At 45.2% G+C, this 142,560-nt stretch overlaps 5 protein-coding genes, 1 long non-coding RNA gene and 1 pseudogene across 11 annotated transcripts in view; 6 read left to right on the forward strand and 1 right to left on the reverse strand.

Moving 5' to 3' along the window:
• Positions 1 to 1,756: 1,756 nt before the first annotated feature.
• LOC146355423 (zinc finger protein RFP-like) lies at positions 1,757 to 28,140 on the forward strand (annotated as a pseudogene). The gene is made up of 9 exons (XR_014787174.1): positions 1,757 to 2,142; positions 3,597 to 5,049; positions 9,422 to 9,849; positions 11,733 to 11,828; positions 17,906 to 17,928; positions 23,924 to 24,039; positions 25,640 to 25,666; positions 26,203 to 26,296; positions 26,663 to 28,140. The product of XR_014787174.1 is annotated as a zinc finger protein RFP-like (transcript).
• Positions 27,178 to 28,140, forward strand: LOC146355424 (butyrophilin subfamily 1 member A1-like; the record flags this gene model as incomplete). Its single annotated transcript, XM_084829884.1, has 1 exon — positions 27,178 to 28,140. A coding segment is annotated over one exon (801 nt), but the record flags the coding sequence as incomplete, so codon positions are not given.
• A 21,045-nt stretch (positions 28,141 to 49,185) lies between these two features.
• LOC146355425 (zinc finger protein RFP-like) lies at positions 49,186 to 59,819 on the forward strand. Its single transcript, XM_084830620.1, has 7 exons — positions 49,186 to 50,107; positions 53,297 to 53,392; positions 53,815 to 54,045; positions 54,179 to 54,201; positions 55,655 to 55,773; positions 56,880 to 56,906; positions 58,129 to 59,819. The coding sequence occupies exons 1-7, from the start codon at positions 49,688 to 49,690 to the stop codon at positions 58,674 to 58,676; spliced, it is 1,464 nt and encodes a 487-aa protein (XP_084686746.1). The 5' UTR covers positions 49,186 to 49,687; the 3' UTR covers positions 58,677 to 59,819.
• Positions 59,820 to 67,049: 7,230 nt separating this feature from the next.
• The window catches only part of LOC146355426 (uncharacterized), a 79,250-nt gene continuing 3,739 nt past the window's right edge, over positions 67,050 to 142,560 (reverse strand). Inside the window, exons 1-4 of one of the 2 annotated variants that reach the window (XR_014787181.1) lie at positions 126,231 to 126,365; positions 121,460 to 121,587; positions 104,457 to 104,530; positions 67,050 to 68,484 (exon numbers count right to left, since the gene is read on the reverse strand). This is a non-coding gene — a long non-coding RNA (uncharacterized LOC146355426). Of the gene's footprint in view, positions 68,485 to 104,456; positions 104,531 to 121,459; positions 121,588 to 126,230; positions 126,366 to 142,560 lie in introns of those variants that run through there. The other variant, XR_014787180.1, reaches the window with a different exon arrangement.
• Positions 72,635 to 88,486, forward strand: LOC146355427 (uncharacterized). 3 transcript variants are annotated; one of them, XR_014787178.1, is made up of 5 exons: positions 72,635 to 72,930; positions 78,172 to 78,345; positions 80,915 to 81,007; positions 83,486 to 83,715; positions 86,749 to 88,486. XR_014787178.1 is itself a non-coding variant. In XM_084830630.1 (5 exons), the coding sequence occupies exons 1-4, from the start codon at positions 72,904 to 72,906 to the stop codon at positions 83,665 to 83,667; spliced, it is 480 nt and encodes a 159-aa protein (XP_084686756.1). In that variant the 5' UTR covers positions 72,635 to 72,903; the 3' UTR covers positions 83,668 to 83,715; positions 86,749 to 88,486. The 3 variants fall into 3 exon arrangements, 2 of the variants coding, with proteins under 2 accessions (XP_084686756.1, XP_084686757.1); XM_084830630.1 differs by having other exon boundaries at positions 83,482 to 83,715; XM_084830631.1 differs by having other exon boundaries at positions 83,482 to 83,715; positions 87,273 to 88,486.
• LOC146355428 (tripartite motif-containing protein 10-like) lies at positions 91,403 to 123,800 on the forward strand. Its single transcript, XM_084830619.1, has 8 exons — positions 91,403 to 96,754; positions 103,202 to 103,663; positions 105,209 to 105,304; positions 107,443 to 107,673; positions 107,849 to 107,871; positions 117,158 to 117,279; positions 117,893 to 117,919; positions 120,559 to 123,800. The coding sequence occupies exons 1-8, from the start codon at positions 96,344 to 96,346 to the stop codon at positions 120,654 to 120,656; spliced, it is 1,470 nt and encodes a 489-aa protein (XP_084686745.1). The 5' UTR covers positions 91,403 to 96,343; the 3' UTR covers positions 120,657 to 123,800.
• Positions 123,796 to 142,560, forward strand: part of LOC146355429 (tripartite motif-containing protein 10-like) — a 21,204-nt gene continuing 2,439 nt past the window's right edge. The window contains exons 1-7 of one of the 2 annotated variants that reach the window (XM_084830578.1): positions 123,796 to 124,648; positions 129,208 to 129,669; positions 131,119 to 131,214; positions 133,690 to 133,920; positions 133,998 to 134,116; positions 138,541 to 138,656; positions 142,376 to 142,402. In XM_084830578.1, coding sequence (XP_084686704.1) covers positions 124,247 to 124,648; positions 129,208 to 129,669; positions 131,119 to 131,214; positions 133,690 to 133,920; positions 133,998 to 134,116; positions 138,541 to 138,656; positions 142,376 to 142,402 — 1,453 coding nt within the window. In that variant the 5' untranslated portion in view covers positions 123,796 to 124,246. The remainder of the gene's footprint in view (positions 124,649 to 129,207; positions 129,670 to 131,118; positions 131,215 to 133,689; positions 133,921 to 133,997; positions 134,117 to 138,540; positions 138,657 to 142,375; positions 142,403 to 142,560) is intronic. The other variant, XM_084830579.1, reaches the window with a different exon arrangement.

A 142,560-nucleotide genomic window follows, 5' to 3' on the forward strand; every position in this document is an offset into this window, starting at 1 on the left:
GAACACTCGCTGAATGTTTAGCTGAAATCTGCTTTCTTGCCATTTAGCCCCATGAGTTCTAGTCCTGCCCTCTGGAACAACAGAAAGCAAGTCTGCTCCTTCTTTGTGACACCTTCTCACTTTGTAAAGGAAGGCAGGAGGCTGAGGCTCTGCCAGCCCCCATTTTCCCACTGCCACCACCTCTTCAGTTCGGCTCTACCCGGCCCTAGAGGAACCCTCTCACTCCCTCCAGAGGGAATAAGTAGCCACTGAATTTAGCACTGACCTGGGAAAGAAATAACAGTAGTTTAACGTAAATAAAGAAGTTGATTTACAAATTAAGGGGTGAGGGAAGGGGAAGATAAATAGAACAAGATACAAATAGAAATACCTAAGAACCAATTCCCTGCTTGGAAACTCAACATAGGCCAGGTAGAGTTTTATTTTAACCTAACTACTCACACACCAAAGTAGGATCCTTTATTGCCAGCATATGAACACCTTCTACCCAGATGGGATGAAAAACTCAAAGGACAAAGGATGGATAGTCACTTCTTTTTTTTCCTACCCAGCTTTTAGCTTCTTCACCCCCTCCCTCCGCCCAAGGAGGATGAGATGGCTTTTTCACACCTCCCCAGCTGTGCTGGCCCTTTGGCAGGCTTAGAAGGTTTATGGCCTTGAATCGAGATAAGAACTCTGGCTTGGTGCCTCCAGCCTTGAGGCATCTCAGCCTCCCCGCTTAGTTGGGTGGCTGGGGTTTCTCCAGCTCAGGAAGATAATTGGGTGTGGGAGTGGTGTGAGTTCCTGGCTGGATTCATACAATCACTATGGCTTAAACAAGCCACGGTGGCTTGTTTAAGGCACAGCCCTGCTGGGCACCATTTGCTTATTCACCTGCCTGGGTACACCTTGTTGCGTCGCCCAAACTTGGGTGGCACAGCTTGTTGGAGTGGGAAACAACCCTCAACCGAACAACAGCCCTTGGGTTATTTGAGGGTTGTTTAACCTGCCAACAAGCCGTGCTGCCCAGGCCAAGGATAGGCTGCACCCAGGCAGCTGATTAGGTAAATGGCGCCTGGCACGTGCTGCAGCTTAAACAAGCCACCGTGGCGTGTTGCGCAGCGAACCTGTGAACCTAGCCAGCCACTCACCCGACCCCCATTTCTCTTGCTGAAATGAAGAAAGCCTGGGGTAGCCCAGAGAGGATTTTGTGTGTGGCAGGACCGTGGTTCAGTTCTGGCACTGGAAACAAGCCCCTGGGCTTGGAATCCGCTGAGGGCGTGTCTTCTGCTCCAGGCTCGGGTTGGCGGACTTCGGGGTTGCAGTAAAAGAAAAAACACCAAAGCAAGATCCCGCACGCCTGAAGCCTGTTTCAAGGTCGCTCGCTGACTTTTGAAGGCGTTTGGGTCCTGGCTTCAACCCCTGCAAGCGCAGCAGGGGGCGCGGCGGGCTGCGCAGGCGCGCGTTACACAACTGGCGGAGAAAAGGCGACGTTCAAACCCTCCCGCTCTCCGCGAGCCCGCCCCGAAGGGGCGGCACGGGAGGCGGGAGTAGCCTGGAGCACCGGCGGCCGGGCCTGGGCTCCTCTTCCTCATTGGGCGGGAAAGCTCTCGGAAGGTTGCTGATGGTCAGCGTCACCAATCACAAGCGAGGCACCCCAGGATTGTGGGCGGGAGTCGAGCGCCCATTTCGTGTGTGCGGCTTGCTTTCGGTTTGCGGCGGCGAGCGGGCGTTGGGTGGCCCGGAAGGTTTGCTGTTGTATTATTATTATTATTATTATTATTATTATTATTATTATTATTATTTAATTAATTTCTATATCTCCCAATAGCCTCTGGGCGGTTCACAAAAATTAAAACCAAACAACACACAATAAAACAATCTAAAATATATAGACCATTAAAACCACAATATAACAATACAACCACAGTAAAACCTCGCAGCAGTGCAGGAGTTTAAAATACAGATTTAAATTATTATTATTATTATTAATTATTATTATTAGAATGGCCACACTCGGCGAGCTAGGGCGTGCACGACGGGCGGGGAGTCTTGTGAGCCAAGGGAGACAACACAAGCCCGTAGGCAAGAGGTTAAGGGAGCCGTCCTGTGCACGCCTACTCAGAAGCAAGCGCCGCTGAGCACAGTGGGGCTTACTCCCAGGTAAGTTGTGCATAGGGTTATACCCTGAGGGTGCGCTCCTGTTGAGACAGAGCGCTCCTCTACAGTAAAGGAAAAATCGGGAGCTCCGCGGAGCATTTTACTTCTGCACGGGGCGTTGACGATGGGCTCTTCCGGCGAAGGTAACCAAACGCCCTTCCTCAGCAGCATATTGAATGTAAAACAGCCTCATCTAGGCGCTGAAAAAATCGCGGTACGCCGCGTGGTTTATTCAAAGCCGATTAAAAGAGGTTTAAATTGCGACGCCTTGCAGTGGGGCTAGCGCGGGAGCGGCCCTGGATGCTGACAATGTCATGTAATAGACCTGCAAACTAAGTTGAGCGACACAATAAATGCCTTGTGTAGACATGGCCAGAAAAAAGCCCTACGACTCAGCTGTAGGAGTTTTTTTTCTGTCTCCGCATGCATAGGGTTGCACCCTTACTTGAATGAATTTAACACTCTTCCTTGGAAAGGAGATGCAAAGGAGAGGCGTGAGCCTGTGGCCCCGTGTTTCCTGAGCTTGGATCCTCAGATGATGCTGGGGCTACATCCCCCACCACCCCTGACCATTGGCCCCACTTGGTGGGGGTGATGGGAGTCGTAGCCCACTTTTGGGAACTACTGGGCTTTGCATGCTGCCCCACTCGCTTCCTGCAAGGAGAGGAGCAGTGCTTAATTTGAACAGCGATAAGCTGCTGGTTTTGACCATGACCCGCACACTGGTATGCAGAGTCCAAGATTTAAGCTGGGAATTTCTGCTCACAAAGTGAGGCCTCTCTATGGCCCCTCCTCATAGCAGACTCTAGAAGGGTCTGTTCCTTGGTCCTGTGTGTGTGTGTCTGGGGCCAGGCTTTGGTGACTCAGTGGAGAGGAAAAGGCACTCCGCACATGTTTACTTATTCACTTACAGCAGGGCTTGTATCTGGCAAGCTTGCAGTAAAACATATTGTAGGGCTGAGGCCTAGCACAAACTGAAAGGGTGTGTGTGTCGTGCAGCTCTCTTCCATGTGTGCAGCATTTAATGTCACAGCCTGTGAGGTTTGCATTAATGATACCTTATTGTATTTTCATCCTCCTGCAAGGTAGAGGGGAGGGTGGTGGCTTGGCTGTCATTCAGAAAGTATGATTGGTATGCACACCAGTCTATTGAATTAGGTGGGACTTGTTTTTAAGTAGACATGCATATGTGCCAAAAGTGTCTTTTTCTATTCGCTGAGGGCTCGTTGTTTAGATAACAGAAACTAATGAACTGATGACCAGTTAACAGTATTGTTCAGTTTTTTTGCTGTTCCTCTCTTAAAAGTGATTTTTAAAGTGAAAGAAAAATGTTTTCACTTCAATACTTGGAAGCAAGTCCCATGGAGGCCAACAGAATCTCCCCCTGGATGTGCCTGGGGCTGCATAGCCATTTGGAGGGAGGATTTCCAGTCATTCTGGTGGTTCTTTCTTAACAGCTTTCTGCTTGAGGTCTATCTTGCAATGAACTGTCACTGGAGGTGTGGGAAGATGGATTACTTTCCAGTCCATAATGCAAGTAAAGGAGCAGCCTCTCTGTGCTTCTGGGAAGGGGAGCTTGTCTATATGTTTTTTTATAATGTAAAGAGTGCTTTATTTAGGGTCTCCCCCTCCCCAGATCTGATATTCTTATGGCTTTCTCAAATTGTCTTTTGACGTACAAAAATTAAAATGTTCCTTTAAGTCCTGCAAAATACAGTTTTCATTTCACACATAGGGGCTGTTCGCATGAGCCAACAGCCCACCATGGGTTCTTTAGCCCACAGTGAGGCTGAGACGTGCGCAGGGTGCATGCGCCTGCCATTTTGAATATCATGTCACGAGAATCTGGCAAGTGTGGGTTATGTGAGGGTTAAACAACCCTCACATAACTCTAAATCAGACCAGGTTCACACAACGTGACTGCCGCCAAGTTGGGGTTGGATATGCAATATTGTGTCCGTGGGCGCCACAGTTCGTTGTGGGTTAAGTAACTCATGACGAGCCACAGCATGTTGTCTGAAGCGAGCCATAGGCATGCATTATCATGAGTGTATGAGAGAGACACAATTGTCCAATTCAACTACCCTGTTTATGAGTACAAATTAAAGTCAAAGAGTCATCAAATTTAAGTAAAAGGTAAAGTCGGTTCTGAAGACGGGGGTTATTTTTCATTATTCAGGACTGTCCGATATATTTGGGGGTGGGGAGGAATTTGAGCCCCCAGATCACTCTCCATTGACCCATGCTTTCTTTCCAGCCTCTCCCTGCTGTGTGTGGCTTGACTTGTTTGCTTAAGTCATCTGAAGGTACTTGCTCTAAGCACCATCCTAGTTTGCTTCTGATATAGTTGGTTTGTTTTGTCTGGGCTTATCTGTGGTTGTTGGTGCTGGGTCAGCCTTTGAGCTTTTGAGGAGAGTGGTTTTAATATAGATTACTTAAACTCTCTTCTGAAACGTAGTGATTTTTAAACAAATTAAAAATGGGTTGAAGAAGATAGTATTTCTGGAAATGCAAGGCAGTTTCCATGTGCCAATATTAATTCTATTCAACAGGATTTCAGTAGGGTTCTGGCAAAATTTTACCTCGCCTAGCATGACAGAATTCCTTGAGCTAGTCCAGTACCCAGTGAAAATATCAAAAATATTATCCTGTTTAGTCATTGATTACAACCACACTTTTCTGCTTGTTTATTAATTAAATTAAGGGTCTGTTTCTAATCATTTAGGGACCGCGGTGGCTTAGTGGTTAAGACGCCGAACTGCAGACTGGAAGGTCGGCAGGTCAGCAGTTCGAGACCCGAGTGCTGCGTGACGGAGTGAGCTCCCGTCTTCAGTCCCAGCTCCTGCCAACCTAGCAGTTCGAAAGCAAGAAATTGCAAGTAGATAAATAGGTACCACCTCGGCGGGAAAGGTAACAGCATTCCGTGCACCTCGGTGTTCAGTCATGCCGGCAACATGACCACGGAAGCGTCTTCGGACAGCGCTGGCTCTTCAGCTTAGAAACGGGGATGAGCACCGCACCCTAGAGTCGGACACGACTGGTTGGGGACACCTTTACCTTTTTTTTTTCTAATCATCTAGTTTGTCATTCTCTTGATTCCAGCTCATTAAAGCGTTTCCCCCATCCTTAGACTTTTCAGATAAAGGAATCCCTCAGTCACTGACGCAGTTCACACATAACAACTACCCATGGGTTTGTTTAACCATAGATAGTTGGGACTGTGTGGGAACGAGCAAGTGGCCTCCTGGCCACTTGCTGCTTCTACTTTATTTCCACTTTGGAAAACAACTGTGCTCCATGACATCTGAACCTGGGACTCTGGGTTGTTGAGAGAGGTAGTTTGTTGTTAGGTTACCAACAACAGAAACTGTTGGTTGGGTACCAAAGCAGAAACAAAACAGCAAGTGGTCAGAGGGCAGCATGCTCGCTCACTCCCACACAGTCCCAATATCCATGGCTTAAATAGTCCATGGATAGTCGTTATGTGCAAACCGGGTCAGATATGCATCTCCAAATAAGTGTCCACTTGAAAGAGGTGTCTGTATGCCACCCATTCAAAAGATGAAAGCATTAAAAGGTCCTCAATCCATTGCATTATAGGAGGTGAGCGTTTATCCTTCCCATGTTGTAATATCAGTGTTTTAGCTGTCAAGAGGATGCAGAGAGTCCGCTTATGCTCACCATTTGTTAATCTTCATAAAGCAGGTAAATAATTTAAAAGAGCATGTACATCAGCAAATACTAAGGAGTGTTCCAGCACAAAATTTATCTGTATTTACCTCCTCTTAAAAAGAAACAACTACAGGACATTGCCAAAACATATGTTTAAAAGTTTTAAACATATGTTTAAAAGGGGACGGCAGAGGATGAGATGGCTAGATAGCATCACTGATGCAATGAATATGGACTTGAGCGCACTCTGGGAGAGAGTGCAGGACAGGAAGGCCTGGTGTGCTGTGGTCCATGGGGTCACGCATTGCACTGCCAGCAATTAGCAGAATTAGACAATCCCGTATTAAAGAGCTGCTGTGGTGTCCAAAAGACATGGAACAAATGTTTTTGCTGAATAAGATGCAGCCTAAGAGCCATAGATGTGATAGGTATAGACACCAAAGCAGTTATCTGCTGATTAGTTTGATTGGGACAATCCAATTCCCTATTCCATTCCTGCTTAAAACCCTGTATATCATATTTATTCACCAATAACAAATATTTATAGACATGGATTGTGGGTCACTTTGCCTGACCTACCTCAGTAAGTGCTTCTTCCAATAATGATGGGGACTCTGATGCTGTAAGAGCAGCTGGGCCAAACTTAGATTCTAACAAATACTGCAGTTGCGAATATAGCCATTCAGCTGTAGCTGGCAAGTCATATTTAGCACACAATTGTATTTTGTGTTTTTAATTTTTGTAAACTGCCCAGAGAGCTTTGGCTATTGGGTGGTATATAAATGTAATAAATAAATAAGATAGAAAACGACAAAAACTCATCATTGGCACCCACCAGTTGATTCAAAGTAAAAATCGCCGTCTGTCCATGTCAGCCACAAAAACATTTTCTTACCAATTTTTAGATCTGGATTGCCTGATAAAGTCAATTTGACATGAGAAAATAGATCAAACTGTAATTGATGTGACATTGTATGGCACACATCTGTATCTGTAGAAACTGTGGGAAAACCCTATGCATTCTTGTATGTCTAGAACTGAATGCCATCTTTTTAGAGAGAGGAATCGGACAAGATTCCAAAATTGACCAAGGCGGAAGATCTGATGCAGATGGGAAAGACCAAAATTCAGTACAAGTCAGCAGATAAACCCAGTGATATAAGGCAAGATCTGGAAAACCAAATCTACCTTCTTTAATTGGAAGTTGCATCTTTTCAGAGATAATCTTGGTGGGCAGGAACTCCCCCCCCGCCATTTTACAAAACAAAGCATTGATTTTCTGAAAATGTTTTCCAGATAAGGGAATCTCACATAACTTAAACAATCCAAGGTATAGTATCCATCTTAAGTGTATTTACCTTATCCCACAAACTCAGCTTTAAATATGCCCATCTGTCTAAATCCTGATAAATCTCATTAATCAATTTATTCAAATCAGGCTTAATTATTTGAGATATATTTCTAGGAATAAGTATTCCAAGGTAAGTAATAACATCCAGGCATCATCCAAACTGCCAGTCTGCTAATACACTGAGAGATAAAGAATCTCCAATCAGCATCAGTTTGGATTTTGACCGGTTAATTGAATAACCAAACGAATTGCCAAATGTATTAATCAGCTGCGTCAGTGCTGGCACAGACAACTGGAGTTCAGAAATAAACAATAAAAGATAATCCGCATAAAGAATAAATAGAGTAATTTTATATTCTAAACAATCATGCACAAATCCAGGAATGCGACGATTCTGTCTAACAGCACAAGCCAGAGATTCCATACATAAATATCAAAGGAGAAAGTAGACATCCCTGTTTGGTTCCTCTCTCAAGTGGGAAAAAAGCTAGAAAAAGCCATTAGTCATAACTCTAGCTCCTGGAAATGAATATAAAGTTCTGACCCACTTTGAAAATTCTAAAGGAAAGCCAGATTTAGTCAAAGTAGCAAAAACAAATTGCCAATAAATTTTATCAAAGGCATTTTCAGTGTCCAAAGAGACAAAGGTGGCCTGGTCTGTTCTATCACTGTTTAAAGCTACCAGATCTACAACTAATTTAAAATTGTCAGCCACCTGTCTATTTTTGATCAATCCCACCTGAACTGTTGGAATCAATGTTGTAATAACTTCTTGAAGTCTATCAGCTAAAATAGCAGTTAACATTTTAATATCTACATTAATTAACATAGTAGGCTGAAAATTAGCACAATAGGTATGATTTTTGCCAGGCTTAGGGATCATGGTGAAATAAGCACCCCCTCTGAATGTTCCATTTATTTATTTATTACATTTTTATACCACCCAATAGTCAAAACTCTCTGGGCAGAACTCTCTGGCCAGTTCACAACATTAAAACTGTAAAATACAGCATGATAAAATACAATATTAAAGTTTAAAAGTTTAAAACAAAAAATAATATAAAATTAAAATAATACCAAATAGAACCTAGCAGCAGTGCAAAGATTTAAAGATGGGCTCAAAAGCCCATCTAGCTCAAAATAGCACAAAGGAGGCCCGGGAGGCAAAAATGTGTTCCTCCCACTCTGCCTGGCTCTTGCCAGCAGGGCTTAAGGTATGATGGGGGGCTCTGAAATTGGAGTGAGCATTGGTATTGTAGGAATGCACTCCTAAACTCTTTTCTGAAACATTTAAATTTTTTGTTGTTGTTAAAGACAATGTCCCTGGAAACCCTAGGTAATTTCAGTATGCCAGTGTTAATTCTATTCAACAGACAAGATTTCGGCAGGCTGCTGGGAAAATGTTACCTTGCCTTGTTGTTTATTCGTTCAGTCGCTTCCGACTCTTTGTGACTTCATGGACCAGCCCACGCCAGAGCTTCCTGTTGGCCGTCGCCACCCCCAGCTTCCCCAAGCTCGAGTCCGTCACCTCCAGAATATCATCCATAATACCTTGCCTAGTATAACAAAATTCTTGGAGCTGGCCCACTATCCTATCCAACTTGGTTCAAGGCACCCAGTGGCTCAAGGCATGTACAGGCAAGGACTTGGCAAGTTAAGTGATGTGATGAGGTCCAGTCACATCAAGGCAAGGCAAGTCTGGTTTGGGGTGCTGAGTGGCCAGGCAAGTTAGACCAGGCAGGGTCTTCCAGGACCTTGGCCAGCTCCAAGTTCGCTGAGACTCGGCAGCCTCAAAAGCTTTCTGAAGCCCTACAAAGGCCAGCAGCTCAAGACCTGCAGTTAGCTCCACTTCCTCAGTGAAGCAGGTTGTTTCTTAAAGAGCTACTGCCTGATTTGTAGCTGCTGGCTCCTACAGGGTGGGGGTGTTGAAGGCCATAATGGGGGCAGGGTGTCCTCTGCCTCTGGGGCCTCTTTGGAGCCACAGGACGGGTCTAGGCTGGGGAACATGACACCCACCTCCCAGTAGCCAGAGAGCATATCAGGAATGTTCTCTCACTTGGTCAGTAAGTTGCACACCTTTTTGCTTATTATTTAATTAACTAAATTAAGGATCTGTTCCTGCTCATCTAGTTTGTCCTACTCTTGATTCCAGCTCATTTAAAGGGTCCCCCCCCCCCCGTAGGCTGTTCAATTAAAGGGACCCCTCAGTCACTGTGTGAAATCGGAAACAAAGGTAAATCTCTCCCATTTCCTCTTCAGGGAAAGACAGGCAGCCATGGCAACTGGGGATCTCATCCAAGAGTTCTGCGATGAAGCGACTTGTCCCATCTGCCTGGAATATTTCCAAAATCCAGTGATCATAGACTGTGGGCACATTTTCTGCCAAGCCTGTATCACCCAGTGCTGTGGAGCATCAGACCAACCCACATCTTGCCCTCAGTGTAGAGAACCTTGCGTACACAAGAAATTCAGGCCAAACAGACAACTCGCTAATCTTTTAGGTATCATCCAGAAACATCGGGAGGAGAAGAAAACAGAAGGGAAGAGGGGAGTGTGTGAGGCACCAGGAGCCCCTGAAACTCTTCTGCAAGGAGGATCAAGTCCCTCTCTGTGTGGTGTGCAACAGATCGAAGAAGCACCGAAATCACTGTGTGCTCCCTATGGAAGAGGCTTCCCAAGAGTATAAGGTAGGAAAACAGGCAATGAGTATTGTTTATAGGTCCCAGCATCACTCTCCTAATATTCCATCACTCTTTAGAGCAGAGGTGCACAACCTGTGAGCTGCATGGGCTCTCCCATGGGAGCCACGACACCCCCGCCATTGAATTTCTCCCGCCTGCTGACTTCTCACTGAAATCAGCTCTCAGCTCCCTCCCCCAGAGATCCTCTTATAGGTTGCTCTTTCTCCACTGCTGCTAGCAGCATACATGTAATGGCATGTGCACATGCGGCCCCTGACCTAATATAACATGTGGTCTTCAGGAACAAAAAAGTTGTGCACCCCCACTTTAGGATGACCAACAGAGAGAACCCATTGTGGGGTATAATGAATAAAGGAGCAAGCTCAATATGGGCCATCAGCAGTGAGTGCTTCAGCACTTCATAGACTGTTGGAGGAATTAATTGGTTCTTTACAGAAATCTAAGCCTACAGTAGTGTCTAAAAGTATTTTGGAATGAAAGTAGATGTTCAAAATGTCCAAGAGGAATGGAATAAGGAGTTGGAATGCTGTGTACAGTCAAATCAGTGGAAAGCTGCCCTAGCTTCCATATGTACTATCACCGTATATTCAAAATTGAGTCTGATTCAACAAAAAATATTTCACGTATATAAGGCAGCACAGAGGCTTGTTAAAAGGGAACTGGCTAACTCTGCCAGATGCTGGCAATGTAGTGAGGACAGTGCCTCATTGATGTAGGCTTGTCATGTAAGTGGCTTGTTTTTGGCTGGAAGTTATTGCTTTTATACGTTTTGTTCATGAAAAATCTGTGATCTGTCCATACACTTTTAAATTACATCCATGTCATGTCGGGATTAACAGATGGACGGCAAAAGTGGATACCAAGAGCACTTAAGGGAGCAATCCTACGGTCCCCCCACAGTCATAGGATAGTTCGGACTCCCCCCACCTCAAGGTCGGAGACAGCGCTCCAGCCTTGGAGGGGGGAATCAGTGATCCGCCTCCCTGCCCCTTACAGCTGGCATGGAAAGAATCATGCCAGCTGCTCTCCGAGATCAGGAACTTGATCTTGGAGAGGGGGAACAGGGGACATTTCAGTGGGTGGGGAGGGGAGGGGAGGGGAGGAGACCAGAGAGGCAGGAAATGAGCACTCCTGAGACTTCTGCGGCCTCGTTTCCTCCCTCTCTGAAACACCTTCGCTAGGGCAAAAAAACCTGTGTAGTGAAGAAAGCAGGGCAGGAGGTCCAGGAGGTGAAGATCACCTGCACTGCTCCTCCTGACCTGTATTGGATGATCATAAGCCTCCGAGTTCAGGGGCGTACGATCATCGAGGGCACAACCCATAGGACTGCTCTCTAAGAGACTTCAAGTCTTGAAGGATAAACACCCACCACCTGTCATTCGGTGGACTGCAGATCTTACTGCTCTTGCTACATTTGAATAGATCTCCGACAGCCGTCAATTTCATATGGATGCTTATTTAGCTTATTTAGCTATATGGACTGTTTATATTAATGTATATATTTGAAATGGAAGTGTTAATTCCTTCTTTTTCCTTGTTTTTGTGTGTGGATATCTTACTTTATTGTGTTTTATTTTACACAATAAAATATTGTAAAATGATTATTGTGTATGGATATTTTATTTTCTTGCTTCTTTTTCCTCTCTCTTTTGTGATCTCCACCCCCTTTTTGCTGTAATTGCCAATCATCATCATAACAGCAACAACAACATTTTTTTAAAAAAAAAGGAAATTGCAGGAAGCTCTGAAAGTAAAAACTGCTTCTCAGCCCTTCACTACCAGATCAAACTTGGCTTTTCCAGGTTATTCTTAATGGGTATTGGATGATTTGCCCTCCCCCAGAGAAGAACTGTTTTCTGTTCCTGCAGGAAAAAATCCAGGCACAGCTTCCATCTTTGACAAAAGAGACTGAGAAGCTTATTGATCTGAAACAGTATGAAGAGCAGAGATGTGAAAAGCCTCCAGTATGTGTTCTTGTTACTGCTAAGATGGAGGGTCTGGGTGTCACCTAGAAGAGCCATTAAACACTTGGTCAGTGAAACTATGGCTATTTCAGTAATGATGTGGGTTCCCCTCAGTCAACTGGGACCTTATGTAGCATGGTTTGTTGTTGTTCAGTTGTGTCCGACTCTTCGTGACCCCATGGACCATAGCACACCAGGCCTTCCTGTCCTGCACTCTCTCCCGGAGCGTGCTCAAGTTCATATTCACTGCATCAGTGATGCTATCTAGCCATCTCATCCTCTGCCATCCCCTTCTCCTTTTGCCGTCAGTCTTTCCCAGCATCAGGGTCTTTTCCAGAGAGTTTTCTCTTCGCATTAGGTGGCCAAAATATTGGAGCTTCAGCTTCAGTATCTGTCCTTCCAATGAGCTCTCAGGGTTGATTTCCTTTAGTATGGACTGATTTGACCTCCTTGCAGTCCAGGGGACTCGTAAGAGTCTTCTCCAGCACCACAGTTCGAAAGCATCAATTCTTCGGCGCTCAGCCTTCCTTATAGTCCAGCTCTCACAGCCATACATTACTACTGGGAAAACCATAGCTTTGATTAGACGGACCTTTGTCGGCAAGGTGATGCCTCTGCTTCTTACTATGCTGTCTAGGTTTGCCATAGCTTTCCTCCCAAGGAGCAAGCGTCTTTTAATTTCATAGCAACAGTCACCGTATGCGGTGATCTTGGAGCCCAAGAAAGTAAAATCTGTCACTGCTTCCGTTTCTTCCCCTCCTATATGCCAGGAAGTGATAGGGCCAGATGCCATGATCTTAGTTTTTTTAATGTTGAGTTTCAAACCAGCTTTTGCACTCTCCTCTTTCACCCTCAACAAGAGGCTCTTTAGATCCTCTTCACTTTCTGCCATTAGGGTGGTATCGTCTGCATATCAGAGGTTGTTGAAAATTCTCCCAGCAATCTTAATTCCGACCTCTGATTCATCCAACCTGGCATTTCTCATGATGTACTCTGCATATAAGTTAAATAAGCAGGGTGACAATATGCAGCCTTGTCGTACTCCTTTCCCAATTTTGAACCAATCGGTTGTTCCATGTCTGGTTCTTACTGTTGCTTCTTGACCCTCGTACAGGTTTCTCAGGAGACAGGTAAGGTGGTCTGGTACTCCCATCACTTTAAGAATTTGCCACAGTTTGTTGTGATCCACACAATCAAAGGCTTTAGCGTAGTCAATGAAGCAGAAATAGACGTTTTTCTGGAATTCTCTTGCTTTCTCCATGATGCAGCGAATGTTGGCGATTTGATCTCTAGTTCCTCTGTCTCTTCGAAACCCAGCTTGTACTTCTGGTAGTTCTCGGTTCGCATACTGCTGAAGCCTAGCTTGTAGGATTTTGAGCATCACCTTGCTGGCATGTGAAATGAGCGCAATGGTGCGGTAGTTTGAACACTCTTTGGAATTGGAATGTAAACTGACTTTTTCCAGTCTTGCGGCCATTGTTGAGTGTTCCAAATGTGTTGGCATATTGAATGCAGCACTTTAATAGCATCATCTTTTAGGATTTTAAATAGCTCAGCTGGAATACTGTCATCTCCACTAGCTTTGTTGTTAGTAATGCTTCCTAAGGCCCACTTGACTTCACTCTCTAGGATGTCCGGCTCAAGTTCAGTGACCGCACTGTCATGGCTATCAGGGACATTAAGATCTTTCCTGTATAGTTCTTCTGTCTATTCTTGCCACCTCTTCTTAATCTCATCTGCATCTGTTAGGTCCCTGCCTTCTTGGTCCTTTATCATGCCCGTCTTTGCACAAAACGTTCCCTTGAGATCTCCGATTTTCTTGAAAAGATCTCTAGTCTTTCCCATTCTGTTGTTTTCCTCGATTTCTTTGCATTGTTCATTTAAGAAGGCCTTCTTGTCTCTCCTTGCTATTCTCTGGAACTCTGAATTCAGTTGGATATATCTTCCCCTTTCTCCCTTGCTTTTCACTTCCCTTCTTTCCTCAGCTACCTGTAAAGCCTCATCAGACAGCCACTTTGCTTTCTTGCATTTCTTTTTCTTTGGGATGGATTGAGTTGCTGCCTCCTGAACAGTGTTACGGACCTCCGTCCATAGTTCCTCAGGTACTCTGTCTATCAGGTCTAATCCCTGAAATCTATTCCTCACCTCCACTGTATATTCATAAGGGATATGATTGAGGTCATACCTGAATGGTTTAGTGGTTTTCCCTACGTTCTTCAATTTAAGCCGAAATTTTGCAACAAGAAGCTCATGATCTGAGCCACAGTCAGCTCCAGGTCTGGTTTTTACTGACTGTATAGAGCTTCTCCATCTTTGACTGCAAAGGACATAATCAATCTGATTTCGATATTGACCATCCGGTGATGTCCATGTGTAGAGTCGTCTCTTGTGCTGTTGGAAAAGAGTGTCTGCTATGATCAGCGTGTTCTCTTGGCAAAACTCTATTAGCTTTTGTCCTGCTTCATTTTGTACACCAAGGCCATGCCTGCCTGTTATCCCAGTGATTTCTTGACTTCCTGCTTTAGCATTCCAATCCCCTATGATGAAGAGGACATCTTTTTTTGGTGTTAGTTCTAGAAGGTGTTGTAGGTCTTCATAGATCCGATCAACCTCAGCTTCTTCGGCCTCAGTGGTTGGGGCATAGACTTGAATTACTGTGATGTTGAATGGTTTGCCTTGGATTCGTACTGAGATCATTCTATCGTTTTTAAGATTGTACCCCAGTACTGCTTTTCCCACCCTTTTGTTGACTATGAGTGCTACTCCATTTCTTCTAAGGGATTCTTGTCCACAATAGTAGACATGATGGTCACCTGAATTAAATTCGCCCATGCCTGTCCATTTTAGTTCACTGATTCCCAAGATGTCGATGTTCAATCTTGCCATCTCATGTTTGACCACCTCCAGCTTACCTTGATTCATTGATCTGACATTCCAGGTTCCTAAACAATATCGTTCTTTACAGCATCGGATTTTCTTTTCACCACCAGACACATCCACAGCTGAGTGTCCTTTCGGCTTTGGCCCAGCCGCTTCACTCTTTATTGCGCTTCTTGGAAATCCCCTCTGCTCTTCCCGAGTAGTATATTGGACACCTTCCGACCTGAGGGGCTCATCTTTCGGCGTCATCTCTTTTAGCCTTGTGATACGTTCCATGGGGTTTTCTTGGCAAGAATACTGGAGTGGGTTGCCATTTCCTTCTCCAGTGGACCACATTTTGTCAGAACTCTCTGCCATGACCTGTCCGTCTTGGGTGGCCCTGTACGGCATAGCTTATGGCTTCACTGAGTTACGCAAGCCCCTTCGCCACAACAAGGCAGTGATCCATGAAGGGGATGTAGCATGGTTACTTATTTAAAAAGAAAATCAACAACTGAAAACTACATCATGTTAATTTTATATTCAGTATAAATATCCCCCCCACCCCCCAGCCAAAAGTATATTAGGGGGGGAAATTTTTATTAGAGAGAAAAAAGATCAATAATGCCTACTTCGTTGTAATCCTGTGTTCCCTAGGAGGACATCCCAGATGCCGTAGGATAGAGCAGATCCACTTCTCCACTGGCAGAGGGCCACCCTCACAAGCCTCCCTATTATGGGGGCAGACACTTGAGTTGTCCTTGCTGCTCCGCTGTCTGCATTCTGACAGAGGTAACATCAAGAGGGGAAGATTGGGTGAGGCATTGGATCCCCCCAGCATACCCTCAGAAAGGGGGGAAAGGTAGAGCATCTGTAATGCTGGTGTGCTTATTTGCCCTTCCAATGGGAGGTAAACATAAAGAAAGTTTAAACAGTGGGCAAAAAAGGAAATGGAAAAAGAAAGTTTCTGCCACCACCCTTTCGCCTTGCTATTACAAGCCTGGTGGGACATAGGAAGTGCCATGGCTTCTCTCTCCCTGACCGGTTGGATTGCTCTGCCCAGGTAGTTTAAATGTTTATATTGAAAGACATTGGAAATTAATTTCCTGGAATACTTCCCTTACATTGTTTTGCCATCTTTTTTCTTAAAATGCACTGAAATCTGTTTACAAGCACACTCATGTTAGGATCCCGAAGGAGTGGTGCATGAGATGGTCCGTTAAGGGCCACAATGGTTCATTAATTTACTTCAACGTATTTTTAACATTTGCAGAGGACTAGAAATAGATAATTTGGTGTGAAAATATGGGAAGTTTTCCACCACTACACAATACATGACTGGATTCTGGTTTATTATTTATTATTATTACAATTTTATCCTGCCTTTTTCCTCCAAGGAACCCAAGGCAGCATTCATGATCCTCCTCTCCATTTTATCCTCACAACAGCCCTGTGAGGTGGGTTAGGCTGAGAGTCAGTGACTGGCCCAAAGTCACTCAGCTTCATAGCCGAGTGGGGTCTAGAACCCTTCTCTCCATTTTACCCTCACAACAGCCCTGTGAGGTAGCTTAGGCTGAGAGTTGGTGACTGAACCAAAGTCACCCAGTGAGCTTTATGGCAAAGTAGGGACTAGAAACCAGGTTTCTCCAGTCCTAATCCAACAATGTAACCACTACACCACACTGGCTCTCAACAGATGCCGTACATGTGTAAAGGGTCACCATTAAACATCACTGCATCTTTTTTATTTTAACAAAATTCATATTGTGGTTGCATCTTGTAATATTTGGGATGGCCAAACTCCCATCTGGATGATCCCCGCCCCTCCTCCACCTCCTTCCTCCTTCTCCACAAACAACCGTTCTAGTCCGTTTGGGACGGAAAAGGTGGGGAGGCAGTGGTGGAAGCTGCGGAGAGCTTATGCGCTGAGCACTGCGGAGGATCAGTGGAGTGAGGGAAAGGAGGTTGCATGGGCTCATGTTCACTCTCTGGGGAGCCTTTCTGAGTCTGGAACTGGGAAGGGGCTGAGATTGCACTGAGCTTTGGCTCCTGTCTTCAAAGTGTAGGGTGTCTTCTGATGATAAACTCACTCTGGGGCAGGGTCATGATGGCCACAAATCCTGGGTTGGCTACCAAGGCCAGCTAAAACTTGCGTATCCCTGCTTGAAAAGTTTTGTCCCTCTCCCAAGTTCGGTTTCTCCTGCAGACAGAGCTGCGACTGGAGAAGCAGAAGATCATAGCTGCTTTTGAAAAAATGCAGAAGTTCCTTGAGGAAAAAAAGTGCTTCTGCCTAGCCCAGCTGGAGGATCTGTTTATTTTATTTTATTTATTAAATTTATTAATCGCCCATCTGGCTGGTCACCCAGCCACTCTGGGCGATGTACAGCATATAATAAAACAGTTTAAAACAATAAAATTCTACAATAAAAACGTTTTCTAAAATACCCTAACCCACCCCAAATGCCTGCCTGAACAACCACGTTTTTAATGCACGACGGAAGCTCATTAAAGAGGGGGCATGACGGAGTTCCCCAGGGAGGGAGTTCCACAGAGTGGGGGCCACCACAGAAAAGGCCCTCTCCCTCATCCCCACCAGTCTAGCTGTCCTGGCTGATGGGACAGAGAGAAGGCCATCCGAGGCTGATCTTGTTAAGCGGCCAGTCTGGTGTTGCTGGAGGCGCTCCTTAAGATAGGCTGGGCCGGAACCATATAGGGTTTTAAAGGTCAAAACCAACACCTTGAATTTGGCCCGGAAAACAACTGGTAACCAGTGCAACTCCTTTAGCACTGTAGGGATGTGATCTCGCCGGCGGCTGCCTTTAATCAGGCGAGCCGCCGCGTTCTGTACCAGCTGCAGCTTCTGAGCCGTCTTCAAGGGTAACCCCACGTAGAGCGCATTACAGTGGTCGAAACGAGAGGAGACCTTGTTTCTGGAGAAAGAAATGGACAAGCAGCGAGAAGAAAATGTCACCAAACTCTCAGAGGAGATCGCGTGTCTCAATCAGCTGATCACAGAGTTGGGGGTGAAGTGCTAGCAGCCAGCAAGTGAATTCCTGCAGGTGAGACTTTAGACCAAGTCTCCTGGTCCCTTGGAATCAATAAGGCACGATCCCTGGGACTGAGGATTAGTTTCCCACAGACAAGGAAGGGGTAATGGAACAAGAAGCATCCCCCTGCTTGTTCTGTCTGCCTAACTGAGACCCATTTTTCTCTTTCAGGACATCAAAGACACTTTGAGCAGGTATGTGGCTCTTTCCCTTTCATCTGCTGTGGAAGACTTTCAGTTCCAGTTGTGTGTTTTGTTTTGTTTTGTTTTGTTTTGCAAAACCGCCATGTTTCTTCATAATAGTGTCACAAACTCTGTTGGATGCCATTAGTCTCTAAGAAGTCTTCTTCAAAAGCACACTATGAAGTTTCCTGAGATGCTGTTTCCCATCTGCTACATCTGTAGGATTTAAACTCTTCAGATTCTAGGGAGGGCATACAGTTATGGAACTTCTGGCCCTCGAAATGTTGGACTACAACTCCCATCATCCCTTACCATTGGGGAGGCTGGCTGGGCCTCATGGGAATTGGAGCCCAAAAGCAAAACATAGCCAGGAAATATTTCCTGACCAGTTAGAACCAGGGACACACATGAGGTCAAGAAACCCAGCAAATTTAACACAAGAAATCAAGTAAAATAATTTATGGAACATCAGTTAATAATAAACAACTGAAAATACAAACATAAGACTAGATAAACATAGGATGAGTAACTTCAAATTAATAATCATATACAATGCATATTACTCAGAACAATGATCAGTAAGGTCCCATGGCAAGCGACGCTAACGAGAAAAGGAGTCCAAGATGGGTGGGAGCTTTTAAAAAAGGAAATTCTCAAGGCACAATTACAAACAATTCCAACAAGAAGAAAAGGTGGAAGACAACAGAAGAAGTCAATGTGGCTTCACAAAAAGCTTAGGGATGACCTGAAAACAAAAAAGGACACATATAGGAAGTGGAAAGAGGGCCAAGCAACAAAGGAAGAGTACAGGCAGGTAGCACAGAATTGCAGGGATGGTGTCAGGAAGGCTAAAGCTGAGAACGAGCGGAGGTTAGCGAGGGATGCTAAAAGCAACAAAAAGGCTTCAGCTACGTGCATAGTAAAAGGCAGAGGAAAGAAATGGTTGTTCAGCTATTAAATAAGGATGGCAAAACGATAACAGATGACAAAGAAAAGGCGGAGGTGCTCAATTCCTACTTTGGCTCAGTCTTCTCCCAAAAGAGGGTCTATGACCCCCCTGGCAAAGGCGAAGTACAGGCTGAAGGGGCAGGATTGCAGCTTGAGATCGATAGGCATATGGTCAAGGAACACCTAACTACTTTGAATGAGTTCAAATCTCCAGGGCCAGATGAACTGCATCCTAGAGTCATAAAGGAACTGGCAGAAGAACTCTCAGAACCGCTGTCTATTCTCTTTGAGAAATCATGGAGGACGGGGGAAGTGCCAGATGACTGGAGGAGGGCTAACGTTGTCCCTATCTTCAAAAAGGGTACAAAGGAGGAACCTGGGAACTACAGACCAGTCAGTCTGACATCAATCCCTGGGAAAATTCTGGAGCAGATGATCAAGCAATCCATCTGGAAGCACCTTGACATCAATGCCGTGATTACTCGAAGCCAGCATGGATTTGTCAAAAACAAATCCTGCCAGACAAATCAGATCTTATTTTTTGATCAAGTAACCTACCTCCCTTGTAGACCGTGGGAATGCTGTAGACATCATATACCTCGACTTCAGCAAAGCTTTCGACAAAGTGCCCCATGATATCCTGATGAGCAAACTAGCTCAAAGTGGGCTAGATGAAACAACGATCCGGTGGATCCACAGTTGGCTACAGAATCGGACCCAAAGAGTGCTTATCAATGGGACCTTCTCAAACTGGGGAGACGTAACGAGTGGGGTACCACAGGGCTCAGTCCTGGGCCCAGTGCTCTTCAACATTTGCATTAATGACTTGGAGGAGGAGGTGCAGGGAATGCTGATCACATTTGCAGATGACACAGAATTGGGCGGGATAGCTAATACTTGGGAAGACAGAAACAAAATTCGAAGTGATCTGGATAGACTGGAGCGCTGGGCAGAAAACAACAGAATGACATTTAATAGGGATAAATGCCCAGTTCTGCACCTAGGAAAAAGAAACCAAATGCACAGTTACAAGATGGGGGATACGTGGCTCAACAACACTACAAGCGAGAAGGATCTTGGAATTGTTGTCCATCACAAGCTGAATATGAGCCAACAATGGGATGTGGCTGCAAAAAAGGCAAATGCTCTTTTGGGCTGCATTCATAGAAGCATAGCTTCCAAATTCCGGGAAGTACTAGTTCCCCTCTACTCAGCACTGCTTAGGCTTCATCTGGAGTACTGTGTCCAGTTCTGGGCACCACACTTTAAGAAGGATGCAGACAAACTGGAGAGGGTTCAGAGGAGGGCAACAAAGATGATCAGAGGACTGGAAACAAAGCCCTATGAAGAGAGACTGAAAGAACTGGGCATGTTTAGCCTTGAGAAGAGAAGACTGAGGGGAGATATGATAGTGCTCTTCAAGTACTTGAAAGGTTGTCCTAGAGAGGAAGGCCAGGATCTCTTCTTGATCATCCCAGAGTGCAGGACACGGAATAATGGGCTCAAGTTACAGGAAGCCAGATTCCGGCTAAACATCAGGAAAAACGTCCTGACTGTAAGAGCAATACGACAATGGAACCAATGACCTAGGGAGGTGGTGGGCTCTCCCACACTGGAGGCCTTCAAGACGAGGCTGGACAGCCATCTGTCAGGGATGCTCTGACTTAGATTCCTGCATTGAACAGGGGGTTGGACTCGATGGCCTTGTAGGCCCTTTCCAACCCTACTATTCTATGATTCTATGAATAATTACAGAAAATGCTGTAAAGCAAATAAAATATATTAGCGTTGGATACTAATCACTATTTAAAATCATTTGGCAGACACATTTTGACTATGAAGTCTTCTTCAGTTGCAAATCCTCAGACACAAAGCACCTGCCGCAGCAAGGATCTGGGAGGCCCAGTATCAGGGCTTATACTTATGGGGAATGGAATAAAAAGTGACATTAATTTAACGTCTTACTGGTCTTATCCCCCTTTTAAGAAAAATATTTATAAATACCCACCTACTTGGCTTAAAGTAGCGCTCACCAGATACTGTAACATAGATACTGTAACATGCTCCTTTATTCAGACTTGCTGGGTATAAATGAGGGTTATATAGCAGAGGTTGGTATCTCAAACATCTATGGAAAGTAAATTAGCCCAGATTAGTTTTGGGGGTTTTCCCCCTCACAATCTTAAAGTAACCCCATTTTGGGGGGTGGGGGACTCCACCTTCAAGGGAACAATTTCCACTAACAGTCCTGATGTTGAATTGCACACAGGTAGGCTCCATTCAAATAATTATGTGACTTCTGAAGGCAGTTGGTTGCATCAGAGCTTATCTCTGTCAAAGCAAAGGGGGCGACTATGCAATCCATACTTTTCAGTGTATTTGTAGATCATTTTGTAAACTATGTAGATTTTCCCCCCGCTTTGACATTATGGACTGTTTTGTGTAGATCAGTGACAAGAAATCCTAATTAAATCCATTTTAATTCCAGGCTGTAACACAAGCAAATGTGGAAAAGTCAAAGGGGGGGGGGGTGAATACTTATGCAAGGCTCTGTATATCAGCATCAGATTCTAATAACTATTTAAAATCAGTGTTATTGTTTTCTATTTGCCAGAACGTTTTACATGGAATACGAAAGGGGTAGTATATATTATTTAATATCCATGCCCTCTGCTATATGTAGGGATGACAACAAGGATGGTTAAGACTTGTATATAAAGACTGCAAAGCAGTTATGTGTGAGATTGATTGGGAAGAGCAGCCTAATGCTTGAGACGGAGGGACAGGGTGCCTGAGTCAGTTTAACTCCTTGGGGAAAAAACTAGTCTGCAGAAGGGTTTCCCTATCCATCCTGGAGGGAAGATGAGTGGAACAGCAACTGCTTCCCAGGAAAAACTCCAGCCTTCAAACAGCATTCCTGGGCACTTCTGTATGATAGGACCTACTCCTGAATAAGCCCCTAGCCTGCCACTTCTCTTTTGGAAGTGCAACCCAGTGATTGAGTTTATTCAGTGTATTTCTAAGCTGCTTTTTAGAGCATAACCTCACAACGTGGTATACATAAGAATGATATAAGATACGTTAGGTGCATCAGATAAGCATACATTAAGTATGAAAAACTGCTGTTGAATCGCACAACCTAATTACACTCTCAAGGAAAGCGACAGTGAAGAGATAAGATTTCAAGGTCCTCTTAATAGCCTGCACTGAAGGGGCCATCCATAAGTTTTATTTGTCTGTCTGTCTGTCTGTCTGTCTGTCTATCAATCAATCGCCCATTTGGCTGGTCACCCAGCCACTCTGGGCGATGTACAACAATAAAAACAGTTCAAAACAATAAAATTCAACATTAAAAACATCACATTTCTAAAATTACCCCAACCCACCCCAAATGACTGCCTGAACAACCATGTTTTTAATGCGTGGTGGAAGCTCATTACAGAGGGGGCATGGTGGAGTTCCCTAGGGAGGGAGTTCCACAGAGTGGGGGCCACCACAGAGAAGGCCCTCTCCTTCATCCTCACCAGCCTAGCTGTCCTGGCTGATGGGGCAGAGAGAAGGCCATCCGAGGCTGATCTTGTTGAGCAGCCTATCTGGTGTTGCTGGAGGCGCTCCTTGAGATAGGTTAACCAGAAGGGAGTTCCAAAACTGTGGGGACACTACCAAGATGGCCCCATCCCTCATGTTCACCAGCCTAACTGTCTTTGCTGTCGATCAGGATAAACAGTATGAATTAACAATAATTCTGAAGCAAAGAGCATTTTTTGTGTTTTAGATAATGCACACGTGTTGTGCCATCTTGTAGCAGGGGTGCACAGCCTTTTCAGCCTGAAAGGCCACATCCAGTGTTAGTGGGGGCGGGGGGTGGCTGCACATGTGACCTGGAAACAACAGTGCTGGAAAGTGGAGGAAGCAAAAGCCACCTCCTCTCCCAGTGACCCCAGTGAGCATCATTGCTCCCACACTGCTAATGGCGGCATGGATGCTGCAAAACCAGCTGCTGTAGGGAGAGGAGGGGTCTTTAGCGACCCTGATCAGCATCGCTTCCTCTGCACCGCGATTAGTGGCACAGAAGCAACCCTTCTGATATGCGATGGCGTGGAGGAATTCAGCAGCAGCATGGGTGAGAATGGTCCCGCACGAAACACATTCCGGGGCTGCGGGCTAGCTGCGGGATGTGAGTCCCTGTCTTAAAGGCATTTCCTCTTTAGGTGAGACAAAAGGGGGGATGCCTCTTTTAAGAGAGTGCTTGCCGTCTACAGTGTATAACAGGAATGCAAAAAATGCGGCCTCTGGGCAGCTCCCCAAGCCCTGTCTGGTGGCCCCCAGCATCTGCCACCACCGAAAAAATCGCAGGAGAAACCCTCTAGGAACAGACTCCATGGTTCCTGCCTACTTTCTGGGATGGGGAAAATAGGGGAGGGGCTGTAGCTCAGTTGTAGAGCACCTGCTTTGTGTGTAGAAGTTCCCAAGTTTGATCCCTGGCATCTCCAGATAGGGCAGGAAAAACTCCTGCCTGAAACTTTGGAGTACTGCTGCCAGTCAGTGTTGACAATACTGGGCTAGATGGACCCGTGGTCTGACTCAGTATAAGGCAGCTTCCTATGTTCTGTGTTCTGGGATGCTCTAGGAATGAGGTTCCTGCTCCATGGCAGGAACCATGGAGCTTGTTCCTAGAGCAATTTTTCTTTTTTTGGTGATTGCAATAGGATGGCTGTCACAGGGAGGGGGTTTCAGTACCTTCATGCTGTTGCTGCAAGAGCAGTATGTGTTGCTGCTGGGGTGAGTGTGAGAAGAGTGTGTGTATGAGCGGCCCGCCCCGCCCCACCCCAGCAGACACCAGATGCTGCCCTTGGGAATGAAAAGGTTGTGCCCCCCTCCTTTATAAGTACTTGAGTTAAAGTGTATGTATATAATTTTGAAACCTGCTGCTCAGGTAATCAGGGCACTTTGGAGTTGTTTAAAGATTTTTGTTTACTTGGTTGATCATTCTAACTGATTAAATATTGCAGCCTTATTTCTTTATCCACTTCTTAATCTTAACCATCTTCCCTTCTAGATGTGAGAAAGCACAAGCGAGGCAGCTGGTGCAACTGTCTCCAGGACTGGAGGAGAAACTGAGAAGTTACACTCAGAAAAATGCTACTCTAGAAGAGGCTACTGAAAAATGTGAAGGTACTGGGAAACGTTCCGTGGATCTCTTGAATAGTCCATGTCTCGCTTGGTGGCAGGAAAACTCAGTTCCATGTTAAAGAAAAGCTGACTTTACCTTCAAGAGAGTCTGATCTAGAGCTGAAACAAAAGGAAAGATCTGTGACAGAAACATATTAAGGCCCAGTGTGTTTCAAGTCCTAAGTCTCTCTTTAGGGTCAGACAACTTAATCTCTTCAGGTGATTGTGATCGGAATCTTGTATGCCAGCTGAACTACTACTTTGAGAAGGAATAAAAGATGGTTCTAGGTATTGCTTGAAGAATACCTTCACTCTCTGGAAAAACTAATCCACTTCTGGCAATATTTTTCAAGGGGGGAGGTGGACCCTGTACTAGTGCTAGCCCTAGTGCAGTATTACTTGTGCAATGACTTGGCCTTACGCAGTTGTGAGCTCTTCTGCGGTGGGGAGGAGGGGCTGTGTTGGGGAAACCTCATCCGTTTACCTGCCCTTCTTCCCTGAAGTGTAGTGACGGCTGGGAAAATCTTCAGCTATCCACTCCTGCTGCCAGCGTTGCAGTTGCTCTTCCAAGCAGTGATGTGGGGCTAAATTTTTTTCCAGTGCTTCATTTTTCCATGGAAATTTTTTCATAGGTTCATTAGTAACAATAAGTGGATGCCAGCTGGAAATACAATATTAGGCAAGCTTACAAGTTTCAAGGTTGTAATTGATGTTTTTCAGGTGATTATTCCCAGCAAGTATGAGAGAGAAGAGAGAGAGAGAGAACACACACACACACACATACACACACACACACGTACGTATATATTTGTGTGCGCGTGTGAATGAAATACATACATGGCTGGGTTTGCACATAACACTAACCTATGGTATGTGTTGCTGAATTCTGGGTTGTCTTGTTGTGTGAACCCAGCCGTGCTAACCACGAACAACCCAGAAAGAGAACCAGAGGGGCTCAGAGTTCACACATCATAGTGGCAAATGGTGAGTTAGTTACTTAATTAACCCATGATTTGCTGGGATGCATGCTGTGTGTGAGCCACTTCTGTTTTTCGTAAGCAACGTCCTGTCGGTGCGATCAGAAGTTGTCAGCATGATGTCCGAACCTGGACTGCTGTGAACCCTACAACAAACCATGGGCACAGCAATGGAGTGGCAGGTTTGTAGAACAAACAAAGAAAGGCAGGCAGGTAGCAGAGAGACGCAGGACTTTCTGGCCCAAACTTCAGCTCCAAACCAGCAGAAGCAATATGTCAGTTCACACCTGAGAAGATTGAGCTACACTTGCAAAGGCTGTGTTGGATCGTCAGGAATAAATATGTGTGTAACTGATATCAATACTGAGGGGAAAGGCTAGTGTAGGAGAATCTCAGATGTCTAGGAGAGCCTCCAATTTGCTTGCCTGTAGTCTTGTTTATAGCCTTTACTCCCAACAAAGTCCAGATGGCAACTCGCTAAATAAATAAAATATGCCACTTTATTTACATGTTTAGTCTTAATTTATATGTTTAGTTTAAATGAGAAACCTTGGATATGTGGAGAGGGGCAGTTACGTGAAATGTGTATGATGTATGAATTTATCACCATTTTCTCTTCATAACAGAGTATCTGGAACAAGCACTGCAGAAAGGTAAATAACTTCTTGGAGTTGGGGAAAATTTTGATGGGGGATGGAGGCAGAACAGCAATCCCATGTTCAGTTATTTAAACAGATTGCATTAGGCAGATGGTTCAACACATTCTATATTCTGGTAAAAGAGGCGTTTTTAAGTGACATAATGCATATAAAATGCTTTGAACGTTCTAAAGCTTTCTATAAATCGGTTCTGTTGTTGCTAGAATCCCTTCTGGCAAGAAGTTGGACTGTAGCTAGTTGGGATTTGTTTTTGTTTTACTTTCTAGTTGTGTTGATTCAAGAATGAACTCTATTTTTCTGCCTTATTGGGGATGTGGCAATATCAAAATATCTCAATTTTGTGTCTCAAGTGCTTTAATCAACCAGTGCTTTCTCAATCTGCCTCTGTTGGAGGGAGGAACTTTTACTGTTCTTTGTTGGACTGCCTGAAGCCTGGAGGTATTGTGAGTTATTCTCCAGCAGTTGATGCAGATCCTTCTCCTTGACACCACCCAGCCTCCTATTTCATTCTCTCTCTCTCTGTTCTGTAGTGAGAGTCACTCTGGATCCAGATACAGCACAACCTAAACTCCTGTCTGATGATCTGAAAGAAGTGAAAGTCAGAGGGAGACCAACATCTAGAAGGCAAGGCATAAGGAAAACCTATTATAGGCTGTCTTTCTTCTGATTACAATCAAAGTAGGACCTGCTTGTAGGAGTTAAAGACTGTAGTAATAGTAGTAGTGGTAAAGAAGACTTGGCTAAGAAGTAGCAGATAGGAAGAGAGGGGATTAGATAAGTAGAGGAAGAGAGGGGATTAGATAAGTAGGGATAAGAATCCATCTAGGAGGAATGGGGATAATTTTCTATCTGTTGGAGGGAGGGACTTCTGTTCTTTGTTGGACCACTGGAAATGTTGAGTCATTCTTCAGCAGTTGATGCAGATTCTTTTCCTTGACAACACCCAGCCTCTTCTTTTATTCATTCTCACTCTCTCTCTTTGTTCTGCAGTGAGTGTGACTCTGGATCCAGATAAAACTACAACTTAAACTCCTTCTATCTCTTGATCTGAAAGGACTGCAAATTGGAGCAAGACATCTGAAGTTTCTGAATTATGGAACTCCTTGCTACAAGGAAATAGCTGTGGAAAAGAATTCAGCCATTTTCAAAGAGGGATTAGATATCAATATAAAATGATATCAGCAATTGGCAGCTGGTCATAGAATAGAATAGTAGTAGTAGGGTTGGAAGGGGCCTACAAGGCCATCAAGTCCAACCCCCCAAATTTCATGCGAAACTCCACCATCTGTCACCATTTTGTGACTGGTGGGCCTCAGTCATTTTCAGCTCTCTCAAGCAGGCCCTGGGGGTTTAACAACCCCTGTTCTACAGCTTACTATAAATCTGTTCAGTTGTTACTATAATCCCTTCTTCTGGTGAGAAGTTGGACTAAAGGTAGATTTTATGTTTACTATCCAGTTCTGTTCTAGGACTGAGTCTATTTATCTGCTTTACTAAGGATGTGACAATATGAAAATCTCAGTTCTGTGTCTCAAGTACCTGAACCAACCAGTGCTTTCTCTCTATCCTCAACCTGCCTCTGTTGGAGGGAGGGACTTTTTCAATTCTTTGTTGGACCATCTCAAGCCTGGAGGTGTTGTGACTCTCAAGCAGTATCACAGACCCTTTTCCTTGACAACACCCAGCCTCTTCTTTTATTCATTCTCTCTCTGTCTCTCTCTCTCTGTTCTGCAGTGAGTGTGACTCTGGATCCAGATACAGCACAACGTAAACTCCTTCTGTCTTGTGATCTGAAAGAAGTGAAAGTTGGAGCAACACAGCAGTTTCTACGTGCCAAGTCTGAGAGATTTGACAGTATTCCCTGTGTGTTGGGCCGTGAGAAATTCAGTTCAGGAAGACATTGGTGGGTGGTAGAGCTGGAAGGGCAGCCAGCAGAGTGGGCTGTGGGGGTCGCACGAGAGTCTGTCAAGAGGAAGGGAGAGTTCAGCCTTAATCCAAATGAAGGGGTCTGGGCTATTCAGAAGAAAGTGAATCACATTCACAGAGCATCCACATCTTGGCAACTCTCAGCTTCAACATCCCCAAAGCCAACCATTTTGTACTCGGGAAGTGACCCAGCCACTCTGTACTTGGGAAGGGAGCTCAGGAAGATTAAAGTGTCCCTGGATTATGAAGAAGGCTGGGTGACATTCTCTGATGGGGATACAGGCAAACTGATTTTTCCTTTCTCTTCAGCCTTTTTCTGTGGGGAGATGATTCGACCCTTTTTCTTACTGTGTCCAGGGGCCAGTCTGAGGTGCTGTTGAATCTTAAGAGAATCACCACTGTCACTTTTGGTACTGGACAGAGGTAACACTCTGTAACTGCATGAGAGCCAGGCAAGGGTCTGCTAATGTGGTACTAAAAGGGTTAAATGATTTTGCTTAAAAAAAAAAAACAAAAGTCTGAAGTGGCTACTTCAAACTGAAGATGGCCAATTTTATCTGGAATGGTGGAATGGTCTGAATGAGGGTTTTGGGAAGACCTATAAGAAGACCCCCAAAAGACCCCAGACTCATTTAAGTAGACCCCATATTTATATTCCAGACCCCTGACCCATGGGCAAGAAGGCCCTGGAAGTATGATTCTGTGCTAATTAATGGCATTATAATACTGCTAACAAAGACTTTAAAGGACTGGCTTTGCAAGAAGAGGGGAAAATGCAACTATATTTGCAAGTGGCTTCATAGAGCAGAGCAAGGTCATGATGGGCTGTGCTGACAGAGAAGCTGATATGAGTGAAAGAACAGAAGAACTGAGCATGCTCAGACACCCACTAGGAGGAGGAAAATCACTGTTTGACATCTCCTGTTGTACACCTGCAGATAAGAAAATGTCCTTCCTTGACACTAATTGGGAAAGGGAAGCCATTGCATTGAGCACAAGCAACATTTGGGAGGAGGTGTTGGGGTGGATATGACCAAAGATGGTTGTGAGTTCAAAGAAGATGTACTGGGGAGAAACACATCAATCAAGGTAACATCCCCAGATGGTAACTTTTTAGCCACATTTTAGGAGGTTTCAAATTAACCTATTAGTGGTGATGCCACAGATGTTCCTAAAACACCTGGGCATGAAACATGAGATTGTTGGGGGATAGACACCTCACTTCTAATTGGTGAACGGGTGGTCTAAGCACTCATGCACCCCATTTTTTATTGGAAGATGGTTGTCTCGTCACTCATTTTGGGGCCCCACCTTTGACCAGAACAAGAGTATAAAGGCACAGGTAGCCAGAGCTCTTTACAGCTTCTTCTGTTGCTGCTTCACTTTGCTCTCTTGCTTTGCCTATCTGGACCACCAGACCCAAGGATTTGGGTAACTATGGACTTCTTTAGACTCTTAGACATTAGAACTTGCAAATAATTTTAACCCTTTCCTTTCTGAAGTTAGGTCTTGGAATATTTACTGAGCTTGACACTTAGATTTATTTCTGAAGGTGGAACATAGAATTATTTCCAGGTCTTTGGGTTTTCTTTTCATTCTAGCTTCTATTCTTTAACTAAATGTAATTCGTCACATGCCTAGAGGAACTTAGTACTGCTATAGCTTATTATATTCAAGTAATGTGCAGGAGGAAGTAAAAGGGAAAGTTAACTTTATTAGTATGTTTTAATTTAGCTTTACCATGCAAGTAGAATGCAAGAGGGTGGTGAGGAGGAGTCATAACAACATTAGAAGGTCAGTTTGTTATCTAGCTCGCTACCTTTGTAGTGCCAGTTCTTTCGCTGCCAATAATGTAAGTACATGGGGAAGTGTCTAATGCTCATATAAACAGCATGCTACTTTTCTTAATTTTGTAATTTCCTTAAATAAGCATTTAATGGATTTGGTGATGTTTGCCTGTTTGGATTTAGCTTGGTTACCCACGAGGTTGTCTAGAACCCATTTCGTGTACATTCTGAAGTTGAACAGTACCAAATTAACAGGGTCTGCATCAGATGAGGAACACGTGGCTCTCCAGATGTTAGGCTGCAGCTCCAATCAGCCCTAGCCAGCATATCCAATGGTGAGGGATAAGGGGAGTTGCAGTCCAGCAACATCTAGAAGGCCACACATTCCCCATCCCTGGTTTACGGTCTTCAAGCAGGACTTGCAGCTCCTGATGGGACACTTAGAATCTCCCAACTGCAGGTCAGAAGGGTAGAAATAAATCAAATCAATGGAAAGAAGATGCTATGATCTGTACTAGAGGCATGGATGTGGCAGTTATGTGCAATTGCATATATCTTAAATATAATCCCCCATGAATGAGGTAACATTCAAGGGCAGCCTTCCCTGGCATGGACTACAACTTCCATCATCCCTGACTACTTGACATGCTAGACATGGTTAAAAAGTAATAGGAATAGGAAGAGAGGGGATTAGAGAAGCAGGGAGATGAGTCCATCCAAGTGAAATAGGGAGAACTTTCCATATTTATCTTGCAGGTGATCTTTAATTAGGACAGATGCAGGTTACCTCGTCCTTCTAAACATGTTAGTTCCTTGTATCCATGCTTGCATATATGGAATTGTATCATCTTGCTGGTAATGATGCCAAAGTCAGTGGAATATAAAGTTTGGTCTGGAAACTGTTTCCTCCTGTTTTCTCCCCCCTACCCGTTTTTTCTCGGTGTGTCTCTTGTGAGGATATTGCTATTCAGAAGGGTTTACATTGATAGGCAGTCTTTCTGTTCATGATCTTTCCAAGTGATTTTTCCAAATGCTTAAATGGCTGCACTGGCTCAGTCTGTTTCCAGGCTTAATGCAAAGTTCTAGAGCTTATCTTTAAAGTCCTTTATGAAGTGGGATTCCTGCCTGTGGATAGAGGTGAGCCTGTATACATTGTTTAATCCTATTTTCAGAAGGCTTTTGATAAAGTCCCTCACCAAGGACTCCTGAGCAAACATAGGAAACATGGGATAAGAGGAGAAGACATCTTATGCATCAGTAACCATTCATTCATTCATTCATTCTGTTTCATTTCATTTCTGTACTGCCCAGTAGTGGAAGCTGTCTGTTAAGGGTGCAGTCCTTTACATGTTTAGACAGAAGAAAGTCCTACAATTTCCAGCATTCCTTAGCTAGCCATGCTGGCTGGGGCATGCTGGAAGTTGTAGAACTTCTTCTGTCTAAACATGCATAGAATTGCCCCCTTAGGAACAGAAAGTGGAAAGTAAGAATGAGTGGTGAGTTCTCACATTAGATGGAGTCCCCCAAAGATCTGTATTTGGACTAGTGCTTTTTAACTTGGTCATAAATTATCTGGAGTTTGGGGTGAGCAGTGAGGTGGCCAGGGTTGCTTGCTGACAGCACCAAATTATTTAGGGTGGTCAGAAGAAAAAGGGATAGTGAAATTCTCCCAAAAGGATCTCTCCCAACTCAGGTAAGGGGCATCAAAATGGCAGATGTGATTCAACATAAGCAACTGCAAAGTGATGCCTGTAGGGGCAAAAAATATCAACTTCACATATATGCTGACAGGGTTTCAGCTGGCAGTGACTGACCAGGAAAGGGATCTTGGAGTTGCATGGACAGCTCAATAAAAATGTTGACCGAATGTGCAGATACTATGGAAAGGGTAAATAGCATGATGAGGCTCATTAGGAAATGAATCAAAAATAAATCTGTCAATATCATAACACCTTAATCCAAATTGATGGTGCATCCACACTTGGAATGCTATGTATAGCTCTAGTCACAGCACCTCAAAAAGGGTATCGTAGAGCTGGAAAAGGGGTAGAAAATGGCAACCAAAATGATCAAGGGGTGGAGCATCTCCCCTGTGAGAAAAAGTTACGACATTGGGACTGTTTAGCTTTGAAAAACAGTGAGTGAAAGGGGACATGATAGAGGTGTGCATGGTCTGGAGAAAGCGGGTAGAGAAACATTTGTCCTTCTCCCATAATACTGGCACCCAGGGTGATCCAATAACGCAGAATAGTGCAAGATTCAGGACAGACAAAAGGAAGTACATCTTCACACAAAACATAGAGGAATTCAGTACCATAGGATGTAGTGATGGCCACCAATTTCTATGGCTTGAAACAGGGATTGGACAAATTCATGGAGGATAAGGCTATGAATAGCTATTAGTCATGATGGTTATGTATCAATGGCCTCTATATACCAGTTGCTGGGGAACACAAGCAGGAGGCCACTGTTGTGCTCATGTCCTGGTTGTGGGCTTCCCATGGGCATCTGGTTGGCCACTGGGAAACACTATACAGGATTAAAGAGGCCTCTGGTCTGATCCAGCAGGGCTCTTCGTATCCTCATATATACTAATAGCAACCTCAGTTCTCTGAGTGCTTAACCTTATGTAGCCAAATGGGCACCCTCCAGGCTTGGGGCAATCCCAAGGTTAGCAGAAGTACAGCAAATCTTTAGGAAAATATTCTAAGTGGTGGGGGTGGGGGGCAAAAACAGCCCAACGAGAACTGAGCTTGCTTAGTGGCCAGAAAATGTTGACTGACTGACGAGACGAAAAAATGAAGATTGCATGGGAGGGAGAATGGAATGGAGCATGCTGGAAGAAGGCATAGTTGGTCCTATTTGTTCCCTCTATTTCCCATCATCAGCCCAAAGTGTTCATGTTTATGTAGCCAAAATGGCACCATCCACACACAAGAAGGAAGTATCAGCAGGCCTGGGGGAAGTACAGAAGTCTTTAGAAAAATATACTGGGGGGAGATTCCAATAACAGCCCAGTGAGGTTGCCCAGTGAGGTTGCTCAGTGGCCGCAGAACAATGTCTGCTGAAAGGAAGTGGGTAGGATAGGGACTGGAATGGAGTATGCTGGAAAAAGGCTGGAGAACAAGAAACATAGTTCCCTCTACCCTCTATATCTCATTGTCTGGAGGGTCATTTCCTGGTTTGCACTGAAAAGCTGTTTTTAAACATCCACAGGGATGAAAGGTAGAGCTCCACACAGAAATCAACGGAGAACCCAAGATTTTAATGTAACTGGGACTGGGCACTAGCATGTCCATTCCCACCCCACCCCACCTGGTAGCAAGAATGGGAAGAGTTATTACTCTTCCTAACTCAGTTCTTATTTAGTGTGAAACATGGGGGGTGGAGAGGACACACCACACTGCTAATGCAAATTCCAAAGCAAATGCAGTTCATTCTCCATGTTCCAGGGTGGAAGGGGCTGTGGGTAGGAGAGACAGCAGTTTATGACAGCCCTGCAGTATAGTTCACACTGAATGCTACAAGCCAGGCTCTGAGTGGTTTAAAATGTGGATGGGCAGACTTCAGGCTTGTGCAATCTATTTTTTCACTAGAATCCTAAGATCTACCAACTGGAGCCAGGTCCAAAAAACATATACAAACAACTGAACTCAGTTCACAGTCCCACCATACAAAAATCCACTTCTGGTTACCCCGAACTCTGTTTATTTCAGGAGTAGAAGGGGGCAGAGGAAATCTCATTCTGAATGTATCTGCTAAACATTCCATTTAAGAGATTCTTTTTAATACAACCTGGACCGGATTTACATGGCAATGAATGTGAAGTGCTTTCATGTTTAATGCGGATTTTCATGAAATCAGCTTTGGTGCGTCAGGAGCACATGAAGCAAAAAATGTGGAGTAAACACAACCTTAAAACCCACTTTTCACAGGTCAAACTGCACTGAAATCTGCCTTACTCTGCGGTTGGATGGGCGGAGTACCACTAGTAGAAGTGAACGGCATCAACCCCATAGATGTTGCTCAGCCAGGGAGAGAGGCTCGCTCCCCACCCCTCTCCGTGCTCCACTGCTCAGGGAAGTTTAATGGGAGAGATGAGTAATGTCGGATAGTTTACCGTACACTTCTCCTGCTCACACCCACTGACTGAACGCAGCTATACTGCGTCAGGGGCAGACTGACGGGCAGGCAGGAGACGCCTAGGTCCTGCACAAAGGAAAGGGCTGGAATTGCCTCCCTCTGCTAGTGTGCCGCAGTCAGCAGTGGGGGCTGCTGCCCCGCCCCCGCCCCCTCCCGGACTGGAACGAAGCTTCCGCCTCCTCCCCACAAACACGCAGGAAAATCTCACACACGGGACTATTCTGAAGGGGAGAAATGAATGAATCAGAGGCTGCAATTTGTTAATGGAAAAGGCAAATTACTGCATTACTTTGAAGGGGTGACCCAGCATGATTCTGTGATGAGGAGGCTTGTTCCCAGCCCTGTCCATGCTCCCTTGCTGTACTGGCAGACCTTTCTCCTCCCCTGCTCTGTGTATTCCTTAGTTGTAGCTGTGTCATGCGACTGCAGAGTTGCAGGTATATCACCACTGTGAAATAACGTCTGGCCACCCTTTCTCCCCCCCTGCCTCTGTGTATTCCTTAGTTGTAGGTGTACTGTGTGTCTGTGAAGTTGCAGGTGTATCGCCACTGTGAAATAGTGGCTAGCTGCCCTTTCTCCTGCTCTGTATATTCTTTATTGTGCACTACATATAAACTGGCTACTCCACTATTGTGAATGAAACAGGGCCACTAATACAATGAATGGGAAAAGGAGGCTACTTATTGTGAAAGCAGCCTGACTGCAAAGGGGGAATGGGGGCAGGGAGTGGCCCCACCCCTTGGCTACCTCACTGCCAAGTCACAGCCATGTCACAGAGGCACTCCCAGGATTTAATGTGGAGGGACAGGGAATCCGCCTGGGAGCCACTTTTAAGTAAAAAAATATGGAGTAAAAGGACTTTCAGAAATTGTAGCCTTTTAAGAGAGATGCAGCTGGTTGGCTGCGGTTTGGCCATGATGTCTTGTGTCCCTAATGACTTTAAGCCACGGCAGCGTCTGAGAAAACCTCCCATGTAGGCAGGCCCCTGCTCTCTGCTTCTTGTGTGCCCGCAGCCAGTGGTGGCTTGTGGCCAATCTGACTGGAGGGGCTGAGGGTATGTCAGCTGAGGCAGAGCCAACTACACTGCGTTTGCTACACAGCCTCCTCTCTTGCAAGGTCTAAGTGTTTTGGACTGAAATTCTATACCCACTTTCCTAGGATTAAGCCCCATTGAACTCAATGGAGCTTACATTTGAGTAGACATATATAGGCTTGCAATTTTAGAAAACACATGCATGGGATTACTTTGGAATGGATGCAGGTTGAAAGTCTTTATTTCAACAAATAGGACTTGCATATACAAAAACGGATTAAAAACAAATCCTTATTCTTTTTAAACCTGCATAGCATAGCATGGCAAAGTATCCCACCCCCCACCAAGACTCAGATGGATTTCATTCTTTAAAAACAAAAAAACAGCATACACTTGCTTACATTGAAACACATTTACCATTTTAATACCCATTCCCACAGTTTGCAGAGACCCTTTCCAAACCTTTTTATTTTAACCACCCTACAAGTAATGTGATGTCATCAACAAACTTGGCCACCTTACTACTCACTCGTAACTCCAGATCATTTAATGAACAAGTTAAAATTCACCAGTTCCAATACAGATCGGGGGGGGGGGGGGATCCCACAGTTTACTTCCCTTCATTGCACCATTATTGTATCAGTAAACTAGTATAGTCTGAGGGTTACTATAAACTGTGGAGTAAACTCCCAGTTTGCTTTTTTGCTTTGTAGTGTCTACCTACTGCAATGGTTTATTGCTGAAGTAAACTGTTGAGAAAGCAGATGTGAACACAAAGCCTTAATAACCAGGAGCAGTCTAGGTTCATAGATCATAGAACCATTGGGTTGGAAGGGGCCTACAAGTCCATCAAGTCCAATCCCCTGCTCAGTGCAGGAAGCCTGATTCCCAGGCGGTCTCCCATCCAAGTACTAACCAGGGCTGACCCTGCTTAGCTTCCGAGATCAGATGAGATCAGGCATATCCAGCCCTTGCTGCAATCTAGGGCTCCCATCCTCAACACAAACTGGATTTCTACTCCCAAAATCTCTTCCTCCTCAAATCTCTCCCACTAAAGAGGAAGTTGGGTTCATGACTCAAATTTTTCACCAGATAATCCAGTCCATTCTATTTCATAGAATCATAGAATAGTAGGGTTGGAAGGGGCCTACAAGGCCATCAAGTCCAACCCCCTGCTCAATGCAGGAATCCAAGTCAGAGCATCCCTGACAAATGGCTGTCCAGCCTCGTCTTGAAGGCCTCCAGTGTGGGAGAGCCCACCACCTCCCCAGGTAATTGGATCCATTGCCGTATTGCTCTGACACTCAGGAAGTTTTTCCTGATGTTCAGTCGGAATCTGGCTTCCTGTAACTTGAGCCCATTATTCCGTGTCCTGCACTCTGGGATGTTCAAGAAGAGATCCTGGCCTTCTTCTCTGTGACAACCTTTCAAGTACTTGAAGAGTGCTATCATATCTCCCCTCAGTCTTCTCTTCTCAAGGCTAAACATGCCCAGTTCTTTCAGTCTCTCTTCATAGGGCTTTGTTTCCAGTCCCCTGATCATCTTTGTTGCCCTCCTTTGAACCCTCTCCAGCTTGTCTGCATCCTTCTTAAAGTGTGGTGCCCAGAACTGGACACAGTACTCCAGATGAGGCCTAACCAGTGCTGAGTAGAGGGGAACTAGTACTTCCCGGGATTTGGAAGCGATGCTTCTATGAATGCAGCCCAAAACAGCATTTGCCTTTTTTGCAGCCACATCACATTGTTGGCTCATATTCAGCTTGTGATCGACGACAATTCCAAGATCCTTCTCGCTCGTAGTGTGGTTGAGCCACGTATCCCCCATCTTGTAACTGTGCATTTGGTTTCTTTTTCCTAGGTGCAGAACTTGGCATTTGTCCCTATTAAATGCCATTCTGTTGTTTTCTGCCCAGCACTCCAGTCTATCCAGATCACTTTGAATTTTGTTTCTGTCTTCCAAAGTATTAGCTATCCCTCCCAATTTTGTGTCATCTGCAAATTTGATCAGCATTCCCTGCACCTCCTCCTCCAAGTCATTAATAAAAATATTGAAGAGCACTGGGCCCAGGACTGAGCCCTGCGGTACCCCACTCGTTACCTCTCCCCAGCTTGAGAAGGTCCCACTGATAAGCACTCTTTGAGTCCGATTCTGTAGCCAACTGTGGATCCACATGATCGTTGTTTCATCTAGCCCACTTCGAGCTAGTTTGCTCATCAGGATATCATGGGGCACTTTGTCGAAAGCTTTGCTGAAGTCGAGGTATATGATGTCTACAGCATTCCCATGGTCTACAAGGGAGGTGACTTGATCAAAAAATGAGATCAGATTTGTCTGGCAGGACTTGTTTTTGACAAATCCATGTTGGCTTCGAGTAATCACGGCATTGTTGTCAAGGTGCTTCCAGATGGATTGCTTTATGATCTGCTCCAGAATTTTCCCAGGGATTGATGTCAGACTGACTGGTCTGTAGTTCCCAGGTTCCTCCTTTTTACCCTTTTTGAAGATAGGGACAACGTTAGCCCTCCTCCAGTCATCTGGCACTTCCCCGGTCCTCCATGATTTCTCAAAGAGAATAGACAGCGGTTCTGAGAGTTCTTCTGCCAGTTCCTTTATGACTCTAGGATGCAGTTCATCTGGCTCTGGAGATTTGAACTCATTCAAAGTAATGAGGTGTTCCTTGACCATATGCCTGTCGATCTCAAGCTGCAATCCTGCCCCTTCAGCCTGTACTTCGCCTTTGCCAGGGGGGTCATAGACCCTCTTTTGGGAGAAGACTGAGCCAAAGTAGGAATTGAGCACCTCTGCCTTTTCTTTGTCATCTGTTATCGTTTTGCCATCCTTATTTAATAGCTGAACCACCATTTCTTTCCTCTGCCTTTTACTATGCACGTAGCTGAAGAAAGCCTTTTTGTTGTTTTTAGCATCCCTCGCTAACCTCACCTCGTTCTCCGCTTTAGCCTTCCTGACGCCATCCCTGCAATTCTGTGCTACCTGCCTGTACTCTTCCTTTGTTACTTGGCCTTCTTTCCACTTCCTATATGTGTCCTTTTTTGTTTTCAGGTCATCCCTAAGCTTTTTGTGAAGCCACATTGGCTTCTTCTGTTGTCTTCCACCTTTTCTTCTTGTTGGAATTGTTTGTGGTTGTGCCTTGAGAATTTCCTTTTTTAAAAGTTCCCACCCATCTTGGACTCCTTTTCTCGCTAGCATTGCTTGCCATGGGACCTTACTGATCATTGTTCTGAGTTTATTAAAATTAGCTTTCCTAAAATCCAGGGTACGCGTTTGAGTACACTCGGCTTTTGCTTCCCTTAGAACCAAGAACTCAAGTACAACATGGTCGCTTTCCCCCAGAGTTCCTGTAACTGCTACTTTATCCACTAAGTCATCTCTGTTGGTTAGGATCAAGTCAAGGATAGCCGATCCTCTAGTTCCTTCCTCTACTTTCTGTGGGAGGAAGTTATCCGCCACACAAGTCAGGAATTTCCTGGAGGGGCCATGTTTTGCAGAATTTGTCTCCCAACAAATATCGGGGAAATTGAAGTCCCCCATTACTACTACATCATGCTTCCTTAAAACATTGGCTATTTGCTTTTCAAAAGTTTCATCCTTGTCTTCTCCTTGATTGGGTGGCCGGTAGTAGACTCCGACCACCAGGTTCCTTTTATTCTTTGCTCCATTTATTTCAACCCAGATGCTCTCGATGGGGCTACCAAGCTCCTCCTCCTGTATTTCTGTGCAGAGATATGTGTTTTTCACATACAGTGCAACCCCGCCTCCCTTTGTTTAATCCATGCCTGTTCAAGGTTCAACTGTAGGTCAAAAGAAGGCAGAAACAGAACATCTGGTTATTTTTATTTAAAACGCCTCTTATCCCTTAGGATGATTTCATATGGCTCTTCAACATACTTTTTGTCTGATATGCCCTGTTACTTGCCACCTAACTAGTATTCTTCTAGTCCAGCAAGTGTGGTCTGGATCCACATCACCTCAGTAACAGACAAAAATATTTAATTATGCGATAGATGGCTTTCTCATTATGACACATTCATAGTCATTATTGCTTTTTTTTTGCCCCACTAGCCCTTGGTGCAACCTGAAATCTGTTTTGCACCTAGTAGAGGCTAATCTAATTAAGTCTCCAGAATTCTCCTGCACGCCGTCTTAAGACTGTTGTAAACTGCAGGCTTGATTGATTGATTGATTGCATTTGTACCCCGCCTTTCTTCCTCTTGCAAGGAACCCAAGGCGGCTTACATTATCCTCCTCCTCTCTGTTTTATCCTCACACCAACAACCCTGTGAGGTGGGTTGGGCTGAGAGTGTGTGACTGGCCCAAAGTCACCCAGTGAGCTTCCATGGCCGAGTGGGGACTAGAACCCGGATCTCCCAGCTCCCAGTCCAACACTCTTGGCTTCAGTTCTTATTTATTCACAGTGCAATCCTACACATGTTTGCTCAGAAGAAAGACCCACAACCCACTGCATTCTGTGGAGCTTAGAAGGACCTCAGCCTTATTTAAGCCTTTCATCGCAACTGGTGTTCGGGTGGCTATCAAATCCAAAGGGTCTCCCCCACCCCTTTTATTCTCACAACAAACCTGTGAGGTAGGTTAGCTGGATATAGTGACCAGCCAATGGCTGCCCAATGAGCTTCATGGTCAAGTGGGGATTTGAGCCAGAGTCTCTCTGGTCCTAGCTCAGTATTCAGACCAACAGATCACATCTAATTAAGGCTACACAATTCCTCTTGCGTCTTATCTTAAGACTTGCAAACTGCAGGCTTCAGGGCGCTAACATCATGCCCACCAGCTCCCCCCACCCCACATTTTGATTAAGATCCAGCCTGAAGAAGAGTTCTGGAGGACTCAAAAGCTTGCTCTCAAAGAAAGCACAGCAAAACAGCACACAAAGCATACATAGCAGCATCCATCAAACCCTCTCCCATCCACCACACACCCCACACAGCTAGAGATAGAATTACTTATTAAAAAAAAAACAAAAAAACACGTTCGGTGTCTGCTACGCACACACTGTACTTGTAAACTCTGGGCCCATAGAATCATAGAATAGTAGAGTTGGAAGGGGCCTATAAGGCCATCGAGTCCAACCCCCTGCTCAATGCAGGCATCCAGGTCAGAGCATCCCTGACAAGTGGCTGTCCAGCCTATCTTGAACGCCTCCAGTGTGGGAGAGCCCACCACCTCCCTAGGTCATTGGTTCCATTGTTGTATTGCTCTAACAGTCAGGACGTTTTTCCTGATGTTCAACCAGAATCTGGCTTCCTGTCACTTGAGCCCATTATTCCGTGTCCTGCACTCTGGGATGATCGAGAAGAGATCCTGGCCTTCCTCTCTAGGACAACCTTTCAAGTACTTGAAGAGCACTATCATATCTCCCCTCAGTCTTCTCTTCTCAAGGATAAACATGCCCAGTTCTTTCAGTCTCTCTTCATAGGGCTTTGTTTCCAGTCCCCTGGTCATCTTTGTTGCCCTCCTCTGAACCCTCTCCAGTTTGTCTGCATCCGTCTTAAAGTGTAGTGCCCGGAACTGGACACAGTACTCCAGATGAAGCCTAAGCAGTGCTGAGTAGAGGGGAACTAGTACTTCCCGGAATTTGGAAGCTATGCTTCTATTAATGCAGCCTAAAAGAGCATTTGCCTTTTTTGCAGCCACATCCCATTGTTGGCTCATATTCAGCTTGTGATCGACAACAATTCCAAGATCCTTCTCGCTTGTAGTGTGGTTGAGCCACGTATCCCCCATCTTGTAACTGTGCATTTGATTTCTTTTTCCTAAATGCAGAACTGGGCATTTATCCCTATTAAATGTCATTCTGTTGTTTTCTGCCCAGCGCTCCAGTCTATCCAGATCACTTTGAATTTTGTTTCTGTCTTCCAAAGTATTAGCTATCCCGCCTAATTCTGTGTCATCTGCAAATCTGATCAGCATTCCCTGCACATCCTTCTCCAAGTCATTAATAAAAATGTTGAAGAGCACTGGGCCCAGGACTGAGCCCTGTGGTACCCCACTCGTTACCTCTCCCCAGTTTGAGAAGGTCCCATTGATAAGCACTCTTTGACTGTGGATCCACCGGATCGTTGTTTCATCTAACCCACTTTGAGCTAGTTTGCTCATCAGGAGATCATGGGGCACTTTGTCGAAAGCTTTGCTGAAGTCGAGGTATATGATGTCTACAGCATTCCCACAATCTACAAGGGAGGTTACTTGATCAAAAAATGAGATCAGATCGCCTGGCAGGACTTGTTTTTGACAAGTCCATGTTGGCTTCGAGTAATCACTGCATTGTTTTCAAGGTGCTTCCAGATGGATTGCTTTATCATCTGCTCCAGAATTTTCCCTGGAATTGATGTCAGACTGACTGCTCTGTAGTTCCCAGGTTCCTCCTTTGTACCCTTTTTGAAGATAGGGACAACGTTAGCCCTCCTCCAGTCATCTGGCACTTCCCCCGTCCTCCATGATTTCTCAAAGAGAATAGACAGCGGTTTTGAGAGTTCTTCTGCCAGCTCCTTTATTACTCTAGGATGCAGTAATTCTCTTACTAATTAACTAAGAGGATTAGTTCAAATCTCTGGCCCTGGAGATTTGAACTAATTCAAAGTAATTAGGTGTTCCTTGACCATATGCCTATCGATCTCAAGCTGCAATCCTGCCCCTTCAGCCTGTACTTCGCCTTTGCCAGGGGGGTCATAGACCCTCTTTTGGGAGAAGACTGAGCCAAAGTAGGAATTGAACACCTCCACCTTTTCTTTGTCATCTGCTATTGTTTTGCCATCCTTATTTAATAGCTGAACCACCATTTCTTTCCTCTGCCTTTTACTATGCATGTATCTGAAGAAAGCCTTTTTGTTGCTTTTAGCATCCCTTGCTAACCTCCGCTCGTTCTCAGCTTTAGCCTTCCTGATGCCATCCCTGCAATTCTGTGCTACCTGCCTGTACTCTTCCTTTGTTGCTTGGCCCTCTTTCCACTGCCTATATGTGTCCTTTTTTGTTTTCAGGTCATCCCTAAGCTTTTTGTGAAGCCACATTGGCTTCTTCTGTTGTCTTCCACCTTTTCTTCTTGTTGGAATTGTTTGTGATTGTGCCTTGAGAATTTCCTTCTTTAAAAGCTCCCACCCATCTTGGACTCCTTTTCTCATTAGCGTCGCTTGCCATGGGACCTTACTGATCATTGTTCTGAGTTTATTAAAATCAGCTTTCCTAAAATCCAGGGTACGCGCTTGAGTACATTCGGCTTTTGCTTCCCTTAGAACCAAGAACTCAAGTACAACATGGTCACTTTCCCCCAGAGTTCCTGTAACTGCTACTTTATCCACTAAATCATCTCTGTTGGTTAGGATCAAGTCAAGGATAACCGATCCTCTAGTTCCTTCCTCTATTTTCTCTAGGAGGAAGTTATCCGCCACACAAGTCAGGAATTTCCTGGAGGGGCCATGTTTTGCAGAATTTGTCTCCCAACAAATATCGGGGGAATTGAAGTCCCCCATTACTACTACATCATGCTTCCTTAAGACATTGGCTATTTGCTTTTCAAAAGTTTCATCCTTGTCTTCTCCTTGATTGGGTGGCCGGTAGTAGACTCCGACCACCAGGTTCCTTTTATTCTTTGCTCCATTTATTTTGATCCAGATGCTCTCGATGGGGCTACCAAGCTCCTCCTTCTGTATTTCTGTGCAGAGATATGTGTTTTTCACATACAGTGCAACCCCACCTCCCTTTCTGTTCCTCCTGTTCTTTTTGAACAAGTTATATCCTTCAATTGCTTTATTCCAGTCATGAGAGTCATCCCACCAAGTCTCAGTTATACCTATCAAGTCATAATTTCCCTCCTGTATTAAGAGTTGAAGTTTGTTCTGTTTGTTTCCCATACTCTGGGCATTAGTATATAGACATCGAAGACCATGTGCTTCATAGTCTGGCTTTCTTCCTACATAGAATCATAGAACAGTAGGGTTGGAAGGGGCCTACAAGGCCATCGAGTCCAACCCCCTGCTCAGTGCAGGAATCCAAGTCAGAGCATCCCTGACAGATGGCTGTCCAGCCTCGTCTTGAACGCCTCCAGTGTAGGAGAGCCCACTACCTCCCTAGGTAATTGGTTCCATTGTCGTATTGCTCTAACAGTCAGTTTTTCCTGATGTTCAGCCGGAATCTGGCTTCATAGAATCATAGAATCATAGAATCATAGAATAGTAGGGTTGGAAGGGGCCTACAAGGCCATCGAGTCCAACCCCCTGCTCAATGCAGGAATCCAAGTCAGAGCATCCCTGACAAATGGCTGTCCAGCCTCGTCTTGAAGGCCTCCAGTGTGGGAGAGCCCACCACCTCCCCAGGTAATTGCTTCCTGTAACTTGAGTCCATTATTCCGTGTCCTGCAGTCTGGGATGATCAAGAAGAGATCCTGGCCTTCTTCTCTGTGACAACCTTTCAAGTACTTGAACAGTGCTATCATATCTCCCCTCAGTCTTCTCTTCTCAAGGCTAAACATGCCCAGTTCTTTCAGTCTCTCTTCATAGGGCTTTGTTTCCAGTCCTCTGATCATCACATGTGTCTGAAGACTATTATTGATCACATGTGTCTGAAAACTATTATTGGGCGCTATCAGAGCTTGCAGTGCATGCGCCTACGTCCATTGTTATCCCCAACATTACATCTCCCTTCCCGGTAGGATTCAGTTTAAAGCCCTCCTGATGAAGTTCCTCAGGCTGTGGCCAAACGCATTCTTCCCATCCTTTGTGCGGTGCAACCCGTCCCTTGCCAACAGCCCATCTTCCAGGAAGTATAGGCCGTGGTCCCAGAATCCAAATCTCTCTCGTCGGCACCACCTTCATAGCCAGTCATTCACCCGGAGTATTTTTCGTTCCCTTTCTATCCCTCTTCTAACTACTGGAAGGATGGATGAGAAAACTCTGGGCCCCAAAGATCTTGAGTTTCCTTCCCAAAGCTTCAAAGTCTGACGTGATCTCTTTGTAGCTCCGCTTCGCGGTATCATTTGTTCCCACATGGATGAGAAGAAAGGGATACCTGTCAGTGGGCTTTATGAGTGCAGGCAACCTTTTAGTCACGTCTCTAATTTGTCCTCCTGGGAGACAACATACCTGGCGAGTCCATGGGTCTTCACAACATACTTGGGTCTTGATCCCACGCAGCAAGGAGTCTCCCATTACTACCACTCTTCTTTTCTTGTTTTTATAGGCCTGGGTTTCATTGCCTCTGTTTGACTGACCTTCAGCCTCTTGCTCACTCTCATGTAGGTTCCCCTGTGATTCTTCCTCTGCAGGCTGTCCTCCAGTCTCATCCGCAAGTATCTGGAATCAGTTCCACAGCTCCACTGCTTCCACTGGTGCAGAGTGGCGTCTAGTTCTTCTCCTAACTGTCTAGTTCTTCTTCTCCTAACCCTTTTCCACGGAGTAGCCTCTACTCCATTTTTCTTCACCTCAGCATTTCCCACTTCTGCCTCATCTTGCTGTTGCTCTTCAAGCTTCTGGTCTTCCCTTTGCTGCTGTAGTTCCCCCATTCTGTCCAAGAATGCTTCGTGTTCTCTTATTCCCCGGAGGGTCGACAGTCGCCGCTCCAGTCCACTTACTTTTTCTTCCAGAAGCGTGATCATCTTGCACTTGTTGCAGGTGTAGGCCATGTTGTTCCCAGGCAAGAAAACAAACATGGCACACACCTTGCAGGTCACCACCACTGGAGAGTCCTGTCCTTCCATTGCCTCTTTTCCCTTTTTGTGTCTAGCTTTGTGATGGTTCTAGACTAGCCTGTGCCTGCTCCTCTACTCAGTAGAGGTTAAAAGCAGAGCCCCACTGGTGTGGAAGTGTGTGTTACAAGACAAATAAATGAAAAAAGTTAGTTAAAAAATGAAAAAAATGTTAGGGGCCTCCCCCTTGACCTCCCCTGCCAAACTCCCCTGGCGAACTCCTGTTTGCTCCCCCTGTCCGCTCGCTCTCTGGGAGCTTGCTTGCTTCTGTAGTCCCTGGACCAGCTGGAGCAGCTTGCTCTGCTCTGCTCTGCTCAGTTGGGAGGCGGGAAACTGACTGAAGCTTCCCGCCCACTCAGCTGCTGGGAGTACTCAGGCCACACACCCCCAATTCAGTTGGAGCTCTCACAAGCCCCTGGTGAGCTCACAGCCACTCAGAAGGATAAAGGGCAGCCCCCTGGGCTTCCTGCAGCCCACTTCTTAGCCTCTGTCTCCTTTGTCTCTTCCACCACTTCTAATTTGCGTTCAACCCAATTTATGCGGACTTCTTTTTTCAAATTTGCATTCAGCTTCTATTGGACACAGGCGGTCACATGGTGTCTACATGACATCTACTCCTCCATGTCCAGTGCCGCCCACTGGAAACCTCTTGTGGAGGTGGACCCCTCCTCTGCTTCTGAAATGGAGCAGTGGCTAGTTTCCTTGAAGAAGTGGTGGATCATTTCGCCCTCTGAGAAAGTGCCCATTCTTTCCTCTTATGTCAAGTGCACTTGCGCAGTTTATTGAAGTAACTAATTTGTTCTGCTGGCTGGGAAAGTGGCCATTTTTTCCTACATGATCTGCGCACGTGTTCTCAGCCCACATGTGCAGTTAATAAGTGAAGAAACTCCTGGCTGGGCAGTGCCAGGCAAATGTGAAAGATGGGGCATGGCAGTAATGGTGCTGTGCTAAAAGAAAGAAAAGTTGAGGCATGGGTTACTGTAATGGGGGATCTGCTGATGGGGTTTATGGGGGGGCTGCGGGGGTAGCAGGTGCTGCCCTGTGTGCACCTCAAGTAGCACCACCTCTGCACACATCTGTGTTACTCATAAGCTCCCTAGCACCTTGTCTAAAGTATATGTTCTGAGAGGCTATTTAGGGAAGAGGATTGGAAGAAGCCATGAGCAGAAATGTCCTGATGGTAATCTGCAAACTAATGCAGTCAAATGTAATCAAAGTTCATAATCTAGGTGTTCTCTGCTGTGGTTGAATTAAAAGGAGGTACCCACATGCAAGCATGCAAAGCATGGGGATTCTGGATACATGCAGATGACTTCCTGACCCCACAAATCACCATCTTAATTTAACCATCCTAAATTGGCCAGTCTAAAGCCTTGGCAGGAAATATGCTCCAATCCTGAAGCCTTGTCTGTAATAAGGGGAGAAGAGATTGCTCTTCCATCAAGGGTGTGCTATTCCATTTGTTCTGCCCCTTTCCTGGAGACCTTATATGGCCTGGAGTTGCAGTTTGGGAGGCTCTGTTCTAGGGGAGAGTAGGGACGCATGGGAATGTTTTCTGTTCACAAATCATGCAAACATGTCCAGTTTGCAATCCCAAGCATGAACATGAGCAAGAGCAGTTTTTTTCAAGAAATGTTTCCAAATTCCCAAATGTGTATTTTATTTTTTTTTAAAATGCCGGTTTTAAAAATATGTTTTTAAATACGCCCTTTGAAATATACATTACACACACACACACACACACACACCAGATTTTCACACTTTAGTCAAGGGTGGGGGAAGTGCACACTTCTGAAAAATATGCACAGAAATGCATGCTTTTCCCATTTCAAATGTGTGCTGTTGCAAAGCACCCTGAAATTCTAATGTCTGGGGGAAGAAAGACCTGATGATGATGATGATATTTCTATCTCCCTTTTTTCCTCTTGCAAGGAACCCAAGGCGACTTATATTTCAGATAGTTACATGGTATCTGAAATGGTACTGGCTTTGGTCTTGGAGGAGGGCAAAATCGCAATTTCCATTATGATATGCAGACCCTGCATGTCCCAGGTGTAGCTGAAGTCCTCTTACAAATAACTTTCTGGCCAGTCATTGTGTTCTAATGGCCTTAATTCCTCCTTATTAACACTTGCAAATTTCCGTTCTAGCCTCAGGGTGACAACCACTGAAGTCCCCACCATGAAATACTTTATGCTGACTTCCAACCTTCCCGTTTAAGCTAGAAAAAATAAGTATTCCACACCTGTTTAAAGTTATTAGACCCTGAAGCTCCAATGTTGTGTAAACAGGCATGCCTACACGACTCTTTTGTCACTTTTGTTTAAGACAGTCACCAAAATCCCACCGGCTATCTTGTCCACCTAGACCTGTGATAGCCAGAGATATTTATGCAAAAAAATTACCTATCCACTATGCCCCCTTTCCTTACATCATGAAGGAGAAAGAAAGCCATTGTCTTCTTTCTTCTCACAAGGTCTGATACCTGAAAAACCAGTTTCCAAAATCTGATAACCAATCTCAGAGTAAGAACTTGCTTTTATTTCTATTTTAATTACTAAATCCTAAAAGGAGGGGTAAAAAGAGCAACCCAAATCCATGGAGTCTTTCCATCAAGGAAGGATCCCAAAGAGCAAACAACTCTCTGTCTCCCCTTCTTTTACAAAGAAGCTCAACATAGCTTCCCATTACTTTATACATCAGCAGATACTGAGAGGTAAACCTTTGCATTAACGTCTGTTTTTCTTCTAATTGGTACATACTCCAGTTATTCTCTCATAATTTTTCCTTATACCACCATATACCCACCTACAAAGATACTTGGCTTTGGGGCTCCCTTGCTCTGTTAAGCCTCCTCATTATTTTCCCAACCCCGGCACAACATTCTCACAATTCCAAACACAATCTGCTTCTCCCCCCATTCATGTTATTCCTGGCTGAAACATCTTTCTCCCCTCTCCACTCTTTCCCCTTCTCCATAATCAGCTACACACACACATTTCTAGAAATTAAAACGTTAAGGTTCCATCACCCATTTTTAGGTGATGGAAAGGAGGGAGGCTTAACTCTTCCCTCCTTAGCTGTCCCCTCCTAAACTGGCCACCTGCAATGCAATTAGGCTTGAGAAAAGCCCCTAAAGGTGGCTTAGAAATAATTTTAGATAGATTTTAGCCTACTTCTGCAAATGGACAGCTTTTTTTTTTTTTTCAAATCTAATTATTGCATTCATGGGGGTGGTACAAGGAGGGGAGGCATGGCTTGGACCAGGATGCCCCATGAGTACAAATTCCTGGGATCATGGGGTGAGATTCAAACTGAGAATCAAAACTTAGATGCAATTTCTAGAGCATCTTTATTTTGATAACATGCAGCTAAATTCAGTCCATTCACACTTTCCACATCCACTCAAATAGCAATGCTGGAGCAACAGAACCTGGTGGCCAACCCAGGTTGTATACTCAGAAGCAGGAGTGCTGTGTGCCAGCTGCTTCTCTTTGGTGTTTAGCTTTCCCTCAGAGTTCTACAGATTTTGGTGGATCTTAAATACGCTTTTTCCCAAGGCTTTGCAAATGTGGAAAAACATTATTTTGGCTATATGTCCTGGCTGTACATTAATTGGGCTCATCTTCTCTCCTTTGGAAATTCCTTTCTGATGTTAAAGAACATCATCTTTCTCTCAGAAGCCTGGACTGTCATTTCTACCTGCTAGAAACATTCCTGAATTATATAACCCTTGCCTCATGTTTTGGGTTTATCTTGGAAGTTTCTCTGTCCAGTTTTTTCTCTAAACTCGGCTAATTAACCGCCTCTTGTTGATGTTCTACAGTCAGCTTCACATGTACACACACTTGTTTTTCTAACTTTTCAGCCTTTCCCTTCTGGTGACTTTGCATGTTCTTTTTGGTAACTTTCCTCTCTTCAAATTTCAGGAAACTTTTCACTCCAAAGGGGGCCAATGTATGATTTTATGTGACAGAGGTTCCGCATTCCTGATTTTAATAAATGAAAAATACAACTTTGCTTAAATTAGACACCATTTTGGATGATGGAATGTGGGAGTTGAAAGTGGGAGTGAATTTTTTTGGTTAAGGGAAAGAGGTTGTGGTCCCAGCTCTAATAAGGGAGCATGCTGGTAAATTCTAAGTATGTAGGAGCCCCAGAGAGTGCAGTTATTCAGTGGTGACATAAAGGCACTTTGTACATGTTCAGAGGCACTTCCCCAAATTCTAGGGCTTAGGCCTAGTATTGAAAACAGATCCCTCATCAGATCTTGGAACAAATTAGTTTGCCCTCTAAGAAGACGGGATTAGGGAGTGTTTTTGAAAAAGTGGTCAAGAATCTGTTTTGATCAACAGTTTCTGGAGAAAGGACAAGGAGGCAGGCTGCAGAATGTATGTGTACTCGGGTTATGGTTTGTTTGCAAAAGATGAGGTTAGTGCTTGATCTCTAAAGAGAGAAGTGCAGAGATCTGTGTGGGAGATATTCCCTTAATTTGGTAAGTGGGCGAGGAGGGGGAAGCTGTAATGGCTAAGTGGTGAGGGAAAATCACTCTGCATCTGGTCGAGAGCCCTCTAATTGTCTTGCGTAAGAATTATGTGCGTTCGATTCACTGACTGAATCTTATTGCTGTGCCCTGGTGTTCTTCAGTGACAAAATGGAACAAATATCCTTTAAATGGCATAACTGATGCCACTTAATTCATGTATGTGTAATATGTATGTATATGGCCTGTGTGGTGTGTAACTTGCCTCATGGTTCTTTGGATCCAGGCAAGACTTCAGCACTCAGTTATCATTCATATAATATGTTGTTAGCAGTGCGCCTTTACAGGTTAATAAAACTATTAAAAAACAACCTGACACGGCAATCCTAGATATATTTACTCAGAAGTAAGTCCCAGTGAATTTAGTGGGGATTACTCCCAGGTAAATACATTTAGGATCGCAGCCGAAAGCAATTGTGCCTGTGGATTTTAAGTATCACCTCGCCTACTTTCCCCTCAACTATGACAAGCGCCTTCGTCAATCCCCTGCTCAAAAATTTCTGGCGACGGGCCTGAGTAAATATTTAGGAGGCAACCGCTCCGTACACATTCCCGCTGTTTCCCGGACATTATGCTAATTAACAATAATAAATGCCTGCATTTTGCAGGAGTTGATCTAGAGCATATATTGGCTCCCTAAGTAATTTGGGACCGGAGTGGGTTAATTTGGTTTTATGTCCTATTTAAACCCGTTTTTAAAGAATTCGGAGTCTCGCGCCGCAGCTTATTTTTGCCCCGTTCTTGATTCGAGCTCGCTGAGGCCCCGCCCCCTCTCTCGAGTCAGTTCCAGGAACGGAAACGCCCTGGCACCGCTAGCCTTCGAATCAAAACCGAAACCAAGGCTCCTCTCATTCTTCGGGGAGAGACCGGCATGGCAGCGCAGAGTCTCGTCCAGGAGTTCTGCGAGGAAACGACGTGCCCCATCTGCCTGGAGTACTTCAGCGGTCCGGTGATTCTAGAGTGCGGGCACAATTTCTGCCGAGCCTGCCTCACCCGGTACTGGGAGGAATCTAAAGGGGACGCTTCTTGCCCGCAGTGCAGAGTGAGGATTCAGCCAAGGAACTTCAGGCCAAACCGGCAGCTGGCGAACGTCGTGGAAATAGCCAAGAAGTTCAGTCTTCAGGTGGTAAAAGGGACGGGAGGAGGGGGAGGGGTTTGTGAGAGGCACCAGGAGCCCCTGAAGCTCTTCTGCAGAGACGACGATACCCCCATCTGCGTGGTGTGCGACAGATCCAAGGAGCACCGGGAACACCAGGTGATTCCTATGCAGGAGGCTGCCCAAGAGTACAAGGTAGGGAATCACTACGGTGGATGTATCTCCTGCGAAATGTGCCGTGTGGGACGCTCCTGTGCAGTGTACCAGGCAACAGTGTCTTCTTTCAGGATACCTTGTTCCATCCCCCCCCCCCCCCGGCTGATCCTGCTTAGCCCTCGTTGGACTCGCGGGGCGGGTATTTCGGAAGATTTTTTTCCGCTGCTTTTGCAAACCACGGGCGTTCCCTGACCGCACGTTCATACCTCCTCGTTTCTCGGTAGTTCACCTCCCAAGAGTGTAAGGTGGCTAGGTGGATGCACCAATAAAATATCGATCCTCAAGGTTCTGTCACAGTCTCCCAGGATTACATCATGCTTGAGACTGACCCCTGAACAGGAGTTAGGAATGGGGCTCCGCAGATAGGAGCAGGCTAAATTCTTAATAGGATCATGAGTGCGTTACTTGTACAGAAGTGAAGGACTCTGCATGGTTTCTTATGGCGGAGGAAATGGTAAAGTGAGAGAGAGTGTGTGTGTGCGCACGTGCTTGGGGAGGGGGAGAGCTAGGGCAGGGTGATGCTGCAGGGAGGGAAAAGGAGCCATGGGGATATTTTCAGACAAGAGGATTAGGTGAACATGGCAAGGGGGCAAATCCCCCCCCCTTGTGTCAGTCTTCTATTTCATCCATGAAATCTCCTGGGTCTTTCTTTGGGGTTCCTCTACAAAAGCCTCTTCCCAACATTCCATCACCCTCTAGGCCTGACCATATAAGGATGAAAGATCAGGCTTGCTACACAGCCTGGGGACACCCTGAGTGCGATTTTTATCTATCTGTTTTATTTATTATTTTATTTATTTCTAAGCTGCCTTTAAGGGTGGAACCCTGTCAAGATGGCATACCAAAAAAAAGGAAAAGGAATCCACAAAGCAGAAACAATAAAAATCCATGAAAGATTGGAGGAACTGCAATGTGTGTTTCTATAGAGACACATTGCTCCCAGTGGGGCAGCTTGGGCTGGACCTTGGGGCCAAAGTCCAGGACCCCATAAGGCCCCCCCAACTGACCACCCAGAGAGTGGGAGAGGAGGGGAGCAGGGGCAAACAGGCCCAGCATTAGCACCTGGACTGGCATAGGCCTGCCAGGGTTGATGCTGCTCAGTACAGCATCCTTTCTTATTTTGGAGTCAGAGGGCAGCCAGCTGGGCATGGACTTGGATATAGATGTTCATTTTATTTTTATTTAAAAATATCCTTTTCTACAAGACGTAGTGATGGCCACCAATTTGGATGGCTTTAAAAGGGGGTTAGACAAATTCCTGGAAGAGAAGGCTATCAATGGCTACTTGCCCTGAGGGATGTAGGCTCCCTCCAGTATCAGAGGGAGGATGCCTATGTACACGAGCTGCTGGGGAGCATGGGTGGGAGGGTGCTGTTGCACCCATGGGCAGCTGGTTGGCCACTGTGTAAACAGAATGTGGGACTAGATGGACCCTTGGTCTGATCCAGCATGGCTCTTCTTATGTTCTTATAACAAAATGGTGCTTATTCCTAAATAAATGTACTTAGCATCAGGGCAGCAAAAGCAAACTCCCTTTTTATTCCTGTTGTCACGATGGAGCTAGGATTTAAATGAGTTAAAATGCAAAATGGCACGTGCTCAGAGTTTTTTCTTTTTAACATGTGTCATCTTTGGCAAACAGGTGCGGGGTGGTTCTTTGGTTCTAACATGTCAGGAATGTAGAAGCAATTGTAAAGCATGGAACAGCAGTGTGGGGGAAGAGAAAAAGTTGTGTTACAACTGAAGTAATATGCATGGCTGTGTGAAGGGAGGGTGGCATAAGACCATTAAGGGTGCAGTCCTATGCATGTTTGAACATGCCCCAGGCAGCATGGCTGGCTGAGAAGTGTAGGCCTTCTTTCTATCTAAATGGTACATAGGATTGTGCCTGCAGGGTCTAAAATTCCCTAGCTGCACCACTGATTTCTCCTCTTCCCCTGGTCTCCTTGTCACATTCAAGCCTTCCCATGATAATGAAGGGGGATTTTGCTAATGGAGAAACTTTGCTTTCTTTTTAGAGGGTTTTTGTTTAGATTCACTCCTCTTAACAGTGCAATCCTATGCATATCCACTCAGAAGCAAATCCATTGAATTCAATGGAGTTTACTCCTAGGTCAGTGGGATTGCAACCTAAGACTCCTCGAAGAGTTTCCGCTGTGTATAATGGGTGGACAGAAGGTAAATCTGGATCTACTGCAAGAGTGAGCAACTTGTGGCCCTCCAGATGTTGTTGGACTGCAGCTCCCATGATCCATCACCACTGGCTATGCTAGCTAGGGCTGATGGGAGTTGCAGTCCAACAGCATCTGGAGGGCCATAAGTTGCCTACCCCTGATTTGTAATTTGTAGTAGATCAGCAAGGGTAATTTGTAGTAGATCAGCAAGCCTTTCAGGCTCCCCATTGTTTAACAATAGCCCAATAGCAGCAGCAAATTGATCCCCCTTCCCAGATTATACTGCTGAAATGAAGAAAGCGTGAGATTTTTGTGTGGAATTTCTAACAAATTCCTGGGCTCAGAATTCTTCAATTCCAAGTGTATGTCCTTTATACCAAGCTCTGGTTAGTGGATCTCAGAGTTGTCATAAAATATCAAGATTCTGCAAGCCTGAAGTCTGCTTACCCCTGGTATATAAGGATGAGATCAAAATAATAATATTTTGAAAAGCAGACTAGAAATCTCTTAAATAAATAGTCAGCACTGGAAGCCACTGGCAACTGTGGTCCCTTAAAGCTGGAGTCGGCAATGCTGTATCCCTGGACACAATCCATGGTGCCTGCCAAAGCCTACTGCCCTGCCTGATTTTTTTTTTAATGTTTTTATTTGAATTTTTAAAAATAAATATCTTGGGCAGCTGGAAAGCAGTCCTACTCTCAAGCCACTGCCCCTCCTCCTTTCCCTATGCCCAGAATGCCTTTGGGCCCCACTTAGGCCCTGAGCATTCTTTAGAGGGAGGGTGAAGGGTGGGGTTCTGCTGCTTTCCAGCCAGCTAAAACTGGAAAGAAAGAAAAATGCTGCCTCTGGGTAAGCTTGGGGGACTGAGGGGGGCAGTGGTCAGTGACCTGAGTGGTCTTTGAGGGAGGGGTTGGCTAGGGATGGCAAGAGTGAAGCCAGCAAAGGAGGCAGGGAGGTAGAGGACCCAGAGCAAAAACCTTCTTTGTTTCTGCAGGAAAACGTTCAGGCCCAACTGAAAACTCTACAGGAAGAGAGAAAAAAGCTTATGCATTGGAAAATGGCTGAGGAACAGAGGATCCAGAAGTGGTTGGTAAGTGTTTGTTGTTACAATTCAAATTTTGGGGGCTGAGTCCTGACTGGGCAGCATACCAGACCTTTGATAATTGGGGCCACATATATCTGTGTTTGAAATAGAGCAGGAACAAATATCTCCCCCATGTGCACATACACACACACTTTAGTGAGGCCATTTATACCCCACTAAAATGGGGGGGGGTTGTGGTGAAATTTGGGGGGGACTTGGCAAATTCAAATACTTTTCATGGAGGGGTGGCTCACTGCTACTAATGAGGTGGCCAAGAGTTGTGTTTTTCTCCCTTGCGATAAACATACGTTGCTGCCGTTTCAAGAGGCAGAGGAGCCGCTCAGCAAGTCGCCTTTTTAATGTTGAAGAACATGTCCCAATGGTAACGACTTTCACTTCCCAATTTTCTGCCCCCCCCCCCACTTCAGACAGAGTTGGGAGTGGAGAAGGAGAAGACCACAGCCACTTTTGAACGAATGCACAAGCTTCTTGAAGAAAAAGAGCATTTCTGGCTGGCCCAGCTTGGAGACCTGGAGAAAGAGATTGAAGAGAGGCGGGGAGAGAAAGTCACTAGACTCTCTGAAGAGATTTCTCATCTCAGTAACCTGATCGCAGAGATGGAGGGGAAGTGCCATGTGCCAGCCAGTGACTTCTTGCAGGTGAGTCTTAAAAACAAGGATACCAATCAGTTCCCTTTGAATGAAGAAGGCATTGGTTTTCCACAGACAAGAAAAAAGCAAATGAAACCCAGTCTGTGCAACTGAGAGCCATTTCTCTCATTCTCTCTTTCAGGACACCAGAAGTTCCTTGAGCAGGTAATGTGGCTCTTTCTCACTCCCCTTTCTATTTTCCCCTTCCTTCCTGTTACACATGTCACAGTACTGAAAAAGATCAAACTGGAGGGAGCTTTCAAGTTGGGTGCCATGTGGCTGTGTCCTGAGCCCGGCACTCTTCAACACTATTATCAGTGAAATAAATGAAGGAATGGAGGGAATCCTTATCAAATTTGCAGATGACACAAAACTGGGAGGAATAGCTAACGCCTCGGAACACTGGGCTAAAATTAGAAATAACCTTGATAGAATGTAAAACTGGACTGAAACGAAAAATGAAATGTAGAGACCAACGCAAAGTTTGCATTTAGACAAAAACACAAATGTATATGTGTAGGATGGGGGATACATAGTAATAGTAGATGTTAAAAGAGTCTCAGGACTGCAGTTGATCACAAGCTGAACGTGAGTCAGCAGCGTGATGCAGCTGCAAAAAAAGGGAGGCTGTTTTAAGTTGCATTAATAGAACCATAGTTTCCAAGTCATGCGAAGTAATAGATCCATTTTATTCTGCACTACTCAGATCTCACTAGTTAGACCTCACTGGTAGTCCTACATCTAGTTCTAGGTGCTACATTTTAAGGAGGGAGGCAAATTGGAGAAAAGACAAGAGTGGGGGCATGATAGCACTGTTCAGAAACCTGAATGTCCATTACATAGAAAATGGCAATGGCTTGTTCTGCCCCAGAGCGCAGGACAAGATGTAATGGGCTTCAGTTACAAGAGGGTAGATTTTGATTGAATACTAGGAGAAATATCTTGTTGGAAAGAGCAGTTCAGGGCGCGATCCTATGGGGATAGGAGGCCGCCTCCGAACTCAGAGGCGACTGCCTATCCAGTGCAGGGCAGGAGAAGCATGGAGGGGATTGTTCCCTCTGCGCTTCTCCTGCCTTGAATTCGCGGCTAGACAGCTGATTTCAGAAGGCAGAGTGGGGGAGGAGGCAGCCAGATGACACATAGGATGTGTCATATTGGCATTTCTGGCTTTCCCGCCCCAGAACGCCCCCTGAAATGCCCCGATTCTGCCGCTCCACGCTCCTCACCCGAGTGTGGAGTATGGGGCTGTTCTGCACTGCCTGTGAGGCAGCGCAGAAGGGTGGGGAAGGTCAGTTCTCTGGGAACCGACCTCAGTTCCCAAAAAACCACATATCCTATGGCCGTCTAGCCGCTGACTAGCAGCCATAGGATTGCTCCCTCAACCATGAAACCATTTACCTAGGGGTGGTAATGGGCTCTCCCGTGTTGGAGGTCTTCAAGCAGAGGCTGGACTGCTAGGAATGCTGCTAGGAATCTGTTAGGAATGCTGTTGCTCTGGATTTCCTGAGTGTTGGACTAGATGGCTCCCACCAGCTCCATGCTTTCAGGCCACTAGCTTGCAAAGGGACTTGGTGGGTGCCCTTTAACCATTCTGTAAACTGAATTATCATCCTTTCAGGTATCAGAAGGAGCCAATGAAGCAGGAGCTGCTGGAAATTTCTCCAGACCTAGAAGAGAGAGTTGGAGATTTCTCTCAGAAATGTTCACTTCTAAAGAATATTATGGAGAAATTTGAAGGTATTGCGGGCCAATTGAGGGAGGGGAAAAGACAAAGTTTCTGGGAGTGTTCCATTTCCAGGTTGGTGCTGTGGTAAAAGTTAGTTTGATAAAGAGTAACTTTCTCTGGAATTATCTTGGAGATGTCTGAAGTCTCGGCTCCCCTCTGCAAAGGAAGGCCCAGTGGTGTCCCATCCAGGCACTGAACAGATCCAGGCCTGCTTAGATTCAGTGGGTAGTTGCATCATATGGCCTTTGAGCCATGCTCTGGGACTGTAGAAGCAGTGGAAGTGTGCCAGGGAAGATACTAGATGTTCTGGCTGTGTGCACATGTTCACAACTCCAGGACTGATTGAGTCCAGCTGACCAGCCATGCCTCCCTCATGGCTGCAACTATAGAAGAAGCTGAAGCCTGGATTACAACAGCTTTAGGGTGACACTTCAATAGAAGACTCCTTTAGTGTGTCCTGCTTAGAGGAAGGCCACAATCAAGCGAAGCCTTGTCTGGGTACAAAGAATCAAAGGCACAAATGTAGGACGGGGTAGCCATACATGTGGAAAGGATTTAGGCCAGGAGTGCAGTGCAGCTGCTAAAAAGGCTAATGCAATCTTAGGCTGCATAAACAGAAGCAGCATACTGTCCAGTTCTCTATGTATGTAGGCTTCTACAGTTGCTGGAACCCAGGTCAAGCATGACCCCAGCTCCTAGAGAAGCCTGAGTGCATAGATATCTACATGGATAGGTGTGGATGTCTGAAGGAGAGCCAAATGCATGGTCAGAGGGGACAGGAGAAGCCAAGAAACCTCAGGGGTAAGAGCCAATTCATGCTTATCATGCATGAAGGCGACTGAAATCTCTGGATGAAGTACAGAGCAAAGGTCATTTTGTGGCCCTGAATGAGTATGGGCATGTTGAAGGGCAAATGTTCATTTTGAAAGGGTCAAGGAGAGGCTTCTCTGCCAACTCTGGAAGGCCACATCCGTCATCCCTCAAATTATTAATTCATTCACTATAGACTATAATCCAAAATATAGCGTGAGTGTGGGTTTATTTTTCGTATGAAATGACATATTTGCTAAATTTATGATCTGATTGTAAATCTGTCATACTTTCCTCTGCTTAACAGGATCACTGATTCAAATACTGAACAAAGGTAACTGTTTATATTATAGATTCTATAAGGAACTAATGGAGAAGGGATTTTTTTAAATAAATGGCACCCGTCACTGAAGTATTTAAACAGGTTGCTTTGAGCTAGGAGTGCAGAATCTCAGGCCTATGAGCCAAATCCAGCTCATCTGGAGTCCCAGTCGGTCCTCTGGGGTTCTCCAGATGGCCAGGCCTCCTTTCCTCCAACCACCAATTGTTTGATGGTTTACTGTCTTCTGCATTTTTTCCCATTCAGAAAGGTTGAAAATGCTTTCCCTAAGGCTTAGTTACTGACAGTAAGAGCCTTATGCTACATATGCTGGTATTTTGGCCCCACCACTGGATTGCAGCCCCCAAGAACTTCTCTGAAATGGAATTCGGCCCTTGGGCTGAAAGAGGTTTGACACTCCTGCTTTAGGTGGATGTCTGAAGTGAAATGCTTATGAATAAACAGCTGCTCACAATCGGAACTCCCACTTATGTGAGGGCCCTGATCATATGCCTGCTTGCCTGCATGCAAGCAGATAGTGCTGTGTCTGGGGATTTGCTTCACTTGCATGATGTCCAGGGGCAAGGCCAGCAGTGTGCCTGATGTTAGTGACAGCAGCATGCCCCTGATCCCTGGTAATCATGTGATACATCCATCACAATGTGTACTCATGAAGGGGGCTTATATAAGGATTTTGCAATAATATATGTGAAATGTAATGAACCCTCAAAAGCATTGTATAAATGCATACTAATACATCCCCCACAAACCCAGCCTGCCCTTTGTGACATCTTGCCTGATGAAAAGATCTGGAGATCTCAAAAGCTTGCACATTTTTTGTGATCTTTTACTTGGCCTAATAATGGTATTAAGCGAATATGGATTTTGGAATTTTGCTTACAGCCACCATGGCTACCTTTTGCTATTTGATCAATATGGTGCTCCTGTACATTGAGAGTTGGAATATATATGGCTTTTAGGATTGTTTAGCATCTGCTCCATTAAGAATGTGAGACTTTAAAATAATAGCCCTATAACTGGGCCCCCAAGTGCTTCCGTGAGCCTTGATTTCTCCCAGACCTAAATCTGCATCTAATTTCCTGGTCTCTGCTGGGCCTCCTGATCAGATGCAGGTGACTCTCAACTTCTTCTCTCTCCAGCACCTAAGTCACATCCTTTCCCTGACCACATCCACCATCCAGCCTCCTCAGACATTCCTTCTGTCTCTGTCCTGCAGTGAATGTGACTCTGGATCTGGACACGGCTCATCCCTTCCTTGTTCTGTCTGAGGATCGGAAGTGTGTGCGAAGGGGAGGGAAAAAGCAGGCAGTGCCCAACAACTCCGAGCGATTTGACAGTATGCTCTATGTGCTGGGCTATGAAAGATTCACCTCAGGAAGACATTGGTGGGAAGTGGAGGTGGAAGAGGAGGAGGAAGAAAAGGAAGGGGCAACATGGGCTATAGGGGTTGCAAAAGAGTCTGTCAGAAGGAAGGGATATATCGGCATTAATCCTAATGAAGGGATCTGGGCTGTGGGGAAGACGAGGTATGGCGGAGTCTCCTCTGGTCCCTTCTGGGCTTTAACTTCCCCTGAGCGGACTCTTTTGACTTGGAGATGTGAGCCCAAGAAGATCCGGGTGTTCCTCAACTATGAAGAGGACCGTGTGGCATTTTTTGATGGTGATACAGATGACTTGATCTACTCTTTCTCCTCAGCCATGTTCTCTGGGGAGGAACTCCGACCCTTTTTCTTTCTTTGGTGGGGAGCTGGACTGAAGTGCTGAATCTTGAAGAGAATCTATGCTGCTGCTGCCGCCACCACAATTACTGCCACCCCCTCAAAGGAGGTGACAGTCTAGCACAGACTTCCCTAACCTGGCACCCTCCAGATGTTTTGGATTACAACTCCCATCATCCCCTGACCATGTGATCCAAGACATTTGGAGGGCACCACATTGGGGAAGGCTGGTCTAGCGCGGTGTGTATAAATTTCTGAGCACCAGGCAAGGAGCTACAGTTGTAATGATTTTCAAGCAAGACTTTTGGTTTGTGATTACAGATCTTAGACTACTCCCTGGGTGGGCCAAGAGTAGCAGAAATTAATGAATCTACGTAAAAAAGGAAAGCTGGCAGGTTAGACGCTTCCTTTCATTGTAGTATTTTCAAATAATCATACCTTCTAACCCCGCCCCCAAAACTAATAAAATAATCTACCTAGGTTCAACATTTGTTTTGCAGGACTTGCACCATTATAAGGCTGTCTGTCTGGCATAAAGACAGAAGGGGTAGACTTGCCCATCAACTGCTACTCCCTCTGTCAAATTTTGCCGCCCAAGAGACTTTTAAAGGCAGAGGAGCCCTGCTAGAGAAAAGGTTAAAATCAGTGGCAAGATAAAAATCATCTATCTCTTACCTTTTTGAGTAGAAGGCATGGTTATTTTTAAAACACTGCGCCAAACTGAAACTTCTCTAACCCTCCCTGATTCTTATTTATTTCTATCGCTCTTTCCCTGCTTATGAAGAATTATCCAATACATGCCGTTGAGAACCAGAAGTGTTCATTATGTTGAACTGTGTTATTGAAGCCCCTTGGGTTCAGGTGACACGCTAGGTCAAATGTTTTGCTGCTTTTGGAGGGCAGAGCAAAAGGGGAAGACTGGAACAACTGTGGGGGCATGGAGGAGAGAAGGGACAGAGTGAGATGGGGGTTACACAAGCAAGGAGTCCAGGCTATCCAGGTGGACTGAGCTGGGGAGAAATTCCCATCTCTGAAATGTTTTTGATTATCCTTAATAAGGATATATGCATATTAGGGACCATACTGGTTGCAAACAAGTTGTTATATTGACATCTGAATATCTTGAAAATTACTGGGCTATTGTCAAAAATGCCAAATTTTTAATAAAAGCATACGTCTGATATGGAAACTCATTATTTTCAGGTTATTTTTTCTTCACCTCCTGGGTGTGGGGACAGTGCACTGTTAGCCAGGAGGGTTTAAAAATACAGGAGTGGGAAGTCTTGTGGCCCTCCAGATATTGTTGGAATACAATTCCCATCATTCCTGACCATTGGCTATGAATCTGACAGCATCTGGAGGGCCACAAGTTCCCAGCCCCTGGATTAATAGTATGAGCAGTTTTCAAATACCATCTTCTGGGACATAAGAGGCAGGAAAAAATATTGTAACATGATATTCTGGAGCCTGAGATGGAAAATCCAACTGGGAACAGCTCCTTGCTCATTAACAGATATTGGTCATAATCCAATGAAAACTTCTGTTGTGCAAGCCTCATTGAAAGGCAGCTCTGCCATGCTCTTGTGCCGCTTCCCATTCATTACAATGGAGTTTGCATAGGAGAACTTTCCAGTGGATTGTGCTGTGCTGTTTGCCTCTCTCTGAAGGTGGTGTTTACAGCTGCTCTTCCCTGACACTATATTTTATTTTTTTATTTTTATTTGTTATTAAATTTATTAATCGCCCATCTGGCTGGTCACCCAGCCACTCTGGGCGATGTACAACATACCATAAAACAATTTAAAACAATAAAATTCTACCATTTTTTTTTTTTAAATACCCTAACCCACCCCAAATGCCTGCCTGAACAACCACGTTTTTAATGCACGACGGAAGCTCATTAAAGAGGGGGCATGACGGAGTTCCCTAGGGAGGGAGTTCCACAGAATGGGGGCCACCACAGAAAAAGCCCTCTCCCTTGTCCACACCAGTCTAGCTGTCCTGGCTGATGGGACAGAGAGAAGGCCATCCGAGGCTGATCTTGTTAAGCGGCCTGTCTGGTGTTGCTGGAGACGCTCCTTAAGATAGGCTGGGCGGGAACCATATAGGGTTTTAAAGGTCAAAACCAACACCTTGAATTTGGCCCGGAAAACAACTGGTAACCAGTGCAACTCCTTCAGCACTGGAGTGATGTGATCTCGCTGGCGGCTGCCTTTAATCAGGCGAGCTGCCGCGTTCTGTACCAGCTGCAGCTTCCTGCAGCTGCAGATATTTGGGCTGGATGTGTCTGATCTCGTAAGCTAAGCAGGGTTGGTCCTGGTTAGTACTTGGATGGGTGACTGCCTGGGAATCAGGCTTCCTGCCTTGAGCAGGGGGTTGGACTTGATGGTCTTGTAGGACCCTTCCAACCCTATGATTCTAAGAGCTCTAAGACACACCTTCAACGCTACCTGAGGTGGGAACAACCCTTTACCAGGGTATCCCATGCCACTACCAAATGTATCAGAACAGCCCTTCACTAGGGTATCCCACCACTGTGGTCACCAAATGTGGTGAAACCATGTAGGTTTTCCACCACAGTTCCCTTTTTGAATACTTCTACAGAACTCCTTGCCAAAGGACATCTCAGTTATAAAAACACTTAGTCGTAAAACATCTGTCACCACAGTAAACCCCTTGTGTCTTATATGCCTCAGTAACCAAGTAACTTAGTAACGTATGGCTGTGAGAGCTGGACTATAAGGAAGGGTGAGCGCCGAAGTATTGATGCTTTCGAACTGTGGTGCTGGAGGAGACTCTTACGAGTCCCCTGGACTGCAAGGAGGTCAAATCAGTCCATCCTAAAGGAAATCAACCCTGAGTGCTCATTGGAAGGACAGGTACTGAAGCAGAAGCTCAAATATTTTGGCCACCTAATGCGAAGAGAAAACTCTCTGGAAAAGACCCTGATGCTGGGAAAGACTGAAGGCAAAAGGAGAAGGGGACGGCAGAGGATGAGATGGCTAGATAGCATCACTGATGCAATGAATATGGACTTGAGCACGCTCCAGGAGAGAGTGCAGGAAGGCCTGGCGTGCTATGGTCCATGGGGTCACGAGTCGGACACGACTGAACGACTGAACAACAACAAGCCAAGTAACTAAGGCATAGGCATGGGATTGTCACCACCACTAGTGACAAGATGAACAAAACTAAGGGATTTGTATATAGAGGGGGATAGAATGTTATTCAAATTATAGGATGGGAATGTTTAAATGTACTTCATTTTAAAGATCCTTGGTTACCATTACCTAACAGGAGAGTCTTCCCTGCTAATAAGCTCTCAGCTTTCCCACAGATCAAATTCCCTTCAGCTCCACGCTAGCCAATCCCTCACAACTGTACAGCAGTCTTCCTATGCCTTCAACCAGTCCTGTTGCCTCTGGCTTTTGGGATGGTGACAATATATCTGGGATCACTTGCTGAAGCTACCTCCGGTCTTAAGTCTGACTGAATCCCCCTCGTGCTGGACTCTGGTGCCTGCCTGGATTATCTCCACAACCCCACACAGCACGGCCTCCTGCTCTCCACAGCCACCAGCTCCAGATTCCAGGTCTGCCTCCAGAAGAGTTCCCTCGGACTACCTTCCTCTTTTCCCAGCTCTGAGCAGCGCTCCCTTCAGCTAACTACCAGTAACTCCCACTTTCCAACTGTCCCTGACGGTCCCCAACTGACTTCTCCCTCACCTTTTGAAAAAATCTGGACAATCCAGTTCCTTATGGAACTTCTAACTGCCAATCATCTTTGTTGACCCACCTGACCAACTGAAATGAAGGAGCCACCATAACCATGGCAACCATGACTGTTTAAGGCTTCATACACCGCAACAAAGCTAGGCCTCTGACCTACTCAGATAAATTCTAGTCACACAAAGTATTTAAACATTACAAAACAAACAGGTGAAAATACATGACTTCTTCACATCACCCCATTTTGGCGCCTGAACCCATGGACCTGTGCCAGCGGGATGGCTATGCTGGTGTAGCGGTCCCCCAGCATAAGACTGTGCCTTTACAGTGGCATATGGTTCCTGAGAGCAGCTTAGGTACTTTTGTCAAGTCTCTATGGTGAAGCAGGTCCAAAGGCAGGCTGAAATGGATATAAAGTTGCACAGCAACCACCCACTCGGGCACCTTGCCCCAGAGTGGTTGTTTGTTCCCAACCACTGGTTGTTGCAATTATTTAGGTCTGAGGAGGGTTTCTTTAACAGCCATCCATAACCACCTTGTTCAAGACAGCTGGAAGAACCACTCCCTGTTGTATTAATTAGCTCCTGAATCCAGTCATGCACCTAGCTAGTTTTAGACCTTGGCCTTCACCCCCAACACACACACTTTAAATGGCTGTGTGGATTACTTCAGTTGTGAAGGACAGAATTAACATTTCTCTACACATACATACCCTACTGCCATCTCATGCTTTTACATCTGCTTCTACCTTCCTGATGCGTTAGAGCAAAACAAAAACCGCAGTTTGCCAACCCTGATAAAATAAGATATATTCTGAACATGTACAGTTTTGCATATTAAACTCACTTTAATCATAGTGCCATCGTGACTACAGTAATAAAATCGAGATTGTTTCTGCTGCCCTGATGCTAAATCCATTTACTTGGGAATAAGGAGCATTTTCTTATAGAAAAGGATAACTATATTTAAAAAAAAAATAAAAATAAAATTAGCATCTGTTACCATGTACATGTACAGCTATGCCTCCCCCCAATTATAAAATATTTTGAGAAAAGAAAGCATGCTGTGTTGAGCAGTCAGCCCCAGTGAGCATCCTGGTTCAGATGGTGACACTGGGCCTGTTTGCCAGAGTCCCCATCATCTGGTGGGAAGTCTCGGCCCCACCTCTGATGTGCAATAGTAACAGCGGACCATATCATAGGGCTCGTTCTCACAGTAGGAGTATAATAACAGTGGGCTATATTAGAGGGTTGTTGTAAGCTAGTCCCTCAGCCTGACCCACAGTCTGCAACATGGGGAATAACTGTATAGTGCTGGGCTACAGGACTGTTGTAAGCAATTCAGCCCGACACCTAACCTCCAACGATTACCACTGGATTTCCCACCTGTGAACAGCTGGTTGGCCACTCTGTGAACAGCATGCTGGACTAGATGGACCCTTGGCTGATCCAGCAGGACTCTTCATCTGTTCTTATGGCATGGTTGTCACAAACTGCTCTCTCAGCCTCTGCTTGACCACCAACCTGCAATATTAGCACTGGACTCTACTGCAGGGCTCTCGGAAGCCATTCACTCCCAGCCACAGCCCTCTCTGACCCACAAGATGGAGATAATGGGCTCCAGGATTCTCACTGCAATTTGCATTGAGAAAGATATTTTTCAGTGTTTAAGAACTCAAAAACATTAAAATGTTTCACACAAAATAAGATCTGAATTGGAAAGAGCAGGGATGCCACCCTTGGTGGAACCTTTTGTTTGTTGTTTGAGGGTGAACTCACATAGCGCTTACTGTCTAAAGGTTAGCCTTCTCTTTGTACCCCCTTCCCCAACCCTCCCAGAAGGCTGCAATAAATGGCACACTACTTTCACCAAGCAACAGAAGCAATTAATTAAGCCAGTCTTGCTGTGCCAGAGGGAGAGATAAAGGAAGGAAGCGGCTCCCAGATAAGATGAAGGATCAGCAGCAGCTGATGCTAAGTGAGGGGTCGTGGCTCAATTCTAGAGCATGTGCTTTGCATGCAGAGGGTCCCCGGTTCAATCCCTGGCATCTCCAGGCATCTCCAGGTAGGTGTCCTGCCTGAAAACCTCAAGAACTGTTGCCAGGCAGTACGGTCAACACTGGGTTAGATGGATCCGTGGTCTGACTTGGTATAAGACAGCTTCCTAGGTCCATATAACACCCCATTCCTGCTACTTTGCTGCTTGGCATTGCTCATCTCTTTTTCTCCGGGCTGTTTCTTCTCCTCCTCCTCGCCATTTCACCTCCTAGCCAATAAAAAAGGCAGCCCCTCCAGCCACCCTGCTGCATCCAGCTTGGGTCTGGCTGGGAGCAGGCCCTGTCTCCAGCAAAAAAAAGAACACAAATCACACTCTCACACACAGCGACCAGAAGAATCCCAAGCATTTTAGTCTTTCAGTTTCTGTTGTTTTAAATCTGTTACTGTATTTTAAAGCTTCGCACTGCTGCTTGGTTTTATTTGGTTATTTTATTTGATACTGTAGTTTTAAATGTTTAGATGTTTTATATTAAGCTTTATCATGTTGTGTTTTGTGGTTTTAATTGTTGAGAACCACCCAGAGAGCTTCAGTTATTGGGCGGTATAGAAATGTAATAAATAATAAAATAAATCTTGGATTTTGAATGGACAAATATGGAAACAGGTGGAACCCTGGACAGAACGTAAAAGAGGGGACTGTTTGGGATGAAAGAGGACACTTGGCCAGCCAAAGGAGGTCCCAGACCAGGCATCAGCACTAGGCCCTGCCAAGGTGCAGGCATCAGCCTGGCCTTGTGTCTCTTAGGAGGCAGGAAGGTTTTAGCCTGCTTTACTGTGATGGTGGTGCCATTGGTGATGGCACCTCCTCCAGATGGTAGTCCTCGATAGAAGAAGAAAAAGCTACATAAGGGTGCAATCCTGTGCATGTTTAGACAGAAAAAAGTTCCACAACTTCCAGCATGATGGGAATTGTAGGAGTTTTCTGTCCAAACATGCATAGGATTGCACCCTAAATATCCTTCTGGGTCCTGTCCTTTTTTCCTCTGGACAATTTCTACTCTATGAGCAATCAAAATATGCCTTTATTTTATTGTTAAAAATGTGCATAATTTAAATCAGGTTAATAACTACAGAATGTGGTCTTTAAGCATGTTCGCCCACAAATACAAAGTTCTTGCTCCATTCAGTGGGAATTATTTCCAAATGAGGCTGCATTCCTAAACAGATATGGAGTGCAATTCTAAGTAGGTTTCCTCAAAAGTTGATTTCACAGGACTTCTGGTTGGAGCCAATGTCGCCCTTGCAGCACCCCGCGGAGTGTCTGCGGGAGGCTATCTCAAACAGCTTTTTAAAAGGTTGAAAAACCTTTTCATCTCTCCCCTGGAATGAAAAGGGGAGTCAAGGCAGCATCTGAATTAAGTCTTGGTAAACTAGTCACCTCGGCGAAGCAGCAGGGGGGCTGGATTCCAAGACTACCCTCCCAGAGCTTAGTCATCGCCAAAAGTTGTTTTGAAACTCCTATTTAAATAGGAGAAATTAGGGCTGATGTGCTCCATTTAATTTATGGATTAAGAAATACCAACAACATCTGAGGAATGGTTTAAGAAATATTAACAATATTTGAGGATATCTGAGGACCTGCAAGATCTGTTTGAAGAGAAACATGGCTACAGCAAGGAGAAAAAAAGGAAATGCATCTCTGCCCACTCCCCCCGTACCTCCTTTGGCAAAGGCACCAAGAACTGAAAATATAGGGGAATTATTTACTCTGATAAAAACTTTTTCTTCGCAATTAGCTGAACAGGCTAAAAGGTTGGATGTAATTCAAAATTCCATCACCACCCTGCAAGGGGCTGTGGATTTAATTAACAATTCCTGGCAAAAAAATTGAGACGAAGGTTAACGAGCTGGAAGATAGGGTGGCAGCCAACAAAACTGCATCACAAGCTTTTAACGACTCGCTTGTCAGAATTTCTCAACTGGAGGCTTTTACTCGCAGAGCTAAGGTACGTATAATCGGCATTAAGGATGTGCCTAGTGTGGAAAATAACTAAGGCAAGGCCATGTTGTCTCGGCTTTTTTTTGTGCCAATGTAGTAGATTCCTCAAAAACCTATACCTGTTGTCTTTGTTTGTTTCATACAAAAGAAGAAACTGTTAGGATAGTAGAAATAAGTTATCTTGTCTCCACAGCAACTCACCCCAGGCCTATGAATTGTCCTCCTTGCAAAAAGTTACAGGGCTCTGAGAAGAAGCCGAGGGTGATGGTCCAATAAAAGTTTAATTGATAATGAGCAGACATGCGTGCTAGGCTTGGCTGATGTCACTTATTTAGCCACATTATGATTATAAATGTAACTGGTGAGTGTTGATCTGGGCTGCCTCTGGGTTGAGCTGCCTTCATTGTACACGAATAAACTCGAGTTGAATCTTACCTGGAGGGCAGCTGGGCACGGACCTCCAAGTCCAGTTTTGACTTTTACCACACTAGTGATGTAAATTTGTCTACTTTCATAGATAAGCTTTTGCATGAGATGCTCCCTGTGCCATCTGATTATTTCTCCAACCTTGGGGGGAATCTGAGCCATCCTATGACTCGCCCAGGGACCATAGGATACCTCTGTAAACCATATTTTTTTGTGAACCGCCCAGAGAGCTTCGGCTATTGGGCGGTATAGAAATGAAATAAATAAATAAATATTAAGTGTGCTTTAATTATTTTCCTCAAGCATTTCAGGTCAAATATTGTGGTGCATTAGGACAAAAACATTAACATGGGGTACTTTTTAAAGCTATGTTTACTAAATTCAATAAAATAAACATGTTAAATTAGATTACCATAAGGCTGTGGGTACACTTGGCAATTTGATAAACTGTCCTGGGCACCACCACAAAATGGCTGCCATGGGAGGCATGGGAAAGGACAAGTAACCTGCCCAAAAGACTGAGTACAAGGCAGAAGTGGAGTCTAAGCCCCAGCACACTAAGCAACTCCTTTAAACCCACAGTTTTCAGCACCAACAGAAACCTATGACACACGAATTCCAGCTGCTGGTAAGAAAATATATTAATTTTAAAAGGTAATTGGAAGAGGTAGGGCACCTTGGTGAGCACCAGCAGAAGTGTCTGGGGGTGCATCGATCCCCATGGGCACCACATTGCCTAGCCCTGCACTAGGGCAGGGGAAAAAATTCCAGCGCAAACCGAAATTTTCCTATGCAAATTAGGCTAATTTTCATAGTAATTTTTTTCTGGAAAATGGAAAATTTTCCAAATCAAAATTTTCAAGAAAACCTACTATTTTTAACATAAGTAGTTGCTTATGTGCTCTTGCCATTTCTGGATATTTTTTAGTAATAAATGTCAGCTTACAGCACGAGGTATTCTTATCCAGTTCCTTTTAAAATTTTACTTTTGATGTTATGCTTTCCAAGGAGTTTCTGGTTGGGATGGGTTGACAAAATATGCCCGTATCCAGTGCTCAGTATTAAAAAGGTTGTTTGCCCCCTCAAAATGGGCACTAATCGCATCCCTTTTTGCATACTTGTTTCAATAAATACTGCTGAGATGTTCCTTCAGGGGACAGTGTAAAAGCTGGAACAGAACAGGCCAGAATGGAACGGGCCGCAACAGACCCTTTATATTAAAAAAGCATGCCAAAAATAGTGGCATGTGTTAGAAACACTTGAGAATAATATTTTCGGACTAAAACTCTTGCAATATAATATTGTTATTAACCCCATAATGCCCAAAACACATCCAGAACGGTACAGAATGGCCCAGAACGGCCACTTCCGAATGAATGAAATCAACCAAACTCAGTCACACATAACTCCATGGCTGGAATGCAATAAGCCACAAAAAGCCCACAGAAGCCACATTCTGATACCCGCATCAGGCCATAGTACATATTCCACAAAAGAGGCCAGAATGACAACTTCCATGTGAGCCAAATCAACCAAACTCATCAGTCACACATAACTACATGGGACAGATATCAGACTTTGAAATTTAGGGCCCAAAATATTTTGGAGTTTGGGGCCTTTAGTTCCATCCACCACTGGAATGCAAGCCCCGAGAGCTTCTCCAAAATGGAATTTGGCCCTCGAGCTGAAAGCGGCTGTGCAACCCTGCAATAAACAACAGAGAGAAATGAATAATCAACAAGAGATCCAGTCATATTCATTCTCATTTTATGAGAAAGAGGTTTACAAAAACAACAACAATGTAATGTCGCATCGCTAAGTGTATGAAGGTCTCAGTAAGTTTGTCACCCTTTCCACTTACATAACAGAGCCTCCGCAGGCTGGGTCCAGCAAAAGAGCAAGAGGCAGCAACCCCAAGAACTAGCATGATGCAGCCGCAGCAGCAATCCTGAGGCCGACCACCAAGTGTGTTGTGGTGGGAGATGAAAACATGCCTAATTATCACTTATTCAGCCGATGCATTTCCTGAGCGTTACATACCCACTCTCATGGACAAATATTCTTCCAATGTGCTGGTGAATGGGAAACCACTCAAGCTGGGCTTGTGGTCTTCAACTGAACAAGAGGACTATGGCAACATGCGCCCGTTCACTTAACCAGGAACAGGCATGTCCTTAATTTGCTTTTCTCTCATGAGTCCTGTGTCCTTTGAAAATGTCTGTGCAGAGTGGTCTCCTGAAGTGCAACACCATTGCCCCGGTATCCCCACTGTAGTGGAGGCTGGTGGCTCCAATTTTGATGGGGCCTAGCTCCTTTTGAGTTGTGACTGAAGCCCAGAATGGATTTACAGCCCCACCGAAATCAGAGCACCAGCCTCCATTGTCCCATTGTACTGGTGGATACCAAAGTGGACCTCTAAGAAGACAAAGGCATGATGGAACAACTGAAGGAGAAGACACTGCCTCCAATCGCCTGCCCACAAGGCTTTGCCCTGACAAAAGAGATTGGTGCAATGAAATATGGCGAATGCTCAGCACTTACACAGCAAGGCCATGAGATGGCCTTTGCTCAAGTTATTCGAGCAGATTTTTTTATCCCCCTACCCTTTGGTGATGTAATGTTGGCCTCCGTGCACCTCCACTCAAAAGGCTGGATCCAGATCAACTATGGTGGCAGAAGGGGATTTCCTCACCCCCTCCTTCCCATGGCAGCCCCTCCAGGACCACCACATACAGACAGTCAGGAGACCCTTCTGAATGGGCTGAGCTCTGTGTGGTGGGGAGGGGGGATTCCCAAAAATCAGGTGGAGGGACCTTCCACGAGTGGAACACTTCCTTTCATGGAGGACCCTCTCACAGAAGGCAGATCCTGGATCCAGCCCAGAATCTCTTCTGCTTTGGAGCATTTTTTCTTTTTAATCCATGCCAAGTTCTTCTGTTCAAAAAATTTCCATCAAATATTGTGAATCAATCATCAATTTTAAATTCCCTTTTGGGTTAGATTTGTTTTGGTTCTATTTAAGAGACCTTTTAAAAGATAAGGCTTCATAAAATCATAAAATTATTTCACCTACTAGAAGAAAAGATGTGGGACCTGCAAAAAAATGTTGTAATACGTATATTTGCACCTCCAAATAGAAGTACTCTTGTTAAAGGTGCCAGCCAGCCAGCCCTGCCGTCCCCGACCAGGCTATTCCATGTCCTCTACACCCAATTTTTCCACTTTTCTTTTCCAACTGACACTCAACATTCTGTGGCTGGCTACTGACCATACTTGGTGCTCATTGAGTTGTACTAGTGTCCTCATCATTTTTTCTTCCCTAAGTAAAAAAAAAACTTTTTTAAACTTTGGGGTTCCTCTGAAAATGGCGATACCTCCCTCTTATTTCTCAGTGGCCCAGTTGGCACTCACCACCTGAGTTTCCTATTGGGGAGAGCGATATAAATTTTTTTTGTAAGAGTGTAAAATTTATATTGATATTTTTGGGAATTTGATTTAACATTACGTTTTGCATGGAAGAATTCATGATAAGGTCTGTACTTTTTGCATTTCAGTTCCCTCTGACAACAAAGTTTACATCTCCCACCCCCACCCCCACCATGTATATATGGATCTGCCAACTTTAGGTTAACACTGCATGCCTCTGATGAAGTGGACAGTGTCCACAAAAGCTTATGCCATAATAAATTCCTCAGTTTTTCAAGTGCCACAAGATTCTTTGTTGTTTTGCTGCAACAGACTGTGTTGCCAAGAGGCAACGGTTCTTTTTAGGATTCAGAATACAGTGAACACACTAATGGATGAAGGCTAAAGATTTGTTTAAGCAGAAGCAAATTAGCAGAGTAATTAAAGCAGAACACTGCAATGCAATTATTGCTGCCAGCAAGTACAAAGCAGGATTATAAGGCTTACATCCCAACAGTTGCCAGGAATCCCATCAAAATATGGCAACCGACATGACTCCAATAACAGACTTGCATGCAGCACCCTTCTGGATGAGCTTATGTTGAGATCCCACCCTGGGAGCATCTCAGGGATGCATATATACTATTATGCTCATGTTAACCCTACCCCTATCCTGGCCATACTCCAATTACTTCGGGAATGTTTGGCAGTAAGCCAGCATAGATAACTCCATGCCAGCTACTCTCCTAACAAATAGCTAATCTTGAGATCTCACCAGAGGCTTATCTACTAGCCTCTCAAGTTGTTCAGTCTCAAACAGAAGAAGAAGAACCATAACTAACCACTAAAAGCAACAGGCCCAACTGGAAGTCTAGACATGAGGAACAATTTGTTGTACACCACTAAACTCTATGAAATAACGTTTTCCTCTGCATTTCCACAATACAGACTAACATGGCTACCCCTCTGGAAATTATGAATTCTTGAGCCACATAAAAAGGTTGTTTTTCTGGGACTGAACTGAGGAACGAAGATCTCTACTAAGTCGTGGACAGCCTAAAACAGTTATTTCATTCATTACACTCCTAATGTATTGTTGATTGTAATGAGGGTTTTAGCAGTGAACTGAACAGTGAACCCATGGAGGCTCACCTGTAAGGTGGCCTCTTAGGAATTGCCCAGAAAGGATTAAATGCATCACCACAAAAGAGGACAGCCATTTGCATAAAATTTGAATATGCCAATTTGTATGTATACATGCAAATTTAGAACTAATTATTATAATTTAAATAGAAATATAGTATGTCTCCCCATAGTGTGGAAGCCTGTGACTAGGTGTCCTGTGTGCCTGCCTGTCCAGTCTGCTGTCCAGATAATGATGAGCAACAGTTCTTATGGTCCGTTATCTTTAAACTGGAACGTAGATAAATAATATTCATTTATTACTCCCCATATTGCAAGTTGAAGTGGAGTAGGTCTGAGGCTTGCTTAAAGCTGCACTGACAGCACAATTCTATATACATGTCTACTCAGAAGTCCCATTAAGTTCAGTAGGGCTTATTCCCAGGTTAGTGGGTATAGGCTGGCACCCTAAGTTGCTTTAGGTGTTACATTAGCTTAACAAAGCTTTGTGTATGTTGTGGATGGTCACTGGGCTTCTCTTGTATACCAGCGTTCCCCAGCTGGTGTGATCCAGATGTGTTGTTCTACAACCCCCATGTGGATGATGGGAATTGTAGACCAACACATCAGGAAGACACCAGGTCGGGGAAGGCTGTTGTATAGAATTGAGCTTTGTATAGAAATACCATAGGTACATCTTGGATTTCATCCTATGAAACAGGCCTATGTCTGACCCCACTATTTACAGTTTTTTTCTCCATATCATGCATATATCTTGAGGATAACACTTGATGATGCATCTAAGGAAATGGTCTCTAATCCATGAAAGCCGACACCACGATAAACTGTGTCAGTGAAAAAAGCATTTCCACACGGTCCTAGATGCATCCTCCTTTGTATGAAGCGGTTGTACCTGTTCATTTCATCATGCTTCTTGCTGAGCAATTTGTAAGGCTCCTTCTTCATCCTGGGTGTCATCACACAATGCAGAAATCCCGCAACTGTACGGCAGCTTTCTGCCTCCGCTTCCTTTGCAGAATCATGAGGTTCTGCATTTCCCCCCTCGTCCCTCCCTTTTTTCCCTTTATCCAGGACTTCTATATCTTTCATTTATGCAGCCACAAGATGGCACTGTGGACTAGCTCTTCTTATCATGGTTTTTGATCCAGGTGTCAGTTTCCAGAAAAGAAACACTCAATCAGTGCCTGCAATCAGAAATAAAAAACTAATGGTCTTATATCAATTCACGGAAGGGAAGCCATGGAGACTGACAGTCCCACGGAGGAGCGCTGCAATAAAGCCACTTGTCCCCTCTGCCTGAAATATTGCAAAGGTCCCGTGATCCTAGATTGCGGGCACAGTTTCTGCCGACACTGCCTGCGAATCAGGCACACATCTTCCCTGCCCTCACTGTGGAGAAACGGTTCAGCAAAGGAACTTGAGGTCCAACGTGCAACTGAAAAATGGAGCCAAAGAGAAGAAAGGAGTATGTGAGAAGCACCAGAAGCCTCTGAAATTCTTCTGCGAGGAGGATCAAGCCCATCTCTGCTGGGAGTGTAACAGAGGCAAAGAGCACAAGCCCACAATGTGGTTCTTATGGCAGAAGCTGCCCACAATGACAAGGTAGGAAATCAGTACTTTTTTCTTATTGCTGGAAGGTACTGTATAGATTGATTAAGTGCTTCCACAAAGTCCCACCATTTCACAGAATTTTATTATCTGTATATACAAACACCCCATTCATGTATTGAAATGGGACAGTTTACATGCCAGAAAGGAACAGGCTGGAACAGCCCCTTGATTTTAAGAAAAACATGCCCAAAACAATGGCATGTGTTAGAGACATTTGAGAAACATATTTTAGGACTGAAACCCTTGCATTATATTATATTATTATTAAACCCATAATGCCCCAAACCCATACAGAAGAGAATGAAATGGCCTGGAACGCCAACTTCCAAGCGAGCCAAGCCAACCAAATTCACACAAGATGAGACCACAGTCATGTAATAGGCCACAAAACTTCCACAGAAACTACATTCCAGCACCTGTTCTGGGCAATAGTCTATATTTGCAAATGGTCCGCAATGACAACTTCCAAGTGAGCCAAATCAACCACATTCACCAGTCACATATGAATAGATGGGAGTGATGTAATAAGCCACAAAACTTCCACAGAAACCATGTTTTGGTACCCGTACAAGGCAATAGTCCATATAATCCATATAGTCCAACTGTTCCACCTTTGGTGACCCCCTTGGCTCGGCTTCCAATGACCCACCCTCTGCCCCACCGGTCAGATTGGTCATCAGCCACCACTTCAACATTTGGTGTAGAACTATTAAAAAAAAATGGGTTCTAAAATCCCAGAAACCCCCCAAAAGTATTTGAAATAAAATGAGGAGCCCCCTTTGGCAGCAGCTCGCCCTGCTTCCTTGCCTGGTGAAAGGACCAGTAGCAGCAAAGCCCCATCCTCCTGTCCTGGGGTCTCTTTCTGGTGTTGTGCTTGCTTACTTGGAAGTAAATCCCACTATATTTAATGGGGGTTACTCCCTAGTAATTGTGTATGTTTGCAGCCTAAGAGCATGGGTTATTATAGTCTATGATACGTTCCCACACTCACCCTTGCCAGTGTGCCATGTTCCATTTGCAACTGGTAAATGTTTAAAGCACCATACAGTTATTGGGGGGGCGGGAGTGTCCTAGTCAACTGCACTTGGATCTCTTCTCAATCATCCCAGAATGTGAATGCAGGACACGGAATAATGGGCTCAAGTGACAGGAAGCCAGATTCCGGCTGAACATCAGGAAAAACTTCCTGACTGTTAGAGCAATACGACAATGGAACCAATTACCTAGGGAGGTGGTGGGCTCTCCCACACTGGAGGCATTCAAGATGAGGCTGGACAGCCATCTGTCGGGGATGCTCTGACTTGGGCTCCTGCATTGAGCAGGGGGTAGGACTCGATGGCCTTGTAGGCTCCTTCCAACCTGATTATGATTCTGTGAACCCACAGCATAGGTTCAGGCATAAAAATTCAAGGGAGGGAGGAGGAGGGGAAGCACATATGGGCAAAAAGCCAGCTAGTCCAGGGGCATCAGATGCAACAGAGGTTCCTGTACCTTTTATTTCAGCAAGTGCCATTTTTCTCCAGTTAAATGAAAAGCAACATCTTTCAGAATGACTTTCGGTACAGTGGACTCCAGTCTATGAAAGCTGATTATGCCACAGTAAATTTGTGAGTACCACAAGGCACTGTGGCTTTTGAACACAAAAGAGCAAGAAGCCCCTCTTCCTCCCACTTGTATTCACCTTTCTCTAGCCTAGTGCAAACCCCCTGATGCCAAGGAGGACCATGTGCCCACTAGAATCTGGCCACATGGCTCATACAAAAAGAAAGTGCACTCAGAAAGATGATTGCAGAGCCAGGGAGCTCCAGAAACACTCAACAAGCAAGCCAGCCAGGCCAACCTGTACATTCCTAAATTACCTTGTCCCAGATTCAGACAATGCTGCTCATTCAAACCCTTTTTGCCAGCAAACCCATTTCTGTTTTCCTCCAAAGTGTGGGACCTGGGCCAGCTTGGAGGAAGCAACAGATGAGGAAGGCTTCTGGCACTCCGTCTGATATGTGAGCAGCCCAGGCACCTGCTCTTTTGTCAGGGCTTCATTGCCTACAGTGGCCCAGGGCACAAGTGCAATTGCCCAGTGACAATTGGCTGGGCAGCTTTCTGCAGAATCAGGCACAGTCCAAGAAAGCCAGGTGATAGTAGCACTGTTAGGCAATTTTGGACTCTGGACCTGGTGGTCTTATAGCCCCCTACCCCCAGTCTTAGGGTGGATCAGTGCACTTAATTCAAATGGCAAGCATCCATTCCACAACTCCATGGCTGCTTTATTCTTAATATGTTAGAGAATAATGATGACGACAACAACAACAACAACAACAGTGGAAATCGTGTTAAAGATAAAAAAGACTTGTGCAGATTTGTGCAGATTTTCACATTTCAAACACAACTCATCATGGGACATCACTAAACACATTTACTTAGAATAAGCAAATGTTGCTTATTTTGTTGTAGAAACAGATAATATATATATTTAAGGGGGAAAATGAGCATCTGTAACCAAGTACATAGGTTTCCCCATGGAAAGCTTGGCTAGTTCATTGTGGTGATCATCATGGTACATTTACTTAGGAGTAAACACCATTTTGTTGTAGAAAGGGATAATATATACATTTAGGCATTCTGTGTACTGTTTTTCTAGCATTAACTCCTCCTTCTGTATTATTCAAAATATTGCAACAGATGTCACTGTGTGTGCTACAAGGTATAAATGTGCAAGAGGGATATAGTGTCACCATGATGGGATCGTATGAATATGAGACGAGATGTAGATCTGGTCTAAGATAGGGGAGGGAAGAAGAAGAAAAGAAGAATGGTGATTGGGAATAGAGGGGGGCAGGGGAAGAGAATTCCCAAAGCCAAGTGGCTACTTTTAGAAGGGTGGCACTTCAGAGGAATTTAGGAGGCTATGTGAGGGTTGCACAAACTTACATTAATTGTATGAGGAGGGATGGTTGAAGTCTTTTTCTTCTGTATTTATTTATTTATTTATTTATTTATTATTATATTTATTAATCGCCCATCTGGCTGGTCACCCAGCCACTCTGGGCGATGTACAACATACAATAAAACAGTTTAAAACAATAAAATTCTACAATAAAAACATTTTCTAAAATACCCTAACCCACCCCAAATGCCTGCCTGAACAACCACGTTTTTAATTCACGACGGAAGCTCATTAAAGAGGGGGCATGACGGAGTTCCCCAGGGAGGGAGTTCCACAGAGTGGGGGCCACCACAGAAAAGGCCCTCTCCCTCGTCCCCACCAGTCTAGCTGTCCTGGCTGATGGGACAGAGAGAAGGCCATCCGAGGCTGATCTTGTTAAGCGGCCTGTCTGGTGCTGCTGGAGGCGCTCCTTAAGATAGGCTGGGCCGGAACCATATACGGTTTTAAAGGTCAAAACCAACACCTTGAATTTGGCCCAGAAAACAACTGGTAACCAGTGCAACTCCTTCAGCACTGTAGGGATGTGATCTCGCCGGCGGCTGCCTTTAATCAGGCGAATCGCCGCGTTCTGTACCAGCTGCAGTTTCCGAACCATCTTCAAGGGTAACCCCACGTAGAGCGCATTACAGTAGTCTAAACGAGAGGAGACCAGGGCATGTACTACCGATGGGAGCAGATGGTCGGGAAGGAAGGAGTGCAGCCGCCGTATCAGATGGAGTTGATACAGCGCTGTCCGGCTCACAGCTGACACCTGAGCCTCCATGGACAGCTGGGAGTCCAAAATGACCCCCAGGCTGCGGACTGGTCTTTCAAGGGTAGCTGTACCCCATTCAACACCAGGTCAACATCCCCCAGCCTCCTCTTGTCTCCCACCAAAAGTACCTCGGTCTTGCCAGGGTTCAGCTTCAGCTTATTCCTCCCCATCCAGCCACTCACCGTCTCCAGACATTTGGACAGGGATTCTATGGCCAACCTTGGTGAAGATTTGAATGAGAGGTAGAGCTGCATGTCATCCGCATATTGATGACACTGCACCCCAAACCTCCTGATGATAGCCCCCAGCGGCTTCACATCGATGTTAAATAGCATCGGAGAGAGGATGGAACCCTGTGGCACCCCACAAGTGAGTGGCCACGGGTCCGAAACCTCCTCTCCCAGTGCTACCCTCTGGTACCTGCCGGAGAGGAAGGACCGGAACCACCGCAATACGGTGTCTCCAATGCCCAACCCCTCCAGGTGGTCCAGGAGGATACCATGGTCAACGGTATCAAAACCCGCTGAGAAGTCGAGGAGAACAAGGAAGGAGTATTCACCCCTATCCAGAGCCCTCCTCATATCATCTACCAAGGCGATCAAGGCCGTTTCTGTCCCATGCCATGCCCAAGCCTGAAGCCTGACTGAAATGGGTCTAGATAATCAGTTTCTTCCAAGTGTGCCTTCAACTGCACCGCCACCACCCGCTCAATCACCTTGCCGAAAAATGGCAGATTTGAGACTGGGCGAAAGTTGTTCAGAACTTGAGGATCCAAGGAGGGCTTCTCTAAGAGCGGTCTTATCACTGCCTCCTTGAGGGCTGATGGCATCACTCCCTCCTCAAGGGAGGCGTTCACCACCTCCCCGTTTTGGGGAGGAAGCAGTCCTGTGGACCCTAGACAACGTCTGAGGGGCCATAGCATTGTTCGGAGACCCCCCTCCGAGGTCAGAGACAGAACTCCAACCTCAGAAGGGGGAGTCAGAGATCCGACCTCCCTCCCTCTTCGCTTCTCAGCTGGTGTGGCAAGAACCACACTGGCTGGCCTCTGAGGTCAGGAATTTGACCGGGGGGGGGGACATTTTGGTTGGAGGGGAGGAGACTGGAGAGGCCAGGAGACAAGCTAACCTGAGCCTCTGCCAGCCCCCTTCCCTGCACCCCCTATGAAACAGCTTTGCTAGATGGGCAAAAAAGCCTATCAAGTGAAAAACACAGGGCAGAAGGACCGGGAGGTGAAAATCGCCTCCACTGCTACTCCCACCCTGCATAGGATGATCATAAGCCTCCGAGTTCAGGGGCTTACAGTCCTCAAGGGTGCAATCAATAGGATTGTGCCATAAAATTGTAAAACCTATTTAGCAGCCCCAGCACTTGCTGGATTATGACATCACATAGTCCTAACCCTAGTCCTAAATCCTTTCCTGGAATGGAACTATTACTTCCCATGTCCTGGACACTACATTTCTTATGCTTATTATTACCCAACAGGCATTTCTTCCTTCTTTAGCCCATTTCCTATCCTGCTTTTCTCTTACAGGTCACACAAGCTGCTTTGACTAATAACAAAGCCTCAGAGGCTCCGCTCACCATGACCATGGTCCTACCAGACACAGATGTGGAAGAGGAAGCCAAGTGCCCCATCTGTAAGGAGCAACTGACAGATCCTGTGTCTGTGGACACAACTACTATCGGAGCTGTATCAACCACTACAGTGAGATATGGGAAGACATAGGGGAGGTGGAGTGTCCTCTCTGTAAAGCCCAGATGCAGAAAGGGAATCTTCGGTCAAACTGGCAGCTGGCAACTATAGTGGAAAAGATCAAACTCCTCCCACTCAAACCAGCAAAGGAGAATCTGTGTGTGAACCATAAGGAGAAACTCAACCTGTTTTGCAGAGAGGACAGAGAATTAGTGTGCATAGGCTGTGAGTGAACCCCAGAGCACAGATCACATACTGTGCTTCTCCTGGAAGAGGCTGCCCAGCAATACAAAGTAGGAAAATCTCTAGGTCTTTGACAATGAAATGCTTTCCTCCTAATATGGCTAGTGCTTTCCCAGAAGTGCACCACTTCTGGGAAAGTAATGCTGAAAACCTGTTTGGAAACCAAGGGTGCTTTCAGACAGAGGGCTCCCAGCACTCCCCAGTCTTTGCTCCTGCACTACAAATGGGATTGCAGTTGACTTTCTACACTATCCCACTGTGTGCTGTCCACACTAGGGGACTTGGGGACGTAGCTCTGTGGGTGGGGAAAGGGAACACCCAATTTTCCTCCTATCAGTTCTTTAAAAAAAAAAGACCACTTAATGCATCTATAATCCTTATTTCAGTGATATGAAGTTCTACCATACGTGTGCGTTTTATTTTAAGTTCCCTTGTGGGGCGGCAATAAGGTGGTGTGGGGAGGAACAGAGTATTATCGATGCAAAAAGAGGAAACAAACAGACCTCAACAACACCCAAGAGGGTTGCAAGCTGACGGAGGAGAGACCGTGCACACACACAGAGCTGCAGAAGTTGCTCCTTCCCCCAGCACCATCTTTATCACACAGAGCATCTTCTCATGCTTCTCCCTGCCAACTTTTTAAAAAAGGAAGATGGGGGCAAATTGCTTTCATGCCCCTTTTGTTTTATTCTTGGCATCTTATTGCACAATTATTTTGAATACATCTGTTTAAATGGCAAATGTGTGTTCCCCAGAGTGAACCAGTGTGGTGTAGTGGTTAGAGTGTTGGACAGGGACTCAGGAGAACCAGGTTCTAGTTCCCACTCGGGCATGAAATTCATGGGGTGACTTTGGGCCAGTTACTTACTCTCAGCCGTCCTCACAGGGTTACTCTTCCTCACAGGGTTGATGTGAGGACAAAATGGAAAGGAGGAAGACTATGTAAGCCACCTTGACTTTCTTACAAGAGGAAAAAAGGTGGAATATAAATGTAATAATGAATAAAAATAAATAAATAATTTTCTCGGCCTTTCCTTCTAATTCTGAAGCCAGAGAGCCCAACACAGCCAGCAATCCTTCCTTCATGCCTGCTGAGCCCATGCATTTCTTCCTCCAGCCTCCCCACTCCCTTCTCCCAAGTAGCAACAGCGCTTCTCACTCCTTTCCAAGCCCTGTGTAAGTCAGAGAAGGATGGGGGTGAATGGGAGAGGGCATGAACTGGGTATGCAACAGGAAATGCACAGGCAAGCAATGGAGGAAGGGAGGGAATTCTCACTGGAGGGAGACGTGGAGGCTCGGCAGGCACGAAGGGGTGTGTGCAGGGCTGGTCTTGGGGGTCGGCATGCTTGGGCACCCGCCGAGAGCTTACAACCCACCAGAGGGTCCTCTGACAGGAATCCCCTAGGCATGCGCCTGCTCTTCAACACTTCAGCCTGCTTGTTCATCCTCCTCTCGCCTTGGCCCAGACGACCGTGGTGGTGTGCAGGAGAGCGCTATGCTCAAGCTTAGCAGTTCTCTCCCTGGCATGCAAGCAGGTGGTAGGAATGAGGCGGAGCAGCAGGCAACAATGCTGGTAGATCTCTGGGTGATTTGCAGTAGATGAGCAAGGGTTTCTGAGATGTATGAAAGGGCTTATGGACTTGGTTCTGGCCCTGATCACAAATTCGTGGGCTGAGCATGTGCTCAGGGGCACCCTGTTCCTTAATTCTTAATGCATGTCCAGCTGCCAGAGCCACTATTTTCCACCTGACTCCAGTTAGTGGACCGCAGGGTTCTATTATTTTTCTTTAGAATTAGTTTAATGGGGCTTTTAGACAAGGCTTTTATGGTGCCATTGCCTTGTCTCTTTTCATGAAAATTTATTGGGCTTCCAGAGGATGTTGTCTTCTACTTGTGACCCGCTTGTGTTTTCTTACAGCTTCTTCCATCTTTTCGCTTAATGCAGAAAATCCATTAAGGAAAAAAGATGGAACAGCTGCACAAGGCCTTCTGATTGCTTCCACTAGGAGCTCTCTGCTTGGAAGCACAGACATCTCCCCCCACTGCTCCCCACCCCATAAACTGGAAGTCTGTCCCCAACCCCTGATTTAAAATGTTAGTATATGTTCCCCAAACATCACCAACTGGAGCAGGCAAAAGAAAGAAAGAGAGAGAAGAGAGAACCTTCCTAATTGTCCCCTATGGAAACTGAAAGATGCCTTGAAGGAAGAAACCAATGCTCATCCCTTCACTGCCAGGATAGAGTGGCTTCTTGAGGAAATCCCTGATGATCACGGATTGGCTGACTTCCTTCTGAATACACGAGTTTCCTGAACAAAAGCCTTCTCTGTTTCTACAGAAAGAAATCCAGGCCCAGCTGCAATCTCTGAAGGAGAGAGACAATCTTATGGATCAGAAACAGGCTGAAGAGCAAAGAAGACAGAAGTACCTGGTAGGTGTTTAATGTTCACATACTGAGGATGAGAGAGGATTGGACCTCCTGCCCTTGATCCATGAAGCAACACATATCTCAGTGTTTGAAATGGGTATGTGTGTTAGGAACATAGGAAACTGCTTCATACCGTGTCAGGCCATTGATCCATCTAGCTCAGGTAGCAGGTCTCCAGGGTTTCAGGCTGGAGACTTTCCTAATCCTACCTGGAGATGCCAGGGATTCAACCTGGGACCTTTGCATGATTTCAAATCAGATTTTCAGGCTTGGAAAAACTATAATATTTTACGGTGAGGGAAGATATCCTTAGTAAAGATGTGCGTAATCCCAACATTTTTATTTCTTCTTCAATATCTTCTGCTCTGTTGAACTGGTCAGCTATTGGGGAAATTGCAAAAATTAATTCAAGATTTAATTCATTCAGGTACTAAAAGGTAGAGAGTTAGAATTCAGATTCAAATTTGCTCGAGACAGAAAAATAGCTTCTTATTCCCCAGTCTGTTTTTAATCTTTTATTGATTTTCCATAAACATATACATGTCAAACAGTGAGAAAGAAGATCAAAATATAATATAATATTTTCACACATATGGTGTGAAAATACAATATTTTCACAATGATACAGGCTATCATTGACCCAGTTTGCATGTCATGGAGATTTGCCATGGATTAACTGCCATGCTATTTAGTTTGTCCCTCCCACTCATCCCTGGCAAATCATAGGTTAATTAACCATGATTTGCTGCCATGATATGCAAACAGGGCCATTGTCAGAATACAATTCAAAATAATATACATTCACTAGTACATGAAGTGTTTCACCTCATGCCACCTTCAGTCAGAATGAGAGTATGCTGCAATACCACTTATAAACTGAGTCAAAACCAATCAGAAACATGCCAAACCTCAAAAAGTTAACAATCAGCACTTGTGTTAAACAACCCACCAAACCACATTAATATCATGGCTTGTTCCATCCCATCCTTCTCACTGATATCAGGTTTCAAGTGATCCATAAACATCAGCTCCTTAATCTTTCTCCTTTGGAGGCTCTGTTCAATTGGCAGCACAGAGATTCTCCCTAAGGCTGCTCTGTTTCCCCCTCATATGAAGGGACCACTTAGCAGGAATTTTGTTTCAGTTCGCAAATCACTCAAAAGTGCCCTGCTCACAACCCCAAATGCAAACACAAATGGGAGTGCATGTTCTCTGAAAATGTTTGCAAATCTCCAAACTTGCATTCGCAAAATGTGCACTGTAAAAATGCACAACTTTCTCAAAATGCACAACCTTTGAAAAAATGCACAACTTTTCCCATTCAAACGGCCTGAAAAACCGCTCGGAAACAAGAACAGGAGCAAGCCAAACCAAGCTTTGAAGTAAAGTTTGGAGAATTTCAGCAAGCTTGATCATCCCTGGTTCTCCCATCTCTAGACCATGGTCTAGCACGTGTTTCATTAAGCTAAATCCAGGTACTTCTTACATCTTTTCAGGAGACATCTTCTAGTTTCACCAATGAAAGTGACATCCATATTTGTAAATAGCACACCTAATTGCACACTCCCCCTTACCTTCAACACAGATTGGACAGTATATAAATGGAAAAGTAGATACATGTAATGATTGACTAGGAAAAATTTGAAAATGTAAATACAGAAACAATAGAGAATTCACCTAAGGGCCAAGACAGTTCAATGGGCATATAAAGATAGCAGCAATTTACAGAAGATTAATTAACTACATGGGAAAAAAACTAAATTATTACTAATCAAGCATATGTATTATTATTTATTCTCTATGAAATTAAAAAATATGTTAACTTAGGGCGCAATCCTATGGGGAAAGGCAGCCACCTCCGAACTCAGAGTCGACCGTCTATCCAATGCAGGGCAGGAGAAGCACAGAGGGGATTGTTCCCTCCGCGCTTCTCCTGCCCTGCATTTGCAGCTAGACAGCCGATTTCAGCTGTCTAGCCTCCGGAAGGTGGAGCGGGGGAGGAGGCTGCCAGTAAGACACATAGGATGTGTTGTACCAGCATTTCCACCTTCCCCGCCCCGGAATGCCCCCCAAAACGCTCTGATTTGGCTGCTCTGTGCTCCTCTTTGGAGCATGGAGTGGGGGGCTCTTCTGCGCTGCCTGAAAGGCAGCGCGGAAGTGGGGGAGGTCAGTTCTCCGGGAACCAACCTCGGAGCACGGGCTCCAAGGTCGGTTCTTGGAAAACGACATATCCTATGGCTGTCTATTCGCTGACTAGCAGCCATAGGATTGCTCCCTCCATTTACATAATCCATTCATTTTTATTTTCATTTGTTTGGGAAAAGGCAAGCTGGCTGAAGCATGTCGGCTGAAGCAGACGTAACAAATCAAGATGTGCAAGCAGTCATTCACTGTAACAACGACAGGCCTCTAGCGACTTTCCAACTAATGATGTTCATGTTCCACCTGCACTTCCTCGATTTCTGTTTTTGCTTCAGACAGGGTTAGGAGTGGAGAAGCAGAATATTCAGATTGCTATTGAGCGAATGCAGAAGTGTCTTCAGGAAAAAGAGCAATTTTGGCTGGCACAGCTGGTTGCTTTGGAAAAAGAGATGGAGAAGAGGCAGGAAGAACTTCGAAGGTCACCAGACTTTCAAAGGAGATTTCCTGACTCAGTGAGCTGATCAGAGATGGAAGAGAAGTGCCAGCGGCCAGCAAGTGATCTCCTGCAGGTGAGTCTTAAAACAAACACACCTATCAGGTCTCTTGGAATAATGGGCAGATGAATCCTATAGGGGCAGAGGAGGGAGAATCTGTGGTGGAAGATCTAACTGACACTTCCCGAACCCTCCCAGGCACACACCAGTCAAGGCAGAGGAAGAAGAGGAGCAACCTTCCCTCTCTTTTATGTTAGTTAAGTCAGTTGAAAATTTCCCTCCCATTGTCTCCAGTGGGAGGGAAATTCACTATCTCAGTTCCAGACACAAGATGTCCCACCAACTGAGGTGAGAAGATGCAACATCATCCTCTCTTCCCCATCCCCATCTTTTTTCTTTATTTAGCCATTGCAGTACAGTAGTCAACCTCACCCATCAATACCTCTCTCTGAGGGGTCTTTCCTTAGAATCATAGAATCATAGAATAGAATCATAGAATAGTAGGGTTGGAAGGGGCCTACAAGGCCATCGAGTCCAACCCCCTGCTCAATGCAGGTATCCAAGTCAGAGCATCCCTGACAGATGGCTGTCCAGCCTCGTCTTGAATGCCTCCAGTGTGGGAGAGCCCACTACCTCCCTAGGTAATTGGTTCCATTGTCGTATTGCTCTAACAGTCAGGAAGTTTTTCCTGAAGTTCAGCCAGAATCTGGCTTCCTGTAACTTGAGCCCATTATTCCGTGTCCTGCACTCTGGGATGATCGAGAAGAGATCCTGGCCTTCCTGTCTGTGACAACCTTTCAAGTACTTGAACAGCGCTATCCTATCTCCCCTCAGTCTTCTCTTCTCAAGGCTAAACATGCCCAGTTCTTTCAGTCTCTCTTCACAGGGCTTTGTTTCCAGTCCCCTGATCATCTTTGTTGCCCTCCTCTGAACCCTCTCCAGTTTGTCTGCATACTTCTTAAAGTGTGGTGCCCAGAACTGGACACAGTACTCCAGAGGCCTAAGCAGTGCTGAGTAGAAGGGAACTAGTTCTTCCTGGGATTTGGAAGCTATGCTTCTATGAATGCAGCCCAAAAGAGCATTTGCCTTTTTTGCAGCCACATCACATTGTTGGCTCATATTCAGCTTGTGATCGACAACAATTCCAAGATCATTCTTTGTGAGAGAGGTGGCCATGGAGAACCCATCCCCAACCTTTTTGGACTTGTGGTCACCTTTGGAATTTCGAGTGTTTTGGATGATCTCAAAAAATGGCTGCCATGGTCCATGGATGGGTGGCTGGCCCATTCACAAAATGGCTGGCATGGTAGATGTGGCCAGTCACAAAACACCCATTTCCCTGAAGGCAAAGCAATGAGGCTAAAAGAAAAGTAACTTGCTAAATAATCTATGCACAAGGTAGAGGTAGGATCTGAGTCCAAGGCTCTCTTCACACCTGGCATTTTATCCCCCTACAAACCGGTCCTTTTGATTTCGGATCCTTTCCGGGATTTAGACTGGCCCTGTATACAGGCATCTCTCACAGGGCTTCCCTCTGCTGTATACCTTTTCATAGCTGGGCGGAGCTGCATGGAAAAATCCAGACAGAAGGTGACTGCTGGCCCCTTGCTCCCTTCCCTCCCCTGAGCATTGGTTCTTCTAACATGATTGATGGCTCCACCCTGTCCCTCCATTCCTCCACAGCATGAGGGAAGTTGGAAGCCCTTGTAGTGACCAGGATAGTGGGCTATGGGAGCTGGTCCCCTGTCCCCCTCCTTCCTCCAACTTTGTGGCAAGGTAGAGAGAGTCTTCTCAGTGGCTTACCCCAAGGTCACTGGCACTGCTAGTCTGCTAGATATGTTAGTGTGTGATGTAATTAAATGCAGTACATTGCTTGCACTACTGCATTTGAAGAGTATACGGATTTCTGGGTTCCCAACTACAGCAGTAAGAAATCCATACAGTCAATGCACCAAGCCATCCCAAGCAGCCCCCACCCCCCTGGTGACAGCTTCACGGGGACACCTTAATTAGACCCGGCTTGGTCTCCCCCCCACATGCTATTGTTGCTCTTCCTCCTTATTCTGGCTTCCCAATGACCCTGTAAGGTGAGTTAGGAGAAGAGATAGTTGCTGGCTTTCTCCACCACCATCCCCGTGCTGTTGTTGCTCTTCCTCCTTATTCTGGCTTCCCAATGACCCTGCAAGGTAGGCTGGGAGAAGAGATAGTGTCTGGCTTGCTTCTCAATTGTACAGATGTTTTCACAGGCATGAGTGCAAGCCCATTCAACGGTGATATGAAAAAAGCCCATCAAACTGGTGAGCAAAAGGGAGAAGAAGCAGTCGGTGAAGTCAATGGGAGGGGGAAGTTCCAAGTAAATGCATTGAAGGGGATGGGAGACCTTAAGACTGCTGCTCTAAGTAGACTTACAGTGCACTCCTGTGCATGCCTACTCAGAAGCAAGCCACACAGATTTCAATGGCACTTATTCCCAGGAAAGGCAAGTCTTACAGCCAATGAGTTTACTCAGAAGTAAGCCTTGCTGTGTTCAGGGGGACCTTGGAGAAGCATTTGGGATGGTTAACCACTTTACAGTTCAAGCACCCGTAGTGCAATGGGAGAGAGGCAGAAACAGTGATCTGCCCCCCCCCCCGATTTGTTGTCATGACAATGTTATGCAACACCGCCCTAGCACATGCCCACACAAAGCGGGACAAAGCACTAACGGGGAAATACACAGGGTGAAAATGGTGATTTCAGTCACAAGTGCAGAAAATGCCAGGTTAATGAAAATATCATTAATAATTATCAATATGTGTATCTCATCCAGTTCTATGATTGTTTAGTGTCTGTTTTATTGGTGAGGTGGGAATTTAAAGTATATCCATATGATTGGACCTCAAGTGACTCCATCTGCCACTGATTTGTCTGCCTTCAATCTGCTTCTAATTGAGAGTGACCTTTCTTTCTGTGTGTGTGTGCGCGTGCATGCACGCGCATGTGTCTCCTCACCAAATTGAGGTGAAGCCTGGAAAATGTAGGTGCTGTGAGTCTCTCTCTAGCAGCTGATGCTGATTCCATCTCCGACACCGTCCAGCCCCCTCTGTCATTCTCTTTCTCTTTCTCCAGTTAATGCAGAAAATGTGACCCTGGACCCAAACACAGCACATCCCACCCTCATTCTGGCTCAGGATCTGAAGAGTGTGAGAAATGCAGGGAAGAAACAGGACCTGCCTGACAATTCTGAGAGATTTGATTTTATGCACTGTGTGCTGTGCCACGAACGATTCACTTCAGGAATTCATTGCTTTGAGGTTATGGTGAAGGAGAAGACAAAAATTGGCAGTGTGGGTCACAGGCATTGCAAAACAGTCTGTCAAAGGAAGAAATATATCACCATTAATCCTAGTGAGGGGATCTGGGCTGTGGGAAAGACAACAATAGACCCACTCTTGTCTTTTGAGTTCTGGATTTAACTTCCGATAAGCAGACTGTTTTGACCTTGAAACAGGAGCCCAAGAAGATAGGGGTGTTCCTGGACTATGAAAAACGTTGTGTGGAATGTTTTGATGCTGCTACAGATGACTTGATCTTCAGTTTCAGTTCAGCCACATTTTCTGGGGAGGAAATCCGACCCTTTTTTCTTGTTTCAGAGGAAGTTGAACTGCACTGCTCTCCCACCCACCCCTTTGAAAGGAGGTAACAGTACAGCACTTTCTGTACAGCTTTATGAGAGCCAGGGAAGAGGTTACAGTCTGAGTGGTATTCAAGCAAGACTTCTGCTTCAGGATGACTCATCTTCCAATACTCCCTGGGAGGGGCAGGAGTGGTGGAAATGAAAAGGTCGGTATCCCAACTAAACACTGCCAAGGTAGGTGCTTCCTTTGGTTGCAGTATTTTTAAATATACCCTATACTCCCCAAAGCTAAGAAAAGAATCTACCTGGGATGAGGCAGGAGGTACCTGTGCAAGTGGAATAAGAGAAACGGGGCAGGGCAATGAGAAAACAGGAGCAACTGGGTGGCATGGAGGAGGGACCAAGTGAGATGCAGGTTAGACAAGCAAGGAGATCAGGCTGCTCAGCTGGATTCATATGGGGGGGGGGAAATTACCTTTGAAATTAGAACACTTGATTTTGATAAGGAGAGATGCAGATTAGAGACCTTACTGCTTTTTGCAAACATGTTAGTTTCCTCTATTGATGTTTGCTTATACTGAAAATTATTTGCCTGCTGTTTAAAATACCAGGATCATTAATGGTAAAATAAGAGTTTAGGAACCTGGAATGTCAGATCAATGAATCAAGGTAAGCTGGAGGTGGTCAAACATGAGATGGCAAGATTGAACATCGACATCTTGAGAATCAGGCAGCGAACTAAAATGGACAGGTATGGGTGAATTTAATTCAGGTGACCATCATATCTACTATTGTGGGCAAGAATCCCTTAGAAGAAATGGAGTAGCACTCATAGTCAAAAAAAGGGTGGGAAAAGCAGTACTGGGGTACAATCTTAAAAATGATAGAACAATCTCAGTACGAATCCAAGGCAAACCATTCAACATCACAGTAATTCAAGTCTATGCCCCAACCACTGATGCCAAAGAAGCTGAGGTTGATCGATTCTATGAAGACCTACAACTAGGGATGGCGGAGAATTTCTCCCCGAAACTTCGGGGGGCCGAGCGCCAACGTGTTCAGCCCCCCGAACAAGTTTTGGGGAGAAATTCTCCACACACACCCCGCACCCCGCACCCCCCCCCGGGACGGGACTTACCTTTGCCAAATGTCCCTCCTGGCGGCGGGTCCGGCTGGCAGTTCGGCGTGTGTTCATGCGGGGTGGGAGCGGCCATTGCAATGAAAGAAAAAAAAAAATGGCCCCGTGATAGGCTATGTGACGATTAACGTAGCCTATCACAGCTAGATTTGCAAAGTCAGCCGTGATAGGCTACGTAAATCGACACGTAGCCTATCATGGGTGACTTAAAAAAAAAAAAGCGCGTACGGGTAATGGCGGCCCCCATAGGGAGCCGCCATTCCCGTTCCTTATTTGGTCACTGTAGTCTATGTAAAGATTTACGTAGACTACAGCGACCAAATAAGGAACGCGAATGGCGGCTCCCTATGGGGGCCGCCATTAGCGTACGCGCTTTTTTTTTTTTAAAGTCACCCGTGATAGGCTACGTGACGATTAACGTAGCCTATCACGGCTGACTTTGCAGATCTAGCCGTGATAGGCTACGTTAATCATCACGTAGCCTATCACGGGGGCGTTTTTTTTGTTTTTTTTTAACTTTGGAGTTCGCGGCCGGGCGAGGCGGGAAGCCTCCTCCCCGGCCTGAATTTCGGCCAGGCGAGGCGGGAAGCCTCCCCCGCAGCCTGAATTTCGGCCAGGCGAGGCGGGAAGCCTCCCCCCCCAGCCTGAACTTTGTGGGGGGAGCAGCAAAGCGCCTCCCCCCCACCGCGAACAAGCTTCGACGACAGGTAAGTGACTTTCGTCCACCCCTACCTACAACACCTTCTAGAACTAACACCAAAAAAAGATGTCCTCTTCATCATAGGGGATTGGAATGCTAAAGTAGGAAGTCAAGAAATCACCGGGATAACAGGCAGGCATGGCCTTGGTGTACAAAATGAAGCAGGACAAAGGCGAATAGAGTTTTGCCAAGAGAACGCGCTGATCATAGCAAACACTCTTTTCCAACAGCACAAGAGACGACTCTACACATGGACATCACCAGATGGTCAATATCGAAATCAGATTGATTATGTCCTTTGCAGCCAAAGATGGAGAAGCTCCATACAGTCAGTAAAAACAAGACCTGGAGCTGACTGTGGCTCAGATCATGAGCTGCTTCTTGCAAAATTTCGGCTGAAATTGAAGAATGTAGGGAAAACCACTAAACCATTCAGGTATGACCTAAATCATATCCCTTATGAATATACAGTGGAGGTGAGGAATAGATTTCAGGGATTAGACCTGATAGAGTGCCTGAGGAACTATGGACGGAGGTCCGTAACATTGTTCAGGAGGCAGCCATGAAATCCGTCCCAAAGAAAAAGAAATGCAAGAAAGCCAAGTGGCTGTCTGATGAGGCTTTACAAGTAGCTGAGGAAAGAAGGGAAGCGAAAAGCAAGGGAGAAAGGGGAAGATATATCCAACTGAATGCAGAGTTCCAGAGAACAGCAAGGAGAGACAAGAAGGCCTTCTTAAATGAACAATGCAAAGAAATCGAGGAAAACAACAGAATGGGAAAGACTAGAGATCTCTTCAAGAAAATTGGAGATCTCAAGGGAACGTTTTGTGCAAAGACGGGCATGATAAAGGACAAAGAAGGCAGGGACCTAACAGAAGCAGATGAGATTAAGAAGAGGTGGAAAGAATACACAGAAGAACTATAGAGGAAAGATCTGAATGTCCCTGATAGCCATGATAGTGCGGTCACTGAACTTGAGCCGGACATCCTCGAGAGTGAAGTCAAGTGGGCCTTAGGAAGCATTAGTAACAACAAAGCTAGCGGAGATGACAGTATTCCAGCTGAGCTATTTAAAATCCTAAAAGATGATGCTGTTAAAGTGCTGCATTCAATATGCCAACAAATTTGGAACACTCAACAATGGCCGCAAGACTGGAAAAGGTCAGTTTACATTCCAATTCCAAAGAAGGACAACGCCAAAGAGTGTTCAAACTACCGCACAATTGCGCTCATTTCACATGCCAGCAAGGTGATGCTCAAAATCCTGCAAGCTAGGCTTCAGCAGTATGCGAACCGAGAACTACTGGAAGTACAAGCTGGGTTTCGAAGAGGCAGAGGAACTAGAGATCAAATCGCCAACATTCGCTGGATCATGGAGAAAGCAAGAGAATTCCAGAAAAACGTCTATTTCTGCTTCATTGACTATGCTAAAGCCTTTGATTGTGTGGATCACAACAAACTGTGGCAAATTCTTAAAGTGATGGGAGTACCAGACCACCTTACCTGTCTCCTGAGAAACCTGTACGAGGGTCAAGAAGCAACAGTAAGAACCAGACATGGAACAACTGAGTGGTTCAAAATTGGGAAAGGGGTACGACAAGGCTGCATATTGTCACCCTGCTTATTTAACTTATATGCAGAGTACATAACTTATAACTTATATGCAGAGTCATGAGAAACGCCAGGTTGGATGAATCACAGGTCGGAATTAAGATTGCTGGGAGAATTATCAACAACCTCCGATATGCAGACGATACCACCCTAATTGCAGAAAGCGAAGAGGATCTCAAGAGCCTCTTGTTGAGGGTGAAAGAGGAGAGTGCAAAAGCTGTTTTGAAACTCAGCATTAAAAAAACGAAGATCATGGCATCTGGCCCTATCACTTCCTGGCATATAGAAGGGGAAGAAATGGAAGCAGTGACAGATTTTACTTTCTTGGGCTCCAAGATCACCGCAGTCGGTGACTGTAGCCATGAAATTAAAAGACGCTTGCTCCTTGGGAGGAAAGCTATGGCAAACCTAGACAGCATAGTAAGAAGCAGAGACATCACCTTGCCGACAAAGGTCCGTCTAATCAAAGCTATGGTTTTCCCAGTAGTAATGTATGGCTGTGAAAGCTGGACTATAAGGAAGGCTGAGCGCCGAAGAATTGATGCTTTCGAACTGTGGTGCTGGAGAAGACTCTTACGAGTCCCCTGGACTGCAAGGAGGTCCAATCAGTCCATCCTAAAGGAAATCAACCCTGAGTGCTCATTGGAAGTACAGATACTGAAGCTGAAGCTCAAATATTTTGGCCACCTAATGCGAAGAGAAAACTCTCTGGAAAAGACCCTGATGCTGGGAAAGACTGAAGGCAAAAGGAGAAGGGGACGGCAGAGGATGAGATGGCTAGATAGCATCACCGATACAATGAATATGAACTTGAGCACGCTCCGGGAGAGAGAGCAGGACAGGAAGGCCTGGCCTGCTATGGTCCATGGGGTCACGAAGAGTCGGATATGACTGAAGGACTGAACAACAACAACAACAAAGAGTTTGTTTAGAAATGCTTTATTTAGAGTTATCCATTTTTTCATGTTCCTGTTGTAGGGACTCAGCATTGTTTATCAGAAATGTTTAACAGCCAGAACGGTTTTAAAGCACCATCTTCTGGGAAGCAACTGTTAGGCAGGAAAAAATATGGGAACTTCACAAGAGAGGCTTATGATATTGTTGTGGGATTGGGTTGAATGACCTCTGAGGGTCTATTTGTTTGGACACATTTCACTTGGCAAGACCCCCTTTTGTTAAGGAGTTCATCACTTATTATCCTGACTGGCTGTCCTTTGCATGATTAAGAGGGATGGTCAGAGATGGTTCCAGAAGATGGCATATCACTCCCCACCTTCTCCCTGCTAGAGATATATCACTCAAGCTGCTGTGTGTATGAAGGAGGAGGAGGAGGAGGAGGAAGAGGAGCAGGAGAAGAAGCCTCTAGTCTGTAGCAGATAATATCAGACTGAAGGTCAGACAGCTGAGTGCCTCTAAAACCATAATAGTGTGCTGGGTGCTCCCCTAGAAATCTGATGAGGGAGAAATGGACTTTGGCATGTTAAGCTGCGGACCTCAACTCATGCTCATCTTGTATATCTGTAAATAAGGGGTGGGCAACCTTTTTATTGTCAAGGGTCACATGTTGGTGGTGGGTGGGACCAAAGCCAGCAGTGGGAAGAGCCAGTGTCAAAAGTGTGTGAGTCAGCCCTTTTTTCTTTCTCCCACATCCTTTTCTCTCTTTGCCACCTCTTTTTCTCTCTCTCACTCTTCCTTCCCACCCAATGGGCTACCCAGCAGGGACAGATTCCTCTTGCCAGAGGTCTGAACTATTCGAACGCAGGGGGCTTTTGAAATTAGGCTGAGGGCCTCAGACCACAGCTTACCCACCCCCATTTTTTTTGTAATTAATTTTTTTATTGTCAAATTCCAGCAAAACAAAATAAAACCACAAAGAGGGGGGCAATATAGCTATATAGATTTGACTAGATTAATTTCAATACATAAATGTGAAAGGTATGCAGGTGGATGGACGGATGGATGGATAGACAGACAGACAGACAGACAGACAGATGAAAATGCAGCTTTCTAAGAATTATACATAAACTTCAACAAAGGCAGCCTGAATATCCATATAAGTATCCATTCGCAAGTGGCGTCTATATTCCACCTGTTCAAATGTTGGAAGTCTTCTTGGGTTCTCAATCCATTGCATTATAGGTGGTTACCATTTATCCTTCCAGTGTTGTAATATCAGTCTTTTAGCTGTCAAAAGGGCATGGAGAATCCATTTGCGCTGTCCTTGCGTTAAATTCCAGGAAGCAGGTAGATAATTTAAGAGGACATGTATGTCAGTAAATATTAAAGAGTGTTCCAACAGAAGTTTATCCATATAATAACTTCCTCCCAAAAAGGGGCTACTATTGGGTATTGCCAGAACGTATGGTTAAAAGAAGCATTAGCTATGTTACACTTCCAGCAGTTAGCCAAATTAGACAAACCCTTATTAAAGAGATGTGGCCCTCCCAGCATGTTTGTAGTCAAACAAAGACATTGATCTCCAAGGAAATAGGCTTTATTATGCAAATCAATCAGTCCCACAGCAGTTTAGGTTACAGACTTCGTCGTCCTCCAGCAACCTAGCACTAACATCTCCGATTAAGCTGGCACAATATTAAATAGATTAAAGATGAGGGATGCACTACTGTTAGGAAAGCAGTTGCTGCAAGTCTGGCACCAGCCTGCAGAACAGAACTTGAACGGCTTTCTCAGTCCTGCCCTCAGGGAGGGTCTTCCCCTAGAGACTTCTTATGATGGGCCAATGTTGTAGAACTCCTTACTTCCCAAAGCTGTGTCTCACTCTTGACTTGATGTTTGATCTTTGTGTCTGTCATGCCCACCTCTCCCCTGTCCCCCCGAGAGTTGCTGTGTCCCCACAGAGGGAGAGATTATGGCTGGGCTTTGATTCAATGATTTGCCTGCACTTGGGCTGATTCTCCTCTGTCTTCCTGAAGCTCTGGTCCATCCCCCACTACTTCGCACTGTTCTTCATCTGACTCTTAAGTCTGTTCCCGCAGCCTCTGCCAAAATACTAAGTCCAGTCCTAACATCAACCAGTAGACATGGAACAAGAGTTTTTGCTGAATAAGATATAACTTGAGACCCATAGAGGTTTCAGATACAGATGCTAAAGTGGCGATCCATTGATTAGTCCAAATGGGGCAGTCCAGTTCCCTATTCCATTCCTGCTTAAGACCCTGTGTATCAGGGGTTCTCATGTGGTGGCCACGGATGCTATGGCACCCACAGGTGCCTCCAATGGCACCTCACACTCTGATTTGCAGGCATGATCTTAAAGTTTGTGCCTCAATTTCCCTGGGCTGTTGAGGATTCAAAAGGTTGCTGTGTCAAGTCCTCACACACACACACACACACACACACACACACAACCCTGTGCTTTGCAGGCAAGGTCTTAAAGTTCATGTGCCTCATTTTCCCTTTTCTGTGCCATGTGGCTTTCTGTGTTATTCGGAGAATGGCTTTCAGTGTTATTTGGAGGTTATTATTGGCTCTGCCTATGGTGACCCTGCCCTTCACCACACCAGCTGCAGTGCGCACCAGCCACTGCTCTTTTAACCTGCAGATGTAATCCAAGGAAGATCTTGGTGTCCCTGGACTATGGAGAGGGCTGGATGAGGTATTTTTGATGGTAATACAGAAAAACTGATTTTCACTTTCCATTCAGACACCTTCTCTGAGGAGAGGATATGCCCCTAGTTCTGGAAGGAGTGGGAAGTCACACTGACATGCAGGATCTTGAGCAAAAACACATATCATTCCCAGCTAGACAGATAATTCACTCCACTTTTTCCCCTGTACCCTTTCCAGACTTTCTTTAATAACAGATCCTAGAGGGAAGAAAGGAAAATGTTCCAAATGTGTGCAATTGACATAAGAAGAACCCCACTGGATCAGACCACAGCTCCATGTGAGTATTCACAGTGGCCAACCAGCTGCCTTTGGAAAATCCAGAAGTCAGACATGAGTGCAATAGCACCATCCCATTCATGTTTTATTTATTACATTTCTATATCACCCAATAGCCGAAGCTCTCTGCGTGGTTCATAGCAACTGGTGTACATAGGCATACTGCTTCTGAAACTGGAGGTAGCACATAGCCATCAGGACTAGGAGCCATTGATAGCCTTCTCCTCCATGAATTTGGCTAACCCCCCTTTAAAGCCATCCAAGTTGGAAGCCATCACTACATCGCGTGATAGCAAATTCCACAGTTTCCAACAATCTGCTGTGTGAAGTCTGTCCTGAATCTCCCACTGATCAACTTTATGAGAGAGGGAGAAAAACCATCTTCCTTCCTACCCACTTTCTCCACACAATGCATAATTTTATACATCTCTATCATGTCTCCTGTCTTACTTTCCATTTTGCTAAGCAAAGAAAGGCCCAAATGTTGTAAACTTTCCTTGTAGCTTGTCTTACGAAGCTAGCACCACTGCTGAAGAAGCACAACTCTTCTCCTCCTGCCAATGCCCTTTTCTCCCCTGAGGGGCTTTGGGCTTCTCTCCTCTCCGCAGATTCAACTGTATTCTGTCATGGGAGCAGCTGTAGAGAGGGCAGGAAAGAAACTCAGCCCCACCATTACTCTCCCTCCTCTGGCTCCTCTACAGCCCCCTTGAAAGTCATAGCTTCTCATTTAGAAGTAAGGGGTGAGGGAGAGATGAAGGGCAAGAGGCTAAGTAAGCATCCCATGTAAGATTGTAGGTACGGCCAAAGCCAGCCCAAGACATTTTCTGTTTGATGCGAAGGACAAGATGGTGCCCCTTCCCCTTCTATGTACAAAATATGACCAAGACTGGCAGTTGAATCTTACATCAACACTAGTGATGAGACCTCATCCTCCACTGCACCCAAGGGCAGCAAGCTAGCTTAGGGGATGCAGGGTAGGTTGCATTGCACACACAGCTCTATCTTCCTACCAGCTTGTTACAGCTCCTTACCTCCCAGCATCTGCTGCCTGAAGCAGCCACCCCACTCTGCCCAATGGTAGGGCCAGCCCTGCTGGGGAGCTCTAGAGTTCTGACTCCTATCACTAACAGCCCAGATATAAGGAAGAAGACTGCTGATGGCTCGCTGGGCAGCTGATTTCAAGCACATGTGGGTACCCCTCTTCCCAACAATGACCTAACTGTAGCGGGTATGAAGAGCCTGTTCCTGTTTGTTCCAGTCCATGCCGGCTCCAGGTTTCGGAGGGCCCTTGGGCAAGACACCCTCAATGGCCCCCCTCCCGCAGCGAGTCAACCTTCTCACTGCCGTTACCACTAGGTGCTCTTGCTCCTCATCCTCTCTCTCATCATTGCTACCACTTACTTGATAGGCAGAGAGCCAGCAAGCAGGCAAGCATCTGCTCCTCCTCTCCGCCACCACCACCATTGTCTAGGCCAGAGCAAGAGGCAGGTGAACAAGCAAGTTGCAATGATGAAGAGAAGAAGCAAGTCCAGGGGCTTTCATCAGTGGGCCCCAGCTGGGGTGTGGGTCCTTGGCAGGTGCCCGCCCATGAGTACCCTGGTTTCCATCGTCATGATTTTGATTCTTGCTTAGATAAGGGATCGTCTTCCATTCTGAGGCAGTTCCTGGAAAGGAAGAAGCTGAAACCAGAACTGAAACTAAGTCTCTTCGTACACTTTCCGGAAGGGAAGAAATGGCGGCTGGAGGGCCCCTCAAGGAGCTCTGTGATGAAACCATTTGTCCCCTTTGCCTGCAATATTTCAAAGATCCGGTGATCTTAGACTGTGGGCACAATTTCTGCCGAGCCTGCCTCTCCCGGTGCTGGGGCAAGTCAGACGCAGATGCTTCCTGCCCTCAGTGTGGAGAAACAGTTCAGCCAGAGAACATCTGGTCAAACCGTCAATTGGCATATGTTGTAGAAAAAGCCAAGTACTATAAGGAGAAACAAGCAGAAGACAAGAAAGGAGTGTGTGAGAGGCACCAGAAACCTCTGAAACTCTTCTGCCAGGAGCATCAAGCCCGTCTCTGCTGGGCGTGTAACAGAGGCAAGAAGCACAAGGACCACAATGTGGTTCCTGTGGAGGACGCTGCCCATAAATATAAGGTAGGAAATCAGCTCTGCAGGGGGAGGGAAATTAACTTTGTTTTCTTTTCAGAGAGTGATGTGAAGATTCATTACTAGAAGGATTTCTCTTGTATATTATAGCCTGTCCCATACAGCAAAGCTATACCTTTAATAGAAATGATTCCTGTATGCTTCCCTTGTCTGGTGCTGTAATGCACAGGGAGGTTCATTCATTCAAATCCCATCATGTGTTGGAAATACATGTGTGGAGTTGTGCTGCATAGTCCTACCACCCACACCCCACCCCTCCTGGCTGTGTGTTCAGTGGCTGCATGAAGGGTTCTAGGCATATAGATCCCTCCAACAATGCTGAAGTTGGTTATTAGTTCCCATTTCCTTATTTGTGTAAACATTCAAAACAGTGCTCAGATCAGTAAACGGAATAAAGACCTAAAGTTTCTGTTCCCCCCCCCCCCAACCCAAAATGAAGCTTAGGACTACCACATATCATAGATATCCATGCCTGGGAGACTGTCCCATTCAAGATAAACAATAATTCTCTGCAGTCAAATAATTGCAATAATTCTCTGCAATTCTTGTGCAACACACATTAATGTGCAATGACCCCAGCTGACAATTGCAAATAAGGAAATGGAGGTATGAACCCCACAATAAAAATTACACACCTAGACATCCAGAATACTGCCCTTTACACAATCGCATCTAACTGCTGCTGCCAATAATAGCCAAAATGGGTGGGGGAAAAGGAACTCTGGCTCTGCACCCTACACTAAACTTTAGGCCACTCCAAATCTTACACCCACACATTCAGGAAATGTCCTCTGAAAGATGGCATCCAGCCTAAAGCTTTCTGTATGTGCAGGGCACTCTCAAATTGGTGCACCCACGCCAATAATAGCAAAAAATGATTAGAAAAGAATAAGGAACTGGGATTCTGCACCCCACAATGAGTATTGAGCTGGCCTAAACCGTACAACCACACACCCTGGAAAGTGCCTCCAATGCAATGACACTGAACCACATCTAACCCAAAGCTTTCTGTATGTGCAGGGCACCATCAAGCATGCTGCTGCCTAGGGATGTATGGCATATGTAAAATTCATTCCATCTGTGTTTCATGAATTGTGCGGTGCCTTTCATTCCGTCGACTGCTCATTGACAGAATTGGATTTTTTGGCTTGTGTAAAATCCATAAAATGGGATTTACTAAAATCTATGTAAAAAAATCCATGTAAAATCGTAAAATTGGAATGTTCGGCTTGTATAAAATCCGTCCCGTCTGTGTTTCATGGATTGTGCGGTGCTTTTCATTCTGTTGACTGCTCATTGACAGAATTGGATTTTTTTTTTGTTTCTGAATGTACTTAAATTTACATTAGCACAAATTTGCATTAGCACAAATTTGCACTTGTGAAAATCTGCAAATCCACCCAAAACACAAAAGATTCCCTGCTTTAGCTTATGGGGGAAATGTGCGTTTTGGCTGTTTTTTATTTTGCTATTTTTCTATTACTAAATTTGCACAAAATTCAGGAAAGTTAGAAAAACAGCCCACAAGTCTGTGGAATCTGCTCAACAGGGGAAAAACCGATCTGCTACGGAATCCATGGATCAGATGCATAAAAATTCAAACTCATTTAATTCCCTTGCAGATTTCTCCAACATCCCTAGTGCTGCCATGCCAAAAGTAGCAAAAAGAATAAGAAAAGAATAAGAAACTGAGGTCTGCAGCCCACAACAGGTTTTGTGCCAACCCAAATCATATCCCCACACTTGCAGGACAGTGTCCTCTGCCACATGGCATTGAACTGTATTCAGCCCAAAGCTTTCTTTGGGCCCAAGAGACTATTAAATGGGTGCACCTACACCAATCAAGTGGGAGACCAACCCATTAGTACTTGGTATGTCAACTGCCAGCATCTTAGGCTCTAGCACACAGACTGTGGATGTGAATTGCTTCTAAATATTGTTTTTCTGTTTGTGTGTTGTTGTTTTTGCTAACAATTGAATACCCAGTCCATCTGCTCTAAAGCAGGGGGGCTGGATGGGGCCCCTACAATGTCCCCAGTATGGCCCCCACGGCCCCCACTGAAATTTGTGGTGGAAAAAAAATATATTACTTATTTGCTGCCGTAAATCAGCAGCAAACCACTATGGAAGGTGGCACTGGCCAAATTTAGCTTTAATTCTGGCCATTTTGCCATTCCAAAGTAGTTCGCCACTGAAAATCAGAGGCAAATCAGCAGGAGGGTGACACACAGGGAACTCTGGGAGTGGGGCAAAAATGGTCCCCGAACCTCCTAAAGTTACCCGCCCCTGCTCTAAAGAGTCAAATGTTTTAACTCTAATATATTTTCAGTTACAAAGTTGTTGGGATACCTTACAATACTAGAGATCACTTCATTTGTTTTCATAATCTTGGGAACACGAATAATTGCAATTTCTACAATGGGATCAGGGAATTTCACCTCACAGGATGTAACAAAGGAGGTGTTTGAAGAATTCTCAAAGACAAACAAGGGTTGACACAGAGGCCACAAGCATCATGCCATCACTCAGTTCTTATTGCCATGGGAAAGCGATGCTACCACACTGTACATTTGGCAGTATGATTTGGGGGGGGGGGCAGTTCACTTAGGGTGTATAGCCTCACTTCCATATATGTATGTATGTATATGTATATATGCTGCATATTTATTCATTTCATTTCTTTACCGCCCAATAGCTGAAGCTCTCTGGGCAGTTCACAAAAATTAAAACCACAAGGTCCAGCATGAAACAATATAAAATATGAAAGCTTAAAACCACAATATAACAGTACAACCAGAATAAAACCTAGCAGCAATGCAGAGATTTAAAATACAGATTTAAAACACCAAACCTAAAAACTAGAAAGCTAAAATGCTAAATACTGGGAAAATAAAATGGTCTTCACCTGGCACTGAAAGGGGTACAATGTAGGTGCCAGGTGAATCTCTCTATGGAGTTCATTCAACAGCTGGGGTGCCACAGCAGAAAAGGCCCGCTTTCTGGTAGCCACCTGCCTCACTTCCTTTGGCAGGGGCTTCCGGAGAAGGACCGCTGAAGATGATCTTCAGGTCCGAGCAGGTACATATCCTTTTGGAGTGTTTCACAATCCCTTTTTGTTTTAACCACCCTAAATAATTTGGAGTCATCTGTAATTTTGGCCACCTCACTGTTCACTCCTAATTCCAGATCGTTTATGAACAAGTTGAAAAGTATTGATACCAATACAGATCCCTGTGGGTCTGGGTCCTCACTGGTTACATCTCTCCAGAATTTACCGTTTATTTCTGTTCTTTAACCAGTTAAAGGAGTACATTGTAGGTGCCAGGCAAACCTCTCTAGAGTGCTCATTCCACAGCTGGTGTGCCACAGCAGAAAAGGCCCTCTTCTTGGTTTGATTGGATATTTCAGCTATGATTGTATGGGCATACCTGCTTGAAAGAACCTTAAGCTCAAAGAAAGCATTGGGCCAGGCATGGTTCAGTGCCCTCCCAGTTAGAGAGGAGTACACTTTGCATTCCACCATACAAAGCCAGTGTGGTGTAGTGGTTAGAGAGTTGGACTGGGGGGCTGTCTCCATGAGTGATTTACTCTGAGCTGGCTGGGTTTGGAGGTCGTTAGGGATACCTGACATCATGGCCATCCAGCAGCCACCCTGGAGCCTATCACAGAAAAAACGGATTTCCTGAGACTGCTTACAGTCTGATTCTTGTCTTTAAGTCAGGTTCTCCGTGGCATAGTTGTGTGCCCCAATCCCCGCATTTACCTCAGGTGCCCTGCCCAGGGGTGTGACTTTCACTGTGACCCCATCAAGGGGTGTCTCCTGTGTGTTTCCTGTCCCTGTGTTTCCCAGCACAAACCAATTAGTGTCTGCTCAAAAGTAACTCCCATTGTTCCTGAAATGCATACTCCTGAAGGTACTGAGATTGCCATGAAGAGAGCTTCAACTATTGGGCGGTATAGAAATAAATAAATAAATAATGCATTTAGAGAGCCTTGGGGCACATAGCTGGGGCATGCTAGTTGTAGGCTTTTTCTCTGTCTAAATATGCATAGGATTGTGCCCTTAATGTCAAAGCTTCAAAGCTTCAATTGATCCCAGCAGGACAGCAAGAACACTGTGTTCCTCTAATGACTATTTAAGGAAGGAAGGAATTGGGGGAGGGGGGAGAGAGAGAAGGAGATTGTTCCTGTCCTCCCTGTGTTTCACAGCACAAACCAATTAGTGTCTACTCAGAAGTAACTTCCATTGCAGGCAGTAAGGCTTGTCCCCTGAATATGCACATCAGAATTTACAGATATCCCCCCCACCCATTGAAATAGCACATTTTAAAGCACTAATTCCATAAAGACAGGGGAGGAAACCTCCTAGGATTTTATCAAAGGAGAAAGGGGGGGAGCCTGGAGGGGGGGAGCCTCCCTTATTGGTTGAGCAGCCCCTGCCAGTCAGATGACGTTCACTCCACACACACACACACCCGAAGTATGTTCTGTGAAGTGACTTTTACTGGTGCGATACACTTGCTTGCAGAGCCCTGCGCGGACCAAAGTCAGCTCCTTGAAGAATCCGGGTAAGCCATGATGGCTTCTCCTTCCATTCTAATGGAGAAGCCCCCTGGGACTCAGGAGATCTGGGTGCTAGTCCCCACTCAGCCATGATGCTCACTGGGTTATGTTGTTTTCTCTATTAAGAATCAGTCCTTACTGGTTTTTTAAAGAAACAACTTTATTAAATAACTAGTAAAGAATTCAGTTACTGTGCTGCGTGGAGCTGTCTTTCTCTGAAGCTGGCCATGCCTTGTCATCTAGCTAATCTAAACCAGTTCCTTGTTAACATCAATTGATACACAACAAGTCTTAAAGAGATAGTCCACTATTACCACAGGGTGACTTTGGGTCAGTCACTGACTCTCAGCCTAATTTACCTCATAGGGTTGTTGTGGTGATAAAATGGAGAGGAGGGCACCATATAAGCTGCCTTGGGTTCCTTGTGAGAGGAGGAAATAAGGTGGGATATAAATGTAATAATGATAATAATTTATTTATCTAAAACATTTCTTGGCCACCTTTCAGGGCAGAAGTCCTCCCAAGGTGGTTTACAGCAGTAAAATACATAAAAACAGTCAAAATATTAAAAGTGATAAAAACATAAAAACAACAATAAAACCCAACAATAAAACCAGCAACAATGATAACGGCAGTAACAGCAACACAAGCAGTCATATCAAGAGAAGGCCAAGGTAAAATAATGTTTTTAAGGCCTTCCTAAAAGCCTGCAGTGACGGAGCATGGCGGACCTCCGATGGCAACTTGTTCCAAAGGTGTGGGGTCACTGCAGAGAAGGCCCTCTCACATGTGATCACCCACCTGACTGCTCTGACAGGTGGGCAAATGACAAGGGCCTCTCTTTCTGACATAAAGTACAGGCAGGCTGGTATGGGTGAAGGCGGTCCTTCAAGTAACTTGGTCGCAAACCGTTTAAGGCTTTAAAGGTCAAAACCAGCACTTTGAATAATAATGATAATAATGATGCCCCCTGATCCAGTTAGCAAATGGGAGTAAATAACACTCCTTCCCTATCATTTGACAGGAAATCTTAGGATCCAAGGGGAGGCCCCAAGTAAGAAAAGCCTAGGTTGGAGTCTCCCCCCCCCCCATTGCTTAGTACTCTCTTCTCATAACTGAACCTGGAACACAGATGCTCCTCACATCATGCTCCAAGGCCTGCCCTTCCCTTCACTGGGAACTTTCCTGAGCAGAACTAGAACCTATGGCACAGGAAGACATGGAAGGACCATGAAACAATTCATAGAATTATAGAGTTAGAAAGGACCTCAGGGATCATGTAGTCCAACCCTACTCAGTGCAGGCTCTCCAATGCGGGATGCAGCTACAGCAACCCTGACAGGTGGCTGTCCAGCCTCAGCTTAAATGCCTCCAGCAAAGGAGGACCCATCACCTTCCAAGGTAGTCTATTCCACTAAACATTCAGCTCCTAATGTTTAGCTGAAATCTGCTTCCCTGCAATTTTCACCCATTGGTTCTAGTTCTGCCCTCTGGAGCAACAATGAAGAACTCTGCTCCATCTTCTGCATGACAGCCTTTCAGATATCTGAAGACTGCTATCATGTCTCCCCTTAATCTTCTCTTCTACAGGCTGAACATTCTTAGCTCTTTCAACTGTTCCTCATAGGACTTACATTTCCATTCTCCTCCCCATCCTGGTCTTTCTTCTCTGGACATGCTCCAGTTTGTCAATGTCCTTAAAATATGGCACCCAGAACTAGACACAGTACTACAAATGTGGCCTGCCTAAGGCAGAATAGAGTGGAACTATTACTTCCCATGACCTAGACCTGCTTCTCATGCTTCTTATTACCCAGCAGGCACTGCTTCCTTTTCTAACCCATTTCTTCTCATCCTGCTGTCCTCCTGCAGGTCACGGAAGCTGCATCAACTAATGACAAAGCCTCAGAGGCTTCTCCCACCGTGGCCACAGCCCCACCACCTCCAGATGTGGAAGAGGAAGGCAAGTGCCCCATCTGTATGGAGCATCTGACAGATCCAGTGTCCGTGGACTGTGGCCACAACTTCTGTCGGAGTTGTATCACTGAGTACTGTGAGAAATGGGAAGAACTGGGGGACTTGATGTGTCCTGTCTGCAGAGCCCGGATCCAGAAAGGGAATTTTCGGCCAAACTGGCAGCTGGCAAATATAGTAGAAAAGATCAAACTCCTTGCACTCAAACCAGCAAAGGAGAATCTGTGTGTGAAACATAAGGAGAAACTTAACCTGTTTTGCACTGAGGATGAAGAATTAGTGTGTGTAGTCTGTGAAAGATCCCCAAAGCACAGCTCACATAAGATGATTCTCCTGGAAGAGGCTGCCCAGGAATATAAGGTAGGAACATGTCTACATCTTTGGCAGTGGAATCCTTTCATTCTAATATGGCCAGTGGTTAATTTCTGGTGAAAGTAATGCTGGAAGTCTATCTGGAAACAAAAACACCCTCTAGACAGAAGCCTTTCCTCTGATCTCCTTCACTCTGCCCCCAATGCATGCTCATGCACACACCGAAACACAAAGGAATCGCCCTGCTTGCCTGATTCATCCCCCCTTCGCTCACTTTGAGCTCTTCTACATGGGGCAGTTAATCAGCTGTATCTACTTTCTGTTTCATCGCAGAACTGAGATCCGATGACTACACGAAGAGCATTTCCTTTCCTGCTTTTCCGCTATATAATGTCTAGGAGAAATTGTGGTATAGCGGAATAGTGCAAATACACAAGAAGAAATCACACTTTCTTTTGCTTTCACAATTAAATACCTCATTTTCCCTGCTCTAAAAAAACTCACCAAAAATGCAGGTTAGACACAGAAGCTAAACTGGAGGGTCACAACAACATCTCAAGAACCCATAAACAACCATGAGTAGGGAATGACGAGTGCATTATAAATGCCTTGTGTAGAAAAGCCCTGCCTGTCTTTGCAACAACTCCTGCTGCTCTCCTCCCCCTTATCTTTCTTTTGATAGCAAAGCTCTAGGGTGTGGCAGTATCGTAGCCTAAGGGAGAGCAGCTACAACAAGCTCAGAAGCAGCCATCAGCTGAGAATGCAATGCTCAATTCATCCTCTGACATATTGGCACTCAACAAGCAATGTCGAGGCATCCATTCAGGGGTTGAGGGTTTACCTTTCAGTCTTGTTCTGCAAGGGTACATGTCATTTATCCTGCCAAGGCTTTCAGGTTCTTCTCTGATCCTCCACCTGTGAGTTGGACAAGTTCAGGAATAACAGATTCAGAATTTCCTTCTAAATTTATACTGTGATTCCATCTCTAATTAAAACACCAAAAATCCAGCTTGTTATTTAAAACATGGGTGGGCAGCAGGTAAATCATGACCTACTGTTAGATCTCTGGGTTTTATAGCTCCATAACTATGCTCCAATTTCTTAAAGGTTCATGCTTACAGATGATGTTGTCTTCTACTTGTGACCCTCCTATGTTATCTTACAGCTTCTTTCATCTTTTTCCTTAACGCAGAAAATACATTAAGGAGAAAAAGATGGAACAGCTGCATGAGGCCTTCTGATTGTTACCACTAGGAGTCCTCTGTTTGGAAGCACACACACCTTCCCCCACCCCATGAACTGGAAGTCTGTCCCCAACCCTGATTTAAAATGTTAGTATATGTTCCCCAAACATCACCCATTGGAGCAGGCAAGAGAAAGAAAGGGAGATGGGACAAGCCACAAAGAAGCTTCCTAGTTTTCCCCTCAGTAAACTGCAGGATGCCTTGAAAGAAGAAGCCAACATTCATCCCTTCACTGCCAGGATAGAGTGAGGAAATCCATGATGGACTCAGATTTCCTTCTTGTGGAAATCCATGATGGCCTCAGATTGACCGACTTCCTCCTGAGTAAAAGCCTTCTCTTTTTCTGCAGGGAAAATTCCAGGCCCAGCTGAAATCTCTGAAGCAAAAGAGAGACAATCTTGTGGATCAGACACCGGCTGAAGAGCAAAGGAGACAGAAGTATCGGGTATGAGTTTACTGTTAAGATTCACATAATGGGGATGAGAGAGGATTGGGCCTCCTACCCTTGATCAGTAATGCAAAAAAAAATCTCAGTGTTTGAAATATGTGTGTCATGGACATAGGAATCTGTCTTATACCGAGTTAGAGCTTTTCTGCACAAGGCATTTAATGTGCGCTCATGATTCCTCACTCATGGTAGTTTGCAGGTGCCTTAGATGACATCATCCTCCAGGGCTTCTCCCATGCTTTCCAAGCATTTGTGTGTGTGTGTGTGGGGGGGTTTAAATTGGGGAAAGTCCAGTATTTGGGGGAATGGCAGAATGAAATGTTAGTGTAGCTGTGCAATTCAACTAGACCACAGCACCACCCAGAGGTTATGTAGCGGAACATAAAGAAAGGTGGAAAAGGAAAATCCCTAGAAAGAAAAATGTGTGTAGAAAATCCGATCTTATTCCCAAAAAGAATCCAGACGCAGAAGCCTCGGTAAAGGGGCAGGTTAAAAGCCTCATCTAGAAAAGCCCTTAGACTATTGGTCCATCTAGCTCAGGTAGCAGCTTTTGTAATCCTACCTGGAGATGCCAAGGATTGAACCTGGGATCTTTGCATGCAAAGCATGTACTCTACCACTGAACTACAGGCCTTCTTTCTTATTGGCCTTTAGTATCTACAGTTCACACATAAGCACATTAAACTGCTGTCAGACTAGCAGGTGTCAGTTCACGCATGGTCAGTTACAAGCCCTCAGGTTCTGACAAATCGTGATGAGAAATCAACAATACCAAGAAACTTTAAGGGTTTAATTTATGTGTCAACAAAAACCAAATACACATGAATTATTTGGGAACCAATGATCTGACATACTGTAAGATATCTCTGTATTCTTCAAACTGGAGTATTTGGAAGAAAGTGAATTACGCACCTCTCATAAATATGATAGAATCAAGTGGTCATGTCTGGAAAAACTACAGTATTTAATGGTGAGGGGTAATATCCTTAGTTTTTGTGATGGTTTTAATGCCCACATTTTTCTTTCTTTTCAATATTTTCTGCTCTATTGTACTGGTCTGTTCTGGTAGTAAAAGGTAAAGGATTAATATTCAGATTCAAATTTGCTCAAGACCAAAAGGGGACATCATTCCTGGGTGTGTTTTTTTAATGTTGTACTGATTTTTAATTAATTAATTAATTAATTAATTAATATGTGAAATAGTAGGTCAGAACATCAAAACAGCAACATAATATTTTCATAAAATACTATGCACATTAACATTGTCGGAATATGCTTCAAAATAATATAAGCTCACTAATACATTGCTACAATTACTAACTGACATTTGCCAAACTGTATCCTAGTTCAGACAGTTACTTTGGAAGTGATCTGCTTCAGAAGAGGGAGGACACAGGAAGTCCCTGTACGACACTTACTAACTTCCTTTTACTAAACAAGTAAACTGGGGGCGGGGCGGGGGATGTGTTCAAATAGTGGCTCTATTGAGTTTGCTCCAGTGGCCTAGTGGTGGTAAACAGAGAAGACCAGAGTCAGGAAAAAAATTTAAAAGATGTATATAATAAGAAATGATGAAAACAAATAGAGATAGGAGACCAATGTATGAAGGAAAACGTAGTCCAAAGGTAATATAAATGGAAATCAGTCCAGGCTAGTTAAAGTTTAATACATCACCACCTGTATAGCAGTTTAAACTAAATATTAAAAAAGGAAAACATATAGCTACTTATTCCAAGCAAACAAATTGCCATACCAATAAGTATCAGAACTGGGCCCAGTACATTACATTTCAGTTGGTAAAAAAATATGTTGCTACATTTGCATTTCACGTTATATCAGTGGATGCATTTTGACCTACTGGTCTTTTCAAATGATTATTTATGCTTATTTATACATTATTTAATTTACATCATCAATGATTTTTATAATGCAAGTACGTTGAAGCACATTCCTCCCAGAGAGGTTGTAGCTAAGAATCCTCCAGAAATTGGCCCCATGTTAGTACCATAAGATGTAAAGCAGCAATATCTGCTGAATTCATTTGTTGTAGCAATCACAGGCCTCTCCATCGATTTTCCATTGAATGATCTGCATTTCCCACCTCCGCCCCTTCCCAATTCCTGTTTTTGCTTCAGGCAGTGTTTGGAGTGGAGAAGGAGAAGATCATGACTGCTTTTGAGCGAATAAATAAATTTCTTGAGGAGCAAGAGCCCTTCTGGCTGGCCCAGCTGATTGCTCTGGAAAAAGAGGTGGAGAACAGGCAGGAAAAAAATGTCACCAGACTTTCAAAGGAGATTTCCCGACTCAGTGAGCTGATCACAGAGATAGAGGAGAAGTGCCAGCGGCCAGCAAGTGATCTCCTGCAGGTGAGTCTTAAAACAACGAATAAAGAAGGCCTGATCCCTGGGAATGACCACTGGTTTTTACACAGACAAGAAAGAGGCAAATGAATCTCCCCCCTCCGCCACCCCCCCCCCCCAAGAAGCAGCCCAGTGTTCTGTTTGCACATCTGAGAGCCACTTCTCTCATTTTCTCTTTCAGGACACCAGAAGTACCTTGGGCAGGTATGTGGCTCTTTCTCACTCCCTTTTCTCTTTTCCCTTCTTCCCTCTGGCACAGTGTCCATACTATTTTGCTTTTGTTTCTTTTTGAATTTGCAAATTAGAGGCACAAACTTAGGCAAAATGCAGTCTGGAACATGCTGACATACTTAAACTGTGATACCCCTAATGTCCTGTAGGAGGGCAAGATACATTTTTGCCCTAGTATGGACACAGTTGTATCATCCAAGATCAATTATTCAAAAGTCTAAAAACCAGCGTAAAAAATGACGAGAAAAGAGGCAGCTTGCATGAAAGAGCTCCAGCCTTGAAATGGAACATTGTAAGTATGCAAACTGCCATTTCAACTATCTATTATCTGTGAGAAATCCTGGAGAATGGATGAAGGGTCACAAGACTGGAAATGGGCAAATGTTGTCCCAAACTTAAAAAAGGGAGAACAAGATCCAGGACACTATAGATGGGCCAATCTAACATTGTTAGCAGGGAAGATAGTAAAACAGGGAGGATTATAAAGGAATCAGTCTATAGGCAATTTGATAACAGTGCAGTGATTAGTAAAAGCCAGCATGGATTTGCCAAGAATAAATCTTGCAGGATTAAACTTATCTATTTGCTCAAATGCTTTACTAGGTTGGTAGGTTGTGGGGAAGCTGTGAATGTAATTTATTGTGATTTCACCAAATCATATTGCCACGTTCCCTGTGATATTTTGGTTAGCAAAGTGGATAAGTGCAGGCTAGATTACCAGGTGGATTCACAACTGGTTGGAAAACCATATTCAGACCTGGTTCACACATAACACTAACCTGTGGTATAGATTGTTGAAGTCTGGGTTGTCGCAATGTGCAAACATGGCTGTGCTAACAATGGTTTGTTAACCACGAACAACCCAGAAAGAGGACCCATGGTTAGTTGGGTTGTGAACTCTGGGTTGTTTAAACTATGAGTTGTCATTACATGTGAACTCACAACCATTTGTTGTTCATGGCTCGTGTAGCCAGGCTACAGAGGCAGTGGACAAGAGTGGTAAAGAAACCCCAGCTGCTCCACAGGCAGCTGTGCTTTTCCTTGCCCTTTGCCTGAACTAACACTAATGGCAAATTCTGCCTAGCAATGCCACCCAGGGAGATCCATTCTCCTCCCCCACCTGAATCTCAGGGCTGCTCCTGTCAGCGTGTGGTAATTTTCAAGGTCTAATAACTGAGCGGGGTGACTCATTGCCAAACTGCACACTTCAAACTACCTCCACCCCACTCCTTGTAGGTCAAGACCTTTAGATCTCTGGAGGATACCCCCAAAACACATTTCCCCCTTCTGTAAAGTCCTCACACCAACTACCCAATCTCCAGAGATCAAGAACTCCACCATGATGTGAAGGGGTTAATGTTCTCTGAAAGAAAGGTTCCCAGCACTTTGGCTGGGTATGGGGAAGGGAGCTTTTCTTCAGTGAACTACAAGTGTGCAAGGAACAGCCGATGAGTCTTCCATGCCCTGTGTATAGAACAGACCAATGGTAAGCAGGAACAGGGAGCTGATGTGGTGAAGTCCTGCCACTACTACAGTGCTGCAAAGGGATTCAGGATATGGGGAGGGGACAAGCGAAGGACACTGGTGAAAACAACCCAGGGATCAAGAGAACAAACCATGGTTTCATCGATCATCTGCCAGACAAACTCTGGGGAGGGCGACAAACCATGGTTTAAGTAAACCTTGGGTTAGCATGATGTGCAAATGCAGTCTCAGACTGCTCAGCAATGGCTTTTCATCAAATTGGAGGGAAGTTCCAAGCAGGGTGCCACAGTGACCTATCTCGGGCCAATACTCTTCAGCATTGGTATCACTGGGTGGAAGGAATATTTATCAGATTTGCAGATGACACATAACTGGGAGCTCACACTTCAAAAGACACGGATAAAATTCAAAATGACCTTGATAGAATACAAAACTGGACTGAAACTAACAAAATGAAATTCAGAGACCAACGCAAAGTTCTGCATTTATGCAAAATAAGAGCAGTACTAACATGCACAGGTATAGGAAGGGCTGGCCAATAGCAGATCTAAAGATTATCTCCGGATTGCAATTGATCATAAGGTGAACATGAGTCGGCAGTGTGATGCAATTGCAAACAAAATGTCCTATTTTAAGCTGCATTAACAGAACCATAGTATCCAGGTCATGAGAAGTAACCTCATCTGGAGTACTCTGTCCAGTTCATGGAACGTATCACAAGGCTAAAAGATATGACGCCAGAAGATGAGCCCCTCAGGTCGGAAGGTGTCCAATATACTACTGGGGAAGAGCAGAGGGGATTTCTAAGTAGCACCAGAAAGAGTGAAGCGGCTGGGCCAAAGCCAAAAGGACACTCAGCTGTGGATGTGTCTAGTGGTGAAAAGAAAATCCGATGCTGTAAAGAACAATATTGTTTAGGAACCTGGAATGTCAGATCAATGAATCAAGGTAAGCTGGAGGTGGTCAAACAGAGATGGCAAGATTGAACATCGACATCTTGGGAATCAGTGAACTAAAATGGACAAGCATGGGCGAATTTAATTCAGGTGACCATCATATCTACTACTGTGGGCAAGAATCCCTTAGAAGAAATGGAGTAGCACTCATAGTCAATAAAAGGGTGGGAAAAGCAGTACTGGGGTACAATCTCAAAAACAATAGAATGATCTCAGTACGAATCCAAGGCAAACCATTCAACATCATAGTAATTCAAGTCTATGCCCCAACCATTGAGGCCGAAGAAGCTGAGGTTGATTGGTTGTGTGAAGACCTACAACACCTTCTAGAACTAACACCAAAAAAAGATGTCCTTTTCATCATAGGTGATTGGAATGCCAAAGTAGGAAGTCAAGAAATCACCGGGATAACAGGCAAGCATGGCCTTAGTGTACAAAATGAAGCAGGACAAAGCTGAATAGAGTTTTGGCAAGGGAACACGCTGATCATAGCAAACACTCTTTTTCACCAGCACAAGAGGCGACTCTACACATGGACATCACCAGGTGGTCAATATCGAAATCAGATTGATTATGTCCTTTGCAGCCAAAGATGGAGAAGCTCTATACAGTCAGTAAAAACAAGACCTGGAGCTGACTGTGGCTCAGATCATGAGCTGCTTCTTGCAAAATTTCGGCTTAACTTGAAGAACGTCGGGAAAACCACTAAACCATTCAGATATGACCTCAATCATATCCCTTATGAATATACAGTGGAGGTGAGGAATAGATTTCAGGGATTAGACCTGATAGACAGAGTGCCTGAGGAACTATGGGCAGAGGTCCGTAACATTGTTCAGGAGGCAGTGACTAAATCCATCCCAAAGAAAAAGAAATGCAAGAAAGCAAAGTGGCTGTCTGATGAGGCTTTACAAGTAGTTGAGGAAAGAAGGGAAGCGAAAAGCAAAGGAGAAAGGGGAAGATATATTCAACTGAATGCAGAGTTCCAGAGAACAGTAAGGAGAGACAAGAAGGCCTTCTTAAATGAACAATGCAAAGAAATCGAGGAAAACAATAGAATGGAAAAGACTAGAGATCTTTTCAAGAAAATCAGAGATCTCAAGGGAACGTTTTGTGCAAAGACGGGCATGATAAAGGACAAAGAAGGCAGGGACCTAACAGAAGCAGATGAGATTAAGAAGAGGTGGAAAGAATACACAGAAGAACTATAGAGGAAAGATCTGAATGTCCCTGATAGCCATGATAGTGCGGTCACTGAACTTGAGCCGGACATCCTCGAGAGTGAAGTCAAGTGGGCCTTCGGAAGCATTACTAACAACAAAGCTAGCAGAGATGACAGTATTCCAGCTGAGCTATTTAAGATCCTAAAAGATGATGCTGTTAAAGTGCTGCACTCAATATGCCAACAAATTTGGAACACTCAACAGTGGCCACAAGACTGGAAAAGGTCAGTTTACATTCCAATTCCAAAGAAGGGCAATGCCAAAGAGTGTTCAAACTACATGAAGAACTTCATCCGGAGGGCTTTAAACTGAATCCTACGGGGAAGGGAGATGTAATGTTGGGGGTAACAATGGATGTAGGCGCATGCACTGCAACGGAGAGAACAGCTCTGATAGAGCCCAATAATAGTCTTCAGACACATGTAGGAAAAAAGCCAGACTATGAAGCACATGGTCTTCGATGTCTATATACAAATGCCCAGAGTATGGGAAACAAACAGAATGAACTTGAACTCTTAATACAAGAGGGAAATTATGACCTGATAGGTATAACTGAGACTTGGTGGGATGACTCTCATGACTGGAATACAGCAATTGAAGGATATAACTTGTTCAGAAAGAACAGGAGGAACAGAAAGGGAGGTGGGGTTGCACTGTATGTGAAAAATACATATCTCTGCACAGAAATACAGGAGGAGGAGCTTGGTAGCCCCATCGAGAGCATCTGGGTTGAAATAAATGGAGCAAAGAATAAAAGGAACCTGGTGGTCGGAGTCTACTACCGGCCACCCAATCAAGGAGAAGACGAGGATGAAACTTTTGAAAAGCAAATAGCCAATGTTTTAAGGAAGCATGAGTAGTAGTAATGGGGGACTTCAATTTCCCCAATATTTGTTGGGAGACAAATTCTGCAAAACATGGCCCCTCCAGGAAATTCCTGACTTGTGTGGCGGATAACTTCCTCCTACAGAAAGTAGAGGAAGGAACTAGAGGATCGGCTATCCTTGACTTGATCCTAACCAACAGAGATGACTTAGTGGATCAAGTAGCAGTTACAGGAACTCTGGGGGAAAGCAACCATGTTGTACTTGAGTTCTTGGTTCTAAGGGAAGCAAAAGCTGAGTGTAGTCAAACGTGTACCCTGGATTTTCGGAAAGCTGATTTTAATAAACTCAGAACAATGATCAGTAAGGTCCCATGGCAAGCAATGCTAACGAGAAAAGGAGTCCAAGATGGGTGGGAGCTTTTAAAAAAGGAAATTCTCAAGGCACAATCACAAGCAATTCCAACAAGAAGAAAAGGTGGAAGACAACAGAAGAAGCCAATGTGGCTTCACAAAAAGCTTAGGGATGACCTGAAAACAAAAAAGGACACATATAGGAAGTGGAAAGAAGGCTAAGTAACAAAGGAAGAGTACAGGCAGATAGCACAGAATTGCAGGGATGGCGTCAGGAAGGCTAAAGCTGAGAATGAGCTGAGGTTAGCAAGGGATGCTAAAAACAACAAAAAGGCTTTCTTCAGCTACGTGCATAGTAAAAGGCAGAGGAAAGAAATGGTGGTTCAGCTATTAAATAAGGATGGAAAAATGATAACAGATGACAAAGAAAAGGCAGAGGTGCTCAATTCCTACTTTGGCTCAGTCTTCTCCCAAAAGAGGGTCTATGACCCCCCTGGCAAAGGCGAAGTACAGGCTGAAGGGGCACGATTGCAGCTTGAGATCGATAGGCATATGGTCAAGGAACACCTAATTACTTTGAATGAGTTCAAATCTCCAGGGCCAGATGAACTGCATCCTAGAGTAATAAAGGAACTGGCCGAAGAACTCTCAGAACCGCTGTCTATTCTCTTTGAGAAATCATGGAGGACGGGGGAAGTGCCAGATGACTGGAGGAGGGCTAACGTTGTCCCTATCTTCAAAAAGGGTAAAAAGGAGGAACCTGGGAACTACAGACCAGTCAGTCTGACATCAATCCCTGGGAAAATTCTGGAGCAGATGATAAAGGAATCCATCTGGAAGCACCTTGACAACAATGCCGTGATTACTCGAAGCCAACATGGATTTGTCAAAAACAAGTCCTGCCAGACAAATCTGATCTCATTTTTTGATCAAGTAACCTCCCTTGTAGACCGTGGGAATGCTGTAGACATCATATACCTCGACTTCAGCAAAGCTTTCGACAAAGTGCCCCATGATCTCCTGATGAGCAAACTAACTCAAAGTGGGCTAGATGAAACAATGATCCGGTGGATCCACAGTTGGCTACAGAATCGGACTCAAAGAGTGCTTATCAATGGGGCCTTCTCAAACTGGGGAGAGGTAACGAGTGGGGTACCGCAGGGCTCAGTCCTGGGCCCAGTGCTCTTCAACATTTGTATTAATGACTTGGAGGAGGAGGTGCAGGGAATGCTGATCACATTTGCAGATGACACAAAATTGGGCGGGATAGCTAATACTTTGGAAGACAGAAACAAAATTCAAAGTGATCTGGATAGACTGGAGCGCTGGGCAGAAAACAACAGAATGACATTTAATAGGGATAAATGCCAAGTTCTGCACCTAGGAAAAAGAAACCAAATGCACAGTTACAAGATGGGGGATACATGGCTCAACCACACTACAAGCGAGAAAGATCTTGGAATTGTTTCGATCACAAGCTGAATATGAGCCAACAATGTGATGTGGCTGCAAAAAAGGCAAATGCTCTTTTGGGCTGCATTAATAGAAGCATAGCTTCCAAATCCCGGGAAGTACTAGTTCCCCTCTACTCAGCACTGGTTAGGCCTCATCTGGAGTACTGTGTCCAGTTCTGGGCACCACACTTTAAGAAGGATGCAGACAAACTGGAGAGGGTTCAGAGGAGGGCAACAAAGATGACCAGGGGACTGGAAACAAAGCCCTATGAAGAGAGACTGAAAGAACTGGGCATGTTTAGCCTTGAGAAGAGAAGACTGAGGGGAGATATGATAGCACTCTTCAAGTACTTGAAAGGTTGTTACAGAGAAGAAGGCCAGGATCTCTTCTTGATCATCCCAGAGTGCAAGACACGGAATAATGGGCTCAAGTGACAGGAAGCCAGATTCCGGCTGAACATCAGGAAAAACTTCCTGATTGTAAGAGCAATACGACAATGGAACCAATTACCTGGGGAGGTGGTGGGCTCTCCCACACTGGAGGCGTTCAAGACGAGGCTGGACAGCCATTTGTCAGGGATGCTCTGACTTGGATTCCTGCACTGAGCAGGGGGTTGGACTCGATGGCCTTGTAGGCCCCTTCCAACCCTACTATTCTATGATTCTATGATTCTCCCGTACAATTGCACTCATTTCACATGCCAGCAAGGTTATGCTCAAAATCCTACAAGCTAGGCTTCAGCAGTATGTGAACTGAGAACTACCAGAAGTACAAGCTGGGTTCCGAAGAGGCAGAGGAACTAGAGATCAAATCACCAACATTCACTGGATCATGGAGAAAGCAAGAGAATTCCAGAAAAACGTCTATTTCTGCTTCATTGACTACGCTAAAACCTTTGATTGTGTGGATCACAACAAACTCTGGCAAATTCTGAAAGAGATGGGAGTACCAGACCACCTTACCTGTCTCCTGAGAAACCTGTACGAGGGTCAAGAAGCAACAGTAAGAACCAGACATGGAACAACCGATTGGTTCAAAACTGGGAAAGGAGTACAACAAGGCTACATATTATCACCCTGCTTATTTAACTTATATGCAGAGTACATCATGAGAAACGCCGGGTTGAATGAATCACAGGTCGGAATCAAGATTGCTGGGAGAATTATCAACTACCTCAGATACGCAGACGATACCACCCTAATGGCAGAAAGCGAAGAGGATCAAAAGAGCCTCTTGTTGAGGGTGAAAGTGGAGAACCAGTTTTGAACCAATTTCAAAAGCTGGTTTGAAACTCAACATTAAAAAAACTAAGATCATGGCATCTGACCCCATCACTTCCTGGCATATAGAAGGGGAAGAAATGGAAGCAGGGACAGATTTTATTTTCTTGGGCTCTAAGATCACCACAAACTGTGACTGTAGCCATGAAATTAAAAGACTCTTGTTCTTTGGGAGGAAAGCTATGGCAAACCTAGACAGCATAGTAAGAAGCAGAGACATCACCTTGCCGACAAAGGTCCATCTAATCTAAGCTATGGTTTTCCCAGTAGTAATGTATGGCTGTGAGAGCTGGACTATAAGGAAGGCTGAGTGCCGAAGAATTGATGCTTTTGAACTGTGGTGCTGGAGAAGACTCTTACGAGTCCCCTGGACTGCAAGGAGGTCCAATCAGTCCATCCTAAAGGAAATCAACCCTGAGTGCTCATTGGAAGGACAGATACTGAAGCTGAAGCTTAAATATTTTGGCCACCTAATGCAAAGAGAAAAGTCACTGGAAAAGACCCTGATGCTGGCGAAGACTGAAGGCAAAAGGAGAAGGGGACGGCAGAGGATGAGATGGCTAGATAGCATCGCCATGCAATGAATATGAACTTGAGCACACTCTGGGAGAGAGCAGAGGACAGGAAGGCCTGGTGTGCTATGGTCCATGGGGTCACGAAGAGTCGGACACGACTTAACGACTGAACAACAACAAAACAAACTGGAATGGGTTCAGAGGAGGGCAACAAAGATGGTCAACCTTATGGAGAGTAAGTCCTATGAGGAAAGATTGAAGGAACTGAGTACATCACAGCACTCTTCAAATAGCTGTGACACAGAACATGGCAAAGACCTATTCATTGTTGCCCCAGAGGGCAGGGATAGTTCTAATAGGCTTACATTACATGAAAGTAGATTTTGATTGAACAATAGAAGAAATGTCTTAATGCTAAGAGCAGTGCAACAATGGAGCCAATTACCTAAGGCTACTGGTGGGCTCTTCCTCATTGGAGGTCTTCAAGTAGAGGCTAGGTTCCATTGGGAATGCTCCAGGTCTAGATTACCTGAGGATTAGATTCAGGGCCAACTGTACCATTAGGCCGAATGAGGTGGCTGCTTCAGATGGCAGATGCAGTGGGTGGCAGCAGTGAGATGTTGGAGGTCAGAGCTGTGGGTGCTATGTAGCCTGCTCTGCACCCCCTAAGGTTACTTGCTGTCCTCAGGTGTGCTGGAGAATACTGTCCCATTGCTGCTGTTGAAGTAGTCAACATCTGTATGTGGAATGGGAGGTACCAGTTTATCCTTTGCCTCAGGCAGCAAAATGTTTTGGGCTGGCCCTATTAGACTATATGACCCACTCTAACAATATGATTCCATCATTTCAGAATACGAACTCATGGGATGGTGGTGGATATCCTTCAACCAGGGGTAGGGAACTGTTTTGGTACCTTGGGCTAGGTCGCCTCCCCCATGTTAGTTCCCCCCACCCCAGGCAGGTCAGATGATGCTAGGGAGATGAGTGGTGCACTACCAAGTAAGGGGAATCTCTGCTGTTATCTCTGATTAGTGATAGCTTCCCCAAATCCCCGCTAGTGTTGAGGGGGTGGAGGCTTAGGAATAGAGCGGGGCTTGGGGAAGAACCCAAAGTCTCATGGGGCAGAGGTTCCTCATCCCTGCCTTAAATTGAACCTCCTTCCTTCCAGGTATCAGGAGGAACAAATGAGGCAGTTGCTGCTGCTGGAAGTATCTCCAGACCTGGAACAGAGACTCAGAAGTTACTCTCAGAAAACTGCAGTTCTAAAGGATACAATGGAAAATTTTGAAGGTATTGTGGAAAAGTAATGAAGGGAAAAACCACTGTTTCTGGAAATATTCCACTTCTATGTTGAGTCCTGTGGGAGTCAGAAGTTTCTTAAAGAGGAAATGACTCCCTTTGGAATGACCTTGGAGACATCTGAATTGTCGGCCTGTATTACATTTCCCCATGCCCCCTACTATGGATGTAGCTGTGGACATCTGCAGGGGGAAAACCTATTGGGTGGATATTGGAGCTGGAGCTGGGGGGAGAAGGCACTGGTCACTGCTCTTTGATCATGTGTAGCCCCCTTCATGTGTATAATATGTGAAGGGAACTAGAGTCTCTGGAGCAAGGTAATTTTTGTGGCCCTGAAAGAGAATGGAATGTTTTAAGGGCAATGGTTCTTTAGACAGAGTTAAGGAGGGGCCTCTCTGCTAATCCTGGGAGACCATATTCATCATCCCCAAATTTATTATCTCATTTCACTATACATCTAGGTAAAATGCTGATCAAGAATTTAGTATAAGCAGGTGTGTCCTTGTGTGTGTGTGTGTGTATATATATATATATATATGGAATGACAAATTTCCTAAACTTATGATCTGATTTTAAATGTGTCACATTTTCTTCCACTTAACAGCGTCACTGAAGCAAATACAGAACATAGGTAACTATATTATACTGAACATAGGTAACTATATTCCACTATAAGGAACAAAAAGGGGAAATTTTGTCAACGGCAACCCCCTTATTCAAGTATTTAATATCATTGGCTTCAGGCCTGAGGCAGATGGTTTGTAAAAACCCTTTTCTGGAAGAGCCCATTAATTTCCCTTTCTCTCAGGGTGGGGAGGCAGGCATGGAGTGGCAGATGGATGAGAGATTGCCCAGTCTAGCTAACAATATGACTTGTGAAGTCCTCAGTTCTACTCAAAACTCAGCCACAAACTAAGTGGCCTATTGCAAATCACTTTCTCTAAACCTCTCCCCCACCACATGCACACACACACACCCCTAAATCAGCACACTCAGTGATTACCAGGAAATGGGGCTGAGTTGCTCCTCCTCCCCCCAGTATTGCACACGCTGCTGGCTCTGTCGTCAGTGGTCCACACAGCTGAAGTGAAGAACCCTATGTGTGAGCAGCTGCTCCCTATCCGGACTCCCAGTCATAGGTGGGTCCTGATAATGTGGAAGCCTATGCATGCGCAGCTACTCATATGTAGTTTCAGCATTTCAGACATCCACCAATGCATGGACATCTAGGGGTGGGGCCAGCAGTCTGCCTGACACAGGTTCCAAGGCCAGCAAGGAAGCCTGGGTAATTGCATGATGCTTCCTTCATGCGATTCACAGATGAAGAGAGCTTATAGGGCAGACGTCAGCATTACAGGGGTAAGCAACGTGGTCCCCACGGGCACCAATGCACCCCTGGACACCTTTATTGATGCCATACCCCTCCACTTAAAAAAAAGAAAAGAAATTAAGGTAGTTTCTTATCTGCAGCTGGGACTGCTGTGAAATAGATTTCTGTTGGTGCTGATAACTGTGGGTTCAAAAGAGTTCTCTAGTGTGTTGTGGCTCAGACCCCACCTCTGCCTTGTTCTCAGTCTTTTGGGCAGGCTACTTATCCTTTGCCATGCCTCCCATGGCAGCCATTTTGTGGTGCTGCCCAGGACAGTTCCTCAAATTGCCAAATGCATCCACAGCCCAGCAAGGTTGCCTGCCCCTGCTCCAAGGCACTTTAGAAGTGTGCTTTAATGATCTTGATAAATACGGTTCTGTCTGTGGGTTGGCGTTTGGAATATATGTAACTTTTGTTTCATCTAGTTCTAGGATGGTGTAGTGTCTGTCTTATTAGGGATGTGAGAATTTAAAAAATAACCATATGACTGAGCCTCAAGTGCCTTCGGCCCTGAACTTACTTCTAACTGAAAGAGTGACCCTTTCAGCTCCCTCCTTCCCCCCCACCGTACACACCTGTTTTTTGGTGCCTCCTGACAAGATTTTGGGGAAGACTGGAAAAAGGAGGTGAGTCTCTGGGCTTCTCTACAAGAGACTTTTTATCATGTGCTCATGACTCACAGAAGTTTGCCAGTCCTTTACATGACATCGTCAGCCTCCAGGGCCTCTCCCGTTCTTTGTGACCAATATCGCAGCTTTTCCCTTAATGGGGCAAATGTGGGGCATCTCTACACCAGCCTAAAATCCTGCATTTAAAATGGGGCTTTCTGTTTCCATTTTAAATGCAGGATCACAACAGACTCCCTTTACATGTGCTTCCTTTCCCCTTCCCTTCCCCCTCCCCTTTCCCCCTCCTTTTCCCTGTATCTGAGTCTTCCATTATCTTTAATTGATCTCACTCCTCTTCTTGCTGCTTTTCCTCTTTTCACAGAGGAAACTCAATGGGGTAATTTGATAGCTCATTATCTGCGATCTATTTAAAAACAGAACAAAAGGCATTTAGTGCAGGAGATGCCTTGGAGGTTCATGGTGTCACGTAAAGAGCCTGCAAACTTCCGTGAAGGAGCAAACTCAATCGCAGGATAAAAGCTCTGTGTGAAGAAAGCTGTGGTATTAAATCTAGGTCATGCAATATTGCTATGTGTAAAGTGCACAATTGTGCTATACCACAGTGCTATCTGGTGGCTGATTAATGAAACATATAGAACTTGTAGAGAAAGAATACCCCCCCCCCCCCGCAAGGGGAAGCATGCGAAAAGAAGCTGATCATGATTCCACAAAGAATCCGGAAGCAGAAGCCCTGGTAAAGCTGTGGGATAAAAGCATGGTGTACAGAAGTTCTTTCTCTCTCTAACATCTGGTGCTGATCCTTTCTCTGGGGCTGTTTGCATGTAACAACACCCCATTGGTTTAAAAGCCAGTGGATTGTCAGGGACATGCAAACACCTCTTCTGCTTTACTCCACAACCCAGGATCAGCTAAGCAACTCAAGACTGGCTCCTGTTGAACATGATGTCCAAACCTGGAGCCCTGGGCAGTTCAGGGACTAAACCATGGGTTAACTGCTTGGTTGTTTAGCACCTAATAAACCAGCAGTCTGAGCATCACACTCAGCAGCAGCATCACACTCAGCAGGAGCAAAACATGGGTTGCTGAGCTGATCGTGGGTTGCTGAGTAAAAGCAGAAGGGGCGGGCATGCTGTACACAGTGCACCCGCTCTCTCTTGCTCACTCTTCCACAATAACCTATCAGTTTTTAAACTGATGGGTTGTCATTATGTGCAACCAGCTCTCTGACACTATCCAGCCTCCTCTGTCATTCTCTCTCTCCACATTTTGCAGTGAATGACTCTGGATCCGAACATGGCACATCCCAACCTCATTCTGGCTCCGGATCTGAAGAGCGTGAGAAAGGGAGTGAAAAAACAGGACCTGCCTGACAATTCTGAGAGATTTGATTTTATGCACTGTGTGCTGGGCTATGAGAGATTCACTTCAGGAAGACATTGTTGGGAGGTGGAGGGGGCAGAAGAGAAGTCAAAATGGGCAACCTGGGCTGTAGGCATTGCAAAAGAGTCTGTCAAAAGGAAGGGATGTATTAGCATTAATCCAAATGAGGGGATCTGGGGAAGAGAACAACAGACACAATCTGGGCGTCTGAGTTCTGGGCTTTTACTTCCCCTGAGCGGACTCTGTTGGCCTTGAAACGGGAGCCCAAGAAGATCCGGGTGTTCCTGGATTATGAAGAGCGTTGTGTGGATTTTTTTGATGCTGCTGCAGATGACTTGATCTACAGTTTCCCTTCAGCCACATTCTCTGGGGAGGAAATCCGACCCTTTTTCTTTGTTTCGGAGGGAGTCAAACTGCAGTGCTCTCCCACCCCGCCCACCCCGCTTGAAAGGAGGTGACAGTTCAGCACTTCTTGTACAACTTTATGAGAACCAGGCTAGGGGTGCAGTCTGAATGGTATTCAAGCAAGACTTCTGGGTCAGGATCACAGATCTTAAAATACTCCCTTGCATGAGGCAGGAACTACCTGTGTGCAAGTGGAGTAAGAGAAACAGTGCAGGGCAGTTAGAAAACAAGAGCAACTGGGTGGCATGGAGCAGGGACTGAGTGAGATGCAGGTTAGACAAGCAAGGAGATCAGGCTGCCCAGCTGGATTCAGATGTGAAAAATTATCATCTTTGAAATTAGAGCAATTGTTTTAGATTATCTTGTCATACATGTGCAGAATACAAACCTTGCTACTTCTTGCAAGCATTTCTTCTGTTGATCTTTGCATATCTGGAATGGTATTTGCTTGGTATTCAAAATGAAGTTTTCTTTAGAAACTCTTTTCAATTCAGAGTCATCTGTTTCTTCATGTTCCTGTTGTGGGGATGGAGCATTGTTTGTCAGAAATGTTTAATAGCCGGAACAGTTTTAAAACACCACCTTCTGGGAAGGAACAAGTTTGTCCTCTGATATTGTTGTGAGATTGGGGGTTGGGTTGAATGAGCTATGAGGGTCCCTTCCAACACTCAAATTCTGTGAGATGCTGGAGATTGTGGGCATCTCTACACCAGCCTAAAATCCTGCATTTAAAACGGGGCTTTCTGCTCCCGTTTTAAATGCAGGATCACAACGACTCCTTTTTTCACCCGCTTCCTTTCCCCCCTTCCCTTTCCCCTTCCTTCTCCCTGTATCTGAGTCCTCCATTATCTTCCATTGATCTCGCTCCTCTTCTTGCTGCTTTTTCTCTTTTCACCGGGCCGGGGGGGGGGGGGGGCCTCAAGCAGAACACAACAGGGTAATTTGATAGCTCATTATCTGTGTGAGAGCTATTTCAAAATGGAACAAAGGGCATTTAGTGCAGGAGACGTCTTGGAGGTTAAGGCGTCATGTAAAGAGCCCACAAACTTCCATGAAGGAGCAATCTCAATTGCAGGATAAAAGCTCCGTGTGAAGAAAGCTGGTATCACTCAAGAAGCTATGTGTAAAAAATAAAAGAATAAAGACGCAGCCTCTAGTCTTCAGTAGACAAGATCAGACTGAAGGTCAGAGAGCTGAGTGGCTCTAAAACCATCTTAGAGTGCTGGATGATCCCCTAGAAATTTGATGAGGGAGAAGTGGACTGTGGCATGTTAAGCTGTGCTCCTCCTGTGCTCCTTCTGTATATTTGTAAAGATTACAAAATGCTAATAAGCCTCCTTTTTCCTCCTTCAAAGGAAACTAATCCCTGGGTAAGCATTGAAACCCCTGAAATTTCTCTCCACTTGGAAAAGTGGGGTGCGGTGCGTGCATTACAATCTCTTTGTACCTGTGGTGGAAAATCCAGCTGGCAACTTCTTATGAATAGTGGGGCTTGGGGGACCTTGGCATTTGACAGATTACCACCAAGGGAAGGCAGCAACAACTGAAGACAGCTTAACTGTCTTAAACTGAAGGCTTTAAAATATCTGAACGTGTACAAGACAACACAGTGTGAGTTAGCTGTATGTGAATGTGTACATGTGTGTGACCTTGCGGCACCCGCCACTCCAGTAGACACCTGATGCAGCCCTCAGGGCCAAAAATGCTGTGCACCTCTGCCCTAAAGGAACCCCTTTAACCTGCTGATATAAGCCCAGGAAGATCCTGGTTTCCCTGGACTATGAAGAGGGCCATGTCAAATGTTCTAATGCTGATACAAACCAACGAATTTTCACTTTCCATTCAACTTCATTTTCTGGGGAGAGGATCTGTTTCTATTGGGTGGGACGTGCTGAATTTTGAGCTAAAACACAGCCCATTCCCAGGCACACAGAAAATTCATTCCACTTCTTCCCCTGTGCTCTTTCCAGTCTCTCTTACTAGTCCTAGAGAGAAGGATAAAGTTACGAATGTGTAGGTTTGTCATAAGAATGTAAGAGGAGTCCTGCTGGATCAGACTATCTAGACCAGCATTCTGTTCCCACAGTGGCCAATCAGCAAGCCTTGGGTGACTGCTGAAACCCCTGAAACTTCTCTCCACTCAGAAAAGTGAGGTGGTGTGCGTGCATGCGTGCGTGCGTGCATCTGTGGTGAAAATTCCAAATGGCAACTTCTTGCTAATTAATACAGGGCACAGTATTTATAATACTGTATTTTGTCATAAAGGGCACATCTCCTGTGCAAGCCTCATTGAAAGCAATGATACAAAATAAAAATGGGGCACTGCCATGCTTCCCTTCATTGCAGAGGAAAACTTCCCAGTGGATTTGGTCATGTGGGATCAAACTCAGCCTCCCATTCTACTCTCCTTCTAATGGCACCCCAAAACCCATCAGCAGAAACAGCCACCTCACCTTGTCTCAGAAACTGCATGAACAAAAGCAACTGATAATTTTATCTCTTAATTCAAAACACTGCCACCTTGCCTTTCCATACACTCAAAGACCCTTGCAACAGTATTAAAACTACAGGGAAACTACAAAGCAACTAACTAACATTTAAAGTAGCACTAAAACCTTCTTGATCGTAACCCAGAAAGAATTGTGCTGGCTGGGGATGATGGGAGTTGTACTCCAACACACTGGGTTGCGGAAGGCTGATGTTTTCTCTTTTGGGGTTGGGGTTTATCATGAAATGACATGTTGATCTATGTATAGTGCTCTACATGTTGTATAGTTATGTGGAATTTGTCATTCTTCCACATTTCTGGAGTCTCTGGAAAAGGTACTGTATTAAGGTTACTTTCTAGGCTGAGCCAGGACGGAAATGTTGACGGGGAAATTGTGGGTGGGGATCTTGGAGCTCACACACTTATCACTAACCCTTGCCCCCAGATCTAAGGAAAAAGAGAGCTGACTGCCCGGGAAGCTGGATTCAAGAATTACTCTTCTCAATGACAAAGTTGTAGCAGGTATAAAGAGACGGTTTCTGTTTGTTCCAGTTTTCATTGTAATGCGGATTCTTCCTTAGCTAACGGATCCTCCTTCATTATGTGGACATTCCACAAAAGGAATACTTAGTATCTTATATTGAAAACAAAACTAAGATTCTTATTAAGCTTCACAGAAAGGAAACCATGGCAACTCAGGGTCCCACGGAGGAGCTCAGCAATGAAGCCACTTGTCTCATGTGCCTGGATTATTCCAAAGATCCCGTGATCCTAGACTGTGGACGTAGTTTCTGCCGAGACTGCCTCACCCTACACTGGGGTGAAGCAAGCACAGGCACCTCCTGCCCTCAGTGTGGAGAAATGAGCCAACAGGGGAACTTGAGGCCTGACATGCAACTAGCAAATGTTGAAGAAAAAGCCAAGGAACTTGGCAGGAAAGGAGCAGAAGACGAGAAGGGAGTGTGCAAGAAGCACCAGAAGCCCCTGAAGTTCTTCTGCAAGGAGCATCAAACCCGTCTCTGCTGGATGTGCGAGGAGCACAAGGGACATAATGTGATTCAGGTTGAGGACACTGCCTACAAGTACAAGGTAGGAAATCACCACCCTGGTGGGGTAAGGGGAAATTAGGTTTGTTTTCTTCTTTTCTGAGGGTTCTGTGTAGATCCATTCCTATATGTTTAGGCTGGTTTGGCAGCTGCAGCCCTATCAAGAGAAAGCTGATGTAGCCACAGTGACAAATGTTTTGGTTACATCCATGTTAGATTACCGTCGTGTTCTTTATGTGGGGTTGCCCTTGAAGATGATTGGGAAATGGTATCTAGTACAGAACGTGGCACCTAGAACACTTATGAGAGCTACTTTTTCAATCGTATTACTCTTATTGTATATCATTTACAATAGCTGCCTATTAGTTCCGGGCCCAATTCAAGGTGCCTTTAAATCCCTAAATGGTTTGCGACCACATTTTCTGAAGGATCACCTTTACCTGTATGAGTCTGCCCAGGTTTTAAGACCAGCATTGCAGGCCCTACTCTCTGGCCTACCACCAAGAGCCATTAGGCTTGCAAGTAGAAGGGACAAAGCTTTCCCAGTGGTGGCCCCATACCTTTGGAATTCCCTCCCCAGCAAGATTCATATGGCCTTATCACTGCTGGCTGTAAAAAACACTCCCCACACACACATGCATTTATTCCAGTCTTCATTTTGTGCATGAAAATAATTAACTCTTGCTGTTTGTGTTTCTCTCTGTGTATGTGTGTTTACTTGCAATTGCACTTTCATGTTTTGTAATATTTATTTATTATTTATTTATTTAAAACATTTCTATCCCGCCCTACATCATTAAGATCTCAAGGCGGCATACAGATAAAATCAATGTAAACAATATAAAACAATAAATAATTAAACACCTAAAACATATTAAGCTATTGAACAAGCTAAAACCAGTTAAAATCTAAAACAATAAAACAGTTAAAACAATGTGCTAGGGAATGCATTTAGCCCTCAAAGACTTTGGTAAAAAGCCACATTTTTACTTGGCGCCAAAATGAGACCAATGTCTGCACGAATTGGGACTCCAAGGGGAGGGCATTCTACAACTAGGGTGCCACAGCAGAGAAGGCCCTCTCCCACGTCCCACCATAGTGTATGTCTCGTACTGGTGGGACACAGAGGAGGGCCCCTCCAACAGATCTCAGTTCTCGGGCAGGCATATAGAGGGAGAGGCGCTCCCTCAAATATCAAGGTCCCAAGATGCTTAGTGCTTTAAATGTCATCACCCAAACCTTGAATTCTGACTGGAAGCATATTGGCAGCCAGTGCAATTCCTTTAAAACCGGTGTTAATGTGGTTTTTATGAGGTGTTCAGGTCAGCAGTCTAGAGGCTGCATTTTGCACTAGCTGCAACTTCTGAGTTGTCTTCAAGGGCAGCCCCATGTAAAGTGCATTGCAATAGTCTAATTGGGAAGTTACCAGAGCATGTACTACTGTGGCTAGGTTATCCCTGTCGAGGAAAGGCCGTAGCTGGCACATCAGCCAAAGCTGGCCCCAAGTACTCTGGGCCACAGAGTCCACCTGGGTCTCCAGCGACAGGGATGGATCTAGGAGTACTCCCAAGCTACGCACCTGCTCTTCAGGGGGAGTGCAACCCTGTCCAGGCCAGGTCGCTTACCCAATTCCTGGACTCGGGAACCACCAATCCACAGAGCTTGTGTCTTGTCAGGATTTAGTTTCAGTTTATTGGCCCTCATCCAGCCCGTTATAGCCTCCAGGCACTGGTCCAGCACCTTCACTGCCTCAGCCGACTCTGACAACAAGGAGAAATAGAGCTGAGTATCATCAGCGTACTGGTGACACCCCACCCCCAAACTCCTAATGACCTCTCCCAACGGCTTCATATAGATGTTGAACAGCATGGGGGTAGAATAGAACCCTGTGGCATCCCACAGCTTAATAGCCATGGGGTAGAACAGGAATCCCCCAATACCACTCTCTGGAATCAGCCCTGCAGGTAGGAGCAGAACCACTGTAGCACAGTGCCCCCAACTCCCATCCTGCAGAACCAATCCAGTAAGACACCATGATCAATGGTGCCAAAAGCCACTGAGAGATCCAGGAAGATCAACAGCATAGCACTCACCGTCTTTCACTCGGAGTAGGTCGTCAGTCAGAGCAACCAAGGCTGTTTCAGTGCCATACCCTGGCCTGAAACCAGACTGAAATGGGTCCAGATAATCAGTTTCCTCCAAGAACGTCTGAAGCTGCCCAGCCACCACACGCTCAAGCACCTTGCCCAAAATGGGGATATTGGCAATGGGGCTATAGTTCTCACACACCTCTGGGTCCAGGGAGGGCCTCTTCAGGAGAGGGTGCACTACAGCCTCTTTCAAGGCAGCAGGAACCACCCCCTGTCAGAGCAAAGCATTTACCACTCCCTGAACCCACGCAGCCAATCCACCCCTGCTAGATCATATAAGCCAAGCTGGGCAAGGGTCAAGCTTACATGTGGGCTGGACTGATTCAAGTCTTGTCCACATCATCAGGCTGCAACAACTGAAACTGATCCCAGGAAACACAACCAGACGGAACACTGGACACCTCCCCAGACTCCGCAATAACTGTGGCGTCAAGTTCTCTGCGAATATGAGCGACTTTCTCCTCGAATTGCCTAGCAAATTTATCACAGCAGATGACTGAGAGTTCCAATCCCAGTTTCTCTGAGCCTGAGCAAGATCCCAACAGGCCCTTCACCACTCAGAACAATTCTTCTGGGCAACATTTCGAGGATGAAATAATAGATGTATAGTAAGATTTTTTTTGCCATCCTCACTGCTGCATAATAGGCACAATGAAGAGTCTTTGCTAATCATTGAACATACTCGCTCCGAGACCTACGCCACCTGCATTCTAGCCGTTGTCCAGCCTGTTTCATTGCCCATAGATCTTCTGTAAACCAAGGTGAATTACGGGCTCCACAGCACCGGAGTGGGTGCTTGATGGCCCTTCCCATCTCACCATTTCATAGTGAGACCAGAGCCTCGACCGAATCGCCAGCCCTATCAAACAGAAAATCCCCCAGAGCATTCAGGAATCCATCGGATGCCATAAGTCTCCAGGGGCGGACCATCTTAATCAGTCCCCCGCCCCTGCAAGGAGGATCTGCTACTGCCAATCCAAACTTCACAAGGAAATGATTGTGAGGCTAATGGAAATGGATTGTTTACTTCTATTTCTGTGCTAGAAGACTGTTCAGATATTTGTTTTGTCTTTATTGAAGTTTAATATAATTATGTTTTTTCTTTTTTTCTCTTCCTTCTTTTGCTATCCTCTCTTTTCTTTTTTTTTAGAATACGATAATTTTGGAAACTGAAGATTTTGATTATATTATTGGTAGTGTTTATTTTATTTGTAAAAATAAAATAAAAAGAGTTTTTTTTTTTAAAAAGGAAATGATTGTGAGAAAATATTGTAAGACACTTTGTGGGGCCAGTGTTCCCTGAAAAACAGGTTGAAAATATTTTAAATAAACAAACAAACAAGGGTTTATCTTGTGTATGGTAGCCTGTCCCACACAGCAAAGCTACACCACTTCATATAATGTTACCCTCCCCACCTTCCTGATTCAAAAGTATTTCTTATTGCTGCATGCTTCCCATCTCTGGTGTTGTAATGCAGAGGGCAGTTCACTCAAATCCCCCCACGTAATGAAAGAATATGTGCGGGCTTGTGCCCCGCTCCATCAGCCATGTGCTAAGCGTCCATATACAGGGGCCCTAGGTGTGTACAATTGTATGTGCATAGACCTCCTCTGCATGAGGATTGTTCCTGGGCCAGTCCGGATCCCCCTTGTATGGAGGAGCTCCACGCACGGTCATCTAGATGCGCACATTCATCTCCTTCACACAGCTGCCAAACATGCGGTTAGGGGGGAGGGTGGCCGGCATGTACAGTGGGGGTGAGGCTACACGGCATGACCCTGTGATCCCCTCTGCTATCTCCCCCTATTGCATTTCATTAGGAGCATCTCTACACTAGCCTAATAGCCTGCATTTAAAACAGGGCTTTCTGCTTCTGTTTTAAACGCAGAATCACAATGACTCCCCTTTTCACCTGCTTCCTTTCCCCCCTCCCCTTTCCCTCTCCTCCCCATATCTGAGTCTTCCATTATCTTTCTTCTTGCCACTTTTCCTCTTTTCACGGAGGGAACTCAAGTGGCACACAACGGGGTAATATGATAGCTCATTATCTGCCATCTATTTAAAAATGGAACAAAGGGCATTTAGTGCAGGAGACGCCTTGGAGGATCACAACGTCATGTAAAGAGCCCACAAACTTCCATGAAGGAGCCATCTCAATTGCACGATAAAAGCTCCATGTTAAGAAAGCCTAGCTGTAGCCACTGTTAATTAAGCATCTTTTGTGTTCTTGACTCCTGCCATATTTTCCGTACCAGCCATGGCAGCAATGAAATTGGCTCTGTGTGTGTTAGGACCTCTTTGAGGATACACTGACTGGAGGCTTCCATGTATTTCCGGGGGCAGGGGGGACTAGAACAAACATTCCTAAGAAACATGGAAGGGCTGTGAAATAACTATTCCATAAAGACACTGCTCTAGCCCATTTCTTCTCATCTTGCTGTGTTCCTACAGGTCACACAAGCTGTATCTACTAATGACAAAACCTCAGAGACTCCACCCACTATGGCCACAGTCCTACCAACTTTAGATGTGGAAGAGGAAGCCAAGTGCCCCATCTGCAAGGAGTATCTGACAGACCCAGTGACCCTGGACTGTGGCCACAACTTCTGTCGAGCTTGCATTAACCACTACTGTGAGACATGGGAAGAACTGGGGCAATTGGAATGTCCTATCTGTAGAGTCCAGATCCAGAAAGGGAATTTTCGGCCTAACTGGCAGCTGGGAAATATAATAGAAATGATCAAACCTCTCCTACTAAAACCAACAAAAGAGAATCTGTGTGTGAAACATAAGAAGGAACTCAACCTGTTTTGCAGTGAGGATGGAGAGTTAGTATGTGTAGGATGTGAAAGATCCCCAGAACACAAATCACATACTGTACTTCTCCTGGAAGAGGCTGTCAAGCAATACCAGGTAGGAAACATTTAGACTGTTAGCAATAGAATCCTTTCCTCCTAACATGCCCAGTGCTTAATTTCTGGGGAAAGAGACAACGAAGGCTCTTGTGGCCCCTTAAAAACTATTAAATTTGTTATGCCATAAGCATTTTTGGAGTAGTCCACTCCCTCAGATGTATGAAGTGCTATGTTGAGTTACAAGTAGATATATACACACACATGGTGGTAAGGAATTGTAAAGAGTGAGGTCAAACGTACCTGAAATGCAGAAAGCACAGACAGTATTATTTACCTTATTAAGACCGACCTTTCACAAAACAGTTTTTGGGTGATAAAACAGACATTCTTGCATTAATGAGCTGATTAGCACATGTAGTATAATAATAATAATAAAAAACACTTTGTTCCTAGTCAAGCCACAGGAGATAGAGCTGAACATCTTGATTAGAGGTGTTGAACCTCAGGCCCAGGGACCAAATCCAGCCCGCTGCAGGTTCCAATCCAATTGGTGCTTTACTGACTTTTGTGCAGTTCCCCTGCCCCCGCCCCCTTCTAAAAGATTGAAATGCCTCTTCTATGGCTCAGTTACTGGCATGAAGAGCTTCAGCTAAAATATGCTGGCATTCTGGCCCCGTCCCGCCCCTTTTGCCTTTGGCCCCTCATCACTGGCCAGCGGCCCCCCCCAAGCACATCTCCAAAATGGAATTCTGCCCTTGGACTGAAGAAGTTCTGCACCCTTGCTCTTAATGAATTGTAGATCAGCTGTTTTTGTGTTGCAATTTGTCTTTGAAGCTCTTTTATTCATGAATGACCACATTAAGAATGTGAGAGAAGGTCCTGGGAGGCTGAAGCATTCCTCCACTGGTTTTTGAATACTGCCACCTCTTCTGCCAGTTCTGTGTCCATTTATTCTTTTGCTTAGAGACTGGCCTGTTTGTTCCCAACCCTTTGGGGTGCATGGGCACACTTGGCATTTTTATGGTTGCTGTGGGGCTGTAGCCAGTCAAAAATGTTGGGAGCAACAACTCTCTCTTTTCTCTTTTGTGTGTGCATGCATCCATACTCACACACAGAAAACACACACACGGGGGGAATAGAGAGGAAGGAAGGAGCAGGACACACACAGAGAGTGAAGAAAAACACAGACAGAAAGAAAACATGCACAGGGAAAGAGAGAATTAAATTAGAGGGGGAGACAGAAAGAGAGAAAAATGGAAAACAGAAAAAGAGAGAAGGAGGGAGGGACGGAGGGAGGGAAACCAGGCAGCAGGAAATCCCTCTCTCACAAATTGTCTCTCAAGGAAGGCAGTGTCTACCATTATTGATTCTCTACCGTCGACCCCCGCAAAGCCTTCTCTGCCACGATAGAGTGGCTTCATTGGGAAATCCCTGATGGACTCAGATTGGCTGACTTCCTCCGGAGCACCCAAATTTCCTGAGCAGAAAGCTTTCTCTATTTCTGCAGGATGAAATCCAGGCCGAGCTACAATCTCTGGAGAAAAAGAGAGACAATCTTGAGGGTCAGAAACTGGCTGAAGAGCAAAGGAAAGAGAAGTATCTGGTAGGTGTTTATTATTAAGGTTCACATACTGGGGGTGAGAGAGGGCTGGGCCTCCTGCCCTCAATCAGTGAACCAACAGATACCTCAGTTTGAAATTATTGTCTTAGTAACATAGGGAACTGCCTTATACTGAGTCAGACCATTGGTCCAGCTAGCTCAGTACTGTCAAGGAGTGCCTCTCTCTCCAGGGTTTCAGACCTGAGACTTTTCTAATCCTACCTGGAGATGCCAGATATTGAACTTTTGCAGGTAAAACACGTGCTCTACCGATAAAGGCCTTCTTCAGTATTGGTCTTTAGTGTCTACTGTTCCCATCTACAAACTTGTCACCTGCTGACAGATTTGTTATGTGTGAGTGCAGGTTGGTCTACGTACTGTAGTGACCAGAGAGACTGGCCCAGTTCTGTCAGTTTAGAAGTCAGTTCGCACAGCCAGCCACAAGTCATCAATAAGGGCATCCGTGACAAAATATCTGGGTAACAGGAGTCACTGGTACAGCCTAAATTAAATGTCTGCAGCCCCCCCCCCCCCCCATTTCCTATTAAGACTTGGACCAAGTAGACTTCATGCCTGCAGAGATTTCCGCAGATCTACCAGGGGCGTTTGTAGTAGATGGAGCAATTCTGCTTCATTTTAACCCCCTCAGCTGGCATTTGGTGGCAGTGGTGTAGTGGTAAAGGTGCTCATCATGACAATCTCCACAGCCATGCCCGCAAGGGGAGTCCAAAAATGCAGATAACCTTGTTGATCCATATCTGTGTATGTGAATACATACAAATGCAACAGTACATAGTATAATACCCAGTTTATTAAGATCAGCTGACAGTCATAGAATAGCACTAGCAGTCTGGTGGTTATATTGGACTTTGGCTAGAGAGTCCTGAGATTGCATAAGAAAGGGAAAAGGAGCGACACAACATGTCCCTAAACAATATGTTCCCAATGCAATACGACCAGCACAAGGTTTTCCTGGAGTTCCTTTTGCCAGCACCAGGAAGTATTTTATCTCAAAGTCCACAAACCAGTTCTAAGCTAATGGGTCATAATTGTCTATTCAAGGTCAAACCACCGCAAAATACTTTGCATTACAACACACAAGACGGCTCACAACCAGTGGAGGCTGGTGGCTCCAATTTCAGTGGGGCTGTAAATCCACTCTGGGTTCCAGTCAGAACCAGCCAGAACTCTAAATGAGCTATTCGAGGTGCTGAACCTATTTTGGGGATAGATTTCTGGCTGAAACCCAAATGCATTCACAGCCCCCCCGCCGGAATTGGGGCCACCAGCCTCCACTGCTCACAACAATATACTGCTCCTGGAAAAATCCAACCCTGCCCTGCTACTGTGAGGGCTGCACCTAAGCTCAGCAGGAACAGGGAAGCCTGAAGGGGGTGGCAAATTATGTCAATGTTCCTGCTAATCGCAGAGTTGCCCCTCCCCCTCACAGCCACCGCGGAAAGCAGCACAGCCGCTGCTCCTCGGTGACCTTAGAGGAGGTTGCGGAGGGCAGAATGGGACTGGGCAGGGAGGGGAGTGGAGTGGAGAAGAGAAGCCAGGATCCTAACCCCATCAGCATCCCTGCCCACCACCGCCGCTGTAATTAGGTTTTTTAAGGAGGAACAGAAGGTGGGATTTCAGCTCCATCCTCCTCCTGCCCTGCTTGGCTCTTGTCAGCAGGGCATAGGATAGACAGAGGGCTCCATTCTCTAAATCCTAGTTCAGGCACATACCTGGGCAGTGATCCACCCCAGAAGGGGGAGAAGAAAGGAAGTGTCCCTTCCCTTTACTATACACATGAACTAATTGCCGGGGGTGGGGGAGAGAGAATTATGTAAATCAGGTCTATGCATGTACCAGCTCACCTGTGAAGCACCTGAATCACACATTTCTTCACATGGGAGCTGGGAAGGAGGGACTCCTATGTGAATATGTTATCACACAAGTTAGGGCGCAATCCTATGCAGGTTTAGATAGAAAAAATTCCTACAACTCCGAGCATTCCCCAGCCAGCCATGCTGACTGAGGAATGCTGGGAGTTGTAGGACTTTTTTCTGTATAAACCTGCATAGGATTATGGCCTAAGTAGCAAAACTGGGCTTCACATAACATTCTAGTTGGTCAAAAATATGTTGCCACACATGCACTCCGCTTTACATTTAGTGGATGCATTTTGATCCACTGGTCCTCTCAAATTATTATTTATGCTCCATGCAATTTAAAATACATTATTTTAATTTACATCATCAGTGATGTATCTTTGGGAAAGGCAAGAAGGTCAAACCATGTTCCTCTCAGAGGAATTGCGGGTAAAAATCCTCTAGAAATTGGCCTCATTTTAGTGCCCACAAGACATAAAGCAGCATTATGTGCTCAATTTATTCATTGTAGCAATCTCAGGCCTTTAGCAACTTTCTGTCAAATTATCCTCATGTTCCACCCCACATCCCCTTTCCCAATGTCTGTTTTTTTCTTTAGGCAGAGTTGGGAGAGGAGAAGCAAAAGATCACAACAGCTTTGGATCAAATGCACAAGTTTCTTGAGGAACAAAAGCACTTCTGGCTGGCCCAGCTGGGTGATCTGGAGAAAAATATGGAGAAGTGGCAGGAAGAAAATGTCAACAAACTCTCTGAAGAGATTTCCCGACTCAATGGGCTGATCACTGAGAAGGAGAGGAAGTGCCTGCGGCCAGCGCAAGAATTGTTGCTGGTGAGTCTTAGAACAAATACACTTTTTATGGAATAAAGAAGGCACTAAAGCTAGGATTGATCATTGGTTTTCCACAGACAAGGAAGAGGCAAGTGAATCTCCAAACCAAGATGCATCCCAGTTTGTTTCCTGCTTGTGTAGCTGAGACCCATTCCTTTCATTCTTTCTTTCCGGATACCAGAAGCACCTTGAGCAGGTATGTGGCTCTTTTTCACTCCCCTTTCTATTTCCCCTGCTTTCTTCTGGCGCCATATTCATATGGTTTTGGTTTTGTTTCTTTTTAAATATGCAAACTAGGGTGACCGACTTGATAACAATGCAGTTATTAATAGAAGTCATCATGGATTTGCCAAGAATAAACCTTGCAGGACTAAACTTATCTCCCTTTCTTGATCAGGTTACCAGGTTGGTAGGTTGTGGGAATGTTGTGGATGTAATTTATCTTGATTTCAGCAAATCTGTTCTAGTATTTTCCCTGGCATCAAAGTTAGACTGACCAGTCTGTAGTTTCCTGGATCCTTCCCTCACTTTTTGAAGACTGGCCAGGTTCCTTGTGATATTTTGGTTAAATGCAGGCTAGATGGTAATACCATCAAGTGGGTTCACAGCTGGTTGGAAAACCATACTCAGAGTGCACATAAATGGCTTTTCATTAAACTGAAAGGTTTCAAAGGTGGTGCTGCAGTGATCTGTGCAGTGATCCAATCCTCATCAAAAAAATTTATCAAGGATTTAGGCTCTCTTCACACCTGGCATTTTATTCCACTACAAACTGTTCCTTTTGATTCCTGTGGGATTTAGACTGGCCCTGTATACAGGCATCTCTCATAGCGTGTCCCTCCGCAATATATCTTTTCATAGCTGGGCTGAGCTGCACTGAACAATCAGAAGGGGGTTACTAGCTCCATGCCCCCTCCCCTCACCTGATCATTGGTTCCTGTAACATGATTGATGGCTCCGCCCCATTCCTCCATTCCTCCACAGCAGGAAGGAAGTCAGAAGTGATCTGGATAACAGGCTATGGGAGCTGATCCCCTCCTTCCTCCGAGGGAGACAGTCTTCTCGGTGGCTTACCCTGAGGCTGCTGGCACTGCTAGTCCTTCTCCGCTAAATATGTCAGTGTATAATGGAATTAAATGCAGTATATTGCTTGCACTACTGAGTTTGAAGGGTATATTGATTTCCGGATGCCCAACTACAGAAGTAAGAAATCCACAAACGGACTTGTATACAGTCAATGCACCAAGACATCCCTAGCAGCCCCTGACTGCTTCACGGGGACACTTTCTTCATTAGACCTGGCTTGCTTCCCCCCCACCCCCCCCGCACACTGTTGTTGCACTTTCCCCTTATTCTGGCTTCCCAACAACCCTGCAAGGTGGGCGAGGAGGAGAGATAGTGGCTGGCTAGGTGGGAGGGAGTACTATGGAAAACTACCTCAGCATTACTGCCTTATCTAAAACAACTCCACACCCAAAAAAGAAACTATTAAAAATGACCATTCCAAGCTCTGCATGATGAATTTATTCAGGGGAGAAGAAAGGGCACTTTTAATACTCATTGAAATCCTAACTGTCAAACCTTTCTCCTGCGTGGCCGAGAAGGGAGACTTCCCCATCACCTGGGAGGAAAGAAGCCCATCAAACTGGTGAACAAAAGGGAGAAGAAGCAGTCAGTGAAGTCAATGGGAGGGAGAAGTTCCAAGTAAATGCATTGAAGGAGATGCACTCCTATGCACTCAGAAGCAAGCCACACAGATTTCAATGGCACTTACTCCCAGGGAAGGAAAGCCTTACAGCCAATGAGTTTACTCAAAAGTAAGCACTGCTGTGTCCAAGGGGATCTCGGAGCCTGTAGTGGACTGGGAAAGAGGCAGAAATGGTCACTGGAAGCCCTGTCAGTGACCTGCCCCTCCTTTCCTCCCAATTTGTTTTCATGACAATGATATTCAACACCGCCCAGCAACACCACCGGCACATGCCCACACAAAGCAGGACAAAGCGCTAAAGGGAAAATACACAGCAGGGAAGAAATGGCACTTTCAGTTGCAAGCACAGCTGGGTTTTCCCCATTCTCAGATAACACAGAAAGAGGTAGTGGAAGTTGTGAGATAGCAGCAGGACAGCAGCAGCAGCATCTTGTCAGGAGCACCCTAGCTGCCTCTTTAAGTCCCCTCCAATAGCCAACTCACAACACAGATGAAAGGGATTCTTTCCAAGGCTTTATTCCTTTACAACTTAATGACTCTTTCAGATGCTAATCACCAGTGACTAAGCAAGGAAACGCACTGGGGTAGTTAGCAGAGTAGCCTAAGCTCCGGGTAAGGCAGTTGGTCCCCATTTGAAGGGGAAGACCGGGAAAACTCTGAACTTATGGGCTATGGAGAGGTCCTCCCTCTTACCAGGGATCCTCGGGACGTGACTGTTGTTTTAGTGCCAAGCGGGGCAGAGCGCTGCCTCTCCGCGCCCTCCATCAGGCACCGCTCCCTCCATCTCCGCCGAGCGTCCAGCAAGATCCCATCCCCCGCTCTCTCACTGCTAGGGTCACTATCTCTCTCAGGAATGCAGGCAGGAGGAATCTCTCCCTGCCACTGTGCCTGTGAGAGATGAGCGAGCTCCTCTCCCATGGGTGGTTAGTCCTCCTCAGAATCAGAACTACTCTGGGGTTCTATGGGCTCAGTATCCACCCTGACACATCTAAAGCTCCCATGAAAACCAGTGCTTAAAGAAGAACGATCCTGCTAAAAAACTCAGGTATGAAGAGAGCCTTAGATGAATGGTGGAAGTTATGTTGATCAGATTTGCAAATGACACATAACTGGGAGGGATGGCTAAGACTTCAGAAGACTGGGATAACTATCAAGAATGACCTTGATCAAATGTACAACTGAGCTGAAACTAACAAAATGGAAACTAATGCACAGTTCTGCATTTAGACAAAACATAATAATAATCCATAATAATAAAAGAGGATGTGTGTCTGTCCATCTGTCACTACCACAGCTCCAAGACCATGAAACCTAGACACCTGAAAGTTGGCATGCATCCTAATGGCATCCTAATCGTATATACCTTGGTGTTCTTTTGTTTTTAAAATACATTATTTCATTTACCTAATTTAAATATGCCCAATCTGTCCATGTTGTTGAAGGCTGCAATAAAATCTTCAGTTACTAGGGGTAGACTCCCCTAACCAGCACATAGCTAACCAGCAGTCCAAAGAGTTTGAAGCCAGGGGAGATTAGTAGTCTGAGAAACAGTTATTGGCCTGCTCCCTCTCCCCTGATGTGGGGCAGCCCCCCTTCAGGGAATGGAGTGAACAGACACACACCCCTCAAGGGGTTATACAGGTGCATCATGGCAGGGGCCATGCCTAGGGGTGCCAATTGGCATGGACTCACTCGGACAGGGCAGGCACAATGTGTCCAACTCTGACAGCTGCATATGCTTACTTACAGCCTTTGTTGTATCAATATAAGGACTATTCCCACCTGTGTGAAGTCGGGTCTGTTTGCTGCTGCCGCTGAAGGGGGATACTGTGATAAGTATCTCAGGATTTCAATTGATAACAAGCTGAACATGAGTCAGCACTCAGCAATGTAATGCATTAATAGAACTATAGTATCCAACTCATGATTGTTCCATTGTTCCATTTTATGGTGCACTAGTCCAACCTCATCTGGAGTACTCCATCTAGTTCAGGCTACCTTTAAGAAGGATGTAAACCACACGTGGGCAACCTGCAGCTCACAGGCTACAAGCAGCCCTCAATGGATTTTTGTGAGGGCCACCATGAGTGCCCAAGCACCGATTCCCCCCCCCCCGTCCAGTGTTGATATACCACAGAAAGTGCAGCTGCCGCTGCTGTTGTTGCTGCCACTCTGTCAACTAATCTGAGGCCTCTATGCTCATGCCCTCTGAGACCGAGTGTGGAAACCAGAACATATTCTGGCAGATGCTGTAGCTGCCAATCTTAAGAGAGTTCTGTGGTCTTGCTGTCATTGTCACAATGCAAGCCCCCCTCTGGGCTCCGGCCATGCTCCCTTTTGGCATGCGGCCCTTGACAGGTCACTTATCATTGAATGCAGCCCTCCACCCAGAAAAGAATGCCCACCCCTGATGTACACAAGCTGGAATGGATTCAGAGGAGGCCAACGATTATGGACAGGGGTATGGAAACAAACCTATAAGGAAAGGTTCAATGAAATTGGTATGCTTAGCCTGGAGAAGAGAAGACTGAAGGGGGACATGACAGCGCTCTTCAAATATCCATAAGGCTGTCACATAGAGGAAAGTAAAGACTTGCTCTCTTCTGCCCCAGCAGACAGATCTAGTTCTGATAGACTTAGGTTATAGGAGGCTACATTTTGGATGAACATTAGAAGAAACGACTTAAAGGTAAGAGCAGTGCAACAATGGAACCTATCACCTAAGGCTAGTGGTGGGTTCTCCCTCACTGGAGGTTTTCAAGTAGAGGCTAAACAGTCATCTGTTGGGAATGCTCTAGCTCTGGATTTCCTGAGGGTCAGACTACATGACTCCCTCCAACAACAACCTTGTGAGTCGTGGGGGTGGTGCATCTCCTTTAGCCATTCCTTAGACTGAACCATCTTCCTTCCAGGTATGAGAAAGAGCAGACGAAAGAGCTGCTGGAACTTACTCCAGATGTGGAAGACAAATTCAGAAGTTGCTCACAGAAAAGTTCAGATCTAAAGAATATTATGGAAAATTTTAAAGGTATTGTTTGACAATTCATAAAAGGAAAGAACATGGTTTCTGGGAACGTTCTGCTTCCATGTCACTTTCTGTGAAAGTCAGAAGTTTGTGAAAGAGGAAATGATGTTCCCTGGAAGCCATGTTAATGTAATACCTTTATTAAGCCAATTCAAAGGTCACCAAAATGTGGAAGCTTTTGAGATCTCTAGATCTCTTCATGGGAAGGGAAGAGAGTGAATGTTACTATGTTTCACCACTGTGATTTTCGGTTTGGTTTAATCTGCCATTTTTTACTTGCTTTAGGGTGCAATCCTATGCATACTTTGACAAGAAAAGTCCCATAGCTCAGGGAATGCTGGAAGTTGTAGGACTTTTTCCTGTTTAAATATGCGTAAGATTGCAACCCCAATTTTATATTTTAGCCAGTTGTTCTATGTTTGTGTTTAATTTTATTCCATTAGAAACCTCCAGTACATGGATCAAAAGGCAGTATATAAACATATTAAAGATCTCGGAAGCTAAGCAGGGTCAGCCTGTTTAGTACTTGGATGGGAGACCGCCTGGGAATCAGCCTTCCTGCACTGAGCAGGGGGTTGGACTCAATGGTCTTGTAGGCCCCTTCCAACCCTATGATACTACGATTCTATCCTGTCTCATCAATATTTCAGTCTCCATCCAGTCTCACCTTTTTCTGCAAGATACTAGATTAGACTGAGTCATTTTCTCTGATGACTATTAAAAACTGGAGTGGCGGCAATATCAGTTTTCTTGGCCACCTGGACTATGAAATAACCTCTGCCATCCCATTTATCTCAATCCCAACTACAAAAAAACTCAAATTGCCCCCATCCTTTCCTGCTCTCACATTCTCCTTCTACTTTGCCTCCCCATTATCTATTATTATCAACAGTCTGCTCATTGCCCTTTACCCCCAACACAGCATCCAGATGTAAACATGAAACATTAATTCAAAGAACAGGAGCTCAGTTTAAATGCTGGTCTGGGGGAGGAATGAATGGGCTGGGGTGTTGTTTTTACATGAAATGACATGTTCCTGTATGTATGATACTCTTTGTAAATTTGTCACCTTTTCCTCCTTGTAACAGAAGCCCCTTTCATGCACAGCGTTGTACATTGAATAAAGGGTCAGCAGGTGTGAATTGCTGGCCCTGTCAGTGAGGTTGCACATTCCCCACCCACCCCTCCTGAAATCCCCAAGTTAAGCATAGGTATCAGGACGGAGTAACGCTATGCACATAGAATTGTACATGAGTAGGCTTCCTCAGGTACCTGAACCTGGTTCTCGCAGAGTTCCAGCTCCTGTGGAAGCCTACAGGCATAGAGATCTATGCACAGTCAGGGCCAGAAATATTGGAACAAGGATAACTGTTTTGGCAGTTGGCCTCTGTACAACACCACATTGAAGTTGAAAGGAAACACACCCAGATGGGAGCGAAGTCAGGACTTGCAGCTGTAATTCAAGGGGTTTGACAAAAGTGGGGCACTAGCCATTCAGGAAGGACAGCCAGTGGCATACACACACACCCATCATTGGTGGCTCAGAAGTAATGGAACAAATGGCTGACAAGCAGCTGCATGGCCAGGTGTGGCCTGTTTCCTGGGTACCCCATGACCAATCAGGCAGATAAAAGGCCTGGAGGTGGTTCTGAGTGTTACATTTGCATTTGGTAGCTGTTCACTGGGACTCCCAACATGAGGTCCAAAGAGGTGTCCATGCGAGTGAAGGAGGCCATCATTAGGCTGTGGAAACAAAATAAACCCATCCGAGAGATAGCAAAAACATTGGGAGTGGCCAACACAACAGTTTAGAACATCATGAAAAAGAAGGAATTAACTGGCAAGCTCAGCAAGAGCGAAAGGCCTAGCAGACCACGGAAGACAACTAAAGTGGATGACCGCAGAATGCTGCTCATGGTGAAGAGGAACCCTTTCACAACATCTAGCCAGGTCAAGAACGCTCTTGCGGAGGTAGGCATGTCATTGTCAACATCTACAGTCAAGAGATGGCTTTATGAATGTAAATACAGAGGCTTCACAACAAGGTGCAAACCACTGGTAATGCTCAGGAACAGACAGGCCAGATTAGTCTTTGCCAACAAACACGTAAAAAAGCCTGCGCAGTTCTGGAATAAGATTCTTTGGACTGATGAAAGCAAGATGAACTTGAACCAGAATGATGGGAAAAGTATGGAGAAGGAAAGGGACAGCTCATGATCCAAAGCATACCACATCATCTGTCAAACATTGTGGAGGCAGTGTTATGGCATGGGCATGTATGACTGCCAATGGAACTGGGTCACTGGTGTTTATTGATGACCTGACTGCTAATAAAAGCAGCAGGACGAATTCTGAAGTGTATAAGGCTATACTTTCTGCTCAGATTCAGCTGAATGCTGCCAAACTGATAGGACGCCGCTTCATATTACAGATGGATAATGACCCAAAACATACAGCAACCCCCCCCCCCCTGAGTTTCTCAAGGCAAAGAAGTGGGATGTTCTTCAATGGTCAAGTCAGTCACCTGATCTCAGTTCAATAGAGCATGCTTTTCACTTACTGAAGACAAGACTGAAGGCAGAAAGACCCACAAACAAGCAGCAGCTGAGGGCAGCTGCAGTAAAGGCCTGGCAAAGCATCTCCAGGGAGGAAACTCAGCATTTGGTCATGTCCATGGGTTCCAGACTTCAGGCAGTCATTGACTGCAAAGGATTTTCATCCAGGTATTAAAGGCGATCCTTAAGTTTGAAATGATGTTGGTTTGTTCCATTACTTCTGAGCCACCAACGATGGGGGGCAGGGGGAGTCTAATGTTTGGACATGGGAGGCTGGGCTAAGGGAAGTCATGGGACCTCAGGGGGGCGGCCATTAGTACAGCTTCACTGCCTCTTGATCATGAGGAGTTCCCTTCATATGTACAACACGTAAAGGGAACTAGAGTCTCTGGAGCAAGCACTGAACAAAGGTAATTTTTGTGGCTCTGAAAGAGAATGGAATTTTTAAAAGGACAATGGTTCTTTAGATAGAATCAGGGGCATTGCTAAGCCCAGGTCCATGGCCTCTGGCCCCGAATCTATTTCCTTGTGCCCTAGATTCATTTCCCAGAACCCTCAGTATCCATTGGTGCCAAGGGAAGGGTTTTTCCTAGCTTAATAGCCATACAAGGAACCCTTTTCAAGGGTTGCTGCTACGGAGGGAAAGATTAATCTCCCCTTCCCCACATGCTGCAAAATCCACACACCCCGCATGGCGCTTAAGCTTAGGGGAAAATGAAAAGAAACTTCTGATTTGGGATGATCTGGGGTGGATACAAATTAATTGAAGAATTTATCTGAGATTATTTGGATGAGAAATCAATTAGCTGCCTTGGCCTTCTGTGAAATTTAAATAAATCCTAGTAATTATTTCTAAATTTGCATATATAGATATAAATGAGAATATGCAAATTATATGCAGATTTGTATCCTATGGTCCTGGGCCTGAAACCTTGCCTAGCAAAGTGCCTAGCAGCACCACTAGACCGAGCCAAGGACGAATCCCTTTGCTAATCCTGGGAGACCACATCCATCATCCCCCCAAATTATTAATTCATTTTACTAATTGCCTAGTTAAAATACTAATCAAGTATTTAGTACCGTGGGGTGGGGGTGGGGGGTTCCAATATGAATTTGCTAAACTTATGATTTGATTTTACATCTGTCACCTTTTCTTCCACATAACAGAGTCACTGTCACGAACACTGAGCAAAGGTAATTATCTATGAGGAAGTCAAGTGAAAAGATAAATTTTATCACTGATGATCCTTCAATCAAGTATTCCATCAGGTTACCCATTGTCTGGAAGAGGCAGTTAATTTCTGTCTTATACAAGATTTGGGAAGTGGGCTGACCAGTGTAGGGAAAATGAT

Source organism: Heloderma suspectum, chromosome 2, assembly GCF_057233095.1.
Source record: "Heloderma suspectum isolate Gila_16-S chromosome 2, 16-S_ref, whole genome shotgun sequence".
Taxonomy (NCBI): Eukaryota; Metazoa; Chordata; class Lepidosauria; order Squamata; family Helodermatidae; genus Heloderma; species Heloderma suspectum.

Excerpts from the sequence above, each read along its gene's own strand:
- LOC146355425 (XM_084830620.1), top strand. The coding sequence starts at position 49,688 with ATGGCAGCGCAGAGTCTCGTCCAGGAGTTCTGCGAGGAAACGACGTGC. Across the intron at positions 50,108-53,296 it reads AGGCTGCCCAAGAGTACAAG|GAAAACGTTCAGGCCCAACT; the intron begins GTAGGGAATCAC and ends TTGTTTCTGCAG. Across the intron at positions 56,907-58,128 it reads GATTCAAATACTGAACAAAG|TGAATGTGACTCTGGATCTG; the intron begins GTAACTGTTTAT and ends TCTGTCCTGCAG.
- LOC146355428 (XM_084830619.1), top strand. The coding sequence starts at position 96,344 with ATGGCGGCTGGAGGGCCCCTCAAGGAGCTCTGTGATGAAACCATTTGT. Across the intron at positions 107,872-117,157 it reads ACCAGAAGTACCTTGGGCAG|GTATCAGGAGGAACAAATGA; the intron begins GTATGTGGCTCT and ends CCTTCCTTCCAG. Across the intron at positions 117,280-117,892 it reads TACAATGGAAAATTTTGAAG|CGTCACTGAAGCAAATACAG; the intron begins GTATTGTGGAAA and ends TCCACTTAACAG.
- LOC146355427 (XM_084830630.1), top strand. The coding sequence starts at position 72,904 with ATGGCAGAAGCTGCCCACAATGACAAG. Across the intron at positions 72,931-78,171 it reads AAGCTGCCCACAATGACAAG|GTCACACAAGCTGCTTTGAC; the intron begins GTAGGAAATCAG and ends TTTCTCTTACAG. Across the intron at positions 81,008-83,481 it reads AAAGAAGACAGAAGTACCTG|ACAGGGTTAGGAGTGGAGAA; the intron begins GTAGGTGTTTAA and ends TTTTTGCTTCAG.